This window comes from Microtus pennsylvanicus, chromosome 11 (genome assembly GCF_037038515.1).
Source record: "Microtus pennsylvanicus isolate mMicPen1 chromosome 11, mMicPen1.hap1, whole genome shotgun sequence".
NCBI lineage: Eukaryota > Metazoa > Chordata > Mammalia > Rodentia > Cricetidae > Microtus > Microtus pennsylvanicus.
The window spans coordinates 4,922,378-5,066,556 of NC_134589.1; the positions used below are offsets into that span (position 1 = coordinate 4,922,378).

Genomic DNA, 144,179 nt, shown 5'->3' on the forward strand with positions numbered 1-144,179 from the left:
CACCCATGCCTTCGATCTTATATGTGCTCAGAGCCTGTATGTGATGAGCTTATCACTGGGGAGAATGATTTAGCATAAAGACTGTGTTTGGTAAATGTGGGTTATCACATGTAGTCTATGGGCTATTATATGTAAGTTAAAAAAATGAATACCATTGTGCATATTTGAATCATCACAAAGGGGGAAATTAAAGAAGAGTCATTATAGGTCACTATCCCAGTAACTCTCCCCAGAATTGTTAGAAATCCACTAAAAGCTTTCTATACTTTTAAAACGTGTTTTGGTATTGTAAGCATTAAAATCCATGATTTTTGTTTATTTGTGTTTCTATGTTTCTATTCCTCCTCCCTGTCAACTTGTGTGTGTATATGTGGTGTGTAAGATTTTTTTTTTTTGGTAAGTCTATCATTAAGAAGCTCTCGTACTACTTGGTTGCCTGCACTCTGGCAGAGATTTCTTCAACTAGTTAATAGGAGAATTACTGACATGCTCTAAGTCTTCAACCCTGGACTTTCTCGGTGATATGCAAAGGATAAATTCCTTTTACACAACTTCCATAGCCATTTGAAAGAACTATAGCTCTTACTTAAAAGTCAGTCATTATATTTTGTTGCAATCTTAAAAACCTCAAAATCCATCTTCATAGTGTTCCCTCCATCTACTGTTGTTAAAGACACTTGAGAAGACTCAGCTATCACTTTGACCTAAGCATACAGAGATCAGTTCCCTTCTGAACCCATTTTCTTTTTCAATCAACAACTCTCAGGAAGTCAGCTCCTTTCCCAGGAATAGGTCTTTGTCCATGGGAATTGCATTTATGGGGTGTCTTTGAAACTGGATCCTCTCTTACCAGAAGTCCTCTCAACTCTGCAGTATCCTTTTTTCATTCCTAGAGGCTTTGAGAATTCAGACTACTTAATTTAATTTTTAAAATTCTAATACAAATTGTAGTTGCTGGGGCAGTCTTCATTTGGATTGTATCTGCCTGGATTCTAAAGAGAATTTCGTTTTAGGTGATGACAATGACTAGAGAGATCATCTAGTTATAAGATAAATATTGAATCGCATACGCGTGCATTCTAAATAAAACTTTTTTATATGATGACAATAATAAAAGAAAGTATCTAGTTACCAAATAAATATTAGTCTATGTTCCATTCTACTGTTTCTTGAGTCTCAGGACACAGCTTCAAAACATGGTTCCGGACAGCACTAAGGTGCACCAATCATGAAAGTCATGAGAATACAAAAGAACAAGGAAACAGTCAAGAATCCTTCTATATAGAAAAAAAATTCATTTGTTTTTACTTATTGTATTGCACTTATTAATTTTGCAGTGTTATGGATAAAATTCATGCCTTATATTTGCAGGTGCTCTACCATTGAACTATTCCTGAGGCCGTCACCAATAATAGACTAGAAAACATAGATTGCTTGTTTAGGTGTGACCAGGACAAAATATACAAGGAATGCGTAAAAAGGCCATTGAGGAAGGTAAAGAAGGCTCCAAATGCAGTTAAAGACAAGCAGGTTTTCCCTTAGCAAAGGGGAAGCCTGCAGCTTTGCTTCACAGTCATGGAGAAAGTATAAATGGGGTCTTCCTGTACCTCATTGTGGCTACTTAGCTTCAAATGAAAGACAGCTGTAAAATAATATCATGTCTTTTGTTATGAAAATGACTTTAAATAATATGTAGGATGACCAAGAGTCAGATATTAATTCACTTTCACCTTTATTTTGAGAATTCATAGTGAATGTGTCCTTCATTTCTGTTTCCAATAAGAAAGAACTAGGAGCTGTGGAGCTGGATTGGAGAGAGACGAGAAACTTACCCTATTATAGAGCAAGCAAAATACACATATGAGTACTCAGATTTTGTATTTATAAATGTCCTGAGAAGATCTTGAAATACATTTTATGGAAATTGATAGTTGCCTAGAATGAGGATCATACTGAAGCTGTGTGGCTTCTAGCAAGGTACCTGCAATATATAATTTTTCTAGGCTTTGCAATCTCATAATTCATCAATATTGACCAGTCCATGGGTAAGAGACATATAATCACCATGTTTTGACTGAATATTTTCTACCACAAATATGTCATGACCTTTACCCCCTTAGGAGTGATGTTTTAATCTAGTTAGGAGCAGCCAGACCTTGGCAATGACCAACCACAGAAGAGGAGGAACAACTAGAGACCCTTTGAGCTTTAACAGCCTCATTGGTTCTGGACTCTGGAGGTATAGATACTCACAGTACTGTAGCACTGCAATTAGAAAGGTCTCAGGTTTGTCCTCTGGAAATGACTCAAATCACAGTCTTGCAAAAAGGAACTCACCTTTACAGCTCTAAGTTCCTAGAGTCGTATTTAATCTTGTGAGGTTAAAGCTGTGGGCGCCTCACTAGTTCCCCTAGGATCTTTGTTTCTCTTGAGATTTTTATAGCTCCTAATGTCCTGTGGAAACTGTCTTTCCGGGACATCATTTGCCAAAGTCTTACAAGGAAGTAGAGGAGAAAATTGAAAAGCATTTGGTGTGGAACCAGATTCCACCTTTTTAATAGTAGCTAGGACAAGTTCTACCTTGGCTTCTGGACCTTACAAGCTGATGAACGGAATAATAGACTACAGAGGCAGAATCCATAACAGTTTAAAACATGCTTTTATTTATTTATTTTTTTTGTGGTGAATGCATATTTTATTTTTTTTCCCATCATGGTCTTTTTTTTTTCTTTTCAATATTTTAGTTTTCTTTTTTTTTTAATTTATTTATTTATTAAGGATTTCTGCCTCCTCCCCGCAACCGCCTCCCATTTCCCTCCCCCTCCCCCAATCAAGTCACCCTCCCTCATCTGCTCTAAGAGCAATAAGGGTTCCCTGACCTGTGGGAAGCCCAAGGACCGCCCACCTCTATCCAGGTCTCCTAAGGTGAGCATCCAAACTGCCTAGGCTCCCCCAAAGACAGTACGTGCAGTAGGATCAAAAACCCACTGCGATTGTTCTTGAATTCTCAGTATTCCTCATTGTCCTCTATGTTCAGCTAGTCCGGATTTGTCGCATGCTTTTTCAGACCCAGGCCAGCTGGCCTTGGTGAGTTCCCGATAGAACATCCCCATTGTCTCAGTGTAATAGCCAGAACCTGGAAACAACCTAGATGCCCTTCAACGGAAGAATGGATGAAGAAAGTATGGAATATATACATATTAGAGTATTACTCAGCAGTAAAAAACAAGGACTTCTTGAATTTTGCATACAAATGGATGGAAATAGAAAACACTATCCTGAGTGTGGTAAGCCAGACCCAAAAAGAGGAACATGGGATGTACTCACTCATATTTGGTTTCTAGCCATAAATAAAGGACATTGGGCTTATAATGCATGTTCCTAGAGAAGCTAAGTAAGAAGGTGAACCCAAAGACAAACACATAGGCATCCTCATGAATATTAACCTTCATCAGGCGATGAAAGGAGACAGAGACAGAGGAGCACGGGACAGAAATCTCAAGGTCCAAATCAGGAGCAGAAGGAGACGGAGCACGAGCAAGGAACTCAGGACCGTGAGGGGTGCACCCACACACTAAAACATGCTTTTATATGTGTTAAGAAACTGGCATTTCATGAGAATTATTTGTATTTTTAAAGCAAACTCAAGATATGGATTTCAGAACACTGTAAGTAGTAATGATTAATATAATATCACATCTTACTAAACTCAATTACTTAGATTGTACTGCAATTGTTAAATGTGTAACATGTACTTTACATTTGATGTGACACTCTTTGTTCCTGTTGTCCCTTCTCCCCTATCTCCTCCCCCTCCTCCCCTCATTTCTAGCTCCTTTTCTTCCACCCTTCTTTTTATCCTTCCCTCCTTTCTGTTAGAATATAGAAATTGCACAGAGGTTAAAGTTCATCAGAAAAGAGTGCTACCTTTATTCCATACTTAGGAATGTCTTTCCATGACTTTGAATTCCTGTGGTACCTTGGCTATATGCCCTCATAAATTTTTTTCAGTAATGTCAATTCATTAAGAGAATAATTACATTTGGTTTACTTGTATTTAGTCATAAATTTGTAATATATATATATATTATATAAACATATATATATATATATATATATATATATATATATAATAATCCAATCACACAAAATGTCTTACCCATTGACATAGTAGCATAAGGTAGCATATCCTAGAACATTGACTGCTAAGCCTTCCAATGATTTCTAGCATCCACAGTAGCTGTTGTTAGAATGAAAGCAAAACTTTGAGGAAGTCACTGTAAAAGATTGCTCAACATTGCACTGTAGCTAGGAGGCTGGAGCATCTGCTGTACAGGTTTGGACTGAGGATGGTCCTACTCTCCCTAGTCTTGCAATTCTTCCTCTTTCCTGAGCTCTTCTCCAGTTCTTGGGTTTCAATTTGCTCATTACAGTGCCAATGAAAATCCTATTAGGATAATCCAGTAGAACCACTTGGTAACTTTCACTTTCCACAATTGTACTGTGGTTTGGGCTTTCGGAGCATCCAGGAACTTCCAAATAAATATCTGGTTCAAGTGCTCAGTTTAACTCCAGGAAATGTATGTGGTGCCCTCCAGACTTCCAGTCAGTGTGTCTGGCCCTGGAAAGCTTAGCATTTTCTCAAATGACTTTGCAAATAACTTCCACAGCAACCTCAGCCACATCCCAACATCTAAATGGAAGAATAGGTACTTGACTGAGTGTAACAACTCAAGGAAGAAAGTGCCTGGCACAACACAGGTTGGTCCACCTGTAGGAAAGAGGACAACTAAAGGGAAGCATAAAGCATGTTGGGCCTTATTTGCTTTCAAGGTAGTTGTAGTATTTGAAACAGTGACAGCCACTCAATAGATGGACTCTAACGCAGCTTTCTCCCTGTAGAATAGAAGAATTATCAATTTAAATTTGGGAGGAAATTTCCCCTATTAAGATAACTCTATTTAGCTCCAAGCATCAGATGCAGAAGATAGTGACTAGGAGGGGAGCAGTGATGGAGAGACCCTGAATTCCTACTGCCTCTACAATCTTCAGGTCAACTGGAGTCTCCTGTTTGGATTTGTAACATGGGAGTTTTAGCTTTGTGTTGACTCACAAGGTTATGAGGATGAAATGAGATAAGACACTGAAGGCGCTAATTGTTCTGCCCAGTCCTTGGCAAATGCTACATAGAATACAGGAGGGATTAACACTTCCAGATGGAAATTTCCTTGTTGGGTTTCTTTCTTTTCCCTTAATGGTTGTAATATTTTATATATTTTAGGAAAAAATGAAGAACACAGAAGCAAGCTTAGTTTTTATTCTCTTGTCGTGAATAAGCTTGTCACTAAAAAATTCCCATGACAAAGGAAATTTAAATTCATCACAGGAAGGTTTTTTATGAATGACCATCTAAAAGATCAAAGGATTCATGATAGGATATGTTATTGTCTTCTGTGATTGAGTAGGTTTAATGTATGAATACTCACTGCTAAAGGTAGCATAATTATTACTAAGATTACCACTGTAGAATATTCCATTCCTTAGAGAGGAGTATCCTGCTTTAGCAACCAGGCCATACTGCTTTACAGTTTATCTAATTCAGGTTGAGACCCATGTATTTATGAGTTTCATTTCTTGTTGCTGGGCTAAAATACCCTGATGAAAGAAACCTAAAGAAGGAAGTACTTACTTTGGCTTACAGTTCCAGAGGGCATGCAGTCCATCATTGCTGGGAAGGCATAGTAACAGAAGCATCAGGCCAGGCCATCATATTGCATCAGCAGTCTGAACACAGAGGGAATGAACAGGAAGTGATGCCAGGCTAAAAGACTCGAAGCCCTTCCTCACTGCAGTGACTTACTTCCTCCTGCAAGGTTCCACCTACTAAAGGCCCCACAGTCTTCCCAGACAGCACCACCACATGAGACCCAAGTTTCACACACATAAGCCTATGGGGGCATCCCTCATTCAAAGTGCAACACCCCACTCTCTTACCTCAAGGTTGTACATCATCAGTCAAGCTTAGAATAATGGGATATAAGTAGCTCAACTAACTGTACCATTCTCTTTCCATCTCCAGTTTCTGACAGCTGAGCTGAGTCAAGCCAGTACATTACAGACCAACTGTGCTGACAAATTAAATATACCCCTACATCAAAGTCCTTGCCTCTGGAATCCCAATGACACATTCCTCGATAGCTCTTCTTTTAACAAATCCTTACCTTAGAAAGTATCATAGGCTGGCCATCATGCTACACAAAAATAACCTGTTTATTTTGTGGATTGGTGTCCAAGGAAAAAATCTTTCAGATAGCATTTTATGACAACAACATAATAAGGTCAGGGCATTGGTAACTTGAGTTCACACTGTAAAAGAATATGATGTATGTTTTAAAAAGCTTATTTTCTTTCTCTGCTTAAGACTTCAGAAGGAATGTTTTGTTGTTGATGATGTTGTTCTCTGGTTTTTTTTTGAGTTAGAATAATTAGATAAAAATTAGACTTCAAACTTTAATGATCTCTGATTCCCAAGCAGCACAAATTGAGACTAATGATTCCTTGAAGTCTATGGGTCAGAAGACTGTAATGTGTTATCACAAGAAAGCAGAATAAAAACGATTTCTGAAGAGTTCTGTTTTGACTAATGGTTCAATAGAAAACATATTTCCAACTTTGGGAAAACATTGCCTCATGATATTGGTTAAGTGGCAGCAACTTTCAGTCATGCAGGCAATCTTTAAAATTAAACAAAGCATGCTCAGATGCTTAAGGCACCTTGTTTAATAAACCACATGAGCTATTTAACACCTCCTTATAAAATGGTCTTTGTTTTAGGTAGTAATGGGCATCTGTAAGCTAATACATTATACAAACACACCTTAAGAAGGTCAGCTATACTATGACGTTTCATAGCATAGGTATATTTAAGTGATATGACCAGTTTAGGAATTCTTGCTTATGATATTTTCAACTTATGACAGATTTGTCAAGATATTACCATTTCCTAAGTTGAGGAGTATCAGTACTTTATTTTGTAAATGTGTCATTAGTAAAGCAGAAAAGAGGGCTTGACACCTTTAAGGCAATCATGCCTCTCGGTGTGAAACATACACTGTTTCATTCCTTCCTTCCTTCTTCCTTTCTTTTTCCCTTCCTTCCTTCCTTTCTTTCTTTCTTTCTTTCTTTCTTTCTTTCTTTCTTTCTTTCTTTCTTTCTTTCTATTTCTTTAGGCTTTTTTATTTTATTTATTTTTATTTTATGTGCTTAGGTGTTTTGCTTGCATGAATGTCTACACATTGAGTGGATACCTGGTGCCTGCAGAGGCCAGATGAGGGCATCAGAACCCCTGCAAATGGAGTTACAGACAGTTTTAAGTCACCATTTAGAAGCTGTGAATTGAACGCAGGTCCCACTGAGGCATCCCTCCAGCTCTTGCATATTTTTTTTGTTTTTCTTTCTTTTTGATGGTATTCTTTTACTTTAATTTCAATTTCTTTCTTTATATAAATTACATTCTGACCACAGTTTCCCCTATCTCCCCTCTTCCAAGTTCCTGTCCTCCACCCATTTCTTCTTCCCTAGATCCATTCCTCCATTTTTCATCTGCCCAGAAAAAATAATCATACAGAAACTATATTAACAATTACAGTTACAATTACAACACTATTTGACTAATGGTTCAAGCATATTCCTAGTTAGTTCTTACATCTTAAATTAACCCATTTCTATTAACCTATGTATCACCACGAGGCTGTACTCTACTGGTAAAATTCTAGTGTCTTTCTTCTTTGGCAGCTACATGGAGTCTCTCTGACTCTGCCTTCTTTCTCCCAGCATTTCGTTTAGTTTTCCTGCATAGCTCTATTATGCCCTGCCATAGGCGAAAGCAGTTTCTTTATTTCTTTCTTTCTTTATTTATTTATTAAAGATTTCTGTCTCTTCCCCGCCACCACCTCCCATTTCCTTCCCCCTCCCCCAATTAAGTCCCCCCCCTCAGCCCGAAAAGCAATCAGAGTTCCCTGTCCTGTGGGAAGTCCAAGGAACCCCCACCTCCATCCATTTCTAGTAAGTTGAACATCCAAACAAGCAGTTTCTTTATTAACCAATACCCTCTGTATGCTGTGAATATGTCTTATTACCAGCAGTTTCTTTATTAACCAATGGTAATAAGACATATTCACAGCATACAGAGGGAAATCTCACATCATCATTCATTTTCAGTCTAAATAAAATGGAAAGTTTTAAATTCAACATAACAAAATTATATATAACAAAACAGGTATCAAACAAGGAATACTGGTATAATATTTAGTGTATTTGCATTTAGCAAATTAAGGAAAATGCTTTATGATCTATCCTATCTTTGTGAGCTGAAAGTTTTATATCTAATTTATCTTTTATCACAACTAAAAAAACTATAATAATAACTATCTAGTTTTTAACTCCATAAAATACCCCAGAAAAATATAATATCAACAAAGTAAACAGAAAGTGTTTTGTAATCAACTTCCTAAGTTCTAGAAATGACAGAGACATCTCATTGCCTGGACAGTCACCAAAAGTATTCAGCCTAAAGTCCCATAATATTTGGAAGACTTTTCAGTGAAGTAGGAAATTTGAAGATGTGTTCTGCCTTTTAATGGCAAAGTTCATCAGCGACTTTCCTCTGTGTCCTGCAGAATGTGCGGCAGTTTTCTCTATGAAGCAGGAACCCTGAAGGACCATCCCATCTTTTAGAAAGTTTAGCAGTAACTTTTCTGTGGGTCCCAAATGTCCAATTCATACAGCATACCATCAAGCAGTCCAGGCAAGAGCAGTTTCTTGCCCAAATGGCTAAGAAACTCCATAAGGGGCCTCTTTGATGTCCATCATCCTCTTGAAGTGATTGTAGTGGTGCTAAAAGTGGATATATCTCACTGTCAGGAAAAGTCTAAGTTCTTACAACCTTTCAAATACCATATTCTGTAGGTCTTCAAAGTGTTGAATATTATCTATCTAATTGAAATATATCTCTGTATCTCAATATATCTAGAAAACCTAATTAACATGACTACAAGTTTGACTATTATAAATGGTTATCTATTAATCTAAAATTTTTAGTTATACATTATATTTTTAAATGAGTCATATAAGCATAATAACTTAAACAGGGGTAGAAATATACATATAACAAACTTGACCTTAAATTCATATCAATAAAAGAATCAAAGTCCATACCAATATAAAGTATTCATTTCTATATCATATATTATATCCCAGTATAAAGAAAACAAACATTTATAAAAAATCATTTTAGGAATTTGGGCATTGTTTTATTCAAACTGCTTCCTCATGTTTGTTGGACAAAGTATTTTTGGGGTTCATAGAGACCTTTCAGGGTGTCTTGTTCCATCAAATCATATTAGCCTGGGAGGAATTCACAGGTTCGCATTCTCTGTGGAAACAAATCAGAACCTCTTTTCTAAAGTAACATATATCTTATATCTTGAAGTCAAGACACCTTCAAAATATATATGTTGGCTTAGCTTAGCAGCTTGTACAATGAAATGTGGCTCTGTATTTAGCTTATTCACAGTCAAAAAATTCAAAGAGAATAAAATAATATACATAATTCAGACTCTGTGCATTTTCCATTTTATGTGACTTTTTCAATCTATTACTTTTTAATACTGATTTTATTTTTTTTTTGTTTTACTTCCTTGGTCTATGACTGTCTGTACTCTTCCTTCTCTATCTTTTAAGTCCACGTATGTTTATCTAACACTGTGACCCAATCAAAGGTCTTTTTCATCTGAATATGTCTTCTTATTGTGTATCTGTAATCATTTTATGACAAGGAAAGTTTTTTTCTTTTAATGTTGACCAGCCTTGGCTAGAATTAGTGCTACAGTTTTGCATGTTGGCTCTACCAGTATAACATGACAAAGGTATGTTCACCACCTCTTCAAGCCATGCTCACTGCCCCAGCTCCAGGGATGCAGCAAGTCTATGTCACCATTAAGCAATTTGTAACATGCTGCTCACAGACCCCATTTAAGTTCTCCATAGCAGTATCTCCTAAAAGAGCCAGAGCTATTTCTGATGCCAGCATGAACCATATAGCCATCTCTGCTCGCCACCAGGAAACAGAGCCTGTCTGAAAAAAATGCAGCTACTCAAAAGCTCCAATTGATTCCCACTTTTATGGGTCTAGAAGCCCCCATCTTTTAAGCTTTTCTAGGTCTTATGTGGATCCGTGCCCAATGATGGGCACCATTTGTTAACAGAGACTGCAGTTTGGTTTCCCAGCCACCCAGACTCAAATAATCAACAGAAACTATATTAATTACAGTACTGTTTGGCCAATGGTTCATGTGTATTCCTAGCTAGCTCTTACATCTTAAATTAACCCATTTCTATTAATCTATGTATTAACATGAGGCTGTAGTCTACTGGTAAGGTTCTGGCATCTTTCTCTTTTATCAGTTACATGGTGTTTCTCTGACTATACCTTCTTTCTTCTAGTATTCAGTTTAGTTTTCCCACCAAGATCTATTCTGCCCTTCCATAGGCCAAAGCAGATTCTTTATTAACCAATAATAATAAAACATATTCACAACATACAGCAGGGAATCCCACATCAATATTAACTGAACAAGGCATAACAAATTAAAATAAAACTATGCACAAACCCTCATATCAAGGCTGTATGTGGCACCCTATTAGGAGGAAAGGCACAGGCAAAAGAGTCAGAGATACCACCCACTCCCACTGTTAGGAGTCCCACAGAACACCAAGTTATACCCCCATGAAGTATATGTGAAATACCCAGGTCAGACCCATACTGGCTCCCAAATTGCCGTTCCAGGCTCTGTGAGTCCCTATAATCTCTGCCTCATTGATTCTGTGGTCTGTGTTCTCATAATGACCTCAAGCTCTCTGGCTCCTACAATCCTTCTTTCTCTCTTCTGTGGGGTTCCCATGTTTTCATCTAGTGTTTGTCTGTGTATCTCTGCAGCTGCTCCTATCACTTGGTGGTCTGGCCGACACCTTGCTGATGACAATTGGGCTAGGTACTGGTCTATGAGTAGAGCAAAATATCATTAGGAATCGTTTTTTTGACTTTTTTTTGCCAGTCATATTCTGGGTCTCTGGGATGACTATATTCTAACTGGATATAAGCATATAGAAGAATGTAAATAGATCCATATCTATCACCCTGCACAAAATTAAAGTCAAAGTGAATCAAAGAGCTCAACATAAAACCGGATACACTGAGCACTATAGGAGAGAAAGTGGGAAATAGGCCTAAGCACATTGGCACAGGTAAAGACTTCCTGAACAGACCACAGATAATGCAGACACTAAGAACAACAATCAATAAAATGGGATCCCCTGAAACTGAAAATCTTCTGTAAGTCAAAAGATGCCATCATTTCAATTCTGGAAGGTTAACCTTGTTCTTATCCTGAATCCCCATATGCTAGTACAAAGTTCCCTGGCAATCATGTAATCATGGTTGTCAATTATTTATTTATATCTAAGGAAATTGAGCAATCATATTTTCTCAATTTTTTAAAGATGTTTACAAAACTCTTTAAAATTTTATACTTTTTAATGGTAAATCAATACCATCTGGTAAGTTTATGAACATTGAACACCCTTGTCCTTTGCTTTTTAAATTTAATTTAATCTAGCCCTGGCTACTTCCTTTGTTCCTTGTCTATCATCCTGTCTGGATCAACCCATAGCCTCTGTCATGGGTAGGAGAGAGTCTTGGTGCTTTATGAATGGAGGTCTGGGGAATATAATATACAGAATATAATACCAAGGCATTGAGCCTTTTAATATACCCTCCACTTTCTCTTACTTCATTTGATTCCATAAAAATGACAGGATTAACGCCCCATGTTTCATCTTGGCTCCGTTTCAATTTGGCATAAAGTATTTCTGAAGTGACTATTAAACCGAGGCATATTATCAACATGAAACATTTTTAGGGGTGCAGGAAGTTTTGAAAATGACCTTTGGTCCCAGTTGCCTTGGCTCATTCCTCAGGAATCAGTTTAAGCCCAGAAGAGATGTTTACAAGGCGCTCTCCAGTGTACATGCCTGTGTGCATGCCATGTAGGTTGTTTTTCTGGGCTACAGCTGAAAGAGAGGTCAAGCATGGTGTGAGTGTTCCTGTTTCATATTTACTCTGGATCCTTGCACAATCTTTTCCAAAGGATCAGCAAGATTCCTAGACAGAGAGGATTCTGAGTCGGTATGTTTCTTTTGTTTTTATGAGAATTTAAAATGAGAATTTACTTGAAGAATTTCATATACGTGCTCTGAACCAAGCTGCAAATAGCAGCCCACTACAACTTGAATTGACCAAGAAGAGGACGTTTCAAGGGCAGAGATATTCTCATAGTAAAGATAATCTCCTATGCTGTAGAATACTATAACTGAGATCTGGAGGCTGATTAAAATCTTGAGTAGACGATGGTGGATAAATTGGGAAAATCAGATTCGATAAAGCATGAGAAGAAGTGTGATTCTTTAACCCTTTTGACTACCAAACAATTCTGCACTTAGAGAAGATAAACAGTATTATCTGGGAGGAGTAAAACTATAATAATAAAATTACTTAGGTCTACACAGCACTGAAAAACTATCTGAAACCCTCTGTGAAACTTGGGGAAAGCCTTGCTTTTTTCAACACTAAAGGTCCTCTGAAACCTACAGTCAGTTATTTCATACCTCATGTTTAACACTGAAGACCACGTCCTGTGCACAGAAAATACATGTGAACATCACTTATACCTACATGAACTTGCCAAGGAGTTTAAGTCAATTGTAGATGCTGTGTGCAATTCTACGTGCTAGAAACATCAGCAAAATGAAAAAAGCCACCCATGAACTGTGTGTTTAACCAAGAAGCCCACATGGGGAGACATTAGCTGTCTACAGTACCCCATTTGGTTGTGTGAGCCAAGAGCTTTCCCACACCTGCCACGGCAATGTTTAATTGGATCGCAGGTGCCGTTCCTTCTCCTGGTTCCAATAATTTACAAGCTGCAAAGGTTTCTCCCAGTGCCCATTTCTGCCAGTCATTTCCATTTCATGTTGTGTTTATTCGTTCATTAACAATGGACATATGTAAAACTCCGATGCCCTTTCTGTTCGGTGCTGTTTTTACTATGATTACTGATAATGCTTTTTAGTGCTTGATCTTTACTGTATATTTTTAATCTCTCTCTCTCTCTTTCTCTCTCCTCTCCTCTTCTCTTCTCTCTCTCTCTCTCTCTCTCTCTCTCTCTCTCTCTCTCTCTCTCTCTCTCTTCTCTTTCTGTGTGTGTGTGTGTATGTCTCTGTGTGTAAGTAAATGCATCCATGTGTATGCACAGACAGTGGAAAGGGCATCCAGTGCCCACCTTTATTACTTTCTGCCTTAGTTCCATAACTCAGAGTCTCTCACTGGAACCTAGGCTTTACCTCTGCCCTTCCAGTGGTGGGATTAGACCTGTGGTTTTGCTTCCATGAGTTCTGGGGATTCAAACTCAGGTCTTCATGTTAGCATAAGCAATCATACTTATCCCCTGAGCCATCTTTTCAACCTCTGTTTGTAGTTTTTGTTGTGAAGCATGAGCAATTTGGTGACTACCTAGTTCTAAGTGCGCTAATGGCATGTTATAGCAGAGCCAGGGGGTAAGTCATTGTACTCCGAACACTGTGTGCACTTGTCTATTGCGTATGCATGGCGCTAAATTCTAACCTGCCAAGGATTTGAGCCCTGGAGAGGCTGTTTCCAGCATACTAGGATGTCTTTATTACCTTCCCTTGGTAACAAGAGAATCTGCTTGTGTTAGTTACCTTGTCTCCTTTTTCTGAATTGTCCTTTGGTTGTTTCCTTCCTAATCCCCATAATTTCTTTTACCTAGTATGAACCTAACCAGTTGGCAGTGTCTCATATTCTGTGATGGGTTTTCCAAAGACCAAAATGTACCATTTTTTTTCTTGCCTTTTCAAAGAGAGCCACACAGGAAGGAAAACAAGAAATTCAACTTTTAAGCTGGGCTATTCATGGCCTTTGCTAAGTTCTGGCAGAATTTCACGGTTTTTCATTACGATTCATCTCACTGATTCCCTGATGGAATGAACTGGCCTTTTCAACGAGGCCATGGGGAAGTGAAGCTGGGTCACCCAAGTCATTGAATTTTGCTCTCTGATGAGTGAAAACTGGACTACATTTCAGTATGTGTTTGGGAACCCCTGTGTACTCTTTCATTAAATTCCATTTTGTGAAATTTGAATCAAGGGGAAAGAGAAGGTGGTTAGAGGAATGTATATCTTTTGGTTCTGGGGGCCTGGAAAGAAAACTGGGTTGCCTCAAGAGTTACAAGTGCAGGGTTTATGGCATTATTTCTCACTTTCCACCAGACCCAGGCACTTCACCTGTTTAAGCAATGCTATACTTAGCTTCCCAGTTAGAGTGCACACATGCTCAAACTCTCGAAAATACATGCTTTCCACAGCCCCCACTCCATGGAGAGGTTAATTTAAATAAGAGAAACATGAAGTTTTTTTAAACCTATTCCAAATTATCTGCTAGAATAAAATTATGTCCACATCTGACTTCTAAAATTACTTGATGGATAACCAATTGCCCCTTTGTTTATAATTTATTTTAAATATTCTGTTAAAAGAATCTGTAGTCTATAGTTATTAAAATCTATAGAATAGCTATTTGTTTGGGATTAAATCAAACAATCTTTGAAGAAAATAATTAAAATCTATACCGTAGATTTAATTTTTGGAATATCATATATATATATATAATTTATGTATGTATGTATTATGTATGTATGTATATGTAATTTTAAAGAAAAAGAAAACTGATAGTGGGTTGAGACTGTCACGGAATAACACATAATGCATTTGGCATGATGCTCAAACTTTGTTAACAGAAATAAACAATCCATCAATTTGACATTTTGTTTAAAGTCTCAAATATTTGGACATTGGCTTACATGTAAATGATACAAAAATATTAAAATTAACTTAGAAACGTGGTGTTTTAGCATTTTGAGACCACAATTTTTGCAGAGATTTTAATATTTTAGTGTGACTCAGAACTATAGGCATCATTTCTTCTATTGTTTCATCAACCTACAATTTATGCAATACAAGTACTTGTATGTGTATATTTGTGAAAGAGATAGAGGGTGGAAGGAAGAAAGAGAGAGAGAGAGAGAGAGAGAGAGAGAGAGAGAGAGAGAGAGAGAGAGAGAGAACTCATGAAAATGTATTACCTTTTAGAAATGCTCATTTGCTGATTTGGCAGTCTGGTTTTGAAACACATACACCAGGGTCCTGGATATCATGAATACAAAATAAAGTTCTAAAATGGTTGTGTGCGGTACTCTAAATTTTAGATCATTTATTACTCTATGTTTTATGTAAGTCAAAGCACATAATTCAAGTACACAATGCATTGTTTTTTAAGCTGAAAGACAGGGAAACAACTGGTCATTATTAATACACAAAATCCATCAGTCTGTTTGGAGAACTGTAATGGAGAAATAAGGAAACTATCTTAAAATAGCTCTAAACAAACAAATCTACAAATAAATGAACAGATTCTGAGCTTGTGAAATTTCAGAGGAAATTCCTTCATTTGAGCCTGGCTAGACATCTATGGATCTATGACTTTTATGGTGGGATACTGATGACCTACAGAGATGGCAATGAGAATAACTGCCCTCTCTCTCTCTCTCTCTCTCTCTCTCTCTCTCTCTCTCTCTCTCTCTCTCTCTCTCTCACACACACACACACACACACACACACACTATATATATATATAGTGTGTGTATAAATATATAGATGCTATATATGTATATATGAACAATTGCAAGTGCCTTTTAAGATTGCAGGACCCTGGCTGAAGTTGTGACTCAGTTGGTAAAGTGTGCACTGTGCAAACATGAAGACCTGTGTTTGGATACCCTGCATTCATATGAAAAATTCTAGCATGGCCATGTATATCTGTAACTCCAACACTTTTTGTTGACATGTTAATTCCTGGTGTTTCCTGGATACAAAAAGATAAGCTTTAGGTTCAGTGGGAGACCATATTTAAAAAAAAATTAACATGGAGGATGATTGAAAAAGACACATAGAGTCAATCTTTGGCTTCCACATGTACACGGTCTAGACAAGCTCACTCTTTCCCCCTGCATATACATAAGAATGGAGCACATGAACACACGCACACACACACACACACACACTCACTTACACATATATATTTCATATGCACACCAAAACATAGACAGCTCACACACATCAAATATATTATAGGACTACATAGGTGAGACTACAAAAAAAAATCAATGTTATATTGACTGTTTACCTAATCGAGTCCTGTGATCTGCACAAAGTATTACACTCAAGGGCCTGAATTGGTTCAACACTAGAAAAATCTACTGAATCACTAGTTCCTTTACTGCCTTTCTTCCTTCCTTTCTTCCTTCCTTCCTTCCTTCCTTCCTTCCTTCCTTCCTTCCTTCCTGTTTCTTTCAATCTAACTATCTATCATCTATCTATCTACCTATCATATATATATATATATATATATATATATATATATATATATATATATATATATACTTCTGTACAAACTTGCATCTCATAATCATACATTTACTGAGCATACACTCTAGGTTGGGCACTATCCTGACTGTTCAGTGTGGGAGGACCCAATCCTTGTTCTAACCTCTGTAGCTCCATTTCCATAAAATGTGAACAAAAAATAATAATAAATTATTTGTAAAAATCACAGAGATTATCCAGATCTTATGCTTTATGTTTTGGAAAATTCAGATCTACAGACAGAAAATACCTTGCCAGGGCCCAGCCCTCTACTTACTCATCTGCCCTGAAGTTAATCTTACTTCTAATGCTTTCTCTGACTATGCTGTCACTATACTTAATGGTTTCTATTGAGTGGAAACTATTGAGGTATTTCATTTCTTCTCAGGAAGAACTGAAGGATCTTTAGAAAAATTCTTTAGACATATTCAGATAATAAAAACCCACAACTTTTTTTGACTTCTCTTTCCTTTCATACAACTTGGTTTTATCAATTGCTAAACAACATAAGAAATTTTATTTTATTAGTTTCTGCTTGCTTCTCTTTCTTGCCCTGTAACTTCAGCAACCTACAAACTTGTTCCTTCTCGGTCTCTCCCACACTCTCAATGTAATTTGATTCCCATTTCCGCAATAGTCTACTTCAATTTTAGACGGATGTCACATCCCATCATCCCTTGTGCAGAATATGACATGCTGCCAGAGACATCATCTTAGATAAATCACTGACTTCAAATGATGTCAATTTGCACTCAAACCTTTCATTCATATGTCGTACAAAACATCACACCAATAAAACTGTAATTGCATAGTTTTGCAAATAGTATTCATTGAAATATTTTGTATTGTCTTGCAAAAGCAACGGGAGCAATCCTTGAACCACCAGATTCAAGTTGATTCTTTTTCTTTTACTTCAGCATCTTATGGTTAGAGTCTTGGAAAGCTGGGCACAAAGTGAAATGCCCAGAGCTGTTGGTAATCAAATACAATCAAATGCAAAAGCAAGGACGGAATAAAGAAAGGCTGGAAGAGGGAGTTAAAGGGAAATAAGGCAGTCAAGCTGAGAAGTGATGTTTGAGCAGTGACTTATGGTAGGGGTCAAAGTTGTGGCTCTTGTTACCACCAGGGACATTTTGATCTGCGATTTGGTGGACTGTGTGATCTTTGTCTTTACAAAAGGGAAAATAAAGTTCATTTGCATAAGCCCAGGCATCTCATTGCAGCTGAACTCCCCTTGGAGACTCAGAAGTTCTCATGTTCTCCCTCCTCCAAAGGCAAACAGAGGCTCAGTCAGGTTCTCATCAGCGCAGGAGAAGTAAAAGGCCACGTGACTCTGCTAGACAAAACAAGAAGACTTACAGACTCACTGGAAATGTCTAGGTTTTGAAAAGTACCTGATGTGGAAAAAAATTGAAAGAGACAGGAATGGAAAATTCCTTTGCTGGCTTCCTGCTCTCCTTCCTGCTAAAGCAGGATTAGTTACCAGCTGTCAAAAGAAATATCACTTTTGATTCTTATTTTGGGGAAAGGAAAGCATTAGAAAAAAAAAGTTTCTTGGAAGGGAGTGAGGCAACAAGGTCTTGCCTTTTTACAGTTCATTTTCGAAGTTCGAAACAGCAACAGACGGTCCTAAATTGGGAAGCAAAGCATTGTACCTCTGTATGGAAAATGAAGAGAAATAGAGGAGGTGGTGCAGGTAATTTTCTTTCCCTCAAAGGTTACTTAATGAAAAGAGAATGTGGCAACAGAGTCAGGAACACAGGACTTGAAATACTGAGGTAGTGATGTGAAGTCATCTCTCACAGAAATGAAGACAGGGAAAATACTTGCAAAATAGTCCTTAAAATAAGGCATGTATTAAGAATATGATTGCTGAATCCTCTGTGCGGAATAGGACATTTACATCACCCCCTTCAAGGCCCAGCAAGTGGTGCAGAAGAGAACACAGAAAGATTGCAAAGAGACTTAGATGGAAAGGGACAGAGGAACGCTATGCCAATCTCTGCTGGGTGTGCTGTTGCGGTCACAAACAGCAGATGTAGTTACCAGCAGAAGACATGCACTCACACACACGCACATTGGAGGAGAGCATGTTGGGAAGCATGGAGTCCAGAGAACTGGGAGAGAGACAAAAGGGATAAGATGGGTGACTATGGTTATAATACATTATATAAACAAAAACCAATGATAAAAAGTTGAGAGCAGTAGGGATGCAGAGAGACGTCTTCAGAATGAAAAGCGAGTACCAGTCATGGAGAGGCGCTGGAGTTTGCTTCCCATTACCCATGTCAGGTAGCTTGCTAGCACCTCTTAATTCAGCTCTAGACATCTGATAGCCTCTTCTGGTCCCCACAGGAAGGAAGCGGCACTTCCTCATGCATATATACTCCCACACAGATTTAGACATAGAAGAGATTTTAAGTGCTAATCCTTTCATTTTAATCCCCCAGAAAATGTAATTTGTGTTACATTGTATTAATTATGGTTTAAGTGTAAGATGCTCCCAAAAGCCCTAATGCTTGGACATTGGGTCTCTCCCAGAGGGCACTTTCTGGAGACTGTGGAACCCTGAAGTGTTTGGAGCTATCTGAAGGAAATAGGTCACAGGTTGAGGGCCTTCAAAGATTACAGCTCATCACTGATGCCTGTCTCATCTTTGTGTTCAGTATCTTTATTGTTTAGGAGCTGTGAAGAGGAGAAAGACATGATGGGAAGTTTCAGTGGAGCAAAGCTGCTCACCTCCTTGTGGTAAGGAAGCAAAGAGAAAGGGGAGACGCAAGTGTCCCCACATTCCCTTCACAGGCAGGACCCCAGCTATCCAACCCAACCTGCTTCCAAAGAAGCCCTGTATTCCACCATGGCTAACAACACAAGGTGGGAACCTGTGGCCTTTGACAGACATTTTACATCTCACCCATACCATTAGGACACTGTGATCCAGAAAGGCAGTGCATTTTCATTCAACCACACGAGCAAATTAATTTTTCAGAGAAGTGAAGCTTAGCTTTTAGCAAGCAGTGAAGTAGGTTGTGTAGTGACAATGAAGTTTGGTAAACATTTACCTTTGAAAGGATAAATGCTAAATATTTTAGGCTTTGAGATCCACAGTCTCCACAAGTCCTTGCAAGCCCCTGAATCGTGCGGCTATTACATAGGCATTATTGATCCAATGAAAATGAAGGAGTCTGGTTGTGTTCCAATAAGCTTTATTTATGGATAGCAAGATGGAAATTTATATCATTTCTACATGCCACAGAACGTTACTCTTTCTTTTCTCTTTGTGGCCACTTAAAAATGTAAGAACTGTTCTGGTGTGGATCATTGCTAGTGTCAGGGCTAGCGGAACAGAATATGAAAGTTCTAAATTGTAATAACTCTCTCTTTCCCTCTGTGTGTATGTGTATATTTGTGTGAGTATGTGTATGCATGTGTTCACACGAGTGTGGAAGCCAGAGACCAACATTGATGTCTTCTTCCATCTCTATTGCTTTGAGTCAGGTTCTCTTTCTGAACCTAAAACTCATCAGTTTGGCTAGGCTGCTTGGCCAATGAACTCCACAATTTGCCTGTCTCCACTCCTACACCTGGGGTTACAGAGGACCACCTTCACACCTGTTGAGTGTTGAGATCTGGTCCCCATGCTTTCCTGACAGGCATTCTAAAGTCCCTCTGAATGACACAAACTCTCTTATGATACCACCAAAGCTCCACAAAAAAAGAGATGATTAAAAACAAATGATTTCTCAGTGTGTACATTGGAGTTGCAAGTATTTTTATCACTTTGCAATATAACAAATCTTAGAGAAAATCTGTTGCTTTCATTTGCATGTTTCTCTTTCTGCTTCAGGGAGAATTGTAGCTCACAGAGCCTAAAACCCACTTAAACTCATGCTCAGTGACTGTGGATAGAAGGGGCAGAGTACAATGGTGACATAAAAACCTATTTAAATACCTCTTGGCTTTACAATGTGTTTCTCTACTTTCTGATCAATTTCAGCATGTCTTCTACTCCCAAAATCTACTTCGAATGAAGCAATGAAGTTACACCCTCTGATATGACTCTTGAAGTCAAGAAGCTATTTGATTTCATCTTGCCCCCTGTCCTGCTTTTCTCTATGTTACAACATCATATCCTTAATTCTCTTCGACCAATCCAAGAACTAACATGAATTCTTCTTCCCTGAAATTATCCTCCCAGAACCAAATGAGTCACTGTATCTTTACACTCTTGCAAAAGTCCTTTGAGGGCTGCAAAGATGATGTGGTCACCATAAAAAGATGAGGACCTGATTTTGAATTCCTGGAACCACTGTAAAGCAAAAACAACAATAACAACAACAAAACCAGCACACTGGTATGGTAACACCATCTCTATAAAGGTGGAAACAGGTGAGTTCTAGTTCAGTGAGAGAAACTTGCCCAAAGTTGAGAATAAAAGTTGCAGTCTACCTGAGGAATAACATCTAAGGCTGCTCTCTGGCATTCATGTGCATACACACACACATGTATTTATGCCAGAGGAACATGCTTATATACAGGTGTATACATGTGTGTAAACTCAAAGTCTGAGGCAGAATATAATGGAAACTTAGCTTCCAATTAGTGTAAGTGATAATGCCCACTAGACACTGAAGCCAGATTGATTTAATACACATCAGAATGAAATTTGTTGCTCCAGTTAAGACTGAAATGAAGGCACTTAATCTAATTTTCACGTTTCTTTCCAGAGAAGGTGAGCTGTGGGCCCACTGTTTGCCTGACATTGATGGGCAACTGAGAAGTTAGGTCTCTCAGAAGGTTCAGATTCTTCTGAAGGTGTTGTGTTACAGTTTGCCAAGCACGTGTTTACATTAGAATGTCAAGACCTTATGTTCGCTAACAGTCTGGCACAGTGTTTATCTACCTGAGGGAGTGGTGTGGCAGCTGTTGCTCACTGCCACCATCTCTCCATTTTTCACAAATAAGGAAAAGGATGTGTATGTGTGTGTGTATAAAAGGAAGCATCAGAAATCTCTCACAACTACTGACCACACCCACATTCACAAACAACCTTATTTTCCCAAGCGTTGAAGCCTTTGGAAATAGAATTCAAAACCAAGCAGGCCACAAACAACAATCAGGCTCAGAACTTAAATTTGGAGTTTGAACCAAGCTATAGGGGTCCTTTTTGCTCTCTGCCTCTCCTTGCTCTTTGGAGTAAAATAAAGCAAACTTCTAGTTAGAAAAACACCCTATTGCACTCTCCTGCAAACAGCGCTCCTGGGGGCAGAGAGTGCTTCAAGAGCTTGGGAGTGATTTCTTTAGTTCCTAGTGACTGATTTTTACATTCCTCTGGCATTTCAACCCAGCTGTTCCATTTTAAGGCTTAGTTCTGTCTTTCAGGAGCCACGCTGAGGCTTGAACATTCACTTACCTTCTAGGATGCACTTCCAGGTATGGAAAACTGACTGTCAGGACCTGGGCTACAGCATGAGCTTTATTTACCCACCTCATTGGTAAGGCGTTGACTTCTGGGCTTGTAAAAAGAGTCATCCCCAGCCCCAACCCATTCTTTTCCACCTTATCAGGGCTACCCTACTGTGCTGCCCAAGATGAATTATCTTTATTTAATTTCATGTTGAGTATAGGAATGGATGTTTGGGTATCTCTAGTTGCCTTGTCTCGTGGCTCATTGGCATGCAATCCCAGCCCTCACCTGTTAAGATAAAGACAAATAGTTCTGCCAGAAAGGGTTTCATTTTAAGGCACTGTACAAAGTCTTCGACAGACAGGAGTAGTCCCGTTTGTAAACATCAGAGTCATTTACCGGCATGATTGAGCATATTCTGGTGAAGGATTTCTTCCTCCTCCTTCTACCCCTGAATGAAGAAAAAACTTGTCAGGGTATACTTGATTGACCTTCAGGGGAACAAGACCAGTGAAGTCATTGCAGTTTCGGGTGACCGGTTATCGCCTGCTTTATAAGATGCCAGGGACTGCTGAGGTAGATTCCAGGCTAGAACCAGAGGAGCAAACCAGTGTCAATGGTTAACCTGGGTTCTTGATATCTGAGGCTTTTCTTTCTTTTATTATTAACTAAAGACCATTCTTAACCATCGCAAGCTGAGAGCGACCAGCTCCCACCTCTCCATGGAAGAGTGTGAATGAAGGTAAGCTTGACTGTATTTTGTTGTTACGTGATCTTTTGCTATGTTGAGAGTTTATACCTGCTGGTCTTTCTGTTTGGGGAATCTTTAAGGCTCTATGATCATCAGTGCAAATGTCCAGGTTGAATGAAATACAACTAAAATGATTTAATCATAGTGTGTCATAGTCCTGATTTCTTTTGAGGTTTTGGGTAGAAGCAGGCTCTCATGGGTGTTTGTAGAGCCTGTGAAACAGATCTCTTTTCTCATTACTCTCATTATACAGGTAGATAATTCAAGGTCACTTTTCCACGCAATCTGGCGAGTTCTCAGATTTCTTTAAAAATCAGATTATTGAGAAATTTGTATGTGTAGATTTATCAATGTGTATTCATCAAAACTATCTATTTGCCATCCTTCCAACAGTTTCAAGAAACTTATTTTTACTTACAAGTATGTTTAAAGATACAAGAGGAAATAATAAAACAATTTCTCCAGACTTGTTTTAACATGAATTCGATACCAGGAACTTACTCCTTCATTCCTCTACAGCAGCAGTTTTCAACCGTGAGGTGTGACCTCTTTGGGCTTACCTATCAGATAGCCTGCATATCGTATATTTGCATTACTACTCAGAACAGTGTCAAAATTATAGTTATGAAATTGCAATAAACTGATTGTATGTTTGGGGGAATCATCGTCTCTTGAGGAACCGTATTAAAGGGCCACAGCTTTAAAAAGGTTGAGAGCCCCTGCTTAAAGCTTTGTGTTGAGTTTATTTGCTGTTGTCTAGGAAAACCTTAGAAATTTTGGTTTTTAAAATTTATTCAGAAAGTTCTGCATTTAACATCTAGCCTCTGGCTTCCAGAAGTTCAGACACGTAAAACTGAAATGCTGTTCACAGGCTTATATGGTCAATAAAGACTTTTCTATGAAGTCAATGATGTTTGCTGAGTGAACTATATCTCTGTAGAGTTGAATGTCTAGGAGAACGAGCTTAGGAGAGAAGGCTGTAACATGACTTTTTAATATTACCCTTTGCCACTCTGGTAAAGCCAGAGCGTTAAAAATAAAAGAATAAATTTAAGTGTTCTTGCTGGTTACTATGGGAAATGTAAACCAAGCCTTCTCTGTGTGCAATTTTAACCGAAAAAACACACTGAAAAGTAACATGATGTATTTGAATCACAGCTGATTTGTAGAACACATGTAATGATATTCTGAAATTAAGCCAAAAGGAAAGACTAAGAATGACAAAGCTCAATGTTCATTTCAAACTAGGAGCGAACAGTGGAGGTGGGATTTGGGAGGTTGGAGAGAGAGAGGGGAGGTGAGGGAGAGTGAGAAGGATGCCATACTCAGCTGTAATTCGGGGGGGAGGGAGGGCTGGGTTCTGCCCCAACTTAATGTGCCACAAGGAAGGAGGGAGAGGGAGACTTAAAAAGCTTCTGAAGCATACCGTCTTGCACAAATTCAATATTGAAGATGGAAATTATGGTAAATCCACGTCTTCAATCTCATGTGAAGTTGAGGGTGGTATGTAATCCTTAGCATTCAGGAGATAGAGGCAGGGCAGAGTCTGTGAGTTCAAAGTCAGCCTGGTCTATATAGTCAGTTTCAGGCAAGCAAGAACTGTATAGAGAAACCCCGCTTCAAAAGCAAGCAGATGAACAAGCAGACAAAAACAAACCAGAACAAAATTTGACATTTGAAACCATAAAATCAGAATGAAAGGGACACTCAATGTGCTATTTGATGCAATATTTTTAATTAATAATTAACTTTATATGTACTAGTTCTTAGCCTGAATGAACAGAAATAAATAAAAATAAATAAAATATATATCTGTGCATACCTGCTGGGTTCAGAGGGTGTTGAATCCCCTGGGAATGGACTTGCTGAATGGAGTTTGTTAGCCACCTTTGCTATGGAATAATCCTTTTGACTGTGAAGATTTGTCTCTCAGATTGATTTTATAAATCAATAGCTAAGCAGGTAGAGGTTAGGTGGAACTTCCAGAAAAAAAAAGAGAGAATTTGGGGAAGAATGGGGCGGCATCTCCAGGGAGACTCAGAGGAAGCAAGGGATGAACATGCTGTGCTTAAAAAGGTACCACCACGTGGTAGTGTTCAGATAAGAAATATGAGGTAATTTAAGCTATAAGAGCTAATTAACTATAGACCGACATCTGTGGAGCCTCTATGGGACCAAACTAGGTCCCTCCTCTATATGTGGGAGACAGTGATGAAGCCTGAACTATCTGTGAGGCACCCGGTAGTAGGACCAAGATCTATCCCTGATGCATGAGTTAGCTAATTGGTACCCATTCCTTATGGTAGGATGTCATGCTGAGCCTTAACGCAGAAGGAAGGGCTTGGTACTGCCCCAACTTAATGTGTCAGACTTTTTGGAATTCCCATGGGACCCCTTACCTGTTGGGAGGAGCATAGAGAGGGGTGGGCTGGGGAGAGGCAGGGGACAGGAGGAAAAATAAGGGGAGAACTGTGGATGGAATGTAAAATGAGATTGGATCCTCTTAACTCCTCGCCTGTCTTTCTAGCACCACTGATGCATTTCATTCTTTTAGTTAGTGCTATGACTCAGGAGAGAAGATTTCAAGGACACTGAGACAAAATGTTCCTTGAAAACATGTATATGTCTTAATGATGAGGATTTCAATATGAATTAAAATAAAATTAGGAACGTGCAAAATGGTAGCGTTGGAATAAATAGGTGTACAAAGGTCTTCTAAGGCAAACATTTGGTAGTCAAATAATCCGTGAAATTGTTTGATTCAGGTTTTAAAACCTGCCACTTAAACACTGTTGATCTTTGTCAAACATGAAGTTTACACTTGAGTATCCCATGATGATTCCTAGTGCTAGGAAAGGCGGACAACTTTTTTTTAATTTGGTAGACAATTTGGTTATTTCATGTAGCATGTGAACCATAAATATGTCCAGGGAAAGATGGGGATGAAACACTTGGGGTGATTACTGTGTTCTGGATGCAGGAGGGCTCTAGTCACAGACTCTTCTTGGAAAGAATGTGTTTTAACCGTCTTATGCATGAAGCTTGTGTTTTATAATCTTAGAATGTATATTCTTGGAATAGATCTTTCTGTGTCTCAAATACAAACCTAGTCTTAATTGAGTTTTGTCATGCATGTTCTTTCTGACCCCTTCCAATATGTCCCTTGGCCCCAAGACAACTGTGTTCACCAAAAAGAACCAGAAAGGTTTCCACCACCATCTCGGGCATTGGTTGCTGTGTTTTGATTTAGCTGGTATTTCATGTGGACTTCCAATATCACCTCTTTTTCCCTGAACTTATCAGTGACTGTTCCTCCATGAGTACATATTTCAATAAATTAATCCAGTGTCCACCATGTAGGAAGCATCATCACTTCCCATGGCTAAAGCCTTAGTTTTCAAGACTCCTCTCTAATTCCTTTCATTTTCTTGTTACCACACATTCATTTTTTAATTCCTAAATCAATTCTCTAACAATAGAAAAATATGTATTTTCCCTACTAGTACTATTTTCTAAGCAAAAAGGGTATTATTTTTATTTATTTTATGAGAATTTCATATATGGATAGAGTATAATTTGAGCTTATCTGCTCCTACTACATCATCCTCTAAGTAGAGTTGCATCTACATTATGCCTGTGAAGAAAAAAGCAGTCAAATTTTAAGATTTTTTAAAATATGCCATAATCTCAAGTTCTTGTCCCATATAAAGTTTAAAATTGACACAATGGGTTATGTACTCATTTCCTTGATTTGGTTGATAGAGTACTTAGCAGCTGATTTTTCCATCAATTTATTTGCAGATTGCTCTTCTGAGCAGACTCAACAGTCTCAAAATCTGAGGGTGAAGTAGAACACAGTCTCATAAAATGAATCCATTGTCTTGAGGAATGTATGGCTGGTAAAGGAGACGCATTTTCATATAATAGTAATTCCACAAATATTTACTACTTACCTACTCTGTGATAGACAGATCAAATATAACAATATATTATCAAACTGAGACAGAAGATCCCTGTCTTGATGAATCTTAAATTTTAGTAGTAATTTCTGTAATGTCTGTAGAATGTCTGTGAGTAAAGGATATAAATTAATTCAAAACCATATTGAATAGCGATTAGTAGTATGGAAGAAAACAGAGTAGAAGAGGGGATCATATGGAAAGGACAGAGAAGTGAAGATCATGTGTTAATCCTCTACTAATGGGTAATAAGTGATTTCAAAACTTACTGGTTAAGAGGAGCAAACATGTTCCATCTCACAATGTTTGGAATCAAGTGAGCTTCTGCAGACCTTCTGGATCATGATCAATGTCTCTTACATATTGTAGTCATTGGTCGATAGGAGAATTACGTATCTCTATTTTCATTTGAGATAATCTTTCTTTAAAGATTCATTGTCTGGAATTTAGCAGGCTCCTTCAAGGGCACGTGGATACGTAGACAACCTCTATTCTCTACACTTTGGCTAGAGCATTCCTTCAGTTTCTTACAAACTGGGCTCCCCTGTAACACAACACACAGCGGGTTTCTATTGTGGCATGCAAGTGAAAAGTTATGATAGGAACCAGAGTCCCTTTTCCACATAATCAAAAAATGACAACCTCTAATGTTGGCCATATTCTATTCATTTGAAATGAGTCATGGGGGCTTGAGAGATGTCTCAGTGGTTGGTAGCATTTGTTGCTTTTCAGAAGGCCTAGAAGCAATTCCTAGCACCCATATAATTGTTCACAACCATCTGTAACTGTACTAGGAGATCTGACATCCACTTCTGATCTGTGAATGGGAACCAGGCACACACACAGTACACATACAAACATGCTGACAAAACATTCAGACTCATAAAATAAATAGAAATATATTAGCATAAGTCACTTAATACAGGTCACATTGAATGACAAGTTGTTAAGTAGTAGTTTGAATGCCAGGAGATAGGACCCCCATCTTTCAAGCTACTTATTACAGGTTATAATTTGCATATAGGCTTGGCAAGAAAGGCCTCAAAAAGAGAGGTGATATATGAGAGAAAACCTGGAGGTGGCAAGAAGTCACCAACGTAAATACCTTGAAGAACAACTCTGGTCTATGGAAAATCCCCAAGGCAACAGGATCAGTATCATGCTTAAGGAAAAGGAAGGAGATATACAAGGCAAAACCAGAGTTGCAAGAGAGCAAACGTGGTGTGTGGATTCCATAAGTTAGATGTGTCAGAGCAAGCTTTTAGGCAAAAATGGCGGTGTCTTTAAGTAGGTAGAAGGCTATTGAGAGGCTAATAGATGATAGACGAATTATGTGGGTGAGTAAAGTGCAGAAGTAAGAACAAGCAGAATTAGTATAGTCTTTACAAGAGCTGGACACATAATGCTTCTAGCTTGCCCAGCGCAATAAGCCAATGACATCAGAGCACCAAGATCGTGCTGAAGTTAAGAGTGCTGTTACCACAAATACACTAGTATGAACACACATGTAATCAGCACAAAAGCGAGACACTCTATGGCTTGTCTCAGATGTTGGTAACACAAGACACTACCAAGTGAGCATAGATTTCAGGGCCACTAGGCAGAATTAGAAGATATTCTTCCAAAGCCCTTCTGCTGGAGACATGCTGTGTTCTCATGGGGGTGATTCATGACCAATCAGTGCATCTATATAAGCTTCAGCACCTCCAAACTGTCTTTGTTAGAAACCAGGATAGTGACTTTTCTAAAGAAGTTCTTTTGGGATTTCTAGCAAAGTTCAAATAAACTAGTAGGTGGTTTGGGCTAAAGTTGTTAATACCAACAGTCCAGTTTTGTGGGCAAGATGGCTTACACTTTTGGGATGCATGTCATGGAATCTCCCCCGTCAAGAGGAGCTCCATCTTTTCTTCAGAGCTGGCCATTCTCTGGAGACTCCTTTTGTCCTCACCTTTCAGATCCTGGGTTCCTCTGGCTTTGCTTTCGTTTAAAGGCACCCAGCAAATGGGAAGATGGCTGCCCTCCCTGCAACTGTTTCTAAGTGAAAAGAAAAGATATAAACAATTTTCGCTCTACTTGTTCCAGGGTCTCACTATTTCAAGGTCAAGGATTCTATGTAAAATATACAGAACACTCAATAGAAGTGTCCATTATGAAATACAACTTCTCTAAGTACCTTTGTTTCATATAAGGTGTCCTAAAAATAAACCCAAAACTATACAGAGGTACAGAAGGATAGTGAAGAAAAAGACAATATCTAGAGAATAAAATACCCTCCAATTAGATTTTTCAGAAGTTTTCAGCAAGATAACTTTAACGTTAATGTGTTGCAGAAATATAATCGTAATTTCAAATTTTAAATTTTTATTAAGCCACATTCCAAATTAGAACCATGTCCCTATAACATCAATTCTCAGTGATAATCATTTCTCTAATATATGATATTAAGAATAACTAATATCTGAATGGAGTAGGCAAGGGAAGGTTAATTTGTCAATAGTTAAGGGGAAGATAATGTTCAGCTACTGTGGTGATACACCAACTACACTTTCTATAGGAAAGGAAGAGTGAGCATCCAAATCTGTGTCTTGCTATGCTGTCCAAAGTGTGTCTTTGGAAATCCAAATGTTTTAAAATACCAAGAGGTTCTTCTCTGACCTCCAAGATTCTCTGCCATCAAATGATCACTCTGACAGTTCCTTTTTCTTGACTGCCTCTCTCATGTCAGTCATTACTAAATGGGTTTCCTAGAAAACAAATATAATATGGAGTAGAGAAAAATGATAAGCTGAAGAAGAAGGGGGAAGACAGGGAGGGTGGTATTGGTGAGAATTTAAGGAATTGGTTCATAGGCTTACGGGGAATGGTAATTCTGAAATCTATTGAGCAGACTGGGAATTCTAATGAGTGTTGTTTAATAGAATCAGACATGAAACTTATACAGTTTCCAAACTGCAAAGTTGAGGAAGAAATGGCTGATGCTTCCTCAGGAAGTCTGTCTCCCCCACTCTTGGAGTCTTCAATTGATCTAATGATCAAATGTTTTGAAGGGTAGTATGCTCACCCAAGGTCTACTGATGAGACATATTCAAAACACAATCTAACTTACAGGTTGATAGTAATATTTAGATTGTTGTCTCATAAAATTGGCCATCATTGCCCAACCAAGTTGACACAAGAATCAGCAATGATGGTAACCTGAGCATTTACTTCTTAAGACATTTTGCAATCTGGTTAGGGAACATAATGTATTTTTAAGCTTCAGATTCTGTTAAGGAAATTGAAATCCACATTCTATTAATTGCATATGTTTTAAGTTGAATGGCATGAATGTGCCTAAAAATAATATTTGCATGGAGAATTTTTCATCATTCATTTTAATAATATACCTTTTAATAATGTAACTTGACATGAGAAAGTGGTTTTTCTTCAGTGAGGTGAATGACAAGTTAATGTCAAAGGCACTCATGTTCCTGTCCTAGCTGTCATTCACTCTCCTCTGCACGTTCATGTACTGTATTGTGCATGCACATGAGTCCTGCCCCGAATAGCTGCCCACACAGTGGTAGGAGACTAGGAGGTGCTATGAACACTGTAGGCTACAGGCAGTTAGCTGCTTGTGTAATTGCAACATTTGGATTTGAAGTAAGGAACAATATCTAATGTAAATGATAATCCTATGAAACAATTAGTTTGGAATGTTTATATACTCCAATAAATAATATCTATTATATAACATGTATGTAAATTTTAACACTGTTCAACTCTGGCATGCATTGAAAAAAGTCTAAGACTGGAAAATTTTGAGAGATATTATATTCTGATAATCTCTATAATTTACAGTTGAATAAGACTTCTGTATTCAATTTTCTTTCTCTGTGTAAAGTCACGTTTCTTTAATAGAAAAGTTTAAAAAGCATCAACAGAGGGTATAGTTTCTTTGTGTTTGTGTGTGTGTGTGTGTGTGTGTGTGTTGTATCTGTGCATCCTATGTGTGAAGAGGATGCTAGTGTCTTGCATTATCCATTACTTACCTGATTCTTTGGAGACAGTCTCTTCATTGAACCTGGATATAGGTTGGCAGTCAACAAGCCTCAGGGATCTTTCTGTTTCTGCCCTTATATCTCAGTTCTAGGATTTAAGGTCTACGAGCAGCCATGCTAAACTTTTCACATGGCTTCTATTAGTCCCAACTCAGATCTGTGTGTTATGCAACCATCTTCCAAATGTAGAATGGATTTTGTGAGACAAAGTTCTTAGGCTTTAGTAATAATTAACCAATTAGCTGACTCTACGCATGAAAAATATCTATTCATTCAAGAGTTTGGCCAGTCTTTTTACAACTGTGTTTTAATCTCATCTACAATAAGACCGGCCCAAGCAATGGGTACTTTGGGATATTCTGTCTCTATTTTGGGAAAATAATCCAAAATAACCTCATAAAATAAGGTCTGTGACTTAGGGCTACTAACAATGTCAGGACAGTGAGTTTGTTGCAGGAGAATGTAATAGTTCTTGCTGACTAATACATAAAAGACACAGTTAGCCATTTCTCGGCAGCTAATTAAGTAGGGATTTAACTTTTATGTCTCTTGCATTCTATTTTGAATTATATTTACAGGTGATATTGTGAAATCCTTCCCAAATTTGTAACTGGAGTTTGAGGAAGTGCCAGAAAATTGCAGATTATTAGTGATGTACCAAGCTTATCTCATCAAAAGATCTACTCTAAATGTTCAGGCCAACTTTTGTTTGGGTTAGGATTGAGTCAACTTTTGTGTGGGTGCAAAGAGAAAGTGGTGGCTAATTGGCACATATGATCTAAGGTGTACAAGTTACTCATTTTTAAATTTAGACTTTCTGGCAATAGAAAATTGTTTCATTTCCTCATGACTAAAAATTTTATTAGTAATGATATTGAGGTGAAGATAAGATTGCATGATTTGCTCTAAGGTTTTATCTGATAAAGAACTATTCGGAGAAACAAATGAGAGGGTAGCAAATGGCATAGACAGGACACACAAAGCCAGCAAAGCTCAGACAAAATCAAAATGCAGTGTGCTTTATGCTTATGAAATTAACAAGTAGGACTTTGAACACTGTTTTTATACTTTGAGTTGCTTAGACAGAACATATTTGTAGTGTTTCCTGTACAGATGAGTCAACTCATGTTTATTCTTTGAAAATGTGAATAGCGGGCACTGCTTCTTGAATTGTGCATAGAATTTGGCTGTCATCCACTTGGTCAGCTTGTAAAACAGAAACAGGAACACAGAATGAACCAAGCTAGAAGGCTAGGGGTAACATAATATTGTGTCCTAGTAATACTGTTGTTTCCTTACAATGCCTTGAATGTGTGATTATATAAAAAATCAATATATGTTTAATGTATAAAGTACTGCCATGATAATTGCTATATAGTGAGTGCAATTTTGTAGACCTAACTATTTGTTCACCAAACTAACCGTGTTCAGTAAACATTTTGCTACTCCATAGGCAAAATGTTGTCTTTCATGTGTTGTTTTCTTGAGTTGAACAAATACCACTTCTTTTCTTCCAAGTAGCCATGCAGTGACTGTTGGATACTGGAGGAATTCAGATTAAACTTTCAGTTCCTAGTCCTCGGTAAAGTTAAAAGTTTGTGAATGAAGTCATTTTCAGAAAAAAGAAAAACACAATACCTTGGAAGTTAGGTGGTAATTTTTGTGTTACAACCTAAGAGAGGGGTTGTCCACCTGGTTGTGAAGGGCCAGTGTTTGAGAAATGTGAGGCATTCAGCATGGTTGAGTGTAGGTTCTTGGTATGAGGTCAGAAGCAGTGTGTGTGTTATACACACATAATCATATTGGCTTTCTTCACATGGATACACAGACTGGGTAAAGCAGTTGCTTCTATTTTGTTGATAACCAGCCTCAACAAAAATACATCTTACCAGGGTAGGGGCATGGGAATTTAGAAATATAAGTAAAGAATACAGAAGTACATTAAAAATAACATAACAGAAACCATAGAATAATACTGGGAGGGCATCTCAGTGATTACTGAAATCGCCACATTTATTTTCCCATAGCTTTTATACCCAATGTAAATTGGATGTGGGGTGAGAAGGTAACAAAAAACTTTATTAACATGATACATAGGACACCTCAAACAGACAATATTTATCACTCTGAGACATCAAATCATTGGCATTCTATTGTTTAAGCAGTGGAACTGCTCTATACCAGGTATGATGAAGGCAGCTACTCCCCAGGTGACCTCATAGTTACAAAAAAAGCACAAAGGTATATTTATATATCCTGACCACCAGTCAGGATGGCATGTACCTACTTGAATGAGCTATTTTAATGTTAAAGGAATCAAGAAATCACATCCTGAGTTGGGAGACGCAACTTCACTTGTGGATCATTTGAGCAATCTCCAACTCTCTGTCAGACAAGATGGAAATGGACCCACATTTTTGGGCCTCCACACTATCTGACATTAGAACCTATGCTATAAGCAAGCAGTTGGAAGGACCAACGGATATGAAGAGGAAGTGGGCAATGGATAAAGGTCAATTAAGACCTGTTGATACCATTAAGGCATAAAGTCTACATTGCTCTCTCATGATGTTGAAGACTCCAACTTGATAATGAAGATGTTCATCAGGAAGACTTGGAGCCATGGAAGTTAGAAAAGATTGGCAGGATCGATTAATAGACACCAAGAAAGTAATTTCAGTGAAGCAGTTATGATCTGCCTAACTGTCACAGCCTCATCTCCTACACGGACCTTTGATGCAGGAAGAATGCAACTATTAGTTCTCTTCTCCCTTGCATATGAGATGCAGTATATTTTCTATAGCCTGGGCTTACTGGGAACCTGACTGGGAACTGTGAAGTGTGCAGGAAAAGGAATTCTAAGCTTTTCATACCAAAACTTGCACATACTCAAATTTAGAACAAAAAAAGCAAATACATGATGCCTAGCTTTTGCCATTGAATTGCTGACTGGATAGTAACGATGTCATCCTGCTCATGACGATAAGTGAGATCAATGCAAACTAACAAGATTTGAAGTTATTAGATTTTTAATGAGTTCTCAGAGACTCATCTTGGCTATCTGCTTTCAAATTATTTCTACTTTAAAAGATGAAATGTCAGGGAATGAATCCATCCTAGATAATTTAATGAGCTTGGGTACTGTAAGATTGACTCATCTCTTTGTAATGTCTGTTGTGGAGTCAAGGTATTGAATGGATGACAACTGAGCAACTCCATTAACCATACTTTGTTTTACCTAAGTATGTCCAATTTTAAAGCCACTATATACTTCCTCCCATGTTTATAAACTTTATATCTACTTTAAACAATGAAAGCAACAAAGAATACTGGAAATATTATCAAAATTTCTTAACCATTAATAATTGAAACAAAAGACTAGGATAGGAAATGCACTCTCAAAATATGATGTCAATACCTCATAAATGAGTTGCTGTTATACCATCTACAGATTGTCTTTCCTATTTCTTTCTCATTTTATTCAGCTGAGTCTGGCTAACCTTTTTATTTAATATTTATCTCAGTTTTGTTCATACTATTGCTATGTAGTTGGAAAGTTGTATATGTGTTTAAAGATTTCATATTTCCTGAATTTGCAAAGAGAGTGTCCATCTAAGTGAAGTAATTTACTTGAGTATTTTATTTCTGCCTTTCAAATGTTCTGTTGCTCACTCATGAAAAGGCCATTTTTCTGAAACTTTTATTAACAATAGACTTTGTGGAGATGGTCTGAAACCATCACCTAAAAACAACAAAGGGATACCTATCAATTCATAACAAATTATATCTTGAAATTAATGTTTATCATATTATTAAATTCACAATTACATTCTTTGAATGATTATGAGTGCTTTGAAATATTAATTCTTCAATCCTAAAGACAGAGTATTATATATGAAGAATGGGCATCAAGAGAATGGGATATTCTGACTATCACACATGTATTACAATAAATGATATAATTGATTGTAAACTAGACACTCTTTCTCCAGAGTGTGCATCTTAATCGCTAAGCTATATGCACTCCAGAAACTCAGTTTCCATGTATTTATAGCTGTGTAGTTTGTTGGAAATGTTAAAAAGTATTTGTACATAACTTTTAAGTGTTGAGAGTTGCTTGGACACTGAGTTGATGAAATAGAGTAAGATTCTCAACTTCATTACTGCACTAGGTATCAGAGTATTTGCTGTATAAAAATACTCTGTTTTTTACCCACATTAGTTACTTTGTTGACCCTGCAACAAAATGCATTCTGAACAAATACAAAAGAAAAAGAAATTGTTCGTGTGACCTATGATTTTGAGAGTGTCAATAAAACCGTGGAAAAGTAGTTCATCTTGTGGCAGTTGGATTATGTCATGGAGGCTGTTCACATCACAGTGGATGAGAAAACACAAACTATGACAGGAACTAGGACTAGACTAGGCTATCATGTTAGGATCAAATGGTAGAATCTACTTTGAAAAGAAGAAAGGGAAGATATAGATATGATAAGATAAAAAGGTAATTATTGAATCTACATTTAGAAAGCAACTACTAGTTTTAAATGTTTTACATTGAATTGAACTTTGTATGTTGCATAAAAGTTTTATATAGAGATACAAATTTGAGATTAGTTTTACTGAAACAAACTGTACATACATTCTAATCCTTTTGAAGGTATTGCACGTGTACAGTTCATTTAACAATGTAATGCAAATTTCTAGTCCTTGAAAGTTATTATTACCAACTGGTTATGATAATAAGGAAATGGCAGGTTAGTAATTAGTCACCTATTACAATAAAATTTGTAGTCACATTAGGTATTTTTTCAAGGTCAAATAGAGGTACATTTTAAATAAGCATGCCCTCTTCAGAAATCTACAGAATACAACATTTATAAGATGTTTTAATGACATAGGTTCATTTTTTTATGACAATGAATCTTGTTTGCTTCTAACAGCACCAATCTGCTTCAAAGCAGATGATAGGTATGGAAGAAATTCTACATGGAGTTTGCTTTCTTAGTGAATAAAATAAGCCACTGGACATGGGACAAGCAGGACACAAAAGAGAGTGACTGTCAAACCTTGACCAGACAAGGCATGACAGTTCTTCAAAAACCCTGCTTCATGGAAAAATCTTTTAAAGATGGCTTTAGACCAAAGATGGATGCCCCAACACTGAAGAGAAACTTTGAATGACTGTCCAAGGCATCCAGTTGTTTCTGTCATTTCTCACAATATTCGGATGTCACTTGCTAATACTTCCTACTTACCCAGTTTATATTATTTCCTTCTTGGGTCTCTGAGGAAGTTGAAAACTATATAGCTACAGTTTTCCTTGTTTATCAGACACAGAAAGCAAGTTATGATAAAAAGTAAATTAGTTACAAAACTTTGGACTCACCAAGGTAGGATAGATATGGAGTATTTTCTCTGAATTTGTCAAATGAAAATGGATTAAACATTGTTGATATATTTATTGCCTGTGTATATTGTATATAGTCATTGTCCTTACTGTATATAGTTTTTCTTATATTAACTATAGCCTTCTTTTTATTTTAGACCAAAAATGGGGAATATAGTGATATTTTATTTGTATTTTAATAAATTAAGCTTTCTTGAAGATCAGAAAGTAAAACAGCCACACTGGCCAGCCAAACAGACCAGGCAGTGATGGCACACACATTTAATCCCAGTAGCCACACTAGTTAGCTATAAAGGGCAGGTGGTGGTGGTATATACCTTTAATCCCAGCACTAGAGAAGAATATGAAACAGGAGGAGACAGGTCTCAGCTCAGTCTCCTTCTGAGGATTCGTGGATACAGGATCGCCATTTTCAATCTGAGGTAGAGGTAAGAGTCAGTGGCTGGCTGCTTTTCTGATCTTCAGGTTGAACCCCAATATCTGTCTCTGGGTTTTCATCTTTCGTGCTACGCATTATCTTCAAAGACCCACACCTCCTGACCTACTTCCACCAGCTGGGGCTCATCTAGGTTTCTCAACTTCCCAATATAGTGCCACCGGCTGGGAAACAATTGGCCAAAACATTAACCAGAAAAGGACACTTCATTTTCAAGCCACAACACATGCCAAACACTAAAGAGCTCATTTACTACCAAGGCATTAAAAATAACAATGACAACAACAAGCAGATGGAAAATAAAAATGGCTATATCTGTATTTTGTGGAGCAGGTACAGTCTCTGATGTACCAGTGCAGGGCTTGCCATTCACATCAAAAGCTATAACTGCAAACAAAACTTCAGGGACACAAATCAACGGGAATTTTGACTCCGTGAGCAAATATAATATCCAATCGAAAGGAAATAATATTTCATTGATGTGGAAAAATCCTCTTGCTTCTTGTGTTCTTTATGATGTGTGCCAGTCTGATGGGCTGAATATCAAATATTCAACTGCCACACCATTTGGGGATGAAGAAATGTGCTTAAAAGAATTCAGGAGTGTTTGGTAGGTTTCTTAGTTTAGGAAGAAAGGTTTCTCCCTAATCCAATACAACATTAATAGCACATGTATATTACTTTAAAGTTGCTGCTTCTGGGTCATCACCACTAGATTTTCATGAGAAAATAAGGGCAAAGATCACATTTTATCTTAACATGGCAACTCGTTAATGGCAAATAACAACAGTGGTATGCAGTCACCTGCTAAGGTTTTGTATGCTGCTGACTGCATGAATTTTTCTGTCCCAAAGTATATTCATATTATAAATAAATTTATTTATATCCCAAAGTATATTATATATGAAGTCATAATGATATTTTCTCAATGAACTTCCAAAAAATCCAACAGCCTGCAAAACCGACAGTTTTAAAAACGAAATACTTTCAGATTGACAGAAAACCACAGCACTTAAGAAAGCAAGAGTACAACCTGAACTGTTGCTAAAGCAATGGCACTTGTATGATCACCTCGGGGAAAATAAGGATGTTTATATTCTTAGTTGAAAACAAGTATTATTGGAAGAGGACACTGTGTTGTCCTACCCTGCAAACCATTAGTTCAGTCATTTTAAAGATGACACAGCCTCTGAGGGTCTAATAAACTTCTTTGTCATTTCCTTTCACGTCAGCTCAGCTTTTAAACTAAAGATCAGTTCCTTTACTGGCGTAGTTTTATTCTTTCTTGGTCCATCTTTAGTTCGTTTCTGTTTTGATTCTCACTGAAAATAACAAATGGCATTTGCGGTGGCATGGTGGAGCTTTGAAAATTTTTTTACACTGCTTAGCATATTTGGTGAGCTTTTAAAATCAGCGTGATGACATTCTCATATATGTATATAATTTATTTTTTTTTTACCATAGTCACCCCTTTAGGTTTCTCCTGTCCCCTCTCACTCCTTCTGAGCCTCTACTAGTCCCCTTCTTATTTCCACATCTCTTCGTGTGTGTAATCCAATTAAGCTAATTAATTTACTTAAGGCTGTGTATAGGAATATGGATAAGGGGTTGTATATAAGAGCATGTAAAACTTAACAGTAGCTACACTACTGAAGAAAATGTCTCTCATGCGCAGAAACTATTATCTGTCTCTAGATCCTCAGAGAAAGTTCTAGTCTAGTAAACCCTGTCCCCACTAGCAACCATTAACTTGACACATGTACTAATCAAAATGACTCTTGGTGTTAGAATTCTTACTATATTAAACACTAATCATCAAATTAATTTAGTGATAAGATGGTATGTCACAGACCCGGGAGCTTGAACTACAGTATCTACTACTCATTCATTCACCATCTAAACATAACCGTACATTTTCCCCTCTGTGAATGTTTGCATTGAGGAACCCTTACAGTCAAACAGGCGCCTTCTTGGTGTATTCTCAGGATGCTATTTAGAACCAGAAAGAAGTTTATCCTACACTTCTTACCTATGAACTACATGGTCATATCTAGGTGTGGAGCATATTCTCAGTGTGGAGCAGCATCAGCATCCTGTGGGAACTTGTAAGAAATGCAGATTCCTAGGCCCTGACCTGGTCATCCACAACTCTGGGGACAGAGGTCAGTGCAGCAACCCCAAGACTGTGGCACACACTGAAGTTTGGCGATCAGGTGTAGGACAAAGTACTGATACAGAGCTGTCTTTGGAAACTGGGTCCCTGACAATCAGGCCTCAGGGCTCTCAGGTGGAGATGTGGTTAGAGAGAGAAATACAGCCAGCATGTTGGAAATGAAAACTTCTCCAGGGCATTAAGTTCATGGCAAGGATTAAATCTAAATAATTCTTTAAAATTGGTTTTATTGTGTACAAGAACAGCAAGAGAGTTACCTTTCTTGGATACAGTAGCCTTCTTAGCTTAGGACTGATTGGTAATGTCACTATGTATCTGGATTATCTATGGGCACACTGACTATATTCAAAGTGGTTAGTGTCTGCCATTGAAAAGGAGGCAAACGAAGCTCCTTGATGTGTTCCTTTCTTTTGTGCCCCACATAGGCACTTTGGGTGGGTGGGGGAGGAAGCATGAGCTAGATACGACCCTTTCCTTTGTCACCTTTACCTCATGGGCTGTTCATGTAATTCTAGATTTTATATTCCAATACTTTGACTCCATAGGCTGATTTCAGTCTCATGGTTTGAATGACCTGCAATTTATTAAACCATAAATTATATAAATAAGTTAAAAGTCCCACTTTTACAAAAAAAATTATAAATGAAAATTCAAAAACTCTTATCCCAAAGGGAGTTTAGTCTTGTTTTCCTCCAAACACATGGGGGCTTTATCTTCTTTCCTTCTGCAAGCAGTCACTTTGCTTATCTACAACCTTCCTATGTCCAGTAGCAATAGTATTAATTTTATCGGTGTTTTTAAGGGCTATAATAAAACCATTTAGTAAAATCAATAATGTTGCTAGATGGAATCTAGAAGCACATACACACCATAAATAAAAAAGCTAATTCATGCTTCTGATTCTTACTTCTTTTTTTCCTTTGGACTCATCTTGCCACATCGACAAAGGCGAGAACAGTTGTTAAATGTTCACCATGCATCAGGTTTTGTGCTGGGTCTTAAGGGCTATGTTTTGTCATTTATGGGGTCCCTTCGGTGGGCGGTGTTCTATAGCATGAGCTGAGGGGTGGGGAGCTGTATCAACTGACTGCCTATGCTTTGTTTTAGAACTGAGTTGTGTCTACTTTCGGTAATAGTTTCTGATGACCAGAAATAAGAGCAGTTTGTATTTATGCTCTGGTTCTTCAAGTTGTCCCTCCTTGCCATGGCATTTTGTTATTTATTTCTGCACTACTCTAAAGTGATATTTTTGACTTAGGAAAGACAGTGTCCAAATTACTGAAGTGTAAAACGACACGGTGTTCGTGACTTTGGGAATTCACAACCCTAGGGCATACCATGCAGTAAGTTTAACTTGCTTGAAACGAGGGAAAATATTTAGCCATAAACAGGACTCTAACTGCATGTAACAATTCTTTTAAATCTCTGTTTACCAAATCTATGTGTAGATAAAGAGATGACCGTTTATTACCCCAATATTTATACAGAACACACAGCTCTGAATGTTTTGAAATCTGCAAGTACATTGTACTCAAGACAAAGAAAGAATATGATACCACCGACATGTTAACCCTAGAAACACCTGTTCCTGCCTGTCCCTCTGGGTCTAGTACTAAATTCTGTCTTGGCGCTTTAATGAAAGAGATCGTGAGAGGGACAGGAGTGGAATCCACGTCTGCCTGGCCTCCTCTGCCTGGTTCACTGTACCCAAGGAATGCTACTTCCTCCTTTGGAGCATTTAGTCTTCAGACTCTACTCAGAACTTAATCATTTACTTATCTTCCTGTCAAAGTATCTGTGCTGCTGGAACAGGGCAGGCAATCTGGTAAGAACCTGTTTGTTGCTGCTTCTGTCCAAAGGGTACTTGGAGAAAGGCTGATGGTAGTGATTTCATGACTGAATGGGGAAATTGTTCTGAGTTGTTGTTTTTCCCTTTAAAGAAAATTCTACAGGCCTGAAAGCTCTAAGATAAGGAGAAAGTCCACCACTTTTTTTTTCTCTCAAAGGCCTTCAGTGACTAGGAAAATAGATTGTCCTTATTTGGCTGGATACAATTGTACACAAATACTTGAGGAACTAAGGTCAAAAAAAAATGCTTAGACTTAAATTTTCTCAGGTACTTTTTTTTTAATGGTCTGAATTCTGTTTTATAGCCCTATGTACCAACAGTACAGTGTATGCGGTATGTTCAAGTCACAATATTAAAATAATTTGTCCTTATTCTTGAGATATGCAAGCCACTCCCAATTTTGCCTCTTTGCATCTTCCCCCATATGTCTTTTTGTTTTCTTATTTATTCAGTCATGGCCTCACTACATAGCTCTGGCTGGCCTGGAACATGCTTTGGAGACCATCGTGACCTGACAGAGATCTACTTGCCTCTGTCTGCCTAGTGCTAGGATTAAAAGTTTATCCCAAACCTGACCTCACATTTTGTTATTGTTTTTAATAACCCAGCAGTTGCTGCTATACATAGATGTGGGCCAGACTACTGGAACATGTGGAATGGTAAACAAATAAACTCTTCCTCACCTATGTCTGATTTTAGTTTTAGTCAAGGTGTTTTATCACAGCGACAGCTTTGAAACTAGAACAGGCTTCCACCCGTGAACTTGAGTCAAGGACTGGACTGCCTTCTTACAGAACATCAGTCATGGCAAACTAAAACCCAGTCTGATGAACACATCTTAACCTGAGACCCGAGAACATGCGCAGACTCTCCTAGATCGGGTCATATCAGGCTCAGTTAAAAGCAATTACAACACTTGTAGAGGACCCAGGTTCAGCTCCCAGCGCCCAGATCTTAATCTAACTGAAGTCTATAACTTCAGTTCATGGGATTTCCACCCTTTCTTCTGGCCTCCAAGGGCACTGCATGAATGTGGTCCATATACATCACATGTGGGCAAAACACCTATAAGAACAAAATTAAAAAAAAATCATGAATAAAGTCATGTTCACAGAAGTAAAGTCTACTGTATAGAAGGTAATAGTAGGTGAGAACACTTCCTCTCCTACTTCTGGCTTTATTTGTTGTTATTATCCTCCTCCTCCTCCTCCTCCTCCTTTTTCTTTTTAGAAGGATGGTAGTTCTGATTAGACGTTAATAAGCTGTCTTCATCCTAGTGATAAACAAAATGGAAGGACATGTTCCACAGGGGAAAAGACCAAATAAAAATAGAAAATAAAAGGAACAATTGACCATGTATATAGGGGACATGAAGCTTTCTTATAAATAGTTATCCTCCAAAGAGGGATAACATAGTGATTTGGATGTTGATGCAGGAACCCATGACTCAGATTTTCTTCTCAAACTTCCCACGGGTCCCCACAGCCAGCATTATTTAGCTTCCTCAATATTTTCCATCTGCAGCTTAAAGAGAAAAAACAATAGCAACATTTGCATTTGCTTAATGTTACCCTTCAGAGTGAGCCTCCAGGAGCACTGCATGGAACATCTGACTCAAGCAAGTCTTTTGGACAAGGCTGCTTTCAGGTCCTTGTTTTCACGGAAGCAAAAGCAGACAGTAAGGGGGTTAGCAGAGATGAGAATTTCAACAATATTTCTGTGAGAGATAACATCCACATGGATAACTCTGTAAATCAGAGCAAATTACAAAAGTTGAGAGAACTTGAACTTATAGTCAAAAGTGTATATGGTTTACTGTGATACTTCACTGATGGGAAAAAGTGCTGCAAAAGATGAAAATGATCGCTTCCATCCATTGTACAGATTTAGTAGCAAAAAAAAAAAATGAGCTGGACCAACAGCCGTCAGAAATTTGGAAATGGTAAAATAGATTTTCCTGACTTTAGTGATTATAATTCTTCAGTTGAGAGATTTGATGAAGCATGAGTTTGTCATGCCATGCCCATCCACAGGTTTAAAACAATTTGGGGCTCTTGAAAAGCATCACTCTTGAAAGTAACGAAAAACTAGGCAGATTATGTTTCCAATAACAAGGCATGTTGACATGGGAGTGTTTATAGTCCTGAAAAATGGCAGGAACCACTGCTTTCCAAAGACTGCATGGAGGAGCCATAGAAATTGTCCTCAAAATGTCAGAGTCATTGAGCATTGTTGTAATAGATTTCTTAAGATAAGAAAATTGGACTGGAGAGATACCTCGGTGACTAATGTGCTTGCTGCACAAGAACCCAGATCCTCAGGCCAGATCACTAGCACTCATGTAAAAAAACAATTCTGTAAGCTCGTGTCTATAACCCGTGAACTGAATGGGCATGATGTGGGATTCCCCTCTGTATGCTGTGAATACCATTGGTTAATAAAGAAACTGTCTTGGGCCTGCACAGGGAATAGAGGTAGGCAGGGAAAACTAAACTGAATGCTGAGAAAAAGAAGGGCAGAGTCAGAGAGAAGCTCAAACCTACACACACACACACACACACACAATGTGAGGAGGGAAAAAAAATCCAGAATCCAGAAGATGTAAATACAATTAAATCCATCAAGCTTCAGTATGTTGACTAATAGATATTTATATTTCTAAGCAAAAGTTACCTTAAAATAACTGAGTTATTAAATATATTTTTGATTCATATTGCCATGGATGTTTCTGAATAATTAATTCTCTGGTGTTACCTGAATGGAGAGGGCCATTTTAGGGAGAGCGTTTTGTTTAATTAGTGCCCCATTCATTCCATACTTTATTGTCTCATTACTTACAAAGGATGAGTGTACAAACGGACAGCAGCCAGGTCACACAAAGCAATGCAGCTCAAACCCATAACAAACAATCTAAGAAAGTCCAAGGCAGTCTTCGTAGCAATGGTCGATATATGGTTAGACTTAGAACAATGACTCCAAGACCCCCTGTTTTTCACCCAGAACACAGCAGAAACAGAGGTGATACTCTTAAACTAAGCTCACGGATGTCTGCTCTGCTTCTGATTGGCTTAGATCCAGCTTCTGTGGCCAACAGCCATTGATTAGAGGACACCTGAAGAACTCTCTTTACCCCCTACCATAATGTTTCCCCATATCCCTGTATACCTTTGCATCTTTGCCCAATAAAAGTGATAACTGATTTGGGACAGAGCTGCAGACAAATGTCTCCTACTTGTGATTGGCATGATCTTTGCCTATTTTCACAGTCTATCATGCTTTCTGCACAGAAATAAATAAATGGAAGATTAACTCTGGCTAAGTAAGAAGATAATTTAGGGCCAACTAGGCAGCAAATGTGGCGTCAATAATTTTAAATGGCAGATACATGGTTGGAGCTGCTTGACCTTTAGAACAAGATTCTCTTGAACTAGCTGAGATGCATGGTTATTTGGTCAGTTCACTTCCTAGATATCTCAGCAAAACTGCACCTTAGTTTCCTATATATATTATTCTTTGAGAGGCTATTCATTTGTGGAACTACTTCGAAATTATCAAGTCACCTGCAAATAACTTAACTTGACTCTATTTCTATTTTTAATATTTTAATATTTCTACTCTTTGAGAACTTCATACAACCTATCTTGACCATATTCACCCTCTACTCCTTCCTCCAATTCCTCTCAGCTCCACCCTTTCCTCCCTAAGGCTCACCCTCTATTTCATATCTTTTATTTTATTGTTTTTATTTAGAAAATTATCTTGAAGCAGATATCCTGCTTCTTCCATGTCTTTGGTAGAGGGATTGTGTTGTAAATGTATTGATAGAGGGAGGGCATCCCATGGTCAGTTCATCTCTGCATTTTGACCAGTTGTGGTTTTCTGTAATAATCTCCAACTGCTCAAAGAGAAGCCTCTCTGATGTGGGATGGGTAAGGGATATACTCATCTGTGGACACAGGAATAGATAGTTAGCATGCAATTAGAGTGTACTCTGGTTTGGAAACATGGCAGTATTATCTAGGTTTCATGGCCTTGCCAGTCATGGGTATTTGATGATGTTTACAGTGCCAGGTATTAATTAAGCCCAGTTAGATGGCATTTGTTTACCACCTGGATATAAGGTCCAGTATTGCACATTTTTGTAGTAGGGAGCTGCGGGCTGCTTCTTGCCACCCGGCTCCCAGCCGCCTGGCTAACTTATGCCCCGAAATAATTACATGGAAACTGTATTCTTTTAAACATTGCTTGGTCCATTAGTTCTAGCCTCTTAATGGCTAATTCTCACATCTTGCCTAACCCATATTTAGTAATCTGTGTAGCACCAGTCTTACCAGGAAAGATTCAGCATGTCTGACCTGGCAGCTTGCTTCATCGTGTCTGCCCTGGAGAGGGGCGGCATGGCGTCTGTCTCACTTCCTCTTCCTCCCAGCATTCTGTTCTGTTTATTCCACCCACCTATGTTCTAACCTATCAGGCCAAGCAGTTTCTTTATTAAATAACCAATGAAATCAACAGATTGATATATGACACTCCCACATCACATTTTAGTATCGTACCATGCTGGTCTCTGTTGTGGCTCATAGGTGGCACATTTAGGTAGCACTATTGATTTATTTTATCCCTTGATAGTTTGCAGATAACTCCTCACAACACTGAGAAGTCTAGACTTCAGGGTGGAGGAGACCTCACATCCGGAACAGTCACTCCAAGGTCTGTGTGTGAAGTGTGTGGTACCCTTAGCTGTAAGGCTTGCTTTCTTTTACTCGAAGACATGAGGCAACACCAATGGTCTCTATGGTTTGGGGGTTCTCTTTAAGACTCCTTGACAGAACTCTAAAGGAGATTGGTTCTATTTCTTTAAGAATGTCTTTTTTTTCCTGATTCTCTGAGAATTGTGTGCATGGCATCTATTGGATGATTTCAATTTCAATAAAGAATTTCTGTTCATTGTGTGGCATTAAAATAACGTATTAACCCACTGAAGCTGCATGTTGTTAATGTAAAAATTGCTATAGTGACCTTGGTACTGAGTGTATGAGGTTTCTTAAGATTTAAAACTTACATTCTGTAAATCAGTGACCAAACTTCAATACGCAGGCACTTATTCAAATAAATTATAGCTGTTCGTATTGTCATTACATCAGAATCCACGCTTACATTTCCAAACAACATATTTTTAAAGTGAATCTTTCAGCATTTCGTGTTAAGACTTGCTAAGGCCTGAAAATTTCCATGAACTGGATAACGTGTCAGATTTTATAAGGCAACAGACAAGCACTGCTGCAAGAAAACCTAAGTATTGAATGCTGTGTAGAATCACTATGCTGTGCTCACCACTTAGGAGAGGAAGACCCTCCGCTATACTGTAAATGAAGCATTGGACCCAGCAAGGTTTGATGTTATGCAATTGGGGGTTTGTTTGACTTGTACATTCCCTGTGGTTTCTACTGTTTGAGCAGATCACAGGTAATGTCTTGGCCGAGGTATTTAGGTAGTAGTTTTACTTTTTGGAATGGAGACGAACTTACTTTTGAAATATTCTATTCTGGAAGAATAGACAAGCACAGAGAACCAGAGTCAAGCATGTCCTGATGTACAAAACATTATCTATTGTTTTGTTGAATTCTACAGCAATTTAACACATTATTATAGCACCATGAAATACCCATTTTAGAGTCATGCTGCGTGCGCATTTAAATTCTGAGTCAAACAAAGGAAGCATCTCTGGGCATTTTATTTGCATTTTCTGCAACTGTGATCCCAGATACAATTAGCTGTTCAATCTCAAAAGAGACATGACCTCACCTGGGTAGAGTGGGGGAAGCTTGCTGCTGCTTTACCGAATTACATTTTCTTCACAAAGGACAGCAGCAATCACAGTGTTTTTGAGCTCACGCCTCTTCCCTGATAGCAGAGGCTTGTGCCTAGGGGTCTGTAGCAATCATTTTTGGAGCAGATAGTTTGTGGTAACTTCATTGATCTTATCACAAAGGCTAGTTCATAGCCAAGCTAGAAACTGAAAATGGAGTGAGTGACTTATTAAAATGTTTATTTAGTCTGGTGGATTTCCAGAGAAGTGGCAAGGGCAGTGGTGATGGCGAAGGGAGCACCTGGAATAGTTTTTCCAGACTCTTGTATTCTTCCAGAGTCTAAGAAGCCTGACTAAATGCAGACCACCAAAGGAGACTCACAGGACAAACTTTCCAAATTTCCAGCCTTGTCTTCTTCAAATATTTTCCACTCTCTTTAAATCTATTGCTCCTCTTGCCTCTACTCAGCACCCTTCCTACGAGAAAATAATGCCATGTATGTACTTCATGCCACTCAGCCTGTGGCGTTTTCTTCCTTTTGGACCACAGACAAACCTATGTTTGAAATATAATATTTCAGAAGTACAGCCAACTGAAGACATGGCTAGTTTGGATTTAGTAAATGTTTTCTGTTCTCTTTTGAACCCCTCTACATTTCAAGACACTGACTTATGCCTTGAAACGTTGCTGTTGTAGACGTGACACTTCCATGGTTAAATTCTCAACCAAGGTCCTTGGAATCATTGGGATTCTCATCACACTTTCTACTGCCTCTGCTCTTCCACTGTCTTTCCCTTCTGCCTCCTTTCCTCATGGACTTCTTATTGCTGTGGATTCCCTAGCTGACTTCTAAGCATTTCCAGAATGTATTCCCTTTCTTTATTCTCTGAAATTATGTAATATTCTCCTTACTCATGTGTTCATCTCCTGTGTAATTGGTTTAACCATTCTCCTCAGCCCAGAAACTTCAGTGTAGCATCAACACGTTATCTTTGGGATTGGAGACCTGGCAAACCAGTCTATCGCCTGCTGTGAAATCATGAAGACCGGGGTAGGGATTCCTAGGACTTGCATAAAAGGCCAAACAATGGAAAACAATTGAAGAAGATGCTTAATGTTGATCTCTGGCCTTCATAAACAAGTACACACAAACACAGGAATGTGTACATAATCCATACATTCCCTCACCCTACCCTCCAGTGGATATACACACACATACATGCACACACACACACACACACACACACACACACACACACATTTTGCTGATATTCTCTTTAGCTTGTCCTAGTCTCCTGATCAAAGGATTTTCATTCTCCATGGGAATAATGAGAATAATCCCAGCAGTTTAGAATGATTGCCAGGGTCTGTTCACCACCTCAGCTCTTCATAATATTTCACCCATTAACTGATCTAGAGACGAAACCAAGTAAACATGCTCCTTTGACCTGCTGATTCCTATTCAGGGATCATCACACGGTTCATCTCCATCAGTTTCATTCAGTACGAACAGAGGAAGGGTGTGAATTGCACCCTTGGGAAACTGTGATTCAGCAAGTAGCTACTGGAGAGTGAATACACTCAAAACCAAAAAAGCAAACACATTCACACTTTTAAGAAAAGAGGAGCGTTTTCCAGAGTAGAAAAGACTGGATATAAAATAAGCTTAGTCATAAGGAGACATCTAAGCTCAGTGTGTATGGATTTTCCTTAACTCCTGATAAGGGCTTGAGCATTAGCTGAATTTCATGGAAACATTTTAAGATTTTACCATCAGTCATGACTTTTTGATTTTTTTTTGATTTTATTTTTCACAAGACAAACTTCATGCAAGTACATGCAAGCACAGATCTTGCTAAATGCCATTTCTTTTTCCTTCCTCTTAAAACAACAACAACAACCAGTATTTAGTTACAGCCACATGAGACTCGGTAGCCCAATAACTGATCTTTGTGCATATCTCTTTTCTTTGCCTTAGCATTTCCAGCTGCTGAGATTACTGGAATTTGCTTCTGTGCCCAGCTTACATTGCACTTTAAGAGGTACCCCAAGAACATGTGAAGAGAAACTAAACCCTCAGCTCATAGGCCCTAGTTTTTTCAGATATCTTACCAGCTCCTGCCCTATCCTGAGATCTCATATTTTTTAACTTGAAATCAGCCATGATTGGAATATATACAACACAAAAACTATAAAATTATTTGTGACTGGCCATGAATGGAATATTTATACCCCAGAGATTGGAAATCTTACAAATCAGTCCTTTATGTTTTCTGTAAGAGAGTTGTTAAAATATACCAGAACAAGGCTGGAGTTGTAGCTCAGTGGTAGAATGTAGAAGGAGGCCACTTGTTCATTCCAGCTGCCAGGACCAAAATAACCACACAGAAACTATATTATTTAAAAACATTGTTTGATCCATTAGCTCTAACTTCTTATTGGCTAACTCTTACATCTTAATTTAACCCATTTCTAGTAATCTGTGTAACACCACGTGGCTGTGGCTTACCGGCAAGATTCTAACCAGTGTCTGTCTCTGACAGGGCTATATGGCTTCTCTCTGACTCTGCCCTTCTCTCCCAGCATTCAGTTTAGTTTTCCCTGTCTACCTCTATTAGTTTGCCCTATCAGGCCAAACCAGTTTTCTTTATTAATTAACCAATCATATTCAAAGCAAACAAAAGGGACTCCCACATCAATAGAATGTTTGTTTGGTGTGACTAAGGTTTTGAGTTTTACTGCCAGTACTACATGGTCCCAACCACAGCTTATGAGCGAATTGACAATATGACCAGCAATTCTTGTTGGCACACACCTTTCTTTAATGACTTAGAGCTATAACATTTGTCCCATATAATCAAATGACAGGTTAAATGATTACTATGAACACTGGAAATAATGAAAAACTTGTGTATTTTTCATTCCTAGAAGAATTGAAGTCTGTGTTAGAAGGTAAGATGTGACCACAAGATTCTCTTTTTTATTTGATGGAAAAACTGAGAATTGGAAGTGCCGCAAGGCTTGTTTTGCAACAGTTTGGGGACAGTGGGAATACAGAAAAGTTTGTGACATCTACAAGAAGGCACACTTCTTTCCGAGTCTGAGGAAGACTTCGTCTTTAATTGTGTAGAGTTGCCATAAAACAAACAGACCACATGGGCAAGACTGAAACTCCTGTCTGTGAGAACTATATAAATAAGACTCTGAAAGCTATTTGAAAGGGACATTACAGAGGAGGCACAGATGATAGAGTCTTATTTTCATATTCCCATGACTGATGTGATATGCTGAATAATCTCAGCTCATCCCTTGATCTGTCAGTTTGTCCATTCTCAAAAGGTCTTTGCCTGATACTGTGTAAGTTTGGCAGGGAGGAACACCAACCAACTGTTAAAAAAAAATCATCCAAATTCCTAAATAAAAGCTCCACCCAGAAGTGCATGGAGCACTTTGGTGTTCTGTTCTAAAATTAAATGTTTTCGCTCATCTAAGAGGAAGTAAACATTTCGCCGGTGTCTTATGCATGATTTCAGAGGCTAACATTTATCAGGATAATGTACTTCACTTCAGCATTTCCTGGTCACTGGAAGTGAAGTGTATCAGCAAAGTGCAACAGGCGTGAGGATCTTAAGCAGTGGGAAAGACATTCAAGTGGGACACCCTGTTTACTGATGGGAACCGTAAGTACTTCCTCCACATCCTAGTGTAAACCCTGCAGATAGAATAACAGGAAGTTCTCAGGCCAGCAAAACATGGCACCTGCGCAATCTGTTTCGGTCAATCAGCAGAGGCTGGGACCGGTGCAACAACTCCAGCATTTTCACTGAGTATTGAAAATCAGGCTAAAGTTAACATTTTTGTCCATTATTCATATGGGCATGGTGCTGTGTAAAAATAGTCAGTTTTTTTTTTAATTATCTTATTTAAAATTACTGAAACCTGGGCTCGAGGTAGAAGTTAATTGGGAGAATTCATGCTGACTTGCTGTGAATGAAGTCCTGTGTTCTATCTGTCCCCAGGACTGCAGAAACCCAGAGTTGTGAAGGTGGTGGCGGTGCCAGGCTCCTGCCATCCTTGCACTAGGGCGGTGGAAGCAGGAGGCTCAGAAGCTCAAGGTCCTCCAAGGTCCCATAGCAAGTTTGAGTCCAGCCTACCATTCATGAGATCCTTTCTCAAAGTCAACAGAAATTACTTTCCCTGTCTCAAAACACCAAAAAAAAAGTAGAATTACTATATCAAATTATATAGTTGTCATAGCATTACCAGAAGTATAACTGGCAGAGTTTTTTCTTTTTTTCAAAATCAGTGATCAGTGTGTTTTATTTGCATAACTTTATTTATACCTGACACTTGTCTGCTCTATATGGTTTTTTGTTGTTCTTGTTGTTCTTTTTGCAGTTCCCCCATTTCCTGTCAATGCTTAGAGAAAAAAATTAATCCCAACCACTCACCCAGCCACTGGAAGGCATCCTCCTCCCTAGCCTTCCAATTAGAATAATTTCACAATGATCCTGACAGCATTTACTTCGTCTGCTACTGTTTCAACTATTTTTCGAATATTATTTATTTACTTCTACTAAGAGCTACATGAAATAGGTATATACGTACACAGACACACAAACGTGTATGCACATATGTGCACACAGACACACATATTGGTTTAAAATGGTAAACAAATTAAATGTGTAAATATTAAGCTCCTTTAAATTTTATTTTCAAATATAAAAGTTCCAGACCACTCTCAAAGAAAATAATTGCAATTGTTGTTCTTTTAAGTGCTTTATTAATTCATGTAATTATTCTGACCTTTGAGAAATAAACATTAAGCAATGACTCTATGCTAATAGATGTTTTAAATGAACATATGGCTTAGTAGAAGGTAATGGTTAGTTTGTACATGAATAAGAGGATTATCTTAATGATTACGAAAATTGGGAGATTTATATTCTATAGTTTATCTTATTTTACATGTGTCAAAACAATCATTACTTAAGAAACAAAAATAGTATTTTCAGTAAATTGATTAAGATGAAAGTAGTAGATGAGATAATTCGCTTATTGTAAACCATTTAAACAAGTGGTTAGTAACATCAGATTCACAAGGCTCAATGATGGCTCTAATATTAGCATTGTCTTCATTATCTGTGATTTTTTTAAATAAAACCATAGGAATAAAGACACCTTCTCCATATTTACCAAAAGAACCTGGTTTTAGAACAAATGATACACAAGAGTCAAGACATCAACTTAATTAAGAAAATTAATCATTTGAAAACATTTTCAGTGACAAATGGTCACCTCTCTCATTGCCCAGGAGTCCCTACCCAACTCTAAGAAGCCATCGGCAGCCAGTGTCTCAGTAGGAAAGTGTTAGCACTGGGTACTTAGGCACACCATGCTCATGCAAACAATCCCAATTAAACTCTGGGTCACACACACGCTCTCAACATAAAATAAAGAGAGGTAATGTTGGAAGAAGAAAGGGTTTAGCTGGTGTGAAAGTATAATAAAGAGTGTGCATGTTAAAACAAACTGATATAATTTGCAAAATTACCAAGGACTTAATTAAAGATAAACCAACAAATCTCTCTTTCCCAAAGAAACAAGCCTCTCTTCTTTCCCACATGGTTTTCTGACCATCCCAGTTTTCTACTCCGTTCAAGCGCGGAGCCCTGTAAAACCTTGGTGCCTCCTCTCTCTCTATAATCTCCCACACCGCTCCTACTTGCTTGTCGTCTAATGAGGGCTTTGTTTCCAAAATAGTAACTTTTTTTTTCACCAGGTCACCTGGGGCATCTCACCGTGAAATACCACCGTTCAATACCAAGGTGTCATGTCATCTTTAGCTGTCTTCCATACCTGACAATGATGGTATTCCCTAGCCTCTGCCAACCTTCCTTGGTGTACTATATTTTATTAGTTCTGTGTGGAACAATTCTCTAGGTCTTCTCTTGCGGATCCTCTTCCTTGTTCCAGCCTCACACTGGTGTATTTACCACCAGTAGTCATGGATCCCTTCTCTCCTCTAACTAAGTCTGAATTCTTCTGTGCCACTTCCCATGACTGCAAATGCCAAATATATAGCAATACCTTCTGGTTTTAACTTCTAGTCTGGACTTCTGAACTGTTAGCTCTTGACTTGTCTATTTGGTTGATGAGCATATTCAATTTACTCCACCCAAATATCACTACTAAACCGGGTCTCTCATATCAAAACTCCTCCTCTCCCTTTTCTGTGAATTCATCAGCATTCACTTGTTTCTTTAAAACGTCAACATTTTCATGAGTAATTACTTAAAAGGGTAAACCTTCGTAATGAATGAGAGCTGGACAACGAGCAAGTGACTCAACTATATGAAATGAAAGCAGCTTCTCAGAAAACATCTGACGTCCTTGGAATTAATACCAAGGTTGTTGATAATTTTCCTAGGGTCACCTACTACCTTGGAGACCATGTGTAATGATTGGGCAAGAGGCTGTTTGCCTTTGGTATAGGGTTACATCGTCAGACAGGGTGTGTGCTTTCCCAGAAAAATTTACTGTCACAGTAACAGAGAGCCTACACTTAAGAAGATCAGACTTGGATGAAGTTGTACCAGCCCAGGGATGTCAGCACGAGACGATTCAGCCTTCTGGGTCAATGTGATGTTTCGGGGGCAGCATGTGGCCACTTGGTAATTTGAGAGATTCTTGTGATCTAACAGGCTCCTAGAGTTGCAATCAAAAGACTGAGTTGTAAATGAGCAGAGAGAAAGGATATTTCCCCTGGCTTCTTGTTTTCTGTCAGTCCCCTTTGGCAAGCTTCTCTACCATGAGTAGGCATGGGAACCAGTTAAAGAAAGTGTCGATTCACTCGAGTAAACGCCGCCGAGAACTCTGGCTTTTGTCTGCACTGAATGTGTCCGGAAAGGCAAAAAAGAGCGAGATTCTGCTCTGGGGTTTCTCATCTCCATGGTGGTGTGGTAGGTGCTGACAGCCTCAGAGAGTGAACTAGAAGGGCACAGAGAAAAGAGCATGAGATGTGTCCGCTGCAGTCGTGGTGAAGATGAAAAGGTCCCAGGGTTTGGGTTCTGTAACTAAGGTAAGAGCTTGCCGTCATATACAAAGTGATCTAAGCCTGAGTTACTCACTCACTCATCTGTTCCTTTAAGCTCATGCTTTCTGCGTTCAGGCTTTTAATGGGCACCTGCATCTTCCATGGTCTATGCAGTCATGTTTTATAATTACAAGGCCGATGACTGGGAATTCTTTTTTTCTTTCCTATCATCTCTAGGGAGTACCAAACCAAACAGACTAAGACTGTAACGTGCAGTTTATAGATATTTTTTTTTTTAAGAAGAGCAACATTCAGACAGAGGGAGACTAAAGAGGAGTGACTTCACCGGTGGGATGTTATTTTTGCTGCTTGATGGGGCTGGTGTGGAAGAAGTGAGTCTTTAATTTCCCGTACAAAGAGGCATTCATAAAACAAAGCTATGCTGTACATCTTTGTCACCCTTCCACTGCCTCCAAGTGACAACAAAGAATCTGAAGGGCTTGAAACTGTGTGATAAGTTCTGCTTCTGCAGTGGTTTTTTCACAGTTACTTCTTCACAACTAGAAGTATGGGAATGGATTATGATTATTAGAATATGTGCATAAAGCAACCACTGGTTGTGAAGAGTAACACACCCGACCCCTAAACACGGGAACCTGTTTAGGGACAAATGATGACCAGGCTTTCTAAAATTTAATGTTTACCTTCCATTAATTGCTTCTATTAATTACTTTATTTCAACTGACGCTATCGAGAAAATAATACTCAGGCTATCCCTTGTCTGCAAGTTTCCATTTCACTAGTAGAGAAAAACAGAATCAGAAAGAAAGCAGTTGGACTGTGTGGCGATTCTAAGGCTATTGTAGGTACAGGATCATGGATTTGGCAGTAAACATCTTATTGGTCACATGAATCTTTGCCTTCCAAAAGCTCCCTTTGATTCCTGTGAGTCTTTAAATCATCCTAAGAACTCAGAGGAGGCTTAGACAGTGTTTGCAGTGCTCCCAAAAGCTTACCGTCCAGTCAGAATTGACTGCTTAACAAGAGTGACCTTTCCAAGTTTTTCAGTTTCTCCCCACCACCTTCAGAAAAACCTTTAACAGTATCGGTCCCTAGATAGTATATAATCTCTACTGATACCGTACCTGGCACATAAAGACCACAAACTACATGAAGATAATTTCCATTAGCTCCATATTCAAGAAGAGGGAAATTCTAGTGCAAAGAGTGACTTAATTTAATAGCTGAACTCAGAGTGATATTCCAACAAATGACTCAGATCCAAGAATCAAGGACATACACTTTGTTCTCAGCTTTGAGAAAAATATCAACTAGTTGTGAATATGCAGTAGGGAAGGTAGAGTTTTTCAAAAGGTACTTGTAGCAGCATTATCGACTGTGATGTGTTGCTGCCATGGCTTTTGCTTCAGTAGCTGTGTTGCACCCCTGGGCCTCATTCTGCTGATGAGCAGTCTCTGTGGTTAGTGATGTAGCTGAGGTCAGAGATGGTATGTAGGGATGGGCTGGCATGAGGAAGAAGCAAGATGATTTAGGGCCAGGCACATTCTCTTCTGGTAATGGTGTAATAAAGATTAACCATTTTATATTTTGATCTTTTAAGCTGGTTCATATCAAAGCATCCACTATTGAGTAAATCTGCCCAATAGCTTCATCTCTGATTGACATGTGATTGTTTCAGGTCAGCCCTTGTTTGACTCAAGTACTTAAGCTTAGTATACAACTTCTAAACATTGACAGGACTTCTTGTTACTCCACGGGGCTCTCCAATTTAGTTTTTGTAATTACCTATTTTCAAGGAGTAAAGTAACTAGTCTGGGTTACATGAAGTAAGTGGTCATGATGAGGTTTAAATGCGAATCAGTCTGTCCATTACAATCAGTGCTGACTGGCAAAAGTGAAGACAATATTTGGTTTGAGAAATGATGTATCTGCTGTATTAGGTGATTAGAACATGAGAAACCCTTCATAGGACACAGACGGTGTTTGTGTGTGTGTGTGTGTGTGTACATTGGTACAGATACAGGTATAGATATAAAAAAAAAACACCCGAATTTTACTCATTTATGAGAGGAAGTACCTCTAGCCTCACAGGGGATTGGGACACCTGGAGCCCAAAAGCTACTGGCCCAGAATAATTTGTGGTTCTTGAGCATTTCCTGTAGCGTGTGTTTGTTTTGCTCTTTTTTTTTTAAAAGACAGAGTCTCTTTAAGTACCCGCATCTGAACTAGAACCCATGATGTAGATTCCCAAGCACTGTGTTAATTAGTATGTGCTACCACATATGACTTCCTGAGTTTTTCTTAATGGTTGCTCAGAAAATCACAAATCACATGGGAACTGTTTCTTATCCTATTGTTGATTTGTTTTTAAGGTTTGTGCTACAGGCAGATCGCAAAATTAAAAAAAAAAGAAAGAAAACAAGTTAACTAAACTATAAAAGTCAACACTGATCAAAAGCAAAGATAGCAACCAGGCAAGAAAGGAAGTGACATTTCCTGTTGATGTGACAGCAAAGCTCACAATTCTCCTTTGACATCAGACGATTCCAGTGCTTGGATCCTAATAAGATGATGAAGTCTTTGTGACACTTTTAATTTTAATCCTCTTAGACAGCGACTCACAACTGTTCATCTCCTAATACTGCAGTAAATAGTGCGCGCTTGTTGATGAAAATTTCGCCACATGAAACCCTTTAGCATCTTTTTGTTAAAAGAGAACTTCAGAGTTATCTAGCCCAATTCCTGAACAAATGCAGGAAATTCCTCCGCAAACCCTTTGATTACACAAATTTCAAACAAATAGTCCCACGATGGTGCCTATTGTTAAAAATATTAGTGACAAAATATTCTTGTTGATAAGGGTATTAAATTTGTAGCCGTATACTTTCAGTAGGCAGTTCTTAGATTAACATCACAAAGCAGGACCTCTGTCTCTGTTGCGCGCGCGTGTGTGTGTATATATATATATATATATATATATATATATATATATATATATGCACAAACACACACACACAAACACACAAACTCATACATATGGTTTCTGCATGCAAGGGTGTCAGCTACTCAGATCAGAGTCATGTTTTAAGTGTTTGGGAAAATCTACATCACCAAATAGTTGATATTTGTTGGGTGATTTTTTTTTCCTGAGAGATCATAACGAATGGACTAACACCCCTAGTTAGATCATCCACATACCAAAGAAATAATTCCATTCAAGTCTAAAAAGTGAACTTATGAGGTTTCTGTAGTTACTTCTAGTAAGAGGGATGGCTCAAAGGGCAGCTACATCACTGGGAGGTAGCTTGAGCATCTTGATGACCCCACCAAGAAATCCCACCCCAATCAATTGCTTACATTATCAACAGTGATCATTGGAAGAAATCTGAAGGAGACCTGATGAAGGTCTCATGAGCTATGGCCCTTCAGTCTCCTTCTGTGGGGATTGTTAATAACACTGATCTTATGAGCTTCTCGTATGGATGGTTACAGCCACTCAGCCCTAGGGCAGTAATAGGCATGTCCAGCCTAGAAAAATAAAACTGTTTCACTATGATAATTGATAAAGATTTTGAATATGTTTTTTATATATTTTGAATGTATATATTTGTTTCTCCTTCATTCATTCTTTTTCTCTTGTTTCCAACTGTCATTGTTACCAGTACAATGACTGCTTAAAAATGCTTTCAATAGACCCCCAGATCTAAAATATCTCTACACTTCAACAAATTTTATTACTTTCCCCAGAAATTCTTTATGAATGAAAATCTATTTTTTTAATAATTGCCTTGAATTTTCTGGGAGAGATGTTTTTCATTCTGTTTGCCATTGTTCCTTATATCTCAGTTTGCTTGCTCCATAGCCTGGGCTGAACTCAGATGAGGTTTTAGGGTCCAGCTTCTATAATATCCCTGCCTGTGACCTCCTCTAAGCCCTACAGTTAAGGTCAATTTATCTCATGTGTAGCCCTCTCAGCTCCAGGTTCTGAGCTGGAAATTTCCTGGGTTCTTGTTACTATAGCTCTGTAGCACATCTCTGGGGACAAAGATCAACAATCCTAGCAGTTAATTCTGTCCTGAACCTGGGTCTAAACTATAAGAAGTAAGTGTCCCATGACATGTCAATAATGATTCTGCTTCCAACCATTTCTTTGCTCCTAACAGTGCAAAGCCGTCATGACATCCCAGAAGCATGCTTTCATGGAGACAGCATCTTTCCCACTTTGATATGAGGGTTTAATAGCGGTAAAATATCTTTCTTTACTGGTTCCTTTACTTCTCTGATCTTTCAGAATTTACCTCACTATCTGACTCTGGGATTTTATTATTAAGACCAATTAGAATTTGTGCTACCTCTGGTGCCCAATGTGGGGCATGAACCCATGACCCTGAGATTAAGATTCTCATGCTCTACTGACTGAGGTAGCCGTGTGAGTGTCTCAGTGGCAAAGCACTTCCTAGCACAAAACCTTAGGGATAGAATGGGATGAGTTTTTCATACTCATTCCCTCCCAATAGTTCCTGTTGATCCCAGAAAGTCTACCAAGCTAGTCAAACAGCAGTGCTGTATCTGAGGGAGGGGATGATATTGATGCCTAGTTTCCAGGGCTGCTGGGAAAAGAATTAAGCATGTTCCTGGACATGAATTGCCGACTGAGGATTGTATCACATTTTTGTACTGTCCATATGTGGCGATCCCTAGATTCAACTTTGTATCTGGGACCTGTGATTGGATAAAACTTGCTAACCTGAATCTACTACACATCAAGCATGATCAGTTCTTTAAATTCCTTTACTCTGTGTTCTCCTTTCCTTGTCTTTCCTCTTTTCTTAGCCATTAAGCATATTAAAACCCTGACAGTCTTTGCTCCACATACTGGTAAATAAACCCTGATTCTCTGGAAGAACAAGTGCTCTTAACTGCTGAGGCATCTCTCCAGACACACAAAGTTATTTGTTTTTATTTTATGCATATGAGTGGTTTTTTTTTTTCTGCATGTATGTGCCTGATGACCGAGGAGGTCAGAAGAGGGCATCACTTCTCCTGGAACTAAAGGTGCAGATGCCTGCGAGCTGCCATGTAGGTGCTGGAAACCAAACCTGAAGCTGTGAAAAAGCATCTCTGCAGACCTTTCGTAATTTGTTTTGAAAGCAAGGTCTCACCAAATAGTTCAGGCTGGCATCAGACTCACAATTCTCCTTTTGCCTGCCATACCAGATGACAGGTGTGCATCACCACACCCAAGCTTGGGTCTTTGAGACTAGGACTAGTTCACCCACAAGAGCTGAGCATCTGCCTGCAGACAGAGTCAGTGTAGAGATAATCCTGTATACTTTGGATGTGTACAAACAAAGCTTTTCCCTCGCTACCCTCCTCAGGATACTCTATGACATAATCCACACGGAATTGTATTTCCCATTGTCTTTAAACATTTTGGTTTCATTCCAAAGGGCTTTCAAAGACAAGAAGGCTTGTCTCTCATCCAGTTACACATTACTGGATGTGTAATCTTACACGTGAGAACACTGAACACTGCCCATAAACAGGCATCACTGGATGACCTGTCAGATCTTCCTCGGCCTCTTGCCATAGGAGACTCTAGATTCATTTTCTTTTCCTCCTTCCATCCTTTCTTTCTTTCTTTCTTTCTTTCTTTCTTCCTTCCTTCCTTCCTTCCTTCCTTCCTTCCTTCCTTCCTTCCTTCCTTCCTCCTTCCTTCCTTCCTTTCTTCCTTTCTTCCTTTTTCTTTCTCCTTCCTTCCTTCCTTCCTTCCTTCCTTCCTTCCTTCCTTCCTTCCTTCCTTTATTCCTTCCTCCCTTCTTTTTGAAACAGGCTCTCTGTCTGTAGCCTTGGCTGTTCTGGAACTCCCTCTTTAGGCCAGGCTTGGCTTGTACTCACTGGGATCCTCCTGCCTCTGCTTCCCAAGTGCAGAGTCTTCAGATTCTTAATGCTTTGGTCTGGTCAGGCTTAGTAGGCTGATATTTACTCAATGTTTGGCTTATCCAGACAAAGTAGACATAGCTCAGGTAAACTGAACTATCTTGCAGCAACCTGGTACAGGGAGACAGAAGATTAGAATTAGATCGGTTTAATTCTAGAAACCAGGCTCAGCATTACACACAAAAGACAGGCAATCCCAGTGTGTGACATTGATCTCTTCGCATGATTTTTGTCTAGTTATAGAGAACTGATTGAAATCTTAGATTTTTTGGAACACTCTTTAGTAAATTTCTTCAGTTTCTCTTGTAGCTAGGGAATTGACAAACTATAAAATATATAAATGTAACATAAAATATACTTAGTAGGGTCTGGTCGCACAGACCTTTAATCCCAACACTTGGGAATCAGAGGTAGATGGATCTCTGTGAGTACAAAGCCAGCCTGGTATACACAGTGAGATCTTAAAACAAAAGCAAGAACAATAACAACAAAACATATAAGTGACAGGTGATAGAATCATAAGCAAGGGTCACTAGTGTTAGTCAAAGCTCTGTGTAGAACTACAAAGATGGAGTTATAAATTCTGTGCCCACTTCTGGGTAGTCCTCTTAAAGTTGGTCTACAAGTGCTGGAACTGGCTTCACTAGTTGGGTTCTGTCCAATATCAGAGAAAAGAACAGAGGAATAGATAAATGCTGTAGGTGTGCACTATGGAATTTTTGTGGCCATAAAGAAGAGTCCTTTTTGTAGGAAAATGGATACAACTAGAAATATTGAGCAAATTAAGCTAGTCTCAGACTAATATAATGTTTTATATGTGGTTTCTAGATTTTATATAAATACATAAAATCATACACACACGCGCGCGCGCACACACACACACATATACATATAGAGTAAGTGAGAATAAAATTGTCTAGGAGAACAAAAGAGAGTTTATGGGAAAAAGAAATGGGGAGGGAAGGGATGATGGGATAGAATGCCAGGGGATAAAATGGAATGCTCAGTGTATGCTATAAATGTGTAGGAAATTGCTCCTATGCAACACAATATATGTCCAACAAATATATACAATGACAAATTTAAACTGTATCTTCAAAAACGTTTTTTATTACAACCTGCATTATATGATCATCATTAGGAAGCAGGCATTAGTGGTCAGGCATTGCAACCCTGAGAGAAGAGATTAAGCAATGAGTGGGTGATGTCCGAAAAGCAGACACAGGGAACACATAGATAAATGTTGATTGGCATCGCCAAAGACCTGAAAGTTGCACCACACTGATAAGTTATACACACACTGATCAGATGACTTCCTGGCCATCACTGCTTATGTAGTTGCTGTTTGATTAGTGCTATTATATGTGATTGATTGTAAGATCTCTTCAGGGAAAGGAGCAGTGCAACATGTCCACACATAAGCAAGACGAATGGTTCCAATGTGCTGTTTCCATACAGGGTATTCTTTGCCTCAAAACAGAAGAGGTCCACTTCAGCGAAGGAGGTGGAGACCTGCTTTGCTTGATGGTTAGGCAGACCCAAGCTGTTGCCATGTTTTTGCAGCTCAGGGAAAGAGAGCTGTGATCCAAGTGGAAATCCCAGAGGGTCAGAGAGTCAGCCTTATAATTCTTGGCTTTCAAAAGTTTCTGGTGCCATTTAGCTAAATGTGAATGAATAAAAGCACAAATATTTTCTTAGCTTGATATGTGTCCTTTAAAAAAATGTTTGTGGATACAGGAGCTGGCATGGGAACACTCACAACTGGCTGGAAATCTGCCTCGGAGGGTTGGATTTTAATTGCATGTTTATATGGTCTCACACATGCAAGGCAAGTACCCTAACCTGGAGCTTGGCCTCACCATTACATTTTTCTTTCTTTCTTTCTTTCTTTCTTTCTTTCTTTCTTTCTTTCTTTCTTTCTTTCTTTCTTTCTTTCTTTCTCTCTCTCTCTCTCTCTCTCTCTCTCCCTCCCTCCCTCCCTCCCTCCCTCCCTCCCTCCCTCCCTCTTTTTTCTCCCTCCCTTCCCTCCTTCCCTCTCTCCCCCCCTCATTTCTTCCTTTCTTCCTTTCTTTTTTCTTTCTTTTTAAATTTCGGTCCCCAGTTTGCCCTTACAGAAAAGTTATAAGAGACTCAAGAATCCAGGCTGGGAGGTGGTGGCACACGCCTTTAATCCCAGCACTCGGGAGGCAGAAGCAGGCGAATCTTTGTGAGTTTGAGACCAGCCTGGTCTACAAGAGCTAGTTCCAGGACAGGCTCCAAAGCTACAAAGAAACCCTGTCTTGAAAAACACCAAAAAAAAAACCCAAAAAACAAAAAAACCAACAACAACAAAAGAATCCAAAATGCCAATGAAGTTTCACACTGTAGAAACAACACCCAAACAGCATTTCTGCCTCTATTCCTGAGTTCTATGAATGAAAATAACCAACATTCTTAGCATATTCTTCGATTGTATTTTAAACCTCAAAACAATTCCCAGTGGATGAATTTCTTGCCAATGATATTTATTGTATGGGCATGTTAATGGCATTTTGATGAAGTGATAGCAAAATCAAATTTTATTTCCAAAGAAAGCAATTGACTCATCTCTGTGTCCTTCTCCAGGCATTACAAACCAAAGGGAAGTGGACACATGATTTATAGTAAAACTTGTTGTAAATAATCTTTATTTTTCTGCAGCATAATATTTTTATTAATTACTTGGGGATTTCATACAGTACACCCCAATCACATTCGTTTCTGGTTTCAAAATATTTTAGAGTTTGTTCATTGTATTTCTATGTTGTGTAAATCCTTGGTGAATAAAAAGTTTTGATTGGCATGTTGGAAATGCATTTGTTTGAGTTAAGCATCACTCAAATGTTCATAGGCATACTGCCTGCTGCATGAATTAGACTTAGGTATTAATATTTGAATTCCTAAATGGTTTTTTGCCTGGCAATCATTGTCTTTAACTGATCACATTGTCTTTGTGTTTCAGAGAACACAAAGCCAGAGAGAATAGCATCCCCAGGTACACAGATGGTTGTTCTTTACGAAGCATGAGCTTATTCCGAGCTAAACACAATCTGATTTCTTATTATTTTACTTTTACAGTTTATCTGTGTATGGCTCTAACTTCCTTCATCAGCTGAGGGGGCAAAGTTAACCAGAGAAGCATATTGTCAGGGTGCCAGCTGGAGTCTTAGATGCTGAGAAGGTCTCAAGCAAAGCCAACTTTCTTTCTCATGAAGCCCTAGCCTCAATCACTCTGATACTACTTTCTCACAGAGGTGTGCTTTTTAAGAGGGCTCTTTGAGAGAACATCTCCGGTAGAACAAGGCTGGCTTTCTTTAACGACTATAAGAACCTTTCCAATCCTTAATCCAGGTCATCACAGATACAGTTGAATACTGATTAAATCGAATACATGAAACCATTTTCATGTTTTTAACACCATTGTAGGCATCAGTACATTTGTTTGTGAAACAGAGTCACTTAAGAGAAAGTTTCATCGTTTTACAAGGAGATACAACTCAAAAAGTGCCTCTGCCTATGCTTAGCCTGACAGTCTAGGTCCCGCCAAAATAAATACTGTTGCTTGAGAAACACTGGAACCGAGATACATCTCACTTACCTTTCTGAGGAAAATATTGCTGATTTGGGTTGTCACTTTGTGTAGATATTCATGAATAATGAAATTCAAACCTTTCAAGTCAGGTCAGGCTGGGTTAATCTACAGGACCATCACGGAAACAAAAGTATAATGAGAAGAGAAAGCACAGAAAATTGGATTCATGAAAATTCAAGGGTCTATCAAATGTACTTTAGTCTTACTATCTACCTAAATCATCCAAAAACTCGCTGGTGGTCGTTCTTCACATCTAAGGAGCCTTGGGAATGCACACAGCAATACAAAGCTAATCCCACTTGCTAGCAGCATGCAGCGTGTAGAATCCTTAAGAGGCTATTTGTCTGGATCTTCCTTAGAGGCTATCTTGTCTTGTATTTTAGGGCCTTCTCAATTTTCTGTATCCACCAGGGAAATGGGAATTGAGCCAACAAGCGATAACAGTTGCTTCATTTTCCTCCCCAATAAAGATGCCCCGAGTTTTCGGTTTGACAACTTAAAACAGATACTGAATCATTTAAAGGTCAGAGAAGTTGTAGACACTATCCAGGGAGTTCCTAGTCTACAAGCATAACACATCTGTGAGTTCACTGATTCCCAGCAGATGCAATAGACTAATAAATAGCCTTCATGTTGCCAGAGAGGACAGTTTGCAGGCCCTCATCCCAAATGAGAAAATCCTAACAGAGACACCGGAGTTAGGTTTCTGTCGGGATACCATTAATGCCAAACTGAGAAGGTCAAAAGTCTTGGCACATATGCTTTCCATAAGTTCCATTTGTTTGGGAATGCACAGTTAGTTCTAATCAGAGCCGCTTTCAAATGAAACTGTCTGGAATCTATTATAGGTCAGTCATAGGCAACCTGGCATGGAACCACAAGGAAGACTGTTTTGTTACCCAAAGTAATTGCCAGGTATCTCTCATGATTTCTATTCTCAGTGATGCTAGGGGTTCTTCTGGGCAGTTCTGTCACATCTTCCTCAAGTACCCTGAAGGTCAAGACAATTAGATGGAAAGCGAACTTTTAAACAAGTCTCGGAAGTTGTGCGTCTTCCCTTTCACTGCAGGTATGCCCACACAAAGGTTGCTTAATGCCCTTGTCATAGAAACCTACCCTCAAAGACGGTGACATTCTGCAAAGGCAACCCCGATCCATACTATTTAATTATCTTTAAGTAATCATAGCTACAAGTCCTGTTGTTAAACCTTCACTAAGAATAGGTTCTGGAGCACAGTCTCATTTTATGCCCAGAGCTGTACTTTTCCCACAAATGCCGAGAAGCAGGTACCAGCTTATAAGGGCAACTTTCTCCTTCAAAAACACCAATCCAAATGAACAAACTTACTCAATCGTGGACATTGTAACCTCTTCCAAAAATGCCAACTCTTCCTAGTGAGCCACCAAACATTTGAACTCAAATTCTTATCTTTCCATAGCTAGTCTCAGTAAAATGTTAAAGAAGCAGATTCTGGGGTTGAGGATGTATAAAATCCGTGTGGTACTATCGTAGTCCAATGACAGTGCTAAAAAAGTTCCAGAATTTGCTAGTCATTTCCTTCTCTGGGATTTTAAAGGCAAGTTGTTAGAGGACCACACATTCAAACACACTGCAGTGCTGTCCTGAGTATGGGTTTGGACCTCAGTAGGTTGCATTAAGATACACTGTGTATGCAAATGCACATGCTAATAACTGTGTAGAACCTTCATCCACTTCCTATTTCTTTGGGGTTTCAAGATCTGTTCTTATAGACCACAATCCTGCACATAACGGCATGTGTTAATGGTTTCTTTCCAAAGATAAAAGAAAGATTCTGAAAAGCCAAGAGATGGAGGCATTGGCAGTTTAATATAGTCTGGAATGGGGACGGTAGGAAAGGCAGTATTAAAAGGGGCATGTATACGCTGCTTCCTTAGAACCGCTGCTTCATGTAACCCTGATAGGGTACCCGTAGCTTTCACGGTTTTCCCAATTGTTCTCAGTGTCCAGATCTGATCAACTCCCTCTTCCCCCACCACCTCCGTGTTTCAAAGGAGATCTGGTTTTACTTAGAGGAATTAAATGTCACTATATTTGTTTCTGTGAATTGTTCCAGCAAAAATTACCGCATCAATGTCTGACTTTAGATGTCTGTAAGACTGTCTGCTTCTCCAGGCTATTTATAGCTGCCTTTTAAAAGGTCTAATAAATGCTTGTAGATTGCTATTGGTTTGTTTTCTCTTTAGAGAGCCTCAGAATTGGCAGTTTTCAAATTTTGAACTGAAAATACCTGGATTTCTTTTTTGCAAAAGATGTGTTTACTGTAAAATTTCATTCTCATTCTCTCTCTCTCTCTCTCTCTCTCTCTCTCTCTCTCTCTCTCTCTCTCTCTCTCTCTCTTTCTCTCTCTCTTGTGTTTGGGTGCAGTATGTGGTATATGTACATATGTCTTGATATCTCACTCTCTGCCTTTTTCTTTTGAGACAGCGTCTCTCCCTGAATCTGAATCTAGGCTGGTGGCCAGCAAGTCCCAACCATCCTCCAGTCTCTGATCCTTAACAATGGTGCTGGGGTCAAAGATGGAGTGGAATGTGCCAGGTTGTTTTCATGGGTTCTGGGATCTGAACTCAGATCGTCACGCTTGCACAGCAAGCACCGCTAACCACTCAAGCATTTACACAGCCTCCCATTGTAAAATTCAAGATATATAAACATACAAATAATAAATAGCAAAAGGAGAATAAATAATCCTACTAAACTGATAGAATTACAAATTTGTTTTGCATACCTTCCTGCATTTAAGTATATTTAAGTTTTGAAGTTGCAGTGTTCAAACTGTTTGATAATTATGTTTCTATTTGTGCCAAATCATGTTACATGTTTTTCCTGTATCACTTTTAATATTTACAGAGTAAACCTGGCTATGCTAATTTCCTATATGTAGTGATATTTCATTTATATTTTAATAAAAAGCTTGCCTGAAGTTCAGAGAGTAAAACAGCTGCACTGATTAGTCACAGACCAGGTAGTGGTGACACACACCTTTAATCCCAGTAGCCACACCTGTTGTCATAGAAACTGGGCAGTAGGGGTACTCACCTTGATTCCCAACACAAGAGAGGGATATAAGACAGGAGGAAGCAGCTCTCAGACACAGTCTCATTCTGAGATTCCTGGAGGCAGGATGGCCATTTCAGACTAAGACAGAGGTAAGAGCCAGTGGCTGTCTGTTTGGCTTTTCTGACCTTCAGGTTGAACCCCAATTTCTGTCTCTGGGTTTTTATTTATCTTGCTGCACCTACACAAACCCATGTTTATTAGATGGTCTGGTAAAACTCAAAAATCACCACAAACAGCTTTCTTTTCTCTTTTGGTAGGTTTTTGTGCCCATCCATGATAAAGTTTTAGAATGACATTTTTCAGTAAAAGTGCTATATTAGTTTAAATTTCTGTAATTTAGAATGTGTACTGATTTTTTTTTAACTTTTAAAAATCAAAATACAATTACATCATTTTCCTCTTTCCCTTTCTTCCCTCCAGTCTCTCTCACGTGGTTCCCTCCAGCTTGAAATCATGGCCTAATGTTTGTTTAACTCTTACTGTTATGTATATATACATATATATGCATAATATGTATGTAGATATGCGTATTTATATACATGAACACATACGTATGTATATATACACATATAAATGCCTAAATATATACATACAATCTGTTAAGCTCATTTGATGTTGCTTGTGTATATGTTTTCAGATCTGGACTCTTGTCATTGGATAGCCAATTAGGCAGGCAGCTTATTTCTGGGGAAGATTATTTCTCTCGGTCACTCACCACTGTGATGCTGAAGATTGAACCCAGGGCCTCTGGCATGCTAGACAAGTATTATCCCATCGAGCTATGCCCCTAGTCCTAGGAAAATACTTTTTAGTACCAAATACAATGTTTTAAAGTTTCATATTTCTAGAGAATTCTGTAGCATGCTTGAACACAACTATTATAGTAAGGCTTATAGTTGTTCCAAAAGACTTTCAAACAGGAGGGTTTTTATTGTTGTTGTTTTGTTTTGTTTTTAAATTTTGAATTGGAGGTTATGGAGACAAGAAACAGAATCATTGGGATCTGGAATTTGGAAGTGTGTTAGTATTGATAGGGTGTTGATGATCTTAGGACTATAGGTTCTTTGATAGGAAATATTGTCTTTCCAGTGTTTGCTAATCCATTCCATCAGGTTACAAGTAGTGAATTCCTGAATGCCACCTATTGCATTAGCTACAAGGGATGCAGAAGTGAAAAGATTAGTGTGGTCTTTCCTTGTGTAGCGTGTAATCTTTTTCATGATGCAATCCAGTCGATAATTTAGTCATGTATTAGAGCAGGTTTGGGATACTTCCATAAAGATCCAAAGATTGTGGGCTTTGCATATCTCATGTCCCTGGTCACAACTACCCAACATTCTGTGATGTAAGGCAGAGAGATTTTCCTTCTCAGAGTGAACTAATAGAGTCTATGGAACACAACAGGCAAATTAACACTAGAAAAAACATGCATGTGTATTATGTGTACTGGTCACAATGTTGGCTTCAAAAGTATGAGAAACTGAGTTCAGATCCTTGGCATTTAGAAAAGCCAGAAGGGATCATAGGTACCTCCAACTCCACCACTGGGGAGGAATATGAAGAGGTACAGAGAGTTTTCAGAGAGAAGCTCTCTGGCCAGTGTAGCGTAACATCTAAGATCCATGGAATAACTTCTCTCAAAACATAAGTAGAGAAGTGTTTAGGAAGATACCCCATTGTGAATATCTGGCCTCCACCTCCACCTGTACAGTTGAGCACACGTGCATTCTCTCTCTCTCTCTCTCTCTCTCTCTCTCTCTCTCTCTCTCTCACACACACACACACACACACACACACACACACACTCAATGTCACACGTGACACTAAACACACAAACATAAAAATTAGAGAAAACTAAAAATGTGGTGAAGGGTTCTTTCTATGTCAGAATAGTCAAAGATGCTTAGAGGTCAGATATCACCACTCTGTGTTTAGTAAAGATTATGAAAAACACTCCATTGACAATTGGAAGTCTTCCTTAAGTCAACAATGACCGGTTTGGTGGACAAAAGACAAAAGAAGAACCTGCTAAGGGGCTTTCACTGTGGTTCTCTGAAAACATGATTCATTGAAGATATGATAATTTTGACAGGAGGAGAAAACAGCGAGGAAACTAATTCCACTAACTAGGACCTGCTGATAGTTGAAATGTAATTTAGAAAACTGATTAGAATATGTTCTTGCAAATAGAAGATATTTTCTGTTGGCATTAAGTTGATTTTTCCCAATGCTTTGTTGTTCAAACAATGAAAATTGTCACTGGTTGATATAAAGATGAAAAATGATGAAAAAATTCAGTTTGGAGGATAAAAGAATTTTTACAATGTGAAGGAATTCTGAGCAAAGGCAAGTGACAAGAAAAGTTGGAATATCTGACGCTGTCTCCTAAGAAATGATACCTATGTCCTTCTTGGACACTCAGTATGCAGCTTCTCGCCACTGACCTCAGGACCCCCTGGAGTGTCTTTAAATAACAGTACTGAAAAGCCTTTATGTAATTTGTACAGTTCAATCTTGACTGTGAAATTCTGATTGGTCGCCCTCTATATCATCAGATGGCCCTGCTCTAGAAACATAGGGAGAGGAAGCTTCCACTACATTTCCTGATTCTTCTCTCCCAAATCCTCCAAACACACACACACACACACACACACACACACACACACACACACACACACAGAGAGAGAGAGAGAGAGAGAGAGAGAGAGAGAGAGAGAGAGAGATCATAGAGTTTTCTGTGATGGGTTTTCCTCTTCCTGAGATACAATTGTTCGTTCTTTCTTAGTTAATTCCAATTCATCGCCTGGACATTCATCCCTTTCAGACTAGACAAGTAGTCTATGATGAGCTATTGGAGGATAGATAATTTTTCCGGTTAAGAAAGTACAATAAAGTTAAAGAACATCCATGGTGCTAGTGAGTTTTCCATTTGTTCCTCATGAAAACCTTTTGCAATACATCAAGTGCTACTCTCAAACTCCATATAAACAGAATCAGCTGAAAAACATTTGTGAAGTGCTGATATCATTTTGCTGACATGTGGATGAAGCACAGATAGATACAAGTCTCTGATTTTCATCTTCCTCTCCTTTCCAGTCTCCTTTGCAGTCTCGGGTTGCTGCTTTAGATAGTACCCACAGCAGGTGGTTTCATTTCATCTTAAAGGGTCCAGGGACGAGAGAGGCGAGAGCTGTGTTAGGAGGCAGGTGTTATACAAGCTGGGTGAAGTCAGGTGAAAGAGAGCAGAAGCCCGAATTCAATGGTAAAATGCAGATGAGTTCCTGTAATGTTCGGTTCCTGTGAGAACCAGCTCTTAGAATTAGTACAGAACAATCAGCGAAATCACCCCTATAAATAATGAGAGCCTTAACAACCAGATAGTGACTAGGTCATAGAAAAACAAAATAGAGTGGAGAGCCAGGTTGGCTTGGAAGCATTTTACCTGGGGCAAGAAGTAATGTGCACTGAACCTGAATGGCAGGTTCTGCGTCAAAGCCCTTCTGGTGGCCTGGGTCACATGGTACCTTCCCTCTTTGCTGTTCTTCCTTCTGCACGCTGACATATATTGTTCCTTTTCCCTAGAAGCTAGTAGTAATGTCGCTTTTATTTTTAAACTCCACATGAATAGGAGGCTGACCTCCAATGTTCGGAAGTGACGAGACCTAGTATATAATAGAAGTCAGCTGAACAGATTCTCAATATAAATTTAGAAATCATTGCTGACATGTTTTTATAGCACAACAGAGATTGAAATGTGTCTTTTAAAGGGACATTTGATCTTATCCCAACTGGCTTCTGCACCCACCTCAATCCAGCTCAAGCTAAGGTATGAGCAACCCAGGCTAGCCTCCAACCAAGGTAGAGGTGGGCTAGCATCCAACAATAGCAAGGGTGGGCTAGCATCCAATCAAGACAGGGATGGGCAGGCTGGTGATCAAGATAAAAACAAACAAAAATATTATCAAAACTTGTTTTACCCAAGCGAGCACACCTCCTCTAGACAGCAAGCAAGTGTGGGATCGCCTTGCGAATTTCTTAGGCTGTTGAATTTGCTAAGTTTGGGAGTTCTTGGGTTTTTTTTTTTTTGATAGAGTCCTCAGAAAAAGTAACAATAAAATTCTCAAATCAAATTCAATGAGCATGTGTATGTGCATTTAAACTCAGCACACGTGCAGTAGTTGTTATTCTAATAAAAAAAATAAAATAAACTCAGCACACATACACACAAAATAAAGAAGTACATTTAAGAAAAAGTTTAAAAACACATGGCAACATTGGGGGTGAGAAAGGAATTAAATTAGGTTGTGGATATTACTGAAAGACAAACTGGGAAGAAACAGGATCTCACGTGAATGTCCCCACTGGTCCTGTGATGCTGAGTTCTCCCTGCCCCCACATCCAGTTTACTTGCTTGTTCTTAACACATTATAGTCCCTTTCTTGTTCTCTAGTTCTTATTGTACATGGTACTAGGTTACTTCAGGACATTTTCATGCAAAGGAAAGCTACAGGTATACTCCTCCAAACTCACACCCTCCCATTCCCCCACCCTCTCCCTTCCCCCCATCCCCTCTCCCACTTCTACCTACTCCAGGCCCTGTAACCACCCTGAGTCTGAGATGAAAGTCTGAGTTGAGAGCCTACTGAGAAGGAAACGGGAGAACTAAACAGATGTATCGTCAAAGAGAAGCTATTTGAGCAAGAAGTTGGTGGGGTCTGGAGAGATAGAGAGAGAGTCTTTTAGGTGAAGGACACATTCAGCTGCTGAATGCGGAGCTCTGTGTGTCCACTCATACCTTTTAAGAGTTCCAGGAAAGATAAAGGGGAAGCACCCTTCCAAAGCAAGGAGTGGAAGAACAGGTTTTGTAGAAAATGCAAACGACCTCATTTATTCTGGGGTCTAGTTCATCCTTCCTCTCTCTCCTTCCTCCAACCAGAGCTCAGCCCACCCTCCCTACAACTGCCCCCACCACATCTCTAGTTCACTACCCCCTTTTCTCCACAAAAGAGGCTATTTTCAAAGCAATGACTTCGAGAGGAATGAAGCCATCCTTTCTCCTCTTTGCCCTAGCAGCTCTCAGATTTCCATCAAAACTTATCTCATTTAATAGCTGCCAGGAGAGTAATTTGATTACTGATGACTTAAGTGTCAACTGCCTCAGATCCTTTATGTGGGAAAAAAAAGAACTTGCTAACCTCCAAAGCCACTGGCTTCAATAATTGGATTTCACCGAAAATATTTTAGCTCATTTTTTTTGTGGTGCATACTGAATTACGCAAGAGCAATAATGAATGTGTTTATGCTAAGTAGGTGGTAGAGGCAAGATTGCATTTTAACATCGATGAGAAATGAGGATGCAAAATCTTGGTCATTGTGCTGTACTCTTAACCTGCTGGGAGAAAGCTTATTTTTGAAGACCTAGTTGCAAGGGTGGTTCACTTGGTAAGCAGTTAAATATGGGAGGATGCAGCTGAATGGAAGATAAATTGTTTCAGTTTTATGCATGAAAAAAACAAGAACAAATATGGGAGGGTGTTCATGTTTTTTTTTAAATGCCCCCTGATGTGTCTATGGCCCATTCAAAAGGCACTGAATTAGTAAAAGGTGCACTCAGCTTGAATCCATGCAAAGAAATTATTAAAAGAGAGGTCTGATAGCAGAGCCCAGCAGTCATTTTAAAAGTGGATTTTATAATATTTTTCAGTGTCTACTCTTAATATAATTAGCAAGATATTAGAAAAATGGCTCTCTGAGAAAGGCATACTTTCTCTAATTCTGTCTTCTTCCCACCCACCTACCCCTCAGCTATTTTCACTAAATGAAATAAGCTACCTCCTAGTAGCTTTCTACATACCTGTAGATGGATTTATTTTATTTCATGTATTTCCTGCATATATGCCTGTACACCATATGCCTAGCTGGTAGACATGGAAGTCAGGCGGGGGCATAATCCCCTGGAACTGGAGTTACAGAGGTTGAGAGGTGCCCTGTGTTCCTGGCATTTGAGCCGGGCTCCTCAGAAAGATCAGCCGGGGCTTCTTATCTCTGATCCATGTCTCCAGTCACAACGTTTGAAGGTTTGAATAAACACTGATGATCAGAAGGGTTTATCCTCCAGATTGTGAAGGTTCCATTTGTTTTAACCCATGTATAGAAAGCACAAAGTGCATCTGGTGCCTTTGCTAATTATCAGCTAGCAAAATGGGTTTCTCTTGATTCAACATCTGCCTTTGACCTTTATATTCCATAATTTCATAATTATACCAGCTCTAGTTTTCTTTGTAGAGAGTGAAGTGTGAGATAAATCTTGAAGTTGGGAGTGTGCTTCAGATGCTTTTTTTTTTGATGGAATTTGTGGTGGTGAAATGACTATGTAAATATCAAAGCATTTCCAAATTATTCACTACATTTATTTGTGTGTTTGTGTGAGTGATGTGGTATGTGGAGGTCAGAGGACAGCCTGCAGAAGTCATTTCTCTCCTTCCAGTGTGTGGATTCCCAGGATCTAGTTAAGTCGTCAGTCCTGGTGGCAAGCACCTTCACTCCCTAAGCTGTCCTCACTGATCAACATTATGGATGTTTTAAAAGCTAGATTTTCCCATGAATCTCCAAGAACATTTTTCTAATATCTCATAGCAAGCAATCGAAAAAGTTCTCAAGTTAACACAACTCACTTACCAGATGAGTATATGTTTATTTTGTTTAAATAAACATATTTAACAAAAGGGTATTCATGAGCCCTTCATTGATCACGTAGGTGAGGGACACACTAGACTATCGGTTATCACTTAGATTGAAGATATTTGTTTCAAAGTATGTCTCATTGACATGGTTGGAGAACCAAAGAATATATAAAGAAAGCATGGGGCTGGGTGGTGGGTGGCACATGCCTTTAAACCCAGCACTTGGGAGGAATAGACAGGGGGATGTCTGTGAGTTCCAGGCCAGTCTGGTCTACAGCTCTGTAGAGCTTCCAGGGCACATTCTAAAGCTACAGAGAAATCCTGTCTAGAAAAACAAAAACAAAATTAAAAAACAAAAGAAGAAAGGAAGGAGGGAAGGAAGGAAGGAAGGAGGGAGGGAGGGAGGGAGGGAGGGAGGGAGGGAGGGAGGGAGGGAGGGAGGAAAGGAAAGAAGGAAGTAAGGAAACATGGGATCCTACACAGGATTTGAATGCTTATCTCTGTATAAATTGAAGCGAACTGCATGGTTGCAGTGACCAACCTGTTTAGCTGGAAGGCCAACTAGAGTCCATATATACTCCAAAAGACTAGATTGTTTGGAATCCCCAGCTCAGAGGCCCATTCCAGAGCCAGCCCTCTGCACCCCAAGCAGCATCTCCCCTGGAGTGGCCCTCTTCAAACTCTGCCCCTGAGAAAACCACCAAAAGTAACCCCTTCTTGGAGCTGCTCAAGACCACACCTATGGGCCACACACTTGGTAGCCATATTAGCCATGTGATACCCTTTATACCCTCCCGAGATCACCCAGGAGTGCTTTGTTCAGATTAAACCTGGCTCTATTAATTCGGTTTGTTTGGTGGCGACAGATTCCCTTTAACCAGGGATTCAAATCTCATCACAACCAGATCAGGGACCTGGGGAACTTGGGTCAGAATTCTCAGTCATAACTGCAAACCCTGAAATTATTAGCAGTACAACAATTTCCACATGCCCGAATTTGCTTGCTTATAACTTGTATTAATTGCAAATTAATCCACCGATTGTCTTGTTTTGGAAGGTGTTTCAAAAGTGGCTTGTTTATAATAGCTCCTAGCACCACGGGAATCCGAATAGGATGCCAACTGAAAGCCGTTTCAAATAAAACCCTCTTTCCCCTTTTGGCAGCTGAATAGAACAGACACATACACAATAGCTCTCGATCTGTGATCTGTGTGTGTGTTTATTTCGTATTTAGCTCTCAGTCTCCCCTGGTTTGGGGTAGTTCTCCTTAAGGAACTTTCTTGGTTGGAAGCATTTAGCAAAAATACAATTTTACCTCCACATCTGTACTGCGGTTTGAAATTATCTCATTTTTTGTTTGTTTGTTTTTGTATGATTTATCATAGACTCCTGCCTGCTATAGTCAGTATAAAGAGTGAGCAAAACTGCAGTGGCTTCTCCCTCAGGGTCAATTACATTAAATTAAACAGATGCCTCTGGTATTTAATCAACAGATATTACAGATAATGTTTGCACTGTAAAACATAGAGAGATATTTATATTTTATGTCCTGCAATCCTAGAAACATTTTGGTAGACCTAGGTCACTATCTTGCAATTATTCAAATATCTTTCCATATACAAGGACAAAGATTGCCCATTGAGAGGAAGAACTACTCTAGACAAACCTAAAGAATGGACTGTTAGAGAGAGAGAGAGAGAGAGAGAGAGAGAGAGAGAGAGAGAGAGAGAGAGAAGCCCATGATGCTTTACAGGGATTTTGGCCATAAGCACAGTCTGTCCTTGTAAGTGGTCCCCTTGACAAAGAGTTCTTTGTAAAAAATGGGTCTGCTCCCTGGAGAGAGAGAAAATGATTCTTTCTGGCCAGAGAGCTGTTAACTCTTTCTTCTCTTCTGCAGTCAAGAGTGAGGTAGATCCATAGTGATTAATTTCCAATTGAGTTTTAGAGAGTAGCATTCAGTCATACTGTGTTTCCGTGTGACTGAGTGGATGGTGGAATCTTCTTGCCCATGTCTCTCTAGTCTCCTTTCTTCCATCTGTCCGGCACAGGTGTATCATGTCAAAGACAGATTCCAATAACTACTGAACCATTAGTGTGCTGATGCTATTATTACACAGAAATAGCTGAAGTCTGTTTGGATAATCACATTTTTCAAGTTTACTTTCAGACTTTGGTGGGTTTAGACATGGATGCCCCCACATGAGACGTATGCACTTTCCTTGACAACTAGTTTTGCCTAGGGAATGCTGCACAAGCATCAGCGAAAACACCCAAGAGCTAAGAGAGGGGTCTGTCGAACGGTAGTATGCTCCCTTTAAGAGCAAAATGAGCTTTACAACTTTGGCAAATTTTCTGCTTCTATTCTGAGGGAGAGAGAAGAGCAGTTAGTGTCAAAAACCAGAGAGCTGTAAGGATGGTTACAGGCTGGGAGACAAAAGCAGAGGCAACTTTACACCTTCCCAACAGCTCACCTGGGAGTGGTTTGAACTCCTCTGGGGTTAAGAACGTTTTCTTTTCCAATCAAGGCTAAGGGTGGAGCTAGGAGAAAAAGAATTTAATCAGAAGTAGATGTCAGTATTCATTCTGTTCTGTTCTGGGAAGTAGACGAGAAGAAAAACCCAAGTGGGACAGAGAAGAAGCCACCGCGAGGGGCTGCCTTCTCCAGGAACGGGAGCAGCCATTTCATTACAAAATAAAGGTAGAAACTCTTCATTGCTCTGGCATTAGTGATTGGAAATCTTGAAACTGAATCTTACTTTATCTCTGTATATTATAGTTTGTTTTCATGCAATAAAATGTGTTAGTATAAAATCACTGTTCTCTCATCAGGTGAGAAAGGGTTGTGAGGTACCATTTGGGGTCATCATAGTGTTTACTTGAACACTGTAAACATAAAAAAAATCTGATTTTCTCTAATTGCACACTTTGTTCCTATAATAACTGAGTTGCTTTCTATACCAGAATGTTGAATCAATACTGAATGTCTCCATGGTTCAGATAAAGTATTTGCTACTTTAGATGGCACAAAATTGCTCCCAATATGTCAAACTGCTGTCAAGATGGAAATTGGAATCTAAGGCTAATAAGATGTTTAATTTTTTTGTTCTCTATTTTATTTTAGATTCTAACTGAAAATTAAGGAAAAAAGAAAACACAAAAATTTGCAACCACCTGGAACTTTGAACTGATATAAAACTCTCTTAGATGCGCAAAAGGACGAAGAAAGAATGAGCTATTACGGAAGTAGTTACCGGATTGTCAATGTGGATTCCAAATATCCAGGCTATCCCCCAGAGCATGCTATTGCTGAGAAGAGAAGGGCAAGAAGGCGCCTGCTCCACAAAGATGGCAGTTGCAACGTGTACTTTAAACACATTTTTGGAGAATGGGGGAGCTACATGGTTGACATTTTCACCACTCTTGTGGATACCAAGTGGCGTCACATGTTCGTGATATTTTCTCTGTCTTATATTCTCTCCTGGTTGGTATTTGGCTCCATATTTTGGCTCATAGCCTTTCATCATGGAGACCTGTTAAATGATCCAGACATCACGCCTTGTGTTGACAACGTGCATTCGTTCACTGCAGCATTTCTGTTCTCCCTCGAGACCCAGACCACCATCGGGTACGGTTACCGGTGTGTCACAGAAGAATGCTCTGTGGCCGTGCTCACGGTCATCCTTCAGTCCATCTTAAGTTGCATCATAAACACCTTCATCATTGGAGCAGCCTTGGCAAAGATGGCCACCGCCCGGAAGAGAGCCCAGACCATCCGCTTCAGCTATTTTGCACTCATTGGTATGAGAGACGGGAAGCTTTGCCTCATGTGGCGCATAGGTGATTTCCGACCAAACCATGTGGTAGAGGGTACAGTGAGAGCCCAGCTTCTCCGATACTCGGAAGACAGTGAAGGGCGGATGACCATGACCTTTAAAGATCTCAAACTCGTCAATGACCAGATCATCCTGGTAACCCCAGTTACCATAGTCCATGAAATTGACCACGAGAGTCCTCTGTATGCCCTTGATCGCAAAGCAGTGGCCAAAGATAATTTCGAGATTTTAGTGACTTTTATCTATACTGGGGATTCCACTGGGACATCCCACCAGTCTAGAAGTTCCTACGTCCCCAGAGAAATTCTCTGGGGCCATAGGTTTAATGATGTATTGGAAGTGAAGAGAAAGTACTACAAAGTGAACTGCTTGCAGTTTGAAGGAAGTGTGGAAGTCTATGCCCCCTTTTGCAGTGCCAAACAACTGGACTGGAAAGATCAACAACTCACCAACTTGGAGAAACCATCCCCTGCCCGAGGATCCTGTACCTCTGAGAGCAATGTCAGGAGGCGGTCCTTCAGTGCTGTTGCCATTGTGAGCAACTGCGAGAACCCGGAGGAGACGGGCACCTCCCCACCAGATGAGTGTAAGGAAGTCCCTTACCAAAAAGCTCTCCTGACTTTAAATAGAATCTCCATGGAATCCCAGATGTAGCCCTCCTCTTCAGCCCCTTCCCCAAAGGCACAACATTGTTAGCGTGATTTTTAACAAAATGTTACACCTGTCCTTTGCAGCAGCAATAGAAAGCACAGCAGGTTAAACCTGGTAAGTGATCATCTAAAAATACCACAACTTTCCAGCATTAAAATTTGGCACTGGTAGCAAATTTTGTATTGGGAATACTATTAAGAAGCTTAATTGATTACACTTAATCTCATTATGGCACACCCTTGTATCCTCTCTTGAATGTGAAATATTTAGGAGTGGGAGAAAAGAGGCTGCTGGAATAGATAAAAATAGAGACAGGTGAGCTAAATATTTACATTGATAAAATAATTATGGAACAAGATCTTATAATAATATCTCATAACCTAAGCAAAACAAGTAAGACATATCTCAGCACAGAAACGCGAGACATGGAAGTAAAATGAAGTGTGGTTTGAGGTCCCCTATTTGCCTCTCATGGTGTCTTGGTAGCAGCAGACAGATGTGGCTCTAAGAAATTGACAGTGCCATCAAGTCACAGACTCCTTTCAGTGAGACTTGCCTAAAGTGTTATCAGTGAATGTTAGAAGCTAACCATGTGACAGAGGAAGCAGAGGCATCATTATTTGGAGAACTATTTCTCTCTTAAATACCTTGGTTCAACCAGACAAACAGAAGTGAGGGAGTGGCCCTTCCCTGTTCTCCTCAGAGAAGTCCTCTGTGTTCATACACCAGTAGGTGTTCTCAAGCATTTGGGTGGGATCCCAGAGATGGGTGCATCAGTGAGAGGCAGCTGAGACCTGAGAATAAATGCTGTTGACGGCTGGTCCTGAGAGGCTACCTGTAGGCTGAGAGGAATTAAAAGAGCTAGAATCTTCTCTAAAGGCAGTGAGGTCTTGCGTACGGTGACTTGAACTACAAGCATGATCGACTTTGTGAAACAGAGCAATGAAGTTAATTTGATTGTGTATTAGAGGGATAAACTGAATAATTTAGGAAACGCTTAAATTTTAGGACAAAAATAAATGCACGTTCTGTTATCGTGTTAAAGGATGAAGTTAATTCCTGACTCCTTTTAGCATGAACCCAGTCTCAGATACTGTAAGCTTTAAAAACTGAAGAATTATTAGTTATGGCTTGGCATGATTTGTGTATTTTTTCCACTGTTTCTGAGCTAGGAATGAGTATATGATACAGCTGCTGTTTAATTTAAACACACATACATTTTGCTTTTTCTTTCAGCGATCTCTCTTTTTCTACACACACACACACACACACATACACACACACACACACACACACCACAGTTACTCAGATTTGATCTCATAAGTAGAATGAACTGAATCACACAGTCAAAGATTACCAACTGCAGCGAAACAAAGAGGTATTGAAGGACTCTCCTTTCTTCTGCAATTTTCCTTTTTTCTCCCTCTTCCATTTTTCTTTGCTTCTTCCTGTAAAGTAGAATCAATACAGAATACCATGTACTTTGCAAATGCGCATGCATAAGTAAATCTTTCAACCCTGATATCTTATAAGAAATCTGCTCAAGCGGCAAGTTAAAAACTGCCCTGAAACTTAATATCTGTGACCAAAGTCACGTTTAACCTGCGCTGCTTAGGAATGGAAAATCCATTAGCTAAATCATACAATATGCTCATGTGTTCACACACACACACACACACACACACAGAGGGAGAGAGAGAGAGAGAGAGAGAGAGAGAGAGAGAGAGAGAGAGAGAGAGAGAGAGAAAGAGAGAGAGAGAGAGAGAGATACACACACTTGGAGACAGAGAGACAGACACACAGAGGATTTGGCTTTTTAAAATAGCAATGGCTTCTCTAAATTAGAATATTAACCATTTCCAAGCTTAGAAATCATAACCACCATAACAATGCCTTCCCCACCAGTTTGAATTTGTTTCTCTAGAAGGCAGGTACATTCCATTGCACTGTATTTCCTTTGCTCTGTCTTCCCATGATGCCTGCCATTGAAACAGGGGGTGGGGGGTGGGAATCATTGATGTTCGATTAAATCTATTCTGTTGCACTATGTGTTCACACCCAGGATGGAATGAATGGTTGGCATTCCCACGTCCTGTGCATCTCTAATCGCCTGTGCAGATGTATAGCACGCTTAAACATCCCCCAATGGCTTACTTAACAATAAAGGTCTTAGAGTGATGCAAAACAATGTGTATTTCCCTCTGATTCCTCTAGTGTCAACTGTATGGCTTGAAAACAAGAATCTTGCTTCATACAGTTCATGAAAGCACCGTTATGGGCTTTTACAAACTTGTGGAGCAGCTACGTCGGAAGTGACAGTTGCTTCTATACACATCACAGTTCGGCTCGGTTCAAAATGCATTTCCGGTTTTGAATGCACTGTCGTTGAAGATAAATGAGTCAAGCTGAATATTTTCCTTATGCCATATATCTCTCCCTAAACATGAAATTATGCATCAGAGTTTATTAGATAGAAAACAAATTGTGGTATCACGCCTCTGCCCATTGGGAACGGTGGTCTGTGTGCAAGCAGAGCGAATGAACGAAAAGAGAGAGTTGGGGGCAGAGGAAGAGGGAGCAGGAGATGCCTCTACTTCACAACTTCATTAAGCTCTGTAGAGAGCAACACACAGATGTTCGCAGTCTCCACGACCAAGTGGTGAGGTGGGTATTTAACAAATGCTCAGTTCTGTTTCTTCCTCACTAACCCATTTGTGGTCAGGGCAGCAGCGTGCTCAGGTGAGAACACACAAGCAGCGCTTCTCAGTTTCCCTCTCCTCGGGGGGCTGGAGTGTGGGGCAGGGATGGGATTAAGTAGCGTCATTCTGGGCCAGGCTTTATCAGTGCAGGTCTCTGGGGCGATTTCTATAAAAGCGCTTTTGTAGAGGGAGACTTGGCAGGCATATATCCTTTCATTCTCCCTTGTCACCCTCTGTCTCATATGGACTTCAGACTTGATAGCTGCTGGGACTGTAGCCATGTTGGACAAAGACAAAGGAAGCACAACTCCTGCAAGACTGGATGAAGGCGTAAGAGGGAATGTACCCTCCTATGCACATTTGTCTCCAGCACATCCCTGCGAAGTTCATGCTCTCTCGTCTCTTTTAGCCATTGAGTCCAGGTACCCCTGCCTGTGTATGACTGGGTGTGTGGCCATTCAACGAAGAATGGGCACCCACAGGAGGCCTCAATGTCTGAAGAAAATGGGCTCTCCCTGTAGCCGTCAGCTATCAGAATTAGCTCCTCTGCAAGAGCAAAAATAAACACTCTCTAACCATTACAGGGAGTACTACATCTCAAAGGAATTGCTTTGAAAACAAGGCTAGAAATAGGGGGGAAAAGACATACAGTTTAAGTCCAGTTTGTACTTGTACCTGACATTTGATGGAGCTGGTCAGTGTGGAAATTACAAATTTTCTCCGGAACTGAGGAAATGCCGTTATTATTGTAAAGCAAACACAAAGGAATTGCTTCTGACCTAGAAATCCCTTTGGGCCACTGGTGGCTGAGTGATCTTGATAACAGGATTGACCAGGCCTCCTATGGTGGCTGCCTTGATGGTCTCCCTTCCCCACAGCCCAATTGCCTGAGTTCTGTGACTTTGTGGGACTTTTGATGGTGCTAATGACCCGAGAGAAACACAGGCTTGGCAAACCCTGTAGTGACAACATCAAAACAAGACAAAATGACACTCCCCAGCCCTGCTTAAATGCCCAGCAGACCTTAACAACACCAAATGTTTAAGCTTAGAACATTCAAAGGTATTTTAAAGATACTCCAAGGAACAGTCCTAAACATTTCTATTTTCCGGGATTGGGGGTCGGGGCTGAGTATGTAGCTCAGTTGATGAAGTACTTGCTTGCTTAGCATGCACAAAGACAACTCTATCTCCAGCAAACAAACAAAACAGGACATTGGGGTATGCATGTGCAGTTGAGAGATAGAAGCATGAGGATCAGAAATTTAAATTCATATTTATCTATATATAGCCTGTTCCATGCCTGTTTGGACTATGTAGAAGGCTTTCTTATAGGAGAAAAGTAGTTGGGGAGGTGCCTCCTTGATTTAGAGCACTGGTTGCTCTGCCAGAGGATCCAAGTTCGATTCCACACACCAGCTCATACCCATGTGTAATTATTTTTAGTGGAGTCAATGCCCTCTTCTGACCTGCACAGATATCAGGTAAGCACATAGCACACACACAGACTTACAGGCAAAACACCCATATGCATATGTTTAATATACTTACAAAAATTAATTTCTTATGTCTGAGTTGATCACAGACTACAGCAGGTTCTAAAATCTACCATTAAATCCCCAGGGAGCAAATTCTACCCAGTTGGAGATGTTCTCTGCCTTCTCTCTGACAAGCTGACCTGTTTACAGCTGTCCCAAAGGCCTTGTAGGGCCATCACATTGCTCCGTGACTTTTAATATCAGCTTAGCTGACAATTTCTAGAAGTCATGTCTGCACACCCACCGTCACCTGGTCACCCCTCAGCCCTGCCACTATTCTAAAGCTGCTACATCTTCCTTCTCTCCCACTCCTACGTATACCCACCTTCACTCAGGAAACCATCTAGATACATGCACAGGATTCTAGTGGGATTCACACAGAGCACATGGACAGAGCAGCCATCAAGGGAGAACACCAGCACATCCTCTGCAAAAGTCTCCTGGATGCTGGCGGAGGGAAGCTCACACTTTCGACGTGGTTTGAATAAATCTGTGGGCAGAGAGGAAACGGGGTCCTTAGCAGGGCCTTTTCCTGAAAAGACACCATCATCGCGTTGATCACCTCTCTATACTGCCATGGGGACTGTCATTCCAAATGCTTAATTCACTGTTTTTTTGTATCACTAAAGTACTTTCCTGGGGCTCTTTTAGGACTCTGGGATTGGTTTCTGAGGTTTCACTGGGGTGGAAATGCTTCTTGCTCTGTCATACCCTTGTGTACACCTTTCCTTGGGAAGGTTCAGGACTGTAGTTTGGGGTGCTTTATGCAGTATCAAACAATTGAGTGCAAAACTTCTAATGTTAATTATATTTTATTTGAATACACCCTTTAAGGTTCAGCAGTTCTTTTGGTAGAAGAACACCTAACATGGAAAACAAAGTAAAAATAAAAATAAAAAAATATGAATAAAATAACCCTTGCTCTTTCGATTTTAAGTCTTACTATTTTATTCTTTTATATAAATACTGTAGAGTTGGGGCTGGAGAGATAGTTCAGCAGTTTAAGAGCAGTTGGCTGTTCTTGAGGAGGACCTGGGTTCAATTTCATTATCTACATGGTGACACACAATAGTCTGAAATTGCAGTTCTAAGGGTACTAGGCATGTAGGTGGTGCAACACACAAGCAAAACACTCACATATTTAAAATTAGAAATAAATACATCTTTAAAATAATATTGTAACGATATTTAAGCCAATGTTGGTACCTCATGTCTTTAATCCCAGCACTTGGGAAACAGAGGCAGGCAGATCTCTGTGAGTTCAAGGCCATCCTGTTCCATGGAGTGAGTTCCAGGATAGCCAGTGGTATACAGAGAAAGCCTGTCCGGAAAAACAGAAACAAAAGCAACAAGCAAATAAATAATACTGTAAAGAAGTGTCATAACTGGAGTGTGCCTATTGTCTCAAGGAGAAACAGGTAGCTGTTGGAGAGATTGCACAGTTGGTAAAAAAAATATTTGCCTTTGCAAGCTCCAGGACCCAAGTTAGTCCCTCAGAACTCAATTACAAAGCTGTGGGCATAGTAAGGCGGCATCTGTAATTCCAGTGCTCATCAAGCTGAGATAGGCTGATCTCTGGGATTCACTGGCCACAAGTTCTAGGAGAATGGGAGATACTGTCTCTAGACACAACGTGGACAACACCAATGAGCATTTAGAACTCAAAGTAGTTCTTTGGCCTCCGTGTGGATCTATGCATGTGTGCATGCACAAACTATAGGTGCATGCCTACACGCCCACACCAAAAGGGGGATGTGTGTGACGATAAAACAGGCAGGCAGAGGTCACCAGACTTTTTAATAAATCTGTGATGTTGATTTGTCTGATCTCAGATGGAAACTTAGAAAACTCCCCAGACTCCAGAGAAAACGGTTATTTCAAGCTTTTCAGTAATTCCAATGGGTGAAAACCAAACAGCTTCTCTTGCTGAATTACATAACCATGGAATGCTTTTGTTTCGACTGCAATGTTGACCCAAGGGGGCAAAGAAAACATTCTTAAACACTATCGAAGAAACTTGAACTTGATACAGAAAGAGATTTAACTCAAAGCTAGTCTCTGTGAAGTTGTCTTTAGAAAAAATTTATCAGAAGTCTTCACATTTCCACATGAAAGACTTTGTCACATGTAATCCTCACTGTGACTAAACATGCTTCATTTTAATTGGAAGCACATGTTGGAGATCGATTATTTATTATACTTCTGGTGGAGACTTCTGACATTAGTTTGCCTGGAGAAGAGAAGCTGGCCCTCAGAGTTTATGGCAGAGTTCAACCCTGCCAGCTGCTAATTCACACCCAAAGATGCTTATGATAGTGGCCCCTTTTATCAGATACCTTTGTATTACAGATAAGGGACTCTTCTCTGCAGAGACAGACAAAGAAGAGCAGAAGAGGCTGGATACCCAATCATCAATTACCCCAGGAGACTTACGTGGCTTAAGGATGAAATGTTAGCACCATTATAGGATAATTATTAAATGAAAGACACGGTCATGTCAATATCCTTTGTGAACCTGAGGACATAATTTTCTTTTTTCTACTTATATTTATTTTATTTTATTGAGAAGTTCCTACACAAGAACCATAGATACATCATGTATAATGAGTTGCAGGGTTTTGTTTGTTTGTGGTCATATTTTGTTTCTTTAAAGTGTTAAGTTTTGAACCCAGGGCTTTAAGCATGGAGAGGGTAAAAGATTGTTTGAATGATTGACTGAAGCGTTTGTCAAAAGATGGCCTGCTAAAAAAGGAGTTGGAGATGTCTGATATTCTTTGGCTTAGTATTGATGAAAGGATTTCAAGACTCGGGTAAATTGAGATGCTACAGTGGGTATGCTGTGTAAAACCTAATCCTCCACAGTGAGAAATCCCAGAAGACATGCCCTTCACTAATTTTATAAGACAAGATGGAAAATGGTAAGAGAGGCACCAGTGTATTTGAAAGCTTTGCTGGTGCCCTTTTTCTTGTGCTAGACCTTAAAGATGGAGATGCTACTGCTCAGTGAATGAATTAAATGCAATGGGTTTAACTGGACCCTGAAGTTGCAGGAGTCAAGGGCAGCATTGAATTATCAAAGACAAGGTGGCCATAGTTACTGAAATACACAGTATAGACAAAACATATAGCAATACCCATATATATGTAGTGATAAGAACACCTGAGTCATACAGAACAGACTGGCCACAATTGCATATCTTAGTAAGAATGCAACCTGGAGCAATATAGCTAATGATGCAGATCTTCCTTCTTCATTTTAAGCTATTGTTGCTGTATGATGCTAAAACTGAGAGTGTGGAATTAAGCACCAATTGCCTAAGTCTGAATGCTATAATTTCAATTTTTTTTAACTGAATAGCTTTGGGAAATTTATTCCACCTTTCTGTAAACAAATTTCCTCACTGTGAAAAAAAGAAAACTAATTTCACCTACTTCATAATGCTGTGAGACTAAGTGAGAAAACATTGCTTTGGTGCATGGTGGTGCTCATAAAATGCAGACCACTAGTGGCATTGCCACTAGAAAACTCTCCATCTCTTTTAGTGTTTCAAGAACTTTTACTCATCAAATTTTAACAATGATCGGAGCCAAAACAACACAAAATGAAATTTAAAAACTTTAAGGAGGAAGTGACGTGCAAACATATGTAGAAAATTCCAGTATTTGGTGCCATCCACAGGAAGTGATTTATGAACAGTGTGGCCAAGATCACTTTGGACATTCTATATCATGTGTCGTTCTTCCTTTTAGCATCAGGGAGCTGCAAACATGGTGTTTTGCGAGCAAAAAGTCTACTGTACTTGGATGCAAAACCAGAGAATCGTGTTGAACCAGACTTCATAAGACAACACTCCTGCATGAAATACCAAATGAACATTAGGTTAGAGCCATTGCCAGCTCAACCATTTTATATTTTACATGGGTTACTTTCAAACTGTCTAGCATTTTCCCATACATTGGAAAAGTGTTGCAAAAGCAAGGTTATGATCCCAAACTACCCATCACAACCCCAATACTTAATTCAGTTACTCCCTGAATTAAGGCCATCCTCATTGCCTGACATATCCAGGTGATCTTCAAAGGTCTACCACTCACCCTGGAGGCTTTCCGTCACACCCACTGCACAAGGTAAGAAAAGAAGTGTGGGGTTCATGACAGGTAAAAACCAGTTTCATTTCAATGCTCAGTATAGCCGTCAGTATCATATGTCTCCCCAAGGAGCTGCCCATTTTGTCTTTGTCATAGTCTCTTATTGTCCCGGTGCTCTCCAAACAAGGTAGGTTGGCTGGCCAGTGAGGCCGAGTGATTCCTCTGTTTTCACTTCCATAGCATTGGGGTTATAAGTACAGGTCACCAGTCCTCTTTCCTGCATTGTTTCTGGAAATCAAACTCAAGTCTTATGATTGTGTGGCAAGCACTTCATAGACTGAGTCCCTGTTTTAGGAATTTTCTTGCTGTGAAGAGACAACATGATTACAGCAACTCTTGTAAAGTAAACATTTAATTGGGGGGGCTTGCTTACAGTTTCAGAGGTTTGGTCTGTTTCCATGGCGGGGAGCATGGCAGTGTGCAGACAGACATGATGCTGGAGGAATAGCTGAGCATCCTACATCTTGAAGGCAAGAGGAAGTTGACTGACTGTCATGCTGAAGGAAGCTTGAGCAAAAGAGATCTCAAAGCCTGTCCCTATAGTGACACTTCCTCCTTCAAGGCCACACCTCCTAACTGTGCCACGTTCCCTTTGAGGGCCTTTTTCTTTCAAACCACCACAGCTACCTTCCCAGCTTGTGGCTGATAAATTTGTAATGTTGGTTCTTAAAACTACGAAGACAGATTAAGGGGTTGCCATCTAGCAAAAGTTTCCTTTATTGTACCTTCCTGTGGCAGGAGAGTGAGAAAAGGGGAGACAAAGTGGGACAAAGTTACCCTTTATAATTAATCACTTCCACATTAACAGCATGAATGAATTCATGAAGATCAAGATTCCATGGTATAATTTTGTGAAGAGTATATTGAAATATCTTCACATACACACCACACACGTGTGTGTGTATGTGTATGTGTGTGTGTGTGTGAGAGAGAGAGAGGTGTTCAATAAATCAGCTTTCCCTGTTACTCAAAAATATGTCATTAATAGTGCTGTATTTTACAGACATTTGAAAGCAAAAATTATGAGCTACTGAACAATAATGTATTGGGTGGAGAAAGGGTTCACAAAATCTCACCCCTAGCAAAGACTTTATCCACAATAGATGCTACTGAGAGAGGAAGAGTCAATTTTCTTAAAGGATTAAGCCTCTGAGATGGTATTCATGCTCTAATTGATGGTCCTATGCTTATGTACATACAGACAGCACTAAATGGACTCAACAAATACACACACACACACACATACACACACAAAGGAGCACATGAAGATGGGAGGGAAAAGCATTCTGAGGACATATGGAAGGAACAAAAGGGCCCAGGTGATCAAAGCACATGACATATATGTATGAAATGATCAAAGGATGAAAAGCCAACCTAAATTTAAAAATAGTAATATTTATCAGAAATTGTTAAATATTCATGATTTCCCCTTGATGCAGTGGTGGGTGTCTGAGGCCACTCTTCACCATGGATTTCCATAGTTTTGCTTCCAGTATGAATAGTTTAACATCTCAGTGCTACCAATGAGGAATTATGAATCTGAGAAAAATGGCCTAATTTCCCTGCCACGCTGTTTTGGAATATTCATAAAACAGTTTAAAAACATTTCTGGGCCCCCTGTAGCCATCAGTTGTCATGGTTTTTCTTCATTCTACTTCTGATTTTAATCCCTTGGTTTTTTGGACTTCCTTTTTGATGTTATACTTGTTGTTGCTGGCATATCACTGTGGTTTAACAGGTCTATGTAGCCCTGAAATTCACATGGTGAGATCTCAATGCCCAAATGGATAGCAATGATGAAAAGTAAGTCCTTGGAGCAAAGTTAAGTCAAGAAACTTTATCAGAGGCATTATGGAGAAGAGACCTGGGACTCCTCATCCTTCCCACTATGAGGAGTTCCAAGAGAAGGTATTTTTTCTGTGGACCAGACTCACTCTGGCTTGATCTTGGATGTCTAGAGATGTAGAAAGATCTCTAGAAATAAATTTTTACTTTTGATTAGTCAAGTACTTTATAGGACAGTGTTAGAATGGACATATGTAGTTCAAACATTCATTGCTCAGGATTCTGGTACAATATGGATTTACCTGGAGATTTCCAGTGTCCAGTTCCTCTCTGTACCTTTGATAATCTTCCTTTAATGAGTAACTAATCATGATGTACTCTGTAATTTATATGTAAGAGTTTGACAATTTAATTAATGTAATGATTGTTGTCTTTGTTTTTGCAAATCTGCTTCTATTGTCCTTTTATATTACTGTACCTATTTTTAACAACAGAATGAAGAATATATAAGTAACAAAAGTCTGGTGGTGGAAAATCAGAATATTGCTTTTCCATTGCAATGGTAGGGAAATGATGTAATGAAAAAAATTTAACTAAAACAGAGCACTAACGATGTGATGAAGATGACTTATGTGCACGACATAAATCAAGGGAGGCCATTGTTCAGGCTGCTGTTTGTGATGTTCCCCAATTTCATTTTTATTGTTTGAGAATTTCACCCATGCATGTAATATGCCTTGATCAAATCCACCCACCACCTGCTCTCTAATTTCTCCTCCATCGCTTCTTATTTTTCCTTGCCAACTTCACGTGATTTTTTTAAAAAAAATCTTGTTAAGTCCACTTAGTATTGCTTGTATTTGTACGAATGTATAACCATCTACTGGAGCATGGGTACTCTATCAGGAACCTCACCCCTTAAGAAAACTGATTCTCCTTCTTCTAGTACCCACCAGTAGCTTCTCAGCTAGGGGTGGGACTTCATCAGCTGTTCCCACATCCATGGTGGTAAAATAGAAGTATTAATAATTATTATGGAAATGTCTCTGGTAATTGCTTTTCCATTAGAGGTTGAGCATTCTTGGTCCCTATTGTGCCACCTTGTGGTCACAAGACAACACAAGTTTTCCCATGAAGTAAATCTGGTATGGTTTTTGTTTCACTTCATGCCTATGGGATATTTGGAGTATATGTTATCAGTAATTACTATAATCAAAATGCAACCATTCAACTCAGAAAGTAGTGTACACTAAAGGCAAGTGGCACTCATCTAAGTATGAATTTCTTGTACTTTATTTTTCCCTCTGCTATCTCAACCTAGATTACATATTTATTAAAAGAAAAATTGGAATTCACACAGGCTATTGTTCTGGATCTACAAATACAGCCATGGAAGTCTGGATAGTATCCATTGAGACTCCAGTAAATGATTCATCAATCAACTTATTTCAGGAAAAGTAGTCAGAATTTATGTCACCAATATAGAAAGATTATGCAAATACAAAGAAGGGGAAATAGCTTACAACACACATTTTTCATTACTGAGTGGATTTGCTTTGCAAGAGTGTGTGAAAATTACACTCTAGTGAATTTTATGGACCTCCAAGGTCTGTGATATTTGCATGCAGGATATTTTTTGCTTTGTTTTGTCTTGTAAATTCTCACTTTGTCCGTATCTGGATATTAAGACTAGAGAAAGATAGGACTGTTAATCCTGTACAGAGTGATATTTGCTAGGAACTAAATATTGTATTTTAAAATTCAGAAATAAAACAGTTATGTTCTTATATCATCAAAGCCTGTTTTCCTTGACATACACAGTCAAGGATCAAAGTATTAGACAACAGTGAAGCTCAAAGGCTCTCTCACTTTTTGGAGGATAGAGAGAGAGATCCTAGGTGTATTACCCTGTTAATATTGGTTTTAAGTCTCATCTATCCATCCACCTATCCGTCCATCCGTCCATCCATCCATCCATCCATCCATCCATCCATCCATCCATTCATCCATCCTTCAGTTTCTGATCCTTACCTGTTTCTTTGACATTCTCTACTGAGATGGTACTAGCTATCAACTTAATAGAGTCTAGAATCACCTTGGAGACAGACTTCTTGGAATGCCTGTGGGAGATTATCTTTATAGAGTTAAATGAGATAGAGAAAATCCATCCACGGTGGATGATGACCACTCCCTGACTAGAATCCTAGAGTATATAAATGAAAAAAGGGCATTGAGCACCAGGATGCACTTTTCTGTTTCCTGACTATGAATGCCATATGACCAGCTAATTCAAGTACCCAGCACCTTCAACCCTTAATACAGTACACTGTATCTTCAAATGGAAGCCAGAATGACCCTTTTCTTCCTTAATTTGCATTTGTTAAAGTTTTTTTTAAATCAGAGCTACAGATAAAAAAATGAATTGATGAATCTTCTTTAGTTCCTATATACCATAGTTTCCCTGCATATTTTAGTTTCTCAGTCTCTTCCTCTCTTGTTCTTACCATCTATCTTCAAATAAAATCTATGATTACATCAGTAACCTTGATGTGAATTCAAACTCTTTGGATTCCTCCATGTGGCTTTAGGACTATAAACATAAACATTTAAGCCCTTTTCTTACCCACCGAACTGGGATTAAAGTGCTTCCCATACAAAATTATGACAATTAAAATGACATGTATTAAAATGACTGTTAAAAAATGGGAAATGATGCAATTCTATTTTACTTAAAAGTATAAGAAAATAATTAATAGTAAAAATATAACAGAAAACTAAAAATAAAATAAAAATAAAATTTTGAAGGTGGAAAAATATCTTCTAAAAAGCAGGGAAATTGACCAATATATTGTACTATTTTTATTTTTGTTGTATGAAAAAAGTGAAACATTTTTAATACTCCAACCATGATCTTAAGAGGCATTAACAGCCTTCTTTATAGGTCTAATGTAATCATAAACTAGAGCTGTTTCCAAAGAATTTTAATATAGACTCTTGCATGTACCTCTTTGTGTAGATGCCTTATTAACACAACACACTAAAGAAGGGTGTCCTAGCTATACTCACAGGTTATTAAGTGGCAAAACTCATTAAAACATCCATGCTTTCTCTTTGTCTTATTCAGAATTCAGGGCAATGAATACAAAGTGCAATCCTGAGCCAAAATTATTTCTCCTCCACCATTCCTCTCCTTCTCCGCCTCCAGTCCCTTATCTCCTTTTTTTCTCTCTCCCTTCTTTCCTTTTTTCCATTGCTCCTTTGTTACACCCTTCATCTCTCTTAATTCACACCTTCTCTTTTTTAACCTTTGTGTTCTAAACTAGATCTAACTTAGCTGATAAGAAAAATTAGCTGTGACTAGTCAGTTAATGATTTTTAAAAACAATAAAAAAACTCATGTATCCTATTTTAAGAGACTATAATATGTTGAATCATTCACAGACATTATAAAACAATAATAAACTAAATAGGAACAAATCTTGTCATTATGCAGCCCAAAGTACATAAAGCAAAGGAACATTAAGCAAAGGAACAATATACATATTTATATCAGAGTCATTTGCTTAAAGGAATTTGTTTGTTCTTGGTACAATGGGCTCAGACACCCAGGCAAGAGACAGTTAAGCATGAAGAGACCTGGAGGGAGAGTTCCAAATAGCTATCAGTGCCTGAAGCAGAATCTGAGAATCTGGAACAGGAGCAAAAGTTGTTTTGACTGGGATGTGTTTCAGTATCTAGTTGATACCAAATGGGAGCTAAAAGTAGAAAGAGTATGTGTGAACTTGGGATTGTGGGAGATGGTCAGACCTGAAGTTATAAATTGAAAAGCTATTTGCATAAGTACTTGTTTAGTTATGCAAGTCTGGCTTGGATCTCCTAAGGATCAAAAAGCAAAAGAGAATTACAGAACACTAAAGAGCCAGTACCCATCAACACTGTGCCGTTTAGACACAAAATAATGTATTAAAGAACAAAGTGAAGGAGGCACAGCAGAAGAGGAGTTGCCTAAAACCCAGATGAAGAATACAATCCAAAACAGAGACTATGGGCTACTGTGATACAACTCCAATGCCTGTGAAATAAAATGTCTGAGGTGTCTGAACAGTTCTGCTAGCAGAGTGGTGAAAATGTAGAGATAATGTTTGGAAAGTACGAATATCAAAACAGAAGTCTTGCAGAGTAACAATGAGTTTGAGATAGAAGGGCAAAGGAAGCATACGCTATCTTTTTTAAATTTGTAAATTTTTTCTTTTGTTAGTTGGAGATAGTTTATAATAATGATAAACAGATGATGGCTTGCTAGGGGAATATAGGCAATATAGGAGAAAACTGATGTGGGATTCCCCTCTGTATACTCTAAGTACCATTGGTTAATAAAAAAAAACTGCTTTGAGCCTAGAGGAGAGCAGGGCAGAACTTAGCTATGCAGGAACAACTAAACTGAATGCTGGGAGAAAGAGGGAGGAGTTGGAAAAGTTGTCTAGCCCCACTAGAGACAGACACTGGAACTTTACCTGGTAAGCCACAGCCTCATGGCAATACACAGATTAATAGAGATGGGTTAAATTAAGATATGAGTTAGCCAGAAATATATTTAAGCTATTGGCCAAACAATATTGCAAATAATATGGTTTCCGAGTGATTTTTTTCAGGGCTGAGTAGTCAGGAACAAACAAGAAGCCTCCTACAACAGAAAACAAAGGAAGAGATTAAAACCCTTGAACACAGGAGAAGGGGTGCTACCTACTTTAAGAGTAGCCCATGGTAGCATGTCACCTTAGCTACAGATACCACAAGGGAATAGCATCAGCCGGTAGATGCTTTCATTTCTCAAAAATTCAATGAATCATAGGAAAATGAAAAGTATTGTCAGAAATTTGAGGTGGGGAGGGATTATTCAAATACTCATTACTCATCCTAAAGGTTAGGAGATTGAGTGGGTTTTGGGGTAAAGTACAGATTTGGCTTGGAGTGAAAAGACAACTTTAATCCTAGTACTCTAAATATGGGATGGGAGGACTGGCCACTAAACAACTGACCAGATGAAGGGAAGGATTGATGAGTGTGAGTCCTATCCACCAACCACCGTGTTGGTTGCCCAGCATGTGGTGAAGAAGTGCAGAGTCGAACTTGACTTCCCAGTCTATCAAACTCTGGTATAAAAGAGGAAAAAAGATGAAGAGACCCTAGTCTGGTCTCAGTCACCCTTCACATGTCTTGATCTCTCTGAGATTAAGATAGGAGACTTTGAGGGTTTACTTGTATCCTCTCTAACAGCAGGAAGAAGGCTGACCTAGTCATTGTCTGAACCACACTTCTCATTCTTTGTTAATAAATTACATTCATGTAATAGAAAAACAATAAATAAGGCGATTTCTTGGCATTGCTGGTAATCTCAATCTCTTGGGAGGTTTGGGATCACTCCCCTCTTCTCAATTTTTTGTATTGCTGATGATTGAAACCAGGGCTTCCAAACACAATAGACAACTGCTATACCACTGAGGTGCAGTCCATCTTGGGGGATCGGTGTTTATTTTCTTTATGAATGAATTTAGTTCAATTTTGTTTGCTTGGAAGAATAGTTCCTAAGAGTTTATCATTTGATAAGTGGCAGGAACTGAACTTTCTATATGCTCGTGTTTCCGTTTTATAAGTGACATGTATTATGGCTTCAGTGGGTGAGAATTAATTATATCTGTGATCAAAAATCAATTGCAAGGTTCTAGTAATAAGTGGCTAGGCCACCATGTGGCCTAAGACCATCATTCCATGACTTTAGTAGCTGAGTGAGCAAGAAGTTCTCCCTTTATTGGGTCAGTTATTATAATCCATTGTTGAAGGGAAATTTGCAAAATACATTTGAATTCTATCAGAGATACTTACCTCAGGCCACAACTCTGTCTACCATTGCATAAGCTTTCATATATTATTTAAAAACAATAAAAGAAGTCTCAATTGTGAATACATGAACTGCATAAAAATGATTCAGTTTAAGTCAAACTGTAAATGAGTGGTAGGCAATGGGTAAAATGGATTGGTACTAGGGATAAACGGCAATGAACTGGTAAAGGAAATATCAATCAAATATTTGCATTTCTTCTTGATATTTTAACATTTTTTCCATCTATGAATATGATTTTTTCTTATACATTTCTGTGTAAGTTCAACTTGATTCTTCAATTAAAATCTCATTCCTATTTTAAATCCTATTAATGATTACATTCTGATCAATTGATTCTTTCCCCTGCTGACTTGTGGAAGGCTGGAGAGGGGTTAATGGAACAGATATGAATGAATTTAGGGCAGTTTCCTTGGCTTCAAATCCCTTTAGTACAAAGCTCTTTTAAATTGGGCTTTTAAATGCATTTTTCATGATTTCAAAATTCACTGCTACAGAGCATTTAGTAATGTTAAAATCCTTCTCAGGGCATCTACCAGAATATGAGACAAAAGGGACTCCCTTTTCATTTGCAAAGCCATCAAAAGGGAGAATGGTGGTTGCCAGTCTTATGGAAGCCTTTTCATGTTGGAGGAGGTGGGCTTGTTTGGTTACCGCCCAGCTAGATTAGACCCGAAATAATTACACAGATACTATATTATTTAAAACACTGCTTGGCCTATCTAACTTCTTATTGGCCAGCTCTTACATTTTAATTTAACCTATCTCCATTAATCAGTGTATTGCCATGTGGCAGAGGCTTACCAGCAAAGTTTTGTCATGTCTGGCTCTGGCAGTGGCTCCATGGCATCTCTTTGTCTCCACCCTCTTTTTCCTAGCATACAGCCTAGCTTTTCCTACCTAGTTCTGTTCTGCCCTTGCCATAGGCTGAAGTTCTTTATTCATTAACCAATAAAAGCATAGACAATAAACACATAGAAGGACTTCCCACACCATTTTCATAACACAGAATTGCTTGAGTATATATATTAGGGTATGCACTGCAGCTATGTGATGGATGAATAAAGTTCCATGTGTGACTTAAACTAGTTATGATGTAAACAAAAACTAGAATGCTCTTGCTGTGCTTACCATATCACAATTCAATATTTGGTTTCCAACAAAGATGCTATGGGGTAGCTATGACATATCCTTGATTTTTGTTAAATCCTTTGACAGCTAACCTTGATTGTTTTCATAATTTTTGTTAACTTAACACAAACCTAGACATATTTGGGAAGAGGGAATCCTAATTGAGGAGTTACTTTTCTCAGTAAGACCTGTGTGCTTGTCTGAGAGAGCATTTTTGTGACTGATGATTGATATGGCTAAGCCTAGTCCACTGTGGGTGCACCATCCCTAGGTGAGTTGTCCAGGGCTGAATAGAAAAGGTATCTCAGTAATACAGAGAAAGGACAACAAGCAGCAACATTCCATTGTGGTCTCTGTGTCAGTTCCTGCTTTGAATTTCATCCATGAGTTGTTGAAATCTATAAGCCCAATAAACCATTTCCTGTCCTGATTGGTTTTGGTCAATGTTTATCACAGGAATGGAAAACAGGATAGCAAAGTAGTCAACTTGATCATACCTCGAATCAACTAGGAGGCATACCTCTTGGAGGGTCTATAGAGCATTTCTGGATAGTATTAACTGAAGGAGGAAGACCCTTCCTGAGAATAGAAGACCATTCTGGACATAGTCTAGACATAAAGAGAGCAGAGGAAAAACAGTATTGCTTTTGAGTGTGACCATGCTATTGCTGCAGCTAATGCTGCTGCCATTTTACAGTGATATCACAACCCACCTTCTTGGGCTTTCCAATGAGGACTAAAGACCAGAAGCTCTCCAACAATCCTACAAGTCTTCAGCACCAGATTGGGACTTCTGAAGCACCCAGCCTCATGGTCTGAACAGCTACTGAGTTCTAAGCCCTTCGGGTGTGCAGGTACCCTTAGCTAGACTATGCATCCTGTTATCAGTTAAGCTAATTTAATAAATCCTTATGTACTTACTATATATATTCATTCTACTTGTTCTGTTTATTTAGAACATCTTAATATGAGCCATTACATGAAAATGATAGAGGCTTACAGACAATTGTTCTTATGCTTATTGATGAATATTTACAGTGGATCATTCTCAAAAGTGTCAAGCTCATTGTATCATTGATTGTTAATTACTGCCAGTCATATGCAATAATCGCTTTTCCCCAGGTTTCTACATGTGTGTTGAAAAGACAAAACACAAATGCCTTTGAATTCTTACACAATTTGGAGTCATGAAAAAAGATGATCTTTAGTATAGCATAATTTGTTCTCAATATTACAGTGTCAATAATGTTGGTAACAGTAGCTATGATGGTGTCTTCAGATCCAAGTGAAGAAAGAACAGAGTTGAACATCCCATGGATGAAACCTCCAGATCATATAGAAAAAAAAGAATGACTATTATCTAGCTTCATATAATCCTTACTTAAAGAATATGATCTCAGAAATATTGTATTCAGTTAGAACTTTTTTGAACTGAGTCAAACAATTTTGTTTCTAGTAGATAAAATTCTTCAGAGGATTGAATCGCATCTGCGAAAATTTCTGAACTTTTGGTTGTGCCAAAGAGATCATAGAACAAATAACTCTGAAGTGAGCCATAAGGAGATCCTTGATCCACACCCTCTGCCCTGCTCACAGGATGGAAAAAGTATAAGATAAACAAACAAATTTGTTCAGGGATTTTTTGAGGTACATTTAATGAAAACAAAAACAACAAACAAACAAAAACTAACCTCACTAATTTTTGGGAGCTTGAAAAATGACCCAGTAGTTAAGAACTCCTGCTACTCTTGCAGAAGACTTTGGCTCAGTCTCCTGTGTCTACATAGCAATTCATAACTGCCTATAACTTTATTTTGAAGGGATTCAATGCCATCTTCTAGAAGCTACAGGCTCCTGCTTGCAGTTGGTGCACATATATTCATACAGGGTCATGCGCGCGCGCGCACACACACACACACACACACACACATATTCTTATTTCTTTTTTAAAAAAATATTTATTTATTATGTATACAATATTCTGTGTGTACGCTTGCAGGCCAGAAGAGGACAGCAGACCCCTCTACAGATGGTTGTGAGCCACCATGTGGTTGCTGGGAATTGAACTCAGGACCTTTGGAAGAGCAGGCAATGCTCTTAACCTCTGAGCCATCTCTCCAGCCCCTATTCTTATTTCTTAAACAAAATGTTTAATACTAAATGCAGAGTTTAGAGGGATCCTACATTGTTTAAAGAAATTAGCATTTTGTTTACTTAAAACTTGTGTGTGTGTGTGTATACTTGTGTGTGTGTATGTATGAGTCTCTCTTTCTCTGTGTGTGGGTATATGTGTGTGTGTATGATGTATCCATATGTGTGGAGAGTAGGGTATTAGCCTTTTCATGAGTGTGTGGAGATCAGATGTTAATATTGGGTGTCTTCCTCTATTGCCATTCACTGTATTTTAATGAAAGACTGGGTCTCTCACTAAATCTGATACCAGCCACTGTGGGTAGATTGGCTGAGTGGCCACCAATACCTTTGGATTGATTTGATATGAGGTTGCTCCATACTGGGCTTTTATATGGGTTGTATTTGTCTGATCATAGGGTCTCAGACTTTCTTATAAAGTATTTTACCCATTTATCCATCTCCACAGTCCCTCTTTTGATTTTACTGGAGTATTTTTTGAAACTCAAGATTCCATCAACATTATTGAGTGGGTGTTAATTTCTACTGTGATGAATATTCCTTCAAAATTTTCTCATGGATTTCCATAATTCATTGTCTTTTAAAAGTCCATTTTATTTTTATCCTCTCGTTCGTGTTTCTCATAAAAGCAGTTGTAAATTTTTACATGCTGCATGATTTGTTTGGCTAATTATTCTCTGTGGAAGCAGACTAATCATGCTATCTAATTGTTCTTGAAAGCCTTTTTGTTTTTTTAAAGATCACTTTTGGGTACATGGTCTGACCTAAATCAATATTTTTCTGAAGATTTTTTACATATATCAGTATTCGTTTGTGATAAGCAAAACTAGTTCAGGAGAGTTACTTATAGGATGTACCCTTAACTCACTTTCTTCTCAAAAAATATGTTAATGAGAGTTTGAAAATGCCTCATGCATTTGACACTGGTGTTTGTTCATTATATATAATATTAACTTACATAAAGTTTAATACAACTATGCAATATCCTTTGACTCTATTTTCACCCATACCCCTTGTATTAGTTACTTTTATGTTGCTCTGAGAAAATAACATGACCAAAAGCAACTCATAGGAGAGTCTAGTTTGTATTACAGTTCCAGAGGTAGAGTAGTGGAGTGAGGTTGTATCAAAGTCTACCCTAGTAATATTCTGCTTACAGTAAAACTGTACCTTCTAAGGGTTCCATAATTCTCTCTAAACAGAGCCACCTAACTGATGTGATAGTCCCCTCTGTATGCTGTGATTACTATTAATGAATAAAGAAACTGCTTTGGGGGCTGGAGAGATGGCTCAGTTGTTAAGAGCATTGGACCTGAGTTCAATTTCCAGCAACCACATGGTGGCTCCCAACCATATGTAATGAGATCAGGCACCCTCTTCTGGCCTGCAGGCATACGTGGAGGCAGAATGTTGTATACGTAATAAATAAATAAAATCTTTAAAAAAATTTAATGCAAATATTTGTAAAGTCCAAATTCCAAATGGAGTAAAGACTCCTAAACTAATAGATATTATAAAAAGAAAAAGAAAAAAAAGAAACTGCTTTGGACCTATAGCAGGGCAGAACTTTGCTAGGTGGGAAAAACTAAACTGAATGTTGGGAGAAAGAAAGGCAGAGTTAGAGAGATGCCATGGAGCTGCCACCAGAGACAGACACTGGGAACTTTACCCAGTAAGCCACTGCCACGTGACAATACACAGATTGATGGAAATGGGTTAAATTAAGATGTAAGTGTTAGTCAATAAAAAGTTAGAGCTCATGGGCCAATCAGTGTTTTAAATAATGTAGTTTCTATGTGATTATTTTGGGGCTGAGCAACCAGGAACTAACTAGTGGCCTCCTTACAGCACCCAGTGTGTGGGGGGGGACAAAGTATTTCAATATGTGAGCCTATGTGGACATTCCTCTTCAAACTACTACAATGTCCCTTATTCTCCTCTCTACTCCATTCCTGTTGGTCCTCTTTATTCTTTCTACTTTCACAACACATGGTTTTATATATCTATAAATAAGAGAAATGTGATATTTGTCTTTCTGAGTCTTCCCTTATTTACTTCATATTATAATCTCCAGTTGTATCCATTTTCTCCAAATGGCCTCTTTGCATTCTTTCTGTTTGTTTAATGATTTTGCTTCTCTGAGAACTTCTCAGGTGAGCATTGAATCTACAACACTCCTGCCACTCCCCCCCCCCAACTCCTGTCATTTCCCCGCCTCTCAAGATCATAATTCTCATTTAACTGTTATTGCTACATGTGCATACATATGTACAAATAACTCACTGAAACCATTTAGCTTTGGTCGTATGTGCACATGTGAAGACAAGTCTTATAGTCTACTGAGTAAGATCCTGGATTTCAAGTCCTCCCTGAAAGGCTTGGAATTTCACTTGTTACAAGTCCAGTAATATAATCATCATGTTACATTTTTTTTACATTTACATCTTTTGTAAGTCACACATCTCTGCTCTTTTTCTTTTTCTTGGCAAAGATACACTTAGCCCATCCCCAGTGCTCACTCTTGTATTGTTTGTCATAAACAAAGAAAAGAACATGCTAGTAGTGGACTTTAAAAGTTCTTCCAATGATCCTCTTGCTCCGCCTTTCATTATGATTTTCTGTCTTGGCTACTACTTCTATTTTAATTCAATCCTACATTAGCATCTCTAATAGAATTAACAGTCTTCAAACATTCAAAAACACAGCTCTTCTGAATAGCCACTGTTCTGGAAACTTGAACCTTGGAAGTAGTCTGGGGAGAGTTTGCATGTAGATAAAAAGGGAAAAGGGCAGAAGACCACAAGCAGCCACTGATAGGATATTGCTGCAGCACTCCTGTGACTCCCTGGCATCTGTGGGCTCCACATTTAAATTCTTGGCTCCTCAGATGCACCCAAGACCAAAGGCAAGGGTAGAGTTCACCCTGCTGTAACAATGGATGAAAACATTCTGGAGAAGAATAGAAGCTAAAACACATTTAAAAAAAGTACTGCTGTGTGAAGATGGGTTCTGAGAAGTAGGAGGAGAAAAGCTGCAGCCTGTCCCTGCCCACACTCCTGGCAACCTCGTAATGAGAGCTCATTTGCAGCCAGCTTCATCATCTGGGTAAGTTTCTCCTGCATGGCTAGGGTAGCAGACTTAAGCATTGACTTTGCTTACTCTTTGCTTTGTTTGCCAGACACAGCTTCTCTATTTGCCCCCAACTACTTATCACTTGTTTAGGCAATACTAATCCTGTACATTGCAGAAAACGTAGCAGAGTATTTGGTCTGATGAAAGAGTATAATATCAGGGTCATTGTCCTGGTTAGCTTTAGGTCAACTGATACAAGCTAGAGTCATTTGGGAAGAAGGTCTCTCAACTGAGAAAGAAATCTCCTTAAGATTGGCCTGTAGGCAAGTCTGTAGTAAATTTTCTTAATTAGTGATCCAGGGTGGAGGTCCAGCCCATTGAGGGTAGTAGCACCCCTGAGTAGGTGGTCCTAGAGGTGTAAGAAAGCAAGATGAGTGACCCAGCAAGAACACTCCTCCCTGGATTCGGCTTTAGTTCCTGTCTCCAGCTTCCTTCTTGTTCGAGTTCCTGCTCTGATTTCCATGGAAGATGTACTGGAAAGTATAAGATTAATTAAACACTTTCCTCCCAAAGTTGAATTTGATCCTGGTTGGTTATCTCAGCAGTAGAAAACTGGGTTTTCCCTTTGCTTTACCAAAAAATGTTCAGTAGCTTGAATATATGACTCCTAATCCAAGCCTTCCAATTGAGATTGAGACAAAGTACTTACAGTGCTAGCACTTGTCAGCCAGACTCAAACCACAGAATGCTGCTCCTTGCAACTCAGCTCTTGAGGCTATTTTTCCATGATGCAATAGCCCTTTTAGGTTCCTTTGAACGAAAACTCACTAGCAGAACTGTCCCAATTGGAGCATTGCTGACATCTGCACAGGCTGAAAACGTGTCCTGCAGAGACAAGGTCTTTGATACCAGAGACATTAGTTATGGGGCTGTCACTGTTGTTGCCCCTTGCAAGGAGGAGAATTAAAGTGTATTCACACTAGGTCATGTGTAAATTTATGCTGTTTTTACTGGCTCTTAACCTTTTTCCTTCCAGGAATTGTTAAGTTCCTCTGAAGTCATATATTAGCCCTTGGGTCTGTTCTCACCAAGGGTGACTGTTTGACGGTAAGGTCTCTCAGTAGCTCAACAGAATAGAAGTCAGCTCATGCAACTGGTTCCCTGGAAATTACGTAAGAGAAATAAATACCTTGGTATTTCAGAAAGGAAATTATGAAACTCTCAGCAAACATGGATTCATAGACTCTCTTAAGCTCTCCTGTGAGAAAAAAAAAAGGGCTCTTGAGCATCATGGATAAAGTCTTTTGCATGAGAGACCTCCAGGTCTTAACTTCTAGAAATATGACCTAGAAGGAGGTTCAGATGCATTAGAAAGAAGGAGTATCTGTCCATTCCTAGAAGTTTTTCTTTATTCTATCCTGCTCCTTTCAATCTTTTTCTTCCTCTTTCTTCCCTTATTTTCTTCCCCCTCATTTATTATACTCATCTCCATCTTCCTCCTGCTATCCTCCTCATCCCTCCTCCTCTTCCCTTTTTCCCCCCTTCTTATCAACAAGTCAACTCATCAAGAATTGCTTTCCCATTATGATGAAATATTCCTACACTGATCTATTTTCCTTCCAGACTGAATTGTTTCATCCTGTGAGTCTGGCTAGGCTTACTTTGTCAGATGTGCCTGCTGCTTTTCTGGCATGTTCCTTTGACATGTGATGCTTTTTGGATGAAGCTAGAATCATGCAAATCTTGAGCTTCATTTAAAGAAATGAACCGAATGCAAAAATATAGTAACAGTTGTACATAAGACTTACCTGGATCACTGCTACATTTGTGTTTTAATTTTTGGGGGGTAGATCTTGAAATAACATAGGGGCCATGGAGAGGAGAAATCAATGATATGGAACAACAAACATACAAGGAAAGAGGAGCAGCGAACATACAAAGAAAGAAGATAGACCATTGCAACTGCTGAGCTAATTTCTGTGCACACATCACTTCGGGAGGAACAGAGATTTATTCTGAGTCCAGGATTAAGGCGACTTTTATAAATCTCCGTCCTGTTGCCTGGATTTCGCAACTATGGATACAGCATTGGTGACTAAGATCAAGCCCACTGTGCTAATCAACACTGTGACTAGGCAGATGTTCCGATTGCTCCTAGAAAGAATTATAAAGAAGATTGTCATTCTGTTCTTCTCTGCTGTTCAACTCCTCCTTAGCTTGTATTGTTACTGGAAGGTTGAAACCGTTTAGCTTCAGATCTTTGTTGGTGAGCCAGCCTTCCAAAGCTTTCTGAGGGAGGTGTCAGTATCTATTTAGGATTTTTCTCACTTCCAATGTAGAAAAAAAAATGTGTGTGCCGTGGGTGCAGTGGGTTAGTAGGCGACTTTTAAAGATGCAAATTGTGAAATGTAACTGGACTTAGAGCATCATGAAATCAGATTCATCGAAGGGTGTTTGAAATGACCACTGATTTTTCTGCCAAAACATATCATTGCAAACCAAAGTCTGGCCCTCTCCTTTCTCCTTTCTTTATAGGGTTTGCATATGTCTAGATCTCTCTCTCTCTCTCTCTCTCTCTCTCTCTCTCTCTCTCTCTCTCTCTCTCTCTCTCTCTTAACACATTCAGTATAACCTTTCCTTAACAGATAACGTTTATATATAAAATGATGCACAGGAAGAGCAATAGATTTTCCCAAGTGGGAAATCAATTTTTTTCAAGGAGCTATTTGGAAGCATTGCATGTGTTAACACATAAACAACATTTAATCTCAACAAATGTGAAAGCTAGTTCTCCTGAGTCCTATTGACCAAGGCGCCTTAAAAGCCACTGTGTGTCTGCATGGCTTCAGCAGGCAGGCTGAGAAATGGCCACCAGGCTGCAGAAAAGGCATTATTTATGGTGTCAGTTACTGCTTTATTAAAACTTGATGAGTCAGTTAGGCAAACCACACCAAAGAATAAACTGCTGTCTAAATGAAAGCTTTAAAATGAGATCCTTACTGATAAAGATGATCCAAAGCTGAGGCCCTGGTGATAGAATATTAGTCTGTAAGGAATTTAGAGTCCATCGCTAACCTCAAAAACAATTTCTCATGTGTGGAACTCATTTAAATGTTGTGGATACTTAAAATAGAAAGACTGCAGCTCAAGCCTCAGCACAAGGGAAGAAATACCTGGATCTGATCTTCACAGGTCAGTTAAAATATCAAAACACTTGCAAAATGAGCAATGATATTATTTGAATTTTTAAAAATAATATCATACTTTACAGCTACCTTGTTACTGCCACTGTTGCTGGTGATACTTGAGTATGCCTCTTTGATTTTTCTTATGATTTTAATGCCAGTTTTAATGATTTGTAACCTATAAAGAATTACTTTGACTCTGGGAGGGAGGATGTATGCTTAGGGATTCAGTGCTAGAGAAAACCCACAGATACTGATCAGATCTATTTTAAAAATAGGAAGCATGAAATCTGAGCCAAACAATTAGAGCTGGGTACTGTACAAAGAACAAAAAGTCAAAGTTTATTTCAGAGTCATGGAAATGATTTAGGGAGAAGTAGTAAGTGACTCTCTATATAAGTCCTTCTTTGTTTGCTGAATAACGCTTGTAGGGAAACCATGAGAGTTATATCCTGCACAGTGAAGTGCAGGGGATGGGAGATGTTAGATTTGGCTTAGAGTTTGTGTCATCAGACTGCAAACTTGTGAGCAGGTTTACCAGAACATAATTTTTATGTCTCTATTTTTTTCTGAACTTAAAATGATGATTTGGGGAATGATAGTTACAAAAAAAAAAGGGGGAAAAAAAGAAAAAAACCGACAACAACTAAAACAAGACACACAAAAAGGAAGGTAAGATGGTATGGGTATAGCCAGGGGCCATAGATGAAGAAATGCCAGTTTGATTAATGTCCCAGTCTCCCTGCACCAACCCTTATTCTTGTGAGGGATTTGTAGAGTTTGTGCTCTGTGAAGAATTAACTGCTGATTGGTTGTTCTTCACATCTAAAAATCTACCCAGATTTTATGTTTCTGTGAGTACTTCTTTAAAAAAACCATGTGTGTGTGTGCGTGTGTGTACACATTTAGGTGGGAAGTGTGTGTGTATATGTGTGCATGCATGACAGAGGTCAATATCCACTCTTCTTCCTCATCATTTCCTTATCTTCTTTTGATTTGAGACAGCATCTTTCACTGAACCTGGAGCTCACCTATTGAGTAGACTGACTAAACAGCAATCCCAGTGATTTTCAAGTCTCTGCAATGCCAGAGCTGAGATTTTATGCATGTGCTACCATGCCCTCTCCAGCTTTTTACATGATCACCAAGGATCTGAGCACAGGTGCTAGTGCTTGCATGACACTCACCTCCCTACTGGGCTGACTTCCTAGCCATCATGAAAATTTTCAAATGTGGACCGTCAACCAAAAAGTGCATTTGCTTTCTGCCTTTGATTTCTTGCTAGCCTGCATCTTCAGCCTTGCCCAGGACGCACTCCCTTTTCCTCATTTGCTTGCATTTCATTTATCACTGTAGTGTTTAGTCAGACACTGCAGAAGATTTATAGGTTATTTAAAAGATTGATGTACACATGGCTTAGTCTTCCAAAGCTACATCCATTGACTATGAAATTTTCAGTATCATTAGATACAGTTGTAGTGTAAATAACTACCTTTGTTTAGAAAATCAATAGGTCTCATGAATTTCAAATATGTGATTTCCAATACCAGTGACATTTTTTTTTCATAGATACTAAGTGGCAGCCTCAAGTTTCAAAGTCGTACCGGGGGCAAGAGGTATGACCCTCTTCTCAAAACATTCCTCCTGAAGTATACCTCTCTTCAAAATCCAAAGTTTGTAACTTAAAACTCAACACCTTGAAATTTAAAGTAATGAGGATTGAAATTCAGGTGGCTTGGAAGTCTTTGACCTAGTCATTTCACAGCTAGAAATATATCCAAAGAAAATGAGAAAGATGAAGATAAACACTAATTTTCATAGATAATTAAAGTATTCTTTCAAAGGGAAAATCCAAATACGAATGTAAACATAGAAGACTCAGAGATGACTATATGCTTATGTATTATGGGCACAAATGTCATTAAGTTTGTCTTTCAGTGATTTTAATTGCATCAAATATTCATAAGTAAAATATTAATCATGATTTTAAAAAGATGACCCATGTGTTCTTAAATTTAGTTAACTTAATGATGAAAACGATGCAGAGACGGAGGGGAAGGGAAGAAAATCCTACACACCTGAAGTTTATTTACCTCAATCAAGGAGAAAAGAGCTTCTTTCATTCATCGTTTTTATTTTTCACCACAAATCTACATTTTATTTTTAATCTTTTTTAAATATTTTCTGTGTATGAGCTTTTGCCTTCATATGTGTCCATGTACCTTATGAGCGCAGTGAGTTCACAGACCGGAAGAGGCAAGCCATACCCTGGAACTAAAGTTCCAGAGGGTTGGGAGCCACTGGGTGGCTGTGGGAGTGGAATCAGGTCCTCTGGAGAAGGAGAGAGTGCGCTTAACAGCTGACTCATCTCTCCAGCTCCACATATCTCCATTTCCAATTGGTTTTAAAATCATTTAATGTTTTGCAGGGAGCGTACACTGTATTTTTAAAAAATGGAGGAGTGTCTAAGACAGCATCCTAAAACCTAAGCTTTCAAGAATACAGATTTTCTTTTCAAAGTATCATTACAGTGTATTTGACTGATTCAAATATATTTCACACTTTTTTTGCATATACTGGTGAGTCTTGGCTGTCTATTTCTTTGATGCTAGTAAAAGTTAAGTTGGGTGAGTCTTATGATGCCCCAGCAAGTTATTTTAAAGGCAAAGAGATATCAATGCAAGTGTTTTAGACTTTGAATTTAGTTGCTAATTGTAATAGAGGTTACTCTGTACTGTATTAGGGAGGGCCCACGGTTCTAGAAGTAAGTGCATCTTCTATAGGTGTGCACCTTCTGTAGTCCACCAAAGGCATTTGTGTCTCTTTAGACCCAGTTTTCTCTAAGAGCATCATCCCCTTGCCTCTTCTCCTCTCTCCTTCTTCCACTCTTCCCTAATTTTATGATCTCCTTGAGTTTATGTCCATTTGATACTGAGCCACTGGGCATAACGCTTTATGAAGTACAACAGCAGCATTTGCCGTTTGGCAAGTTCTCCATCCACGCTGGCTCCCTACTGATCTCCTTGCTAAACTTTCATCGCTCTTATCAAAGCATGGCACTGAGCCTCGAGCAGTAAGGCTTGCCCATCCCCAGTGGCAGTAGTGATGATACAAATAATTAGCATTTTTTTCTCAGCTGGATTCTACTCAGCCAGTGACTTGTGCTGACGGCAGAATCACCCAAGTCTAAGAAGCTGTCATTCATGGTGAGAGAGGAAACGAGAAGACTGTAGGGCTCACTATCTTTGTGAGAGCTAGCACTGCACAGATAATAAAAACAAAATGGTCCTTGTAATCACTGGGTTAAGAACAGTAAATTAAGACCCGGCTCTGTGATGAACTTGATATTTTCAGAGTGTAATAATCTCATGTACCTGAGGTGAACAAGGGCTCCCAGACCATGACAAAAGAGCTGATATACTAAATAATAACCCATCTGACCTGGAAGTGGAGGCTTCCTAAAGAACAGACCCATTTGTTATTGGTGTTAACAGATCTGGTGGGAAGTGAAGACCTTTAATAATACGTCATCCCAGTCAGCAAAGGTGTTTGCTGAGTGAATAAGTACGGTTGTGCTACGCGTACACCTATTAACACACAAATAGTTCCAAACACAGAGACACCTTCCTTACTCAGAGCTCTTCCTGGACTATTCACTGTTCACAATGTAACAAATACTGTGTGGCATTCAATTGGTGTGCAAAGCTAAAATGTATGTCTTAAATAGATCCAGAAAACTGACCAAGATAAGGTAACTTGAAATTCTGCTCAGACTGTCTAAAAAAAAAAATACATCTTTAGATTTGTTAGATCATTTTTCTTTTTATTCACTGTATATTTCCTAACAGTCTTGGTTATATAACATCTCAGCCTAGCAGAGATTAGAATCAAGTAATTCAACACAGCATGGTTCCAGCCTGAGATAGTCACAACACACTAACACAAGAAAAATTGTAAAGTGAAGGTTTTCTCTGATGGGGAAAGAAGGTTAGGCAAAAAGTCTTACATACAGGGAGTCCGGTCATTTGCTGTAAGAAAATGATTCTCCTGTTCTCTGATGGGCCTGATGTGTTGCAGGTAAAAATTAGATAGCCTGAAGTAGTTATTATATAATCATATTGAATATACTAGCATGACTGTTTGCCCCTGCAGCACTGTATTTGACATAAATTTTGCTCATGGTCTCCTAGTGTTTGCTTCTAGTGATTCTGGATCCAAGGTGAGAGGGAGCATCATGGCAACAAGAGCATGTGCCATAGGCTACTCATCTCCCAGTGAAAAGAAACAGAGAGGTGCAGAGACCAAAGACTGTGAGGTCCCACCTTCTAAAGTCTCTCTTTCTGCTAGCCAAGGACCATATCTTCTACAAATGAGCTACAGAGGACATCTCATATTCAAACTATAACACTGAGTCACTATGCAAGCCATTTTTTAAATAAAGAATTTCTATTTCTTCTGTTCATTTCACCATGAAACTGACTTTCGTGGGGAGTAACTTGCACACTTGCCTAAGTGCAAAGTGACTAGAATATAGAAGTAAAATGACGTATCAATGAAGTTTGAAAATCTGGTTATGGGTAGGTACAAACAAACATATGGGCTGGGCAATGGTGGCACAATACTTTAATCCCAGCACTCGGGAGGCAGAGGCAGGCAGATGGATCTCTGTGAGATCGAGGTCAGCCTGGTCTACAAGAGCTAGTTCCAGGACAGACTTCAAAGCTCAAGAGAAACTCAGTTTCAAACATATGGAAAATATTTTAGTAGCAGAAACAGAGAAAAATAAGGTATATGAGGGGTAAGTTTAGAGTGTTAATGAACAGAAGTCTAAGTGTAATAATTCAGAGAAAATAATTTCCAACCTTTCAAACTTCCTCAGAGAAGCTATGATGCAAGATGCTGTGCTCCCAGCTAAGCCAGATCTGCCTCCCCCCTCCCCAAAGCATCTCCATTGTGGTGCAAAACAATGTTTATGGAGTACTTTCATTCTTGGACATAGAGACACTCAGTGAGGATGCAGTATTCAAAAGTTCACAAGCACACTTGTGATTTCATCAACATAGAGAGAGGTGGACATCACGGGTACATGAAGACATGAAAACAAACAGGCAGCAAGGTTGCCTTGTGGTATGTTTTCAATATCCTCAATACCAATGTATATGACAATGTGTTTTGTGGTTTGTTTTTTTTTTCTATTTTAGCATTGGGTCATTTAACTGTTTTACTTGTTTGTTGTCTGGCATCTAAAGAAAAAAAAGTAAAAGAAAAAGAAAGAAAAAAAGAAAAGCAAATGTAAACACCTGGGGAAAAATATTGTTTCTTTGACTTTGTGCCTAGTAGTTATTTATTATTTTAAAAGTCTGTCAATCAAGATCAAAATGAAGATTAAGTATGATGAGAATGGTAAATAATATTAATTTTCAAAGACAAAGCAGCTTTCCAATAAAGATGCCGTTCAGTGTTTAAAGTACCACCTTAGGAGGCTTTGTCTAATAGTGCATGTGTTCCTGTTTTTTAAGATGTGTGTGAAGGAAAGATTTATGCTTCTAGTGAGACAGCCACTCTCTGTGTCACATGGCCATGCACAATCGAATCTCTCATCCAGAGTCTGACTAATATTATTATATTATAGGTGGTTGCTGTAGAGGGACTCAGTGAGAGCATAACTGTCATTTCCTTGGAAAACATTAATCCACAGATGGACCCCAACACCCAACTGCCACAGTACTCAATACTAACGGGAAGTGTGTGTGCACGTGTGTGTGTGTGTTAAATAAGACCTGAGTCAGTCCAAAAAAAAAAAAGAGGTATACTGACTAGAAAAATCTGAACCACTCACTGCTCCAAAAAAAGAGCATATTTATCAAAGCCAATGCTTTGGCAGCCTAGAGTTTTCCTAATAGAGACAAAGTGAAAAGGTATTTATTAATTAAAATGCACAGTTACGTTCTTTTTTAAATGCAAGGGAGATATGTACGTCTATCTATCATATACAGAAAACGTTTTAGTCAAAATTAAATCTTTCATGTTTGTTTAACTAAACAATGAGGGGAAAGGTTTTATTAAGACTGGGAAATTGCTCGTAAAAAATCTAATTTTCCTGAACTTTCTCCTCCAAGATACCTGCCGTGTGGCCTGTTATTCATCCAGACTCTTGGGAGAGGAGTGAGAATAAAATTGGTGGTTGACAGAAAGACCAAGGCCTGTCTTTTATATGCCTCTACAGCTAAAAATATAATACAAACAAAAGTATAGAATACTGTGCTCGTTTCTTTAATGATTTTCCTGTCTCATGAGGCTGTTTTGGCCTGGGGTTTATTCATTTTACTGAGTAGAATATGAAAAGAAAGCAACTGCAAACCAAGATTCTAGAAAATACTTGCCTTTTCTGGGTAGTGGAGTTATTTTAAATAGAGAGTCTTACCTGTGGGAGCCGGGGATGGGGGTGTTCATATAGTTTGAAAAATTCTTCAGCATATACTTATGCTATTAACCACAACGCAGAAGAAAAAAAGAGAAAAAATGTAAGTGAGCTGATAACTCTCTCTCTAGGCCTTGGCTAATGAAGAGTTACTTTATTCCCGGTCTCTCGATTTGGGCTTCAAACTGGGTTCTATTGTAGTCATCTTCATTGCAGATTTAATCCAAGCTATTTGTAAATAATACATGGCTTAATATATGATAAAGGAGACCTAGCTCCCTTGTGGGAGACAATATCCCTGTATACAAAGTTTTAAAAGGCAACCCTCCATAACCGACTTGGTGTAAAGGCAGTCCCAACTAACGAAACACCATTTGGCTCTCAAAAAAAACAGTCGCGGGGTTTGCATGACCTGTTCCACACCCTCTTAAGTGCTAGGAAAAGAGACAGGCTCAGTGAGACAAAATGAAAATCTATCCGCATTTCACCAGCACCTCCTAGGGGCCACGTGAGGATATGAGACTAGGATGAGGGTATCCTGCAGCAACTCAGAATTGTTCCTCTCCGTTCTCCTCTTGTACCCTGCTTGTACAACCAAGAATGAGAAATACTTTGTAGAGTCGTTTGGTGACTCAACCCAGTCTTTAGGGGTTTAAGCAAAAAAGGTACGCGGAATGCTGTGGAACGTTTGAAGCGCAATCAGGAAGCCGGACTGCAAACTCCGTGGAAGAGAAGAAAGACTCCTAAACGCTGTTCTTTCGCTATGACACCGTCGTACTCATTGAAAATAAGCGCTCAGTTTACACACTCAGATAAGGATTCATTTCTAAAAGGTTAGGGTGGAGGCGCAGTTAAAGCCATAGCTGATTTTTGAGGGTCTGCGATCTCTTGCCTTGTTGCTTGGGAAAGAGGGCTGGGAGGCGCTGGTGCGAGGGCAGAGCTGAGAGTCTGGAGGACTCTGTTCCAGAGAATTCATTACTCTCTAATTGTTCTGATTTTACATGAGCAGAGCGTGCCAGGCGGTGGTGGGGCGAGAGATCGAGGGCGGACAAGGCGAGAGGAACCAGCGGCTCCCTCCCTTCCCCCCCACACCCTCCCCCGAGAAGTCCAGGCGCTTTCTGTAAGTAATTCACCACCGTTCGGGCAGAGAAACAGCCCAGTCAGACAGGACATCTCTATACTGGTGCGCATCTAAATCTTGCTGGGGCACTGAGTGCGGGTCCCTGGACACTTTTCGCTGTTTAATTAGCGGATTACCCGCGAGCTGCTGTTGAAAGCGCTGTGATTTCGAAGGTCTCTATGCAGGAGAAGGGATAGAGGGAGACGCACCCCAGTGATCATTCATTCCCTCCCGGTTGCAGACGGCTTTCTCAGGCACTGGCACCTCCGAGGCCCATACAGGAACGTGTACAGCCGGCCTCCACCCTGGAAAGAAACTGGGGCGCGTGGGTCTCAGAGACCCACTAGGAAGCTTTTTTGCTCAAGGCCAGGCTGCAATTAGGCAGCGGCCTGGCGGTTGAGCTTCCCACCTGTTGCTGTCCCCGCTGGGGCCGCGACTTCCTCCTCCCCAGCCCTGAACTGGACTCTCAGACCAGGCTAGGAAGCTGGAGGAGGTAGAGGAAGCCACCGCAGGTTCCCTGGCTGGCAGAGCTAGGGGCCTCGGGTGTAAAGATCCTCCCCCTCTCCCCGCTCCCGGTGGCGGTTCCCCGGGCTGGTGGCGCAGCCAGGTACTCTCCGATTGGCCAGCAGTGGACAGGGGGCGGAGCCAAGAAGGCCGGTTCTCACAAGGACCGCCTCAAAAGCTCCCAGGCTATCGCAGAGCGCACTGGAGCCCTGGCCAGCGCGCAGCCTTCCCGGCGCCGGCAAGCAGGGTCTTGGGAATTCTCACTTGCTTCGGCTCACTCTCCTTCACAAAAACCACTGGACCTTACATGCTTCTGTAACCCCACTTCCACTCCATGGTCCCATGATCCTGTGCCAGCAACAGGTAAGGGCTTCAGTGGGTTTTTTTTTGCCTCTCCTCTCCTCTTTGCGTGTCTAAGGCAGTGGACTAGCGCCACAGTCCCCTACCCTGTTGGCCCCACTGTTCTGGAGGTGCCCATCTGTCAAGCTGCTGTAATGATTTCCTCTGCAAGCTTTGGAGTCCCGGCTCATTGCCTATATAGTTTGTGTGCGCACCAGAACATCTTCAGAGCTAAAAATACTGAGACATGCTTGGAAGAGTTGAGCAATAGAAACAGATTTCTCTGCAGCATCTGTTTGTGCTCATAACTTCCAATGCACCAGCTGTAGCGAGATACTGGGCTGAGAGGCAAGCGCGAGCCTGAAGCGGATTCTTCCTCTTATTGGGGGTTCGAGGGAGGAAGAGAAGGTAATCAGGGATTGGAGGTCTCTCTTGAGCGCTGGTCTCTGACCGCGAGACTCAGCGCTTATTCCAGATCCTTGGCATTGTGTGTGGAGGGGGGATAGAGTGTGTGTATGTGTGTGTGTGTGCGTGTCGTTGCTTCGAATACAGCACAGAGTTCCAGAGTCAGAGCTCCAGAGTGAGCATCTTGAGTCTCAGATTCCTTTGCTGAGAAACAGAGTGTGAGCGTGAGCTGGATTTTTGCCTGAAGACCGAAAAACTTTCCCATCCTATGTCGGTTTGCCCTAAGCACTTTGCTATTCTTAGTGGTGTAAATTCCTCATTTGAAGACAGTGATAATGGTGTAAATTCCTCATTTGAACACAGTGTGGTTTTAGGGAAGCAGTGATCAAAGAGACACGATTTTGAAGGAAAAAAAAAAGACTGCCTGATAACATGGATTCATTATGACGGTTGGAGGAAAAACCAAGATAGGAAATGGGTCTGGTTCAGTCTGTCAGTGGAGACTTGGTTGAGACTGTCCTTTCCAAAGGTTTCCACAAACTCCAAATGTACCTGTCATGAAATACAGGTGTTACTTGAAAGCCTGTTTTGGTTAAGCGGAGACGAGGCTTAATATTTCCCTTTGTCGTTTATGGTCTCTTCACATTAATAATTAATAGGCTGTCATAGTTCCTTTTGGTAGCCAGCTCTGTGTGCCCTTTGGGGACCACGCCACTTGTTCACCTCGTCTTGATCGCAACTAAGGCTTGGGTTGATTTTTTAAGTTTTTATTTTTTATTCTACAGGAAAAAAAAAATCCCCATGCCCAGGAAAGAGATAGGTTACTTCGAGTATGGTAGAAATGGTGACAGTTGAGGCCAAGGTCATTTCACTTTCCTTTGTGCTTAGAACTCCATATTGTGATATTTTATTTTTACGTTATTGATATCGGTAAAGATATTTGCTGTGCACCTTTGTGAAATTACTTAAACAAATCAGTCAACACCTTTCAGAAATTCCTTATCAAAACTCCCCGGTCAATTTGTCCTTCTCTGACTTCTGAGAAGCCTAAAAGATTGACCCCATATTTACCTGAACTTTGGACCATTTCAAGCTTTTTAAACGAGGTAAATTTTTGTTTACTGAACACAAGTCGTCCTTGGCATGCATAAATGCCTAGAGTTGCCACAAACATTGCTGGGTATAAATGTGAGAGGCAGCACTCACGTCGATATAAATGGGTGTCTCCCCCCTCCACTTGCTCCCTCCCCCCCTTTCTGTTTACTGAGCTTCACAGAGGTTGCTCTGCAGCAATAGGATTCACATAGCAACTTGTGCCCAGAGCACTCTGGGACTGGTCTGCATGGCGTCAGCTGGGGAATAGCTGCCTAAGCACTCATTAGCTGACTTCTCTCACCCAGCACCTTTTTCTTTGGCTATGTCCTGCCTTATCCCAGAAGCTTACATTTTCACTGAGAGCCAAGGACCCTCCTATGGGACACCATGATTCTCATTTATTCTTCCCAAGTCCCTTTATCTAGTTTCTCCCATGCTCTACTGGAGCTATTTCCTATATACAAAACAATTCAGATTCCCTCACTTTTGCAGTGTGATCTCTCCTTGCCCCTGTGTTTGTAATTTGTATCTCTCTCGCACTCGCTCGCTCTCTCTCCTTTAATATCTACCTAAGATTGAGGCACTGGACTATATTTTTCCATTGCTTATGCTTAATTTTGGATCAGCCTATAAATAGCCTTAACATGAAGCACACCACATGTGGCCTCTCGGTTTCCCAGAAATACTTTCTACCTCATTGGTTAAGGCTTGGGTGAAATGATTATTCATGTCCATTGAGTTTAGATCTGGTGTCTTAAACATTTGAGCTTAAAGGGGATTTGTATATTACCCACCAAAGTCATTATCAGCTCTCTGGAACTATAATAGCCATCAAGGAGGTAAGGGTATCTAAATATATTACTAGTTTGCTGTTTTTCAGATAATTTCTGAAATAAAACTGCATGAAAGTCCTATTTTTTTTACATGAAAGTTTTTCCTAGATATTTATGAATTAGTGATTGCCACCGAGAAAGGAGAGGGCAAGAGAACTTTCTGCCTACTTGACTTCGCTGGGACCTGAGGGCAGGTCAATTGCAAAAGCACAGCCAACTCTACAGACAGCGAGCCTGTCAGAGTCCAGTGGGTTCTAGACTTCTACAGTTGTAACCAGCTCCTCCAGAGTCCGAAGACAGATGACATGTGTGTGCATACATAGAAACATTGCTCTGTTTGGGTTTGACATGTAGTTGACATGAGGAAATTTTCCATTTCAAGGAAAGAAAGGGGCAGGGAAGTGGTTATTTTATTTTTCCTTTCCAGGAAGTACTGGTAAAACCTGAAAATGATGCGCCAGCATGTGGAACAAATTCTGCCATTAGCAATGGAAATGAGACAATCACAGCCCCCTCAGTACAGGCTATTTGCAAGGCTCCAAGTGGGGAAAGCGATTCATAGGAAACAGCTATTGTGTGACTTGTGGAATTCAAACAGATGTCCTAGGATGGAGATGTTGGAAAGTCCTAATTGGGCCTTCAGAGTTCATGGGGTTGTTAAGTTCTTATCTGGAGAGAGGCAGGGGTCGGTGCGAAGAAACCTGGGAGAGACTGCATGGCCCGCGATGTTAATGCATGAAACACTTCTTTTGAATAGTGCAAAGGGATTCATTGGCACTAGCTTATCGTAAAATACTCTACAGTTAAGCTTAACTCAGATGCACTCTCTGAAGGGACCCCTTTGACCCATCCCCACGTTTTAAAGAAAAGCACACCTGCATTTGGTGTCCTGCCACTGTCTCCGTGTTCAAGGAGACACATTTGGCAACATTGTGTGAGCCAAATCATCTGAAAATACTGTTAAAATATTCCTTTCCAAATCCAGGGTCTAGACGTCTAAGAACTATGATTCTTCGTGCACTTGTCCAAATGCACACTTCATAGGCTAGCAGACAAAACAGTGAAGCAGGTAGAAGGTTGGGAAGGTACCAAACACAGGAACATTTTTTTTTTTAAATAAAGCAATCCAAAGGCATTTTCAAATAAAACATCATTTAGGTGTCAAAAGCTGGCAAAATGTAACACACATTGCAATTTTCACAGATGACTAATCTCAAGAAAACTAAATTGGGGTACAGCTTGCTAATAGTGTAGACAGAGAAGGAGAAGCCAGAAGACCCCAGCATGGCATTTCCAGAGACAATGCACCTTGCCTCTTGGTGAAGGGCTGCATGAAGTAAGGACAAATGGATCACTTTCTATGTCTGCAGCTGGCTTGGCAGAAAACAGTTCTGTTGACTGATCCATATTCATGTGCCTTTCGGGGAAAATCAAAACTGGAGCCCTCTCACCAAGGCCTCAACCCATTTCTGATCCTTTCTATCGCCCCTCTGAAAAACAGGACATGGATTTGGAGGTTTGAAAAGTTGGAAATCACTTTTAGTTTTTAGTTCTAGGCCATATTAATATTAATTTGCTTCTAGACTTCATTAATTCACATCACACAGAGAAAACACCTTTGACCATTTCTTAGTTATTCTTTCCTTTTTGCTTTCTTTTGTTTTTTCTGTGTTAAAAAAAACATGTACTTTTTATTTTAGTTTATTTTCGAGTCGAGGTAAAGTCAAAGCAAGTAGCTAAATTTTAAATTCTACCTGGGGCAGAATAAGGCAGTGGGAGGAAGCTGGAAACTAAGCTACTATTTGTTCATGTTAGGTAAAGGTGAGTGCCTTCTCCATAGGAACCTACAGCAAACAAGAGCAGGAGAAGCGAAAGTAAGCTGACTGGCATTTATGAGCGACTTTGATTACAAAGTTGTCTCTGTTGGAGAGAACACAGCCTTGGACCCACATGAAATGAGCCCTTGCCTTATCTCAATCCGTTAAAGACCTGGGCCTTTGGAACAGAGGTGGCTTCCTCCCTACCCTGTCATTACACATGGCAATCCCATCCCTGGTGAATTTCAGGAGTGATATTGCTAAGCAACAGAATGGCTCTCTATTCCCCAGAGCAAATCTGCGTCCTCAAATCAGAGTCAGTTGCATTCAGGGAGATGGTATCCGACATTTCTGCACAGTGTGTGCTTCAAGTGTGGGGAGTGACAGAGCAAGTCCAAACAGTATCCAGAAGTTAGGTTGCATTTCACGTGCTGCAGAGGACTGTCTGCCCAACATTATTACTGAAACAAAATTGTCTGTGCCCATAGATGTCAACCTTGTCAGCAAAGCTGTGCCATTCTCTCTTAATGCACATGGAACTGGACGAATACCCTGGCTGTCCTTATGAAATATTCTCTGGACATATCCTACTTTTAGAAGCTGGTGCAAACCTTAGAATCAGAATGAATCTTCTGTTTATTACCTTGAGACCCTGGAAGAGAGTAAGCACTGATAAGTAGATACGGATTTTAGAATATTTTAGATTGCTGGCAAAAAGTAGAAGAAATGGGAATTGAAGTTTTGGTGGAATGATGAGCAGAGGTATTTCATCCATGTGCAGTGACTGTGATTTTATATAAAAATTTAAAAGAGCATTTGTATGAACAAAGAAAACTCCACACAATCCAATCCAAAGCACATTTGTTAGTGTCGTAGACAGTAGGACTCCTTTAAGTATAGCTGTTTTATAATGAATACTCTCTTCTCTTGTAGGACAAGTTCTCTGGATGCCAGCTGAGTTACTAAGGTAACTCTATTGGTCAAAAGGCAAACCTTGGTAGACTCCCAAGGTCCTTGGAAGCATCTGTCTCTCCTCATCTTTTCTTTCTTTTTTTTTTTTTAATTTTTGGCGTGTGTGTCTCCACCGAACATTCAAAACTGTTTCTTCAAAGGGTTTTGCAAAAACTCAGACTGTTTTCTAAAGCAGAAACACTGGCGTCCACGGCGGAAGCAATGGGCAGTGTGCGAACCAACCGCTACAGCATCGTCTCTTCGGAAGAAGATGGCATGAAGTTGGCCACCATGGCAGTGGCCAACGGTTTCGGGAATGGCAAGAGTAAAGTCCACACGCGACAACAGTGCAGGAGCCGCTTTGTGAAGAAAGATGGGCACTGCAATGTTCAGTTCATCAATGTCGGCGAGAAGGGACAGAGGTACCTGGCAGACATATTTACCACCTGTGTTGACATTCGTTGGCGATGGATGCTGGTTATCTTCTGCCTAGCCTTTGTGCTCTCCTGGCTGTTTTTTGGCTGCGTGTTTTGGTTGATAGCCCTGCTCCATGGGGATCTGGATGCTTCTAAAGAGAGCAAAGCTTGCGTGTCTGAGGTCAACAGCTTCACGGCTGCCTTCCTCTTCTCCATTGAGACCCAGACAACCATTGGCTATGGTTTCCGGTGTGTGACAGATGAGTGCCCAATTGCTGTTTTCATGGTGGTATTTCAGTCAATCGTGGGCTGCATCATCGACGCCTTCATCATCGGTGCAGTCATGGCAAAGATGGCAAAGCCAAAGAAGAGAAACGAGACTCTTGTTTTCAGTCACAATGCTGTGATCGCCATGAGGGACGGCAAGCTATGCTTAATGTGGAGGGTGGGCAATCTTCGCAAAAGCCACCTTGTGGAAGCTCACGTGCGGGCACAGCTCCTCAAATCCAGAATCACTTCAGAAGGGGAGTATATCCCCTTGGACCAGATAGATATCAATGTTGGTTTTGATAGCGGAATTGACCGCATATTTCTAGTGTCCCCTATCACTATTGTCCATGAAATAGATGAAGACAGCCCTTTATATGACTTGAGTAAGCAGGATATTGACAATGCAGACTTTGAAATTGTTGTCATACTGGAAGGCATGGTGGAGGCCACCGCCATGACCACACAGTGCCGGAGTTCATATCTGGCCAACGAAATTCTCTGGGGTCACCGCTACGAACCCGTGCTCTTCGAAGAGAAACACTACTACAAAGTGGACTATTCAAGATTCCATAAGACTTATGAGGTACCTAACACTCCCCTTTGTAGTGCTAGAGACTTAGCAGAGAAGAAGTACATCCTCTCCAATGCGAATTCATTTTGCTACGAAAATGAAGTGGCCCTCACAAGCAAAGAGGAAGAGGACAGTGAAAATGGAGTCCCAGAGAGCACCAGTACAGACTCACCTCCGGACATAGACCTTCATAACCAGGCAAGCGTACCTCTAGAACCCAGGCCCTTAAGACGAGAATCGGAGATATGACTGGCGGATTCCATCATTGGAATATTTACATCGCTACACAGTCTGTTGTTGGTCAGAGGTCCGAGACAGTTATACAGACCATGGTACTGGTCAAGAGGTGGGTGAAGGCGAGTAGCCACAAGAGACTAAGGCTAGCACAAAGGTTTCAAGAAAAGACTGTAAGCGGGATGACTGATGGCAAGCTCTTTGCAGGCCTCCGAGCGACCCGATGGCACATATCTGTTGTAGAAAAGGTTGTGGGGTTTTAAATGTATTGTTTTGTGTTTTTACAAAACTTGAATATGCAGGCAAGCCTCAGTTTGGGAGTTTAGTTTATCTGGAATGCTTCTCTTTAGGGGAACAAGAATGATTTTAATGGCATAACACAGGCAAGACTCTGCCTTAATTTTTGAAAAGCTGCTAACTACATGAACACAAACTGTATTTTTGTTGCAGTGTAGGTTACCTTTTACATAATTTTAAAAAGTCAGTGTTGAACATTGTTGAAGGCGCACAGTGTGCTTCAAAGTGTCAAGTATTTGGCTATTAACTGCCAAAATGAGAGCCTGATTTTCTGAGGCCAGTAAGTTTTTTTTTTTTTTTTGCTAAAATTGATCTCTCTTCTCTCTCTCTCTCTCTCTCTCTCTCTCTCTCTCTCTCTCTCTCTCTCTTCCTCTCTCCCTCTCTCCACTTTCTTGTTATGTAAGGGCATTATGTAACCCTAGCCAAATGGTAGCCTCTGGGTTTTATTCTTTTCCTTTCCACTACACTAATAGGTTATCTCCAATTTTCAGTTAGACTACCTAAAATAAATACCAAAGAGAATGCACATCTTTTTGCACAGTGGAGTTTATATTAACAAGGAAACAAAGCCCCATGGGTTGTCTGGGAAATCCAGAGACCCTAACTTTGAACCTCAGCAAGATATTGAACAGCCTGCCTGTTCATTCTGCACCTTAGTCTGAAAGAGAGAAACAAAGTCGATAAATGTGTGTTTTCAATTTTGTTCTTTTGTGCATCCTTCTTATTTGAAGGGGAAGGGAAAGGGGACATGGGTCACACCCACATACACACTATCCCAATATCTTTCTTTCCCTGATAGCTAGCGTAGATCAGGCTAATGTATTCAAAGGAGGGAGAAAGAGATACTCCACTCAGATCGTTCTGAGCTTTTCTCTTTCTGCACATTCCAAGGTCTTGCTTGAACTTGGTTGATAACCTGGCATCCTACAAACAGAGCCATCCAGCATGGAAGATAGATTTAAAAATTTTGCAACCGAATTATGGCTTTGACAGTCAGGAAATTTCTAACTTGGTGTCACATTAGGAACGATATCTGGCCTCCAGGCTTGTCCTTCTGAGGCATCTGCAGAGAGACAACATGGGCTGAATATGCCAAAGCAGGGGATTTCCGTGTGTGTGTGTGTGTGTGTGTGTGTGTGTATGCGTGGGTGCTACTTCAATGCAAAAATCTACTTTACAAAGGAGAAGGAAGCTGCCTTTTTAACGGCAGAAAAGGGTAGGAGAGAATGTCTCAGTATTTTTAGGGTCTTAGTGAGCCATACAAACACAACACAATTACAAGCTAATGAGTTAAGAGTCTAACGGGTTATTTCTCTCTGTGTACACACTCATGACTATTATGAGCTGGTCATTGTCTCTTGTAAAGTCCCCAAGCAGGTTACCAAGGGCACATTATTTTCTAGAATCCTCTTCTGCCTTGTCACCTGACTTGATGAAAACACCTCTCCCCACCCCCACTCTAGCCTAATAATGAAACTCTCCCCCCACCTTTCTTTCTTTCGGCTTTAAAGCCCCCCGCTTGTGCATCCCACGGTTGCTCATTTTGCCTTTTAGTTTGGAGTCTGAAAATCAACTCTCGAATGGTATTATACCCTAATATGCCATTAAAAATCAGCTTGTTCTTGAATCATGTATTTTATTTCAGTCGATGTTTGTGCCGGTCTGTGGCTTGTGAGCAGCCGTATCTGAACGCAGGGCCTGTAAAATGATGACAGTTTCTGCTGTTATCAACTGTCCTAAGTCCAACGGGTGGGGAACTGTGGGTGTTATTCTCACAGAAATCAAGAAGGCAGCGTTGAGAAAGGGTTCATCATTGTACATCTGCGTTTAAAGGCAGGGTTAGGAAGTTGCTTGAATCGGAGTTGGAGGGGTCGGTTGAAGACAAAAAGGACTGGCTTGTGACATGGCGAGGCCATGAGGAGGGCTTCAGGTGCTGCTATTAAGGAGATTTGCAGAGGAAAATTATCAAACCAAAGAGTATTCAGTGGAATGTAAATCAAATGAAGATGCAGTGGAGAACGGGGGTGACCACCTGGAGGTCCCTCCAGACACACAGTGCTACCATAAAAAAAGACTTGAGTTATTTGAAAAGGGGTGGGTACAGGGGCAAGAAAAGAGGGAGGGGAATCTTTCAACTTATTTTTTAAAACGAAGAAAGCATCTAAAATTTCTGGTGCATAGGTTTGTTTTTCGTTTGTTTTTTTTTTCAAGAAACTTTTGCAGAAGCTACATTTTTAAAGTGTACATTTTATAAAGTTTATCAGATATTTTCATATTTAAAGCCAAATGTAAATAGAAATCTGTAAAGGAAAAAAAAATACCATAGGAGGTATAATTACAGCAGTGATTCTGAGAGCTAGCACCTGTTATGCTACCGGTTAGCATGGTTTTAGCGAATATTACCAGCCTTTGGAGGTTCGTTTTGGTATGTTCTTCTGTTATTTATTTCAGCATGGACTGTTCCTTTCAAGAGCTTTTTTGTAGTTATTAGCATTTTAATAGTTACGAGCTTTAAATGGCTTTTTGTTTCGTTTTTGCCAAGAGCCAAGACATAGGTAATGCACGGCCTTTCTCCCTGCATTTTTACCTTCAGAATATCTGTCTTTGTTGACTGGGCCTCCGGAACTAGTGCACACACCTGCCACTAGTATGCAGATGGAGAGACTCACCTTGAACATCTGGGCTTTATTCCCAGATGCCCATTGCTTCTCTGCTGCGAGCAAATCCCTCTAGGATGTATTCCCTTTTAAAGAATGTATGCCCGTGTCTGGATGGGCATTATATATTTTTTTGGAGGGGGGAGGCATAGATTCCTGGTTATTCTATTTTTAAATAAAAGGTAGACAAAGTGAATTCTATTTTGATTATCGAGAAAGGAATAGTTTTCTATCCCTCTAAGAGTATACTTGAATCAGACATTTCTAGAATGTCGTAGAGCACTGTAGTCATTTCCAAATCCCTAGAGAAAGTTCCTTTGACTCCGTTCTTGTTTTGTTAATGCGTTATTCCTTGTCTTTCACTTCCTCTCTCCCTCAATCTTGCTGTGTGTCTGATGACCTTGGTCCCCCTCGCAGACAACGAATGTCAGCTCTTATCTTATAATCAGTCACCCCCTAAAAGCAAACGGTTCATCCTTAGGGGTGGCTTAAGCTCCCTCTCACTCTGTTTAATGATGTTAAGGTGGAAATTATAAAAGGCTGCATTACTGCATCCCCTCCAACAACCTTCCGTAAACTAGAGTTTCTTTCCTAGGAATGTTAGGTTTCAGCTCCAGGCTTTGGCGAGTTGAACAATCCTAGCCTTTGACAATCATGATAGTTATTATTTTTCCCATTTGCCATCTTTTTGTATCTAAAGTCTTCCTATTGTACTGCACAAACCATGGGTTGTACATATTTTTTATATATTATGTCTTATTTTATTATTTCTAAATAAAAATTAAAAATGAAAATGAGTTTGTGGAATTTTCATTGGATTTCTTGTATGATTGCTGTAGGGATGTTAGCATCAATATTCTCAGACAATGAAACATTAACTCTGGTTATTTGACTGAATAGATCTATAGAAATGGCCTGAACACACAGGTGCAGGGGACTGGCAGATTAGTTTAATCCAAGTTAGACGAAATCAAGCTTGTATTTTGGTTTGGGACAAAACAGCTTAGAGGATCGAAAAAAAGAAAACAAAATAAAACTTAAGAAATGGTTTGTATTTTGATTACTAGCTTGCAGTAATTACATTTTGTTGACTTTTGACTATAAGTAGATTATTTATCCTGTTTTCTTTCTTCCTTTTTAAAAATATTATGACAGTATCTCATGTAGCTCAGATTGGCCTCTGAATTAAATGTGTAGCCACGGATGACCTTGAACTTCTGATTTTCCTGCATCTACCTTCAGTGATGAGATTCCAGGCATGAGTCACCATGCCTAGTTTATTTGGTGCCAAGGAGAGAATGTCGCGGTCTTTGTGCATGCGACACACTGATAATTGAGCTATATTCCTACTATATTTCATGTCCCCCACAAAACAAAATCAAGGTATTGTATGTTTAGTGTGGGACTAGGAAGGCAGATGTGGCAACCACTGGGAGAACATATTTTGACTTCCTGGGCCGGAGGGCTTTTGTTTTAAGTTAGCTATATACCCTTATAGTCGGAAAGCAGTGCACTCACAGACAACAGGAGCAAAAGTGAGCTAAAGTGTTGGAGCAAAAAACCTGAGTTACACGTACAAGGAGTGGATCATATTTGGTTGGTTGCCTTTGATTTTTTCAAATCTATGATAAACAAAGACAGTGAGGGTGACATTTAAAGCTAAGAAATCACTGAGGTAAGATTTGAATTCATTTGATCTCCTTCCACTATGTGACCTATTATTTCAGAACACAGCACTACCAGCTCTAGATGGTCTCTGAGAAAAAGGGTTGTTCCTTCTATCAAGTCACCGAGTTTTCCAAAGCTGGAGATATAAGGGACCCTGCCGTTCCTAGATATGTGCTTCTTGCTATTTCTTTTACTCAGATAACCCTTTCAAAGGTGGTTCCAACTTCTTGGCAACTATTAAATAATTTCATCTTAATGGCAAAACTCTGTGGCTCCTGTTTGATCATGACTTGAGAATTAAGTGATCAAGGCCTGGAGAAGCACTTTGTAGGAGATTTTAGCCAGAAGGTCAAGAAAGAATGAGGAGTTGCTCAAACAGCAGAGGTGCTGAGGCCGAGACTACTCCTTTATGATCTAGAGAGCCGGGGCTGAGGGGTCACTTAGAAGAGGTAGAATCATTGCATGTGTAAACACTAATTTTGTGACCTGTATACATTTCAAGCTTCAGCGGCATTTCAGTTCACTTCAAATACCTCAGGCCTGTCTCTGGGCAAAACCACCAAGCTCTGCCAGGCACCAAACTGCAGGTACCTAACCACTTCATTCACTTCTGCGTTCTCCATGCTGTGGGCAACTGGAAGGTAACAGGATACTCCTGTGGTTCAGAGAGGAAAGAAGATCATGGCATGATAAAGCCAGGACAGATGCAATAAAGACCCCACCTCTGTTTCTCTGCATTCATTTGTTTGTATGGGCACACATAAATGCATATGTATTCATATACATACATAATTCATAATACATAATGAATACATAAATGTGTATGTATTCAGATATTAAACAAAATAAGGTCCATAAATAAACTTCCAAGTTGAATTTCAGCAAAGTTTTGTTGATCCGATGAGACATTGAGTGGCGCACACTCCAATTCCCCCACGCTGTAGGCTTGTAGGCCACAGTTCCTTGAATAATATTTGTGAAGAAGGAAAAGTATTTAATTCTAGAAGATTTTACTTTAGAGCTATGGCAGTGGATTAAATCAAATGGATTTGTTTTTGTCAAGCTAAACACACCTACATATACAGAGGGAACACCAGACCCACACGTCGAGTCCATGATGCGTGTGGTTTGAGATCTCTCTATTGCTTTTCTCACATGGACTCTGTTAACCTTGTGGTCCCACGAATCAAAACCCTGTCAGAGGTTTATCGTTAAAGACTTTTTCAAAAGTAACTTATACCATTTAAGACAAAGATTGTTGTAATTGGAGCGGCGGGGCTGCGTCCCCAGCACCCCGGCCGCCTGCTATCTTATGCCCCAAAATAATTACACGGACACTGTATTCTTTTAAACACTACTGGCTCATTAGCTCTAGCCCTTACTGGCTAATTCTGATATCCCAATCAACCCATCTCTAATAAACTGTGTAGCACTGGTCTTACCAGGAAAAATTCAGCAAGTCTGACCTGGCTGCTTGCCCGAGAGAGAGGAACATGGCGTCTCTGAGCTAACTTCCTCTTCCTCCCAGCATTCTGTTCTGTTTACTCCACCCATCTATGTTCTAACCTATCAGGGCAAGCAGTTTCTTTATTTAATTAACCAATGACCTTCCTCCATCAACAGATGGGCTAAAACTATCAGAGTATTTAGCTCAGAAATAAAGTAGCTGGTTCCCAAGGTGCTGGTCTTTCAACCCTAAGCAGGGAATGTTCAATGAAGACTGGGCGGGGGAAATTATGCTATTTGGAAGCTGGTGAGGAAGGGGAAAAGTTAGGGAGAACGTGGAAGGGAGGAGATTAAGCTAGGTGAGCCAGCTCCAGCACAGGAGAGTTACCAAATCCCAAGGATAATAATGATGAATAATTATATGTAAGTGGCTCTTTCCAAGTAACGAAAATGTGTAGCCTCGGGGATATTCATTGTTTGGAGGAATGATTTTCTTAAATTATAATTCTCTCTCTGGTTTAAAATAATGATATATATTATTTAACATTTCCTTGGGTTACTGAAGCTAATATGGGCCTTTCTTCATGGTGGCATATGAATTTTTACATGTTTTATTTATTGTGAAAGCATGACCCGAGCTTTTGTTCCCTGACAGATGTCACCTAACACAATTCAGACTTTCTTTCTGATCTTTGGTATCAATGAATGTGGATGAATGCACCATGATGCGTAGGCCCTGTATTGTCATGTCACAGATGCTGTCATAAACTCCTTTGCCTATCATGTAGGCTATAGGTGATCAAAAACTCCTGTCAGACTAGCAGCACCATGCAAGTCAAGAGATCCACGTAAAACAAGAAAGATCTGGTTCAAACGAGGAGTTTGTGATAATTCTACTTTTTTTCCCCTCTCCTTTCCCATCCCTGTTCACCATCAATCACCCCGGCCTCGGTTTCTTCCTTTATGGCATTGGAGACTTGTTAATAACAGGTGAGCAGCAAAACACTGAACTAAAATCCATCCCCCTTTATCATTTTAATTTTGAGATAGGATTTTACTAAGTTGTCCAGACTGGCCTTGAATTTATATTTTTTCTCTTTCAATCTTGAGAGTAGCTGGGATCACAGACTCAAGCAAGTTGACTTGGGATTGAAGCTACTTTTGTATTTCAGGTTTGGTATAGGAAGTCCTTCTGTTTATGTGTTGCTTTCATTGGTTGAATAAAGAAACTGTCTTGGCCTTTTGATAGGGCAGAACTTAGGTAGGCATGGAGAAGACAGAACTGAATGCTGGGAAGAAGGGCAGAATGGGAGATGCCATGAATCTCTTGCCTGAGAGGGACGCTGGTTAGAATCTTGTCGGTAAGTCATGTGGTGATACACAGATTAATGGAAATGGGTTAAATTAAGATGTAAGAATTAGCCAATAAAAAGTTAGAGCTAATGGCCAAGCAGTGTTTTAATTAATAGTTTCTGTGTGGTTATTTTGGGTGTAAGATAGCCAGACAGCCAGGACAACAAGCAGCCCACTCCTGTTACACAGGTTTGAGCTTCTATTCTGAGACCTTGAAGCTGTTCAGAGTTTGAATTCTAGAAAGTTCTACTCAACCTGGCCAAAAGGAGGAGTGATTATATAGTTCTGCGTATTTAAAGCCTTCTTTGTTGTAATTGACTTCAATAGATTACCATTTGGGAAGTGGTCAGTATGGCTGTCTCCTTGTCTTAGGAAGCAAAGCTGTACTTAGAAATAAAAAGTATACATACGACAGTAAATAATCATTACTCAGAAATTACTACCAATTGGGTGTCATGAATATAGATCAACAGCTCTTACCATATATATTTAAAAATATTCACTTGGAAGTGAAGGGATTTCTAAGCATTATCACATCATGGCTTTTAGTATTTATGCAATTAGTGCTGATTAAAAAAAAACCTGCCTGTTAAATTTTACTATTTTGTAAAAAAAAAAAAAAAAAAAGAACCTGGATGAAATGACAAAAGTGGAAAGGGTAAGATGACAACTGCTGAGCTAGGGAGGTGGTTCAGTGGGCAAAAGCAGGAGAACATGAGTTCTAATCCCCAGAACCCACAGAGAAGACAAGACTCTTAATACAAATTTCTGGAATCACAGGATTCCTGCAGAGACAGGTGAGACCAAGAACTGAGAATCCCTGGACATTTTCTGGTGGACCAGTCTTGTGTATATAGTGCAATTGGAGCCAACAAGCCAGGCACTGTTTCAAACAAGATGGAGGGTGAGGACCAACACTCAAGCTTGTTCTGACCTTGACACATGCATGGTGTCACGTCGGTACCTACACTCATACACATGCATGAGTACACACATACACACGTTGCATACAAGTGATTTTAAGTTGACAAATACCATTTTTTTTGTAATGCTCAACTTAAATTGTTCATGCTCGGACTTCAAGTGGGTTTTTGAAGGCTTGTGCTTGTATGGACATAGTCTTATTTATTTTTTCCCCATTCTATTGTCAGTTCAGATCTGCGATTCTACTCTGACCACCTTTTCCCTGCTCTCCAAGGGGAGGGGCAGTTGACCTGCCTTGAGTAAACACTTGGGTCCATGATTACATAACAAAAAGGAATGAATCAGTTCTCCCATTTTATAAACTTTGTTTGCCTTTGGTTTTTCACATTTATTCCCTAAGACTGTTCTTTATCTAAAGCATCAGCTAATCTTTTTCAATGCGATACTATAGCAAAGAGGGTTTCACTAAACAGTATGTAGGAGTTTATTTTAGAATACGTTGTTAGCTCCATAAGAAAGCTGCTTATAAAAGCACAGTATTTACTAATAGAGCCATTTCAGAGGCAAGTTCATACACATCCTGAGCAACACACTTTTGGCAAAGCCCTCTCAGATGGCACCCATTTGTAGCCAGCAAGGAAAGGTTGAATAAACATGTCAGAGGTTTCCTTCAATCCTCTTGTACCTTTTTGCTGGTGACCGTGAGATCACCAAGGACTACTTTCTACCTCTTCCAGAATCAGCTAAAAGTTGGAACCAGCATCACCTGAGTACCCTCACAGTCAATGAGGCAGTTGAATAAGATGCCCCCGAGTTGCCATAGAAACTGGAAACAGCATCGAAGCACCTTCTCCTGCATGCTCTTTAATTTCATCTGAGTGACTATGTTCAGGAACCAAAAATAAAAAGTGCACAAAGATGTAATTATATAAAAAGCTGTGTTGAATTATAAATACAGTATGTACTTTTGCCTCTGTCTACAGCTCACTTGCTTCTTCCTCCCATTTGAAGTCATTTGAACTACTCAAGGGAGATTCTCCATTTTTCTATTTAACTCAAGTGAGGTGCAGATTTGCCAAGATAAGACAGCTAGGCTTTCTTCATTCCCAACTTTGGCTAGCTCACACTTGACATCTGCCTGTTAGTGTTTTGTTAATAGGGTCCCTTTACAGTGACTGCTTATGCTGGGCCATGCAGGTTTACCTGCAGCTCCTGAAATTGCTCTTCCTTTAGACATTCATGGATATCTAGATGTCTAGAACATTCTATAGGTTTATGAAGATTTTTTGTGGGCTAATAAAAAGCAGACAGCAGAATGCCAAGAAAGCTATTAGTAGAGAAGGCCAACAGAATCGTCTTCTTTTAAAAGTCTTGTTGCTACTTGTAATAGACAGGTCATTTCACAACGAGGGGGGTGCCATAAGGACCTTACTAGTGGCTCCTTTGCAGGACATGTTCAGATTGCATAGGTATGCTTTATAATAGGGCTGCTGGATTAAAATTTCTGATAGGGAAAAAATGAACACCCCCTCTTCCTGCTGAATCAAGGCAGTCCTGGGCCTGCTCCCTGGCAAGCTTTGAAAGGTGATTGTACCAGTTTGTGGCTTCCTGCTAGTGATTTGCATGAGGTTGTGCACACCATAGAATTTTCTCAAGAGGAAAATGCAAAAGGACAGGGCGTGTCTGTTGAGGCAGGGCACAGCTGATTTGTTGTCTGTAGGTCTGTCTCCTGGGAGCTTTTGATTTAAGAAGACTATATAATCAGAGCAGGACACTGGGTCTCCCTACAAGGTAAACTCGTCTTTTACATGAAGAACTATGAAAGGATATTTTTCCCTTTAGGACAGCTGGCAACCTGCAAGTAAAAAAAAAAGTTTCTGCTTTATCTAGTGCCACTTGGAAAGCCAGACTGACTCTGCTGCTTAAATACCTATTGAAACCAGGTATATGCTTGCCAACAGAGAAAACATCCTTGACTGTCTATGGTTGAAAATTTTTACTTAGTGAATATATAATTTCCAGACCTTTGTATCCAGGGCTACCAAACAAATACAGAATGAAATTTATTTAAGTACAGCTTAGAATATGAGAAGGGTGTTCTATGCTCTGTCTTTCTCTAAATCTGGGTATGCTAGTTTTTGGGTGGGTGTGTAGGGGTCTTGATTTATGTTGTCTTTATTGTTTGTTTAGGATTTTTCTACCACGTATTAGTTGATATTGAGTGCTTAGTTCCTCTTTGGACTTTACGAAAACAGCAGCATCACTCAGCCTTGCACAATATCAACTGTGTTGAACCCTCGTGTGGGGGATGGGAGAGGATTTCTCATCACACTCTCCTTTGTGAACATCAACTGGTCATGCTTCTTTAAGAGTTTCTCTCCCTTCTCTTTTCTCACTATGTACCCAGTCATGTGACTTGTCTCATCTCCAGACTCCATTGAAGATGCTGAGTGGAACAAAGGGGCCTTATGGATAAGAAGAGTCTCGTTAAAACTGGCGAGCTTCTCGGGTTCAGGGGCTTCAATGTGCTTTATGCTATAGTCACGCCAAGATGCACACATGAGGACAACTTTATCACCACTGAGGTTTCACTTCAGTGACTCTGGTTTGAAGTCTGATTCCAGGTCACATGAAGGCAGTTGAGGCAGTCTTGAGCATTAGATACACGTACTAGACATACCTAGAGCTATGAACACAGGGCAAAGGCCACATGCACGAACTCTGCTTGGTCTAAGTTGTCCCTCTGTGAATTGTCTGTACTGCTTGGGATCGGAACTATGAGTCGGCAGGTGAATCAACAGTGATGTGAGCCAACAAAGAGTGTTTTGCCTCCAGTGTGGATCTGGTGCCACCAATGGAGTCATGTGCCGTGAGTGCATAGGAAGGACTCCCTTCCTTTGAGCAATGCATGAACCATCATGGCAGAGCCTCTTCCCTCAGATCTGTCCCAGGTCAAATGGTTTCAACACTTGTTCCCCTTGTGATAAAAACACATGTTTCTTGTACAAATAAATATGTACAGTACCTTTGAAAATGTCTGAAAAATTCATGTTTCCCTTGTTTTCTTTAAAAATAATCTTTATTTATTTGTCATTTATGTATATATGCAAGATGATGTCTCACATAGTCCAGAATGGCCTTGAATTCTCTGTGTAGCAGAGGACCATTTTAAATTCAGATCCTCCTCCTGTTTCCCGTATGCTGGGATTCCAGGCATAGAGATACAGTGCTGGGGACTGAACCCAGGACTCTGCATGCTAGGCAAGCACTCTACCAATTGACCTATGTGTTTCCTCTTTACTCTCTTGGTCTGTGTATAACATTTTAGAAGCTAATTATCCTTTTACAGTATATTTCACACACACGTGCACATGGGTACACTTTTGTGACTTTTCTAAAGGCGTTTGCTCCTCTTGTTGTCACGGCAGCCAGCACATGTGTATTGCGACCCACGATTAAAGAGCCCCCCTAACTCAGAAAACCTTTCATCCCCTAACTACATCTGGCTTCAGAAAATCATGAGGTAATTTTATTTTAATTTGAGGATTTTATACAAAACTACTGTGTTTTCATCATTTCTACCCCTCCCTTTCTCCTACAGCCCGTCCCACATCCTCCCCTGCCTCTGAAGTTCATGAGGTCCTTTTTGGTAATTATGACTGCCACACATATGTACAATCCATTGAGTCCATCTAGTGATGTTTGAAATGGGTAATTAATTTTGCCTTTTTTGGAGATCCATTGCTTTTCCTTTAAGAAGCTCCCAGTACCTCTGCTTTGGTGCATTCTGTCTTGATTCCACTCTGTAACTCTTAAAAGAAACTTTTTCCCTCTGATTTTCAAGATCTTGGAAACTACAGAGCTAAGGTACTACTTTCCCACCTGCATTTCCTCTAACCTCCTGCCTCTCAGCTCAGCCACTTTTAATCACTAGTTTTCCTCAATCTTTAATGACTAGCCTTGGAGAAAAATATATCAATGCAATCATATGCTATAGAGTATCATATTCATACAATTATTTATGTATATAACAACACATATATAATGGTGTATAATTTAGCATACATTTTTTAAAGCAAATCATCAGTTATGAGGAAGACTTTCCTAAGTACCTCTTACAGGCTTTATGAAACATATTTGCTTTCTATCCATCCTTTTATTTGTGTTTAAAATGTATTTTATCTTTCATCATTAAGTAGTACTTTTCTCCCAACTCATCTTCCACAAAGATATGCTTGAAAGTAAATTGTTTTGACGGGTTATTTCAGCAATCTGAGTATTGGTTGGATCATCTAGGAGTAGGGATGAATGTGATAATATTTGTGAAAGCGTTTTGTAAATTATGCAGTGGGCTCGGTGGGTAAAGTGCTTGCTGTGCCAGGAGGAACACCTGAGTTCAGATCCTCAGCATTCAGCTAAAGCCTGGGTGGTTGTGGCATCCTCCCTATTCCAGGGCACAGAAGCAAAAATGATGGAATCCAGGAACAAGCTGCCTATTTGGACCAGCTGAACAGTCCCAAACGAGAGACTCTGCTTCAATATGAAACAAGGAACGTGATGAAAGAAGGCAGCTGACACCAGTGTTTGACCTCTATGTGCATGTACACACACACACACACACACACACACACACACACACACAGGCATTACACACACACACACACACACACACACACACACACACACACAGGCATTTGAGCATCTATGTAAGTAGACACCACACATACCTGTACGCAGAGACTGCTCATTCACTTCCCAGCTGCCCAGACCCGAAATAATCAAACAGAAACTATATTAATTAAGACACTGTTTGGCCTATTAACTTGGGCTTCTTATTAACTAACTCTTACATCATGAATGAACCCTTTTTTAATATTCTGTGTATCATCACAAAGCTGTGGCTTACTCGGTAAAGTTCCCATTTCTGTCTCCTCCAGCAGCTATATGGCATCCCTTGGATTCTGCCTACTTTCTCGCTGTATCTCTGTTTGGATTTCCCACCTGTCTTTACTCTACTAAGCCACTGGGTGAAACAGCTTCTTTAATAACCAATGCTAATAAAACATACTTGTAGCATACGAAGGGGAATCCCACATCATACACCTACATGTAAAATTATATATTGTTATGTATATGTTATTTACATATTTACAGAAGCAATTTTTTTTTTTACTTTCTGTGTTATTCTTTTCCTTAGCTTCCAGATACTGGAACTGGAAAAAACCTATTCTTTCCTTGCAAAACATTTTTCTAGCACAAGATACCTAGATCTGTGATAGCTATTGCGTTTTCAAAGGTACTCTTTGCAAGAGCTTGCATCTGAGTTAGGGAGAAGGAGAAAAGCAATTATAGTAATCTAATTTTAGATTTCTATATTTGTGCTCTGACCTTAGCAATTAAGCCGAAGGCCTCCAATGAAGTGTCTGTGAAGACATAAGCTAAGCATTCTTCCACACAGTTGCTGAACCTCTCTACAGCTCTGCCTGTCATGTTCGGCTGAATGTTAAGTGGAGCTTTTCTTTCTTACGTTTTCTTTTCCTACTTGTGTCTCCAGGATTGCAGCTTATGCACCTGGATTCTGGCACTTTATGAAGGGAAGGCGTTGTTCTTGGCAAAACGCTCAGTAACAAGCCTATCAGATTACGGAGTGGATTTCCTTTATCTTGGGGCATTGGACTCTACTCAGGGAGCAGGAAGGCTAGGATTTCATGTCTTGTTTGGACATGCTACTTGCTCCTTCTTCTCGTCCTTTTGGAAAGAAGAGTGTAGTCTCTTGGCACACATTCTACTAGAGAAAATGTCCGTATAAGAAATATATCTTGGAGCACTAGATGCCTTTTGCTGAAAAAAAAAAACAACATGACCTTATTGCTCAAAATCACAGTTACTTCCCAAGAGCAAGAGGCTGGTTATTCCTAGAACTTGTGTTTAAGCAGTGTCCCTGAAATGTGGCAAGGTTTGACAGCATATTTATCAAGGCAAGTTGTATAAGATTGTGTCCTTTCCTGCACTATGCCCAAGAGGGTGTTTCTCCTCATCAGATTCTTAGATTCGATTCTATCACTTGCTATGAGACTTTTATTTTCAGTGTGCATTGCTGCATTTTTAGGGTCAGTCTTTATCAGATTATACTGTTGTGGAAAACCTGCTAAGAATGAAACATTTATTTCCTTTTGACGGACTTTTTTTTTTTGCAAGGAAAATGTTATTTTTGGCAAAGTGTTATGAAAAGACTTTCTTCCCATTATTGTACATAAGGCAGGCAGAAAGACAGACAGACAGACAGACACAGAGAAAGAGACAGACAGATATACCAACAGAGATAGAAAGACAGTGATCAGACAGACAGACAGACAGATAGATAGATTAATAAATGGATGAATGGATTGATATACAGACAGACAGATCAATAGGTGAATAGATGGATAGGAGAATAGATAGATAGATAGATAGATAGATAGATAGATAGATAGATAGATAGATAGATAGATGTAGATGTATGTATGTCTGGGTAGATTTATGGATGGATAGATGGATAGAGAGACAGATGAACTGAAAGATGGATAGCCTGCCTTCCATGAGCATTCCCACAGCCTCCCTCTCAGAGTATCTCTTGGGACATTGGTAAATCCAAAGGAACACAGTAAGTCCTGAAACCATACTTGAGGCATTCATTTTTTATTTCTTTATCATGGTTTATCTGTATTCATGTGAACTGAAAAAGTAACAATATAGGAAGGAGAAGAGTTACATTTGTCCTTCTCATTTGCAACTTGGAAACACTACAGCAATTAAAGCAAATTAAAAATGTTTTTACTGTATCAAGACAGGAATTCACAGTTTAATCCCCAGTTCCTGTCTTGACGTTGTTAATTTGATATTGAGCACAGTTGACTTTCCTTATGCTTTTAAGAGTCCACAACAGTTTAATCTTCACCTGGTGTGGCCTCAATTGGCCAAAATCACTCCGTTCTTGAACAAGTCCCGCAAGCCTCCCAAAGAGCTGGCACCTGAGAGGGCCTGCCATCTCCAAACACAGATTGCCACCCATGACTGCACACGTACACTTTGGATTGCCTTTATAATCCCACATGGGGAACAGCGAGTCAATTGCAATGCATTCTAACCATGTGACTTCCCCCAACTGTGACAGACACAGCAGAGTCATTGGCCAGCGTAACATCCCAATGACTTAGAGAAGACAACTGTCATAGCCAGAACCTGGAAACAACTTAAATGTCCCTCTCCCGAAGAATGGATAAGGAAAATGTGGTACATTTACACAATAAAGTAATACACAGCAGAAAAAAATAATGACATCTTGAAATTTGTGGGCAAATGGATGGTTCTAAAAAACATCATATTGAGTGATGTAACCCTGACACAGAAAGACAAATATCATATGTACTCACTTATAAGTGGCTTTTAGACATAAAGCAAAGAAAAACCAGTCTAGACAACAAAAAGGAGCCTAAGAGAGACATACATGGATCTAATCTACATGGGAAGTAGAAAAAGACAAGATCTCCAGAGAAAACTGGGAGCATGGGGACAATGGGAGAGGGTAGAAAGGAAGAGGAGGGGAAGAGAGGGGAGTGGAGAAAAATATGTAGCTCAATAAAAACAATTTAAAAACAAAGAAAGTTACAAATGGTTTTCTAAGGTCAGGCTACCTCTGGTTATTGGTTTTGTCTTTGTCTTCTTCCAGAAGGGGTATATTTTACTGTATTCCTTATTTCATAAATGAGCATTGTATACATTGTTGTTTTTATCAGTGAGAGAAGCTGAAATAAAAATATTTTTAATATTTATATGGCAACATACAATGTTTATACAGGATGCATGCATTTGTGAGAGGCATTAAAAAGTGAGGGAATACGTGTTTAAAACATATTCATAATAGTTTGCTTAAGTCATGTCATATTTATTCATCTAATAACTGATGAGAACTTTGCTTCTGTGTCATTTTGTTTGATTTAGAGTATTTGCGTGTGGCTCAGATTGGCCCTGAACTGAAGGTTCTCTTTGCTCAACCTCCTGAGATTACAGGCATACACCACCATACCTGGCATTAAACCAAATTAAATAAACAAAGTTAAAATGAAGATAAAGTGTTTAAGTTTCATTTTGTATGCCATAGTGATGTAAAGGGAAAAGAAAATATTTTTATACCTTCTTTTTTAACTTAAGAAAGGCAAGCACGGTAGTACACATCTGTACTCTTGAACTTCCAGTACTGGGGGAGGGCAAAGAGGTAGAAGAAGCATGAGTTTAAAGCCAGCCTACAAAGAGTTTGAGATAGAAGACACCCAGTGCTATAAAGAGATAAGGGTGTGGGAGTGGGGGTTGGGAGAAATCTAAGGCCTATCTGAATAATAAAATAGATCTATGTTATTTAGGACATCATTTTACTCTTTGAGACCCGTGACAATATCTCCTAATATTTTATCATTTGTTACATGTTAAGGGTATCAATAAAGCCTCCCACAGCAAAGAGTTATCCAGATTTTCATTCCCATAACCCTGAAACTGAGAAAATCATTCTAGATTAAAGTTAAATTTTCTCTGCTATTTTCGTAAATGTATGAACTAAAAGGTTTCATTATGACATTTCCATACATGAATATGCTGTATTTATCATTATAATCCTTCTGATATTCTTATTTATTCCCTACCCCCTAATGTTTCCCCCTTCCATATCTATAATAGTCCTGATTCTGTTTCATAGTTTCATACTCATCCTTCCATGTCCTTAGATTTCACGTGAGATAAAATTTGCTTAATTTCCCTTTTTAATGTTGACTTATTTCACTTAACACAATGATCTCAATGTGACTGAAAATGGCATGACTTTTCTTTGTGATATATCTTCTTTGCTTTATCAGTTCATATACTGGTGAATGTATGGTCTGATTTATGATTGTTGAGAATAGTGTAGCAATATAATGTGTGTGTAGAGGTGTCAGTGGGAAATAAGACTGAGGACGTAACTTAAGGACTTTAGTGTTAGGGTAAGGGAACTACACTGAGAATAGAAGATTGTGCGCAGTCACTGAAGTTTCTTGGGTCGAAAGAGTGATAGAGCTATATTGCCCTTTAAAAAGATGAAGTGTCAAACACATAGTGTTGACTGAAGGAGCAAGAGATGGAGACAGAGATAAGTATACCTCTTAACAGCCCATGGTGTTATTTCTAGTATGGGATAATGAGTACTTGAACTTAGGAAGTATAGGAAGCTATTGCTTCTGGGGGCATTACAGAAAGGAGTGTGTGTAACTTCGTAATTGTTTAGATTAGGAGAAATAATAAGTGGCTGTAAAAAGTCACAATATAGATGCCCTGATAAGGAAAAGAGTCAGGAGAGAGGGCTGGTCCAAAACAGGAGACAACACTCTTAATTTTGAGGTTTGAGCAAGTCTTTTATAGGTGGACACATCAAATTGGATGTTACAAGACAGGTAGAGTCAACTTATCCTTCTGTCTACATTCCTCAACTCTTCCAATTGAATTGATTCCAAGTTACCACCCTCTGCAAGACAGCAATCTTCCTCTCCCATAGGGAGGGGTATGAGTGTGGCTCTCTAGCCCTTTAACTCCCAAGGCCAGCTCATCCAGTCTCATCCTAGCAGCACAGGCATGCACTAAATGTTTAGACTTAGTGAAGGATGCTCATTTTTTAAAATCTACTATCAACGGTGTCAGATTCTTGGTGCAGTTTCCCTGATCCCAGAGCTGCAACGTTGCTAGTTGCATTTGTGTTCTGGGCATGAGTTCCCATTTATGTAAATTCTCCACATGCTGCTACAGATCCACTCAGGTCGACTGCTCAGCACATCCCAACATGTACATTTGAGAGGTTTCCATGAATTACATTCTTTGTTTTAATCCAGCATTGACTCATTCTCATGTATTTACCATCACTCCTGCTGCAACTTGACCCATGGCACTTCATTAACCTCATTATAGATGCCTTACTTCAGAGAGAGCATACATTCTGTGCTGTCTCCTCCATGGCATAAGCCGAGTAGAGGAGGCAAGGAGGCAATCACTGTTCACAGCTGATGTGCACAACAACCAGAAATGGGCACTTTGATCTGCTCATGAGACAGAAGTCTGAGTAGTTTAATTTCCCCTTGGTTATGCAAGGTAACTTTGCTTCCCTTGTGAATTTCCTCATAGTTCTACTACATCACATAAAGAAAGAATCTGGGAATTCTATATGTTCCAATCATATTCATGTCATGCAATTTGAACTCATTCTATAAAGCAATGGCGTTTAATTAAAATATAATTGACAGGGTGCAGACCATTGTCCCACAGCACCCACTTCTAATTTTCTCAGAATGTCCTGTCTCTTTCCTCTACCCAGGAGGGATCCATGTATGTCTCTCTTAGGGTTCTCCTTGTTACCTAGCTTCTCTGAGATCATGTTAATATCCACTTATGTGTGAGTACATACCATGTTTGTCTTTCTGAGTCTGGGTTACCTCACTCAGGATAGTTTTTTCTAGATCCACTCATTTCTCCCCATGGAAGCCTTACCCTTTCTGAAGAGTGGATGAGGGCGTGGGGTAGAGAGGTATGAGGGGAAAAAGTGGGAGTGGGAATAGCTATGTAAAATGAGAAAAGAGTGTATTAACACAATCTTAATTTTAAAAAAGCATAAACTGAATTTGAAACACTTACACCTTATTCTACAACCCATGAACCTTTTCTCAACTGGTCTCCAAGGAATAAGACAACTGTATTTGTGCATGCAATCTTGTATCTATGTAGATATAGTCTATGAATTTTGTTCACTGAGGTAGATTTGGTACCTCATATTTTTAAGTTTATCCTTTTCATGCCCCAGTAGCTAAATCCAAGGAAATGCATGGTTCACCATGAGTCCTGCTTAAGAGACTTCACACAAAGTGCTTCCCATGGATTAGGAGAGGTCTTATCTTTATTTTCTCACCTGTGTATATTCTCACCCCCCCCCAAAAAAAAGTGGCTGCCACAAAGATTGATTGGCCAGTACCATTGGTCTGCCATATGCTTATCTTGAATGTTTATTGTAATGGACATGACTATCCTTCACTGGCCAGGGACCTGAGCCACTACATCCTTTTATCACCACTGAGAAATCTGTCTTATGTATATTTGATTGACTTCCAGGTTCCAGATCCTTCTTTTACTACCTCCATTTTCTTGTCACAAAGGCATGATTTACATTCCCAGGAGTTCACAAGTATGAACAACAGATGCTTTGGAAGGAGAAGGGAACATAGTGGGAACCTTGGGTATAGGAGAGACAAGGGGGAAAAAGACAGTTTTCAACACTTGTCGCCACCCTGCAGCCCCAGTTGATTTTAAGCTGAAATAGTTAAGAACTGTTTATATTTGATGAAGATAAAGAATTATATAAAACAGAGACAGATGAGATGAAAACAAGGTAAAATGATAGGTTTCAGGAGTATGGATCCTTAAAATTCAATAAAAGGTTAAGATTGTTAGTATAAAGGAATTCAGCTGATTTAAATCAGTCTGTATTATTTGTACTTAGCAGTGAAAAGAAGGTTTCCCTGGATCTCCAGAAGGGCATTCTAGAATGGGAAGTGTAGAGAATTAGTTCACAAGGTCCTAAAATCGAGGAACATCTATGTTAGCAAGTCTTCCACCTGATACATAGTCAATCACATATTTTCTCCCTACTTACTTTACCTATCTCAAACATTCTGTTGTCAGGCTACCATTTTTAAGAGGGAAAAAAATTGAAATAATCCATTAATAATAATTTAGAAGTAGGGTGAATATTTCCTGGATTCTTCCTAATCCAAAGAGAATCTTTCTATAGATTTACTCTGAAATGATCATGAGGACTGTGTGGGAAATGATGACCACTGGGACTTAGAAATCATCTGAATCTGTATTGGGACGTTTGGAAAAGACATGTCAACTTTTGCACACATGGATTGTGCCCAGAGACACACAGACATATGCACTGATATTAACTTGACTTGAGATTGGGGAGGTTCCTACCATGAATTTCATGGTTTCTGCCCCCTGCATATTTTTCCTCTTTAGAGAGGGTTTGAGGATGTACCCCTGATGGCTTGGAACTCTGTGTGTGAACTAGGCTGACCTCAAATGTGTAGAGTTCCATCTTTCTCTGACCCTTGGGTGCTGGATGCTGGGCCACCAAGTCAGGTTCATCTGTCCTATTCATTCTAATGACAATCTTAGGTGTAGAACCTTTCATCCCTAACTGGGAATGAAAACAGATTTTGTTAATCTTACCATTTCAATTGTATTGCATGATATCTCCACTAAGTATCAGTACTATTTAGAATTCGGAATCAGTTCTCACTTTAAGGTGATTCTTAAATAACCTACGCGAATTCTGAAAGCAATGGAAAAGCAGGCTATTATTTCAAGTCCCTTAAGGGTGTTGCCCATGCTAATCAAAGCAAACACATCTAAACTGTCTGGTGGATGTAATTTGTTGCATTTTAAGATAAAGCTCTGTGTTCGCTGGATAGCCTTCATTTATATTCCCTTTGATCATGACTTAGCATGGGTTGCTAAAGATAAATACCTTGGATGGCACAGAAAATGAGTTTTCTAGGTGCTCATGCTGGGTTTGGAAATCAGGTTGTTAACTGCAGATCTCCCTTGAAGAATCTCAGGAAAGTTTAAATTACTCATGTCATGTCTGGATAATGTTTCAAACATGTGAAAACCATGTTCAAAAAGGACTACAGCCATGCTTAAAAAAAAAAGCAAACATGGTCTGGAGTTTAGGTCATCTTATCCTTGTTTTCTCTCTTAATATACTGAAAAGTGAGTCATTTGGACATTTATTATGGAAATCAGCTTAATGATTAGTTCATGAACACTGGTGTTAGACTAAATACAGATCTGTGCTCTGTAAATTAGAATGAAATTTAATAAGTGTCAGCTCAAATGCTATCTAATGACCGTTAACATCTAGGTGATTCTTATCTCTCCATGTAACACAATGAAACCTAAATTGAAATTTATTCCATCTCTTGATTTTTATGGAGTAAACTGTTTCCTTTATTCTGCAGGCTATCCATATAGCCATGCTTTTGTATTCTAATGACACCCTCCCAAATGAAAAGGTCTCTGTCAGATGTCAATTTAAATGAACACACTTAGGAAGCTGAACACATCCAATGAGGGAAATTGAGCATTAAATAATCCCAAACTAACTCCAAAAGAGTATTCTAAGACTATTCTTTATTATAAGGGAAAAATTTATGGAACAGGAATGCGGGTCCAACCTCAAGGTGTTGATTGTGGAAACAAGAGAAAGCAAGAGCTGGTTGGGCAGGCAGCTTTCTCTGGGTACCCCAAAGTTATGCCCCAACCTGGTTCAGCCTCTTAAAGGTCATTGGCTGAAGAAGGTTCCTCATCACCTCCCCCTTTTGTCTAAATAAGAGAGTTCCAAACCCAATAGAAAACTAGGAACAGATATCAAGTACAAATTAGAATTACAACCAGCATAAACAATATTAAGCAAGGAACATATGCTAAATGTTTTAATAAACATTCTATTCTAAGGAGTCTAAGTCCTGTATTAGAAACAGCTTAGCTAGATCATAAGAGGACAGTAACTACGACTATCTAATCTTCAACCCCATCAAAGGCCTGAGAAGGGAGATAACATTACTTGAGTAGGCAGGAAGTTCAATCAAGCAGCTTACAGAATGTGCAGTAGATGGCAGAGACAAATGGCTACTTGGGCAATCACCCAAAGTCTCATTTACAATGTTGAAGTGACCAACTTTGGCTAAGGCCTAGAGTAACAGACAGACCATTTTCGGAGGCAGGAACAATTTTTAAAACCATCTTACTCTGTCTTGGCAAGGTTTGGCAGTCTTTTTCCTTGTGTCCTGCTTGTCCAGTCTGGACTTCATGCACTTTGTCAATGGCCAATGCATGGGCAGTTCCTTGCCCAAAGGCCAGTTGTGCCAAGAAGGAAACAAGCTCCAAGTGGAGTGTCTTTAGTGCTCAAAATTCTCTCAGGAATAGATCAGTGTTGCCAGGAGTAATCATGTCTCACTTCAACAGAACCCTAAGTTATTTAAATGCTGTGTTCTACATACTAAGTGACTCTATTTGGTCTAGTATTCGTGAGTCTCCTGTCATAAGTCACCTGAGTCCCGGAGTTACAAATGTATAGTATCATGTTCCAGTGTCAAGCTAGGATTTCAACCTGGTTCTTTCAAAATATTAAAAATTTGTTGCATTAATGTAGCATATGTGTGTTCAACACATGCCACAGTGTTCATGTGTAGGTCAGAGGACAACTTCCAGGAGTCTGGTGTCTTATTCTGCCACGTGGGTACCTGGGGTAGAGCTCAGGTCACGCGGATTGTGACTCAGCATCTTTGCCTGCTGAGCCATATTGCTGGCCCCTAACTCAGCTCTGTTTTACTCCAATCAATCTTAAACATTATGTTACACTGCAAGAAATCACCATTTTGGTGATCTCATTAGAAGGGAAAATTATGTTCTTTTATATGAAGCATATGTTAACTGATAGACATGTTTTTCTGTTATATTTATGTCTTGTACTATATTATAAATTTCTGATCTTGGTTTTCCATTATTCAAGAAGGTCCAAGCTATTGTGGGGAAAAGATGCTGATTTTACCATTAATTTTCATTTTCCATGTGTGCACAGGTCTGGTCTAACTGCTCAATATTTGTTTGCTTTAAAAATGACAAGTAGTATATGAAAATAATAACTAGAATATTTCACTGTTTGAAATCCTTCCTATTTCTAAAATATTTGTAAATGATTACGTGATTGGTTGCAAAATTAAAAGCAATTATATTAATTATTGGATGTTTGATAATCACTAGAAAATGCTTCATATATTCTTTTGTTCTTGTTTTTCATTTCCACAATTTCTTTTAATCTACACCTATTGGATAAATACAAAGTATGCTCATTTTTTACCCCTGTCATCCTTAACCCCTCACATAGTTGTAGGCATAATTCTTAACTAAACTGGCTTGATACTGTAATATTTATTTTATTGCAAGTATGCAAAGGAACAGATACCTTAAGTGACATTAAGTGTTATTAGAAAGCTTGTATATATTGAATCAGCCTAAACAGCTTTTCTAAAGGGAAGGCAAAAAAAAAAAAAAAAGGAGAGATCTCATCTGGCAATGTTCCACGAAAGGCAGGCAAAACAGCAAAGTGAAAGAGGAAGAGGAAACACGTTGCACAATTCTGAATGAGGAAATGTACAGAACAGAAATGGTGAGAGTCTTGGGCATCAGCTAAGCACAAAGGAATCTCTCTCAAAATCTATCTTCAGATCATAATCAAATGACTCTTAAAGTAGAGACAAAAATGGAAGGTTCAAGTGAAGACTTCTTTCTTAAAAAAAGGGACTCTCAATACTAACTTCTGAAGAGTTGAAGTCCCAGGCACAAGGCATCAAGAAGTGGGGAGAGAAGCCATTTAAACAGGTGATGTCACTCTCTAACATTTAATATCTCAGTTCAGACCATCCTTGAGGGATGGAAGACTGACACCAAAGTCATCAAGTATCTTTAGATCATTCAGTCTGAAAACCAGAGTAGTGGATAGAAACCACCACCTGACAGAGTTATGGGGCAGAGAGCTTGTGGTGGTCAGCCCAGGGTCAGAAGTAAAGAAAAACAGAGGATATGTTTTCAAATCAGAGACAGTCAGCCAACTGATGACCATTCTGAGGAAGGATTCTGAGAGAAAGAGAGAGAGAGAGAGCAAGCACAACTGAGCAGTGGTGTAAAACCCCACAGGCATGGCTACCAGAATGCCCGTTATCTTCAGAGTTGTCTTTGACTGATTTCAGGGCCAACAGTAGTCCACAAATGCCTAATGGAACATATGATAAATAAGCAATTCACATGATTTAAGCAACTTTAAATGCAGCATATTGTTATAAATACTCTGTTATCACTATTAAATATCATTGTGTTGAGTTTATAACTTAAACGGACACTGCCCCCCTATATTTAGGAAATACCATAAGGTGCAGGATTTGGCACTAGCCTTGATTTCGTTATTTGATGGTGGTCTTGGAATTTTTTTCCCTGTGGATAAGGGAGCAATGGCTGTACTCTGTAAGTAGGTTGTTATGATTTAAAGGAAGAAATAAAGAATAAATGGGAAAGAAAGCAGGAAACAATGAGAAAGTGGGAGCATTTATTATTCTGTATAACCAGGCTTATACTCCCCCCCATATAGATGTATCTTTTTTCTTTCTTTATTTTTTTATATTATTTTAGAAATCAAGAGCCCCTGTGATATTCTGGCTCCATCTTCATCTGAACCAGAAGGTACATTGTGTTATATACTTAACTCATAGCAGGAGCCCAAGTCTTACAGCAATAGCCTTAGTCTCCAGAGAAGTCCTAAAATAATCAACAAATATCATTTCTCTTTTACACTTCCTTGAGCAATTATGAAAAAAAGAACTTAAGTAAATTTAATTATAACCCAGAGGCTATCTTTAAAACACTATAAATGTAGGCTAGGAGGATATAAATTTATATTGTTAGTTCCAAAAATATATTTGTATTGAGGGTATCTTAGTTAGAAATACATTATCTTTCAAACATTTTAACTCATGACTTTTAAAACTGATTTGGTTGTGTATTATATGTGTATAATATATGTTACATATGTTTTAAAGAGTTTCCTACATTTTCTTCAGTTCAATTTTCTTATATAAAATGTTGATAATAATGTAACACAATCCTAATTAGTCTTATTAAATAAAAACTCAGAGTCAGATATTAGCAGGTAAAAACTGAGAGATCAAGGAAGAAGAGCATCCAGCCACTTGTTCTTACTTCTACAAAATCCTAGGACTGAATGGGATATCCTGCCACTACAAGTCCTCAGACTGAATGCAGTCTCTATGCAACCTTAGACTGAATCCTGAGTTCCTGTCTTCTTCTGCCTTCTATTCCTCTCTCCGCCCAGCCATATCACTTCCCATCTCCACCTCCCTAGTGCTGAGATTAAAGGTGTGAGCCACCACCGCTTGGCTCTGTTTCTCTTTTAGACTAATTTAGTCTCAAGTATCTCAGGGTGGCCTTGAACTCACAGAGATCCAGCTGCCTCTGTTTCCCAAGTGCTGGGTTTTAACGTGTGTGCCACCACTGCCTGGCCTCTATGGCTAATTTGTGTGGCTAGCTCCATACTCTGATCTTCAAGCAAGCTTTGTTAAAACACAAACAAAATATTACCACATAATAGTATCAGCTATATAGATTTGCTATAAAATTACATAGAGACAAAATGCTTTAAAACTGTTTTTGGTACAGCAGAGTGGTCTAATTCAACCCATTTAAAATAAAACCCTGATTTATCAGTATTCATTTTTGTATCTATATAAAAATACGTTAGGGCTATTTTTTAAAACTCATGTTAATTTGAAAATTATAAAATAGAGAAAGCAAAATATCTAAAACGTTTGAAATGATTCATTTGCTGTGAGTTTATGTCTCCTACTAATGTCAGAACTACACCCATAAAGTCTCATTAACACACGTGCCTAAATATAAGATGACCAAAGACAACAAAAAAATACATGATCATGTCAACAGGGAAAGCTCAACGCTAAAGGAAGAAATACAAGCAATTAAGGAATGCAGAAAGATAAACAGTCTTCCTTAGGGAAGAGCACACCGATTGGTTATCCAATCCCAAATGTCCAGCCCTAAAAACATAGTACAATGTTACATGTATATACATGTATGTACAGACTGAGAAGGTTATACTTAGGAATATATATATACATATACACACCTATATTTATATTATAAATATTGTTATAAATTATATTATATTATAAAATATATAAATTATAAAAATCATTATAAATATGTGTGTGCATGTAACAACAATTAAT

General features: G+C 39.3%; 2 protein-coding genes and 1 long non-coding RNA gene across 4 annotated transcripts; 2 read left to right on the forward strand and 1 right to left on the reverse strand.

Annotated features, from left to right (window-relative positions):
- Positions 1-22,630: 22,630 nt before the first annotated feature.
- On the forward strand, positions 22,631-79,511 carry Kcnj16 (potassium inwardly rectifying channel subfamily J member 16). Of its 2 annotated transcripts, none has more exons than XM_075989984.1 (2): positions 22,631-22,763; positions 75,961-79,511. In XM_075989984.1, exon 2 carries the CDS (start codon positions 76,067-76,069, stop codon positions 77,324-77,326), a length of 1,260 nt encoding a protein of 419 aa, XP_075846099.1. In that variant the 5' UTR covers positions 22,631-22,763; positions 75,961-76,066; the 3' UTR covers positions 77,327-79,511. The 2 variants fall into 2 exon arrangements, with proteins under 2 accessions (XP_075846099.1, XP_075846098.1); XM_075989983.1 differs by lacking the exon at positions 22,631-22,763 and adding an exon at positions 75,239-75,537.
- On the reverse strand, positions 52,699-110,462 carry LOC142859705 (uncharacterized). Its single transcript, XR_012912233.1, has 4 exons — positions 109,356-110,462; positions 63,063-63,161; positions 59,405-59,557; positions 52,699-53,439 (listed from the first exon to the last, which is right to left on the reverse strand). It is a non-coding gene; the product is annotated as an uncharacterized LOC142859705 (long non-coding RNA).
- Positions 110,463-111,167: 705 nt separating this feature from the next.
- On the forward strand, positions 111,168-121,655 carry Kcnj2 (potassium inwardly rectifying channel subfamily J member 2). The gene is made up of 2 exons (XM_075989985.1): positions 111,168-111,339; positions 116,399-121,655. Exon 2 carries the CDS (start codon positions 116,639-116,641, stop codon positions 117,920-117,922), a length of 1,284 nt encoding a protein of 427 aa, XP_075846100.1. The 5' UTR covers positions 111,168-111,339; positions 116,399-116,638; the 3' UTR covers positions 117,923-121,655.
- Positions 121,656-144,179: the final 22,524 nt, after the last annotated feature.

Excerpts from the sequence above, each read along its gene's own strand:
- Kcnj2 (XM_075989985.1), top strand. The coding sequence starts at position 116,639 with ATGGGCAGTGTGCGAACCAACCGCTACAGCATCGTCTCTTCGGAAGAA.
- Kcnj16 (XM_075989984.1), top strand. The coding sequence starts at position 76,067 with ATGAGCTATTACGGAAGTAGTTACCGGATTGTCAATGTGGATTCCAAA.